The 144,179-nt window shown below is 40.7% G+C and overlaps 2 protein-coding genes across 4 annotated transcripts; one reads left to right on the plus strand and one right to left on the minus strand.

The window, feature by feature from the left end:
- Positions 1 to 5,622: 5,622 nt before the first annotated feature.
- ZNF518A (zinc finger protein 518A) lies at positions 5,623 to 30,842 on the plus strand. 3 transcript variants are annotated; one of them, XM_065922985.1, is made up of 5 exons: positions 5,623 to 5,743; positions 8,200 to 8,285; positions 20,782 to 20,929; positions 24,029 to 24,152; positions 24,297 to 30,842. In XM_065922985.1, exon 5 carries the CDS (start codon positions 24,431 to 24,433, stop codon positions 28,889 to 28,891), a length of 4,461 nt encoding a protein of 1,486 aa, XP_065779057.1. In that variant the 5' UTR covers positions 5,623 to 5,743; positions 8,200 to 8,285; positions 20,782 to 20,929; positions 24,029 to 24,152; positions 24,297 to 24,430; the 3' UTR covers positions 28,892 to 30,842. The 3 variants fall into 3 exon arrangements, with proteins under 3 accessions (XP_065779057.1, XP_065779058.1, XP_065779059.1); XM_065922986.1 differs by lacking the exon at positions 5,623 to 5,743 and adding an exon at positions 6,027 to 6,297; XM_065922987.1 differs by lacking the exon at positions 5,623 to 5,743 and adding an exon at positions 6,311 to 6,571.
- Positions 30,843 to 39,293: 8,451 nt separating this feature from the next.
- BLNK (B cell linker) lies at positions 39,294 to 118,834 on the minus strand. Its single transcript, XM_065920053.1, has 17 exons — positions 118,588 to 118,834; positions 95,318 to 95,383; positions 90,451 to 90,500; positions 78,257 to 78,297; positions 73,550 to 73,706; positions 70,423 to 70,586; positions 65,481 to 65,562; positions 64,223 to 64,294; positions 52,448 to 52,520; positions 50,478 to 50,505; positions 49,646 to 49,688; positions 48,448 to 48,535; positions 47,980 to 48,011; positions 44,236 to 44,312; positions 43,359 to 43,442; positions 42,227 to 42,382; positions 39,294 to 39,827 (listed from the first exon to the last, which is right to left on the minus strand). The coding sequence occupies exons 1-17, from the start codon at positions 118,632 to 118,634 to the stop codon at positions 39,708 to 39,710; spliced, it is 1,380 nt and encodes a 459-aa protein (XP_065776125.1). The 5' UTR covers positions 118,635 to 118,834; the 3' UTR covers positions 39,294 to 39,707.
- Between the last annotated feature and the right edge of the window lie 25,345 nt (positions 118,835 to 144,179).

Here is a 144,179-nt window from a genome sequence, read left to right on the forward strand (position 1 = left end):
ATGCTTAATTGATAGTTTGGTTGTAGAACCCTATGTTGGAAAAAAATTGAAAGGTATTTAGAATTTGAAGGTTTTATTTCACTTTTCTTTAGCCATTTGTGTTATCATTGAGGAATCTGATTCTATTTTTATTCCCAATATTTTGTATGTGACCTACTTTTTCTCTTTGGAAGATTTTAGGCTTTCTATACCCTGATTTTCTGAATTTCACCATGGTTTATCTTGGTATAGTCATTTGGGTGAGCATTCAATGAGTGATTTCAGTGTAAATTCATGCCCTTCAGTTCTGGGACATTTTCTTATATTTTTTACATAATGATTTCTTCTCATTTCCTGAAATTCCTATTAATTGGATGTTAGATTTTAATTTTTAAATATTTTTCATTTTTTAATTCTAAATTTTTTTCTGTTGGGGGGCAGTTTTTACAATTTTATCTTCAAACTATTTATTAAATATTTAAGAGCATTCTTTTAATTTTCAAGTGTGCCTTCTTAGCCTTGAGATATTCCTTTTTGATAGTATTTCTCTTTTAGTATTTTTATAGTATTTTATTGTAGTATTTATAGTATTATTTTATAGTATTTTATTTAGTATTTTTTAGAATTTTTATAGTATTCACTACCTTTTCTTATATATCTGAGTATAAAATAGTGCTTTTGTTTTGTTTTGCTTTCTTATACCTGCTGCACTGTCTCTCTTCTGTTACTTTTTCTTTTTTTTTTTACCAAAAAATATTCCTTTTTAAAAAATCTATATTTTGGGAGCCTTTTCTTATATTTCTTACTATCCTTGGCTCCCTGAAGTTTTTATATTTAAAGGCAAGGCACTTGAACATTGATTGGATTGCTTATTGATTAGTGGGCATTATTGAAAGAACCTAAACGTCAATCTTGGTGACCATTTCTCTTGAATTTTTCCATTTCACTAGAGGGGAGAAAAGGCAATGGTGTAATTTCAGTATACATATGGGCATTCTTTCATTTAAGTCCATTGGATCTCCACTCTTTGTCCTAAGGACCAGTTCCTTTTGCATTTCTCTCGTTACTTATTTTTGAGTAGCATTGACCATGTTGGAGATAGGATCAATTAAAGTGAAGACCTATGGTCTATGGAGATTTTTCTCACTCTCAGCTGATTTATTCAGTAAATGGAAAACTGACTCTCAGAATAATATCTCCCTTTTCTGCTGTGGTCTAGTCTTCTCTCCAGGTTTCTCCTACTGTTGGAAAATCAACGAAATTAAAAGTGTCTTTCTTCTAAACTCTCCTTCAGCTTCTCTTCTTTCCCTTTTTGCCTACTTAAAAAATATTTTAGTATGGAAAATATAAAAATGTAATGCATATTCAAAAAGTAGACAGAATTTTGTAATGGTTCCTTCTATGGCCATCTTCCAGGGTGAACAGTTATCAACTCAAGGCCAATCTTATCTCTTCCATACCCTCACCTATACCTCTGCCTCTTTATTTTGAAGTAAATCTTCGACACATTATCAGTTTCATCTGCAAATATTCCAACATGATAAACTTTTAAAACATAACAGTATATACATTACACCTAAAAAAATTAACAAGATATTTCTTAATATCAAATACTCTCAGCTTCAAATTTCCAGTTGTCTTAAATATGTCTCAAGTGTGTTTTGTCTTTTTGCTTGAATTCAATAAACCTCTCCTTATATTTTATGTTTTTGAAGGGAGGATTTAGAGAAATTTTCAGGTTGATTTAACTTGGAAATTTTAGAATAACGAGCCATGATAATCTACTCCTACAAGTTCTTATGTGTAATTTAGTGATATTAACATGGTGCAGTGTCACTGGTCTCACAGAAATTAGGTTGATCCTATTAAAAAAAACAAAAAACAAAAAAACCCCCAAACTTTCCAGGACTCCCCTGGTGGCTCGGTGGTAAAGAACCCATGCAGGGGACATAGGTTCAATCTCTGGTGTGGAAAGATTCCACATAAGTCTGCATGCTGCAACTAAGATCTGATGCAGCCAAAAAAAAAAAAAGCTTTCCAGAAAACATCAAACTAATTCAGGTAGTATTTAATCTCCAACAACAACAAAAAGAAAAAAGGAAAACCCTATACTTTTATTCTTTTAAAATTTGAAATAGTGAAATGTACTATTCATATAAAAGAGTATACAGAGGAGTATATATACATATATATGTACCAGGTTTGTTCTTAAAAGAAATATAATTAGCTGCTACCTTTCAGTTCCCTCTTTTAATTTTTCTAAGGCCTTGAGTAATCTGTACCCTCTGTTCTATTGCCCTCAGGATACAGAGGTTCTTAGAATTTTATATAACTGGGGACAAGGAAAGGTGCCCTAAAATATTTATGTAAGGCCAATATAGTTTATATAGTTTAACTTTTATTCACAGTCAAATATTCTATCCACTGAAACTAGTAAAGAGGGGCTTTACTATCTTTAATAAAAACTTAATAAAAATAGCAGCATATCCAAAGTGTTGGTCATCTAGGAAGTCTGAGTTGCCAGGAAACTGGCAGAGATGCCTACTCCAGAAAAATCTTTCTCATCACCTGTGATAGTGTCTGAAGTCCCACATTTGTATTTGCTCTGTTTAATCATGGACTCTTTTAGATATTCAAGATTCTCCCTTCCTACTGGTTACTCCATGAGGGATCATGTCTTTTTTTTTACACAGACAGGTAGACTAGATTCTATCCGTGGGTTTGCAGACTGTGCACTTGGCTCTAAAGAACCTTGAAGCCATCAAAACTGGTTGCATAGGTGTCCCAAAGATTGGTAAGGGCTCCATTCTGTCCCCTCCAAGAAGGACAAAAGTCAGTTTTATTCTAATTATTTTGTATGGTGCTTTGGTGTTTTGATGTGCTTTTGAATGAGTGATCTCAATCCTCCCTTTTGTCCCTTCTCCCCTCTTTCTGTGTATATATCTCTCAATGCTTCCCATTCTTCTTCATTCTGTCCCTTTGAACTCACCGAATTGGGTGATTTTAGAGTAAGGCTCTTCCACATTCATCCTTGCTAAAATCCTGGCTTCCTTTCAGGGCCCTCGTCTATACGAGGGTAAGAGGCAATGTGCAGTGGTATAAAGGGCACTTGTCTGGATCACTGGGCAGAGCACGCACCAGCTTGCTGTATGACTTTGAGTAGATTACCTAACCTCTCTGAGCCTTCCTTTGCTCTTCTGTCAAATGAAGGAGTTGGTTAGTAATCTCTAAAATCCTTCCAGCTCTAAGCTTGTGATTTTAGGAAACTGCAGCTTAAACTCTTGACAACTGTGGTCATTAAATAGGATGTCACTCACAGACCTTAATGAAACTGCCAGGAGGCCACAGAAATTAGTCACATGATCTTCTGTAGTTGGCATCCTTCTGAAGCTGGGTGGGTAGGGTTACCAGCTAACTTCAAGAAATCTGAGAGCATATCCCACTAAGAGGAGAAAAAGACCACAAATGACTCCAGGAGGGGTCATGTCTTATCATTTGTACAGTTTCTGGCACATAGTAAGTGTTGAAAGAAATATCTGCTGAATAAATATTAAGTAACAAGCTTTGCAGAGGACATTGGGAAGATAGTACTTGAAGTTCATGTTCAACTAACACTTGTTTGATAATTGAAGAGTAATCAACCTATAATTTTTTAACCAAGAAATGTGAGCATTTTAAGCTAGATCACCCAGGTTCTTAGGAACTCTATTTTTCCAATTCTGGTTGCACTAGATTTTTGTAGGTAGGAGTTTGGACTTGAATTGAGTGATCAAAAAAGGAGACAGTCGTTTTAAAGAGAATTTTTCTCTTTAAATTAATACCGTTTATTTCTTTAATTATGAGTGTAATAGTTATTTGTATAATGCTTATCAAACAATTACTAGACGTGTACTTACGTTTTTGTAAATGCATATATAACCTTGCTATCCCTAGAGTGAAATGTAATTTCCACTATATATTAACTATCTTCATGAGGTACAAAATATTCCAGAATCCTTTCTTAAGCTGTTTCAATATTCTCTGTATCCTGTCTCACTTTTTTAACCATCGTCTTTCCTTCCCTTCTGTTTCCTTCCCTTTTTGTGTGCTACCCTTAACCTTCTAAAAAGAGGGCAAGAGTGGATGGAGGTTGTGTGATTCAGATGAAAGAAGAAAATACGGAAGAAACAAGTTTGGGATCGTATAAATACACAATCTAATTCTTTCACAACATGCAGGTTTGCATGGTTTTTTAGGCGAATATATAATGCAAGAGTGAAGTTGTAATGTGTGTACTTCAGAAAAGGGGGGTGAACTTTTTTAATGTGAAAAACGAAAAGCAAAAAATTACATTGAAACACAAAATAACTTCATCTTCCCAATTATCGTCTTTTTTGCTATTAGAAAAACCCTAGCTTCTCTTACCTCTGTGATGTGTGCGCGTGTCTGACCTGTATGAAAATGAAGACGGGTGAGAGGAGGACGATGTTAACGCAAAATAAAATCCATGCTGTGAACATATTCTTCATTCCATATTGGCATTCCTTTCTGTATCTATGGAAGATTTCTGTTTGTGTTTTATACAGGCATACTGGTAGAAGATATATAAACACATCGAATGTGTACTACCACTCATTTGCTTTTTCCAGGAGGAATCATGTAGACTAGTAGAAAGTGTGATAAGTAAAGTCCTTAAAGGCAAAGGGAGGATTCCACAGAATGTTTTTATTAAAGGATGGAGACAGTCTTGTGCCACGGTTACATGTCGATGTTTTCAAAAGCATGCTCTAAGAGGATGAAAAATGTTTACAATAAACATTTTAAAAGTTTTTTTTTTCAGTCATAAACAGGAAATGTACTTCCTAAGAATGTATCGAACATGAAAGATAGGAAGCAAAAATGCGATCGTCGTATCACTTTTACTATTTAGGCATATCCCTCCGCTCCAGGGGTTATTATTTTTTTGTTTGTTTTAAAAAAGGCAGTTTACGCCAAAAAAACCTCCACCCCCCTCCCGAGGAAAGTAATTTATGTAAAAAAGTGAGGTCAATTAATAGGCTTGATTTCAGAAATCCACTAAAGGACAGAAGAGCCATACTGGCCCCTGGGGGAAACCTAATCATATTAATTGACCTCTTTGTCCAGCCGTATATGGGGGAAGGATTCTTTTGATGGGGGTTAGAGGCTTCCTTGTTGAACGCTGGTTTTCAGATAACAACTTATTAAATATGTCATGTTTGGGGTTGACTATGTCGTCCAGAGCTGCTTATAGCAGCTTCCTTCATTGACATGAGCTGCAATGGCTGCTACACCCTGCGTGCCAAAAGCAAAGGGTGGGGGAGACGCCATTTGCAAAGCCGGAAATGATTACAATCTCAGGTTGAGACCATTCCCAGTAAGCAAAGGATTGCCAAGAGCACAGTTCCTGCTTCTGGTGTCTTCCCTGAAGAGCACAGACTGGACGTGTGTCTCTCACTCTATTGGCAGTAGGCTCTCCCCACCGCTTGGTGAGCCAAAGGGGGAGCGAGCCACTACTGAGGCAGGCACCCGGGAAGCGCGCTTAATTAGAAAGGTCAGCGGTAAGCCCAGTTCAGTGGCCTAGTCTAACCAGGGTGAGGGGCGGACCCTGCCGGCCTCCGTCCTCTTCCGCTCGACTCAGGTGCGGCACGGATCCCTCCGCCACAGCAAGCGCTCCCGGTAGCGCTCCGATCGGCTTTTCGGCAATACCCGGATGGAAGCATAATGGCCGCCATCAGGGACTCGCAGGCAATGGGGACCACGACAGGTATTCCCCGTGAGCTGGGCCGCTCAGGCCTGTTAGGATGCCGGGACTTGTAGAGAATCAGTAAGGGGGCAAAGGGCGAGTTGGTGGGGGCTGCAAAGCCCCCACCATCTCGCTCGGGGCTCCGCCTCTTGTGATAGGAAGCGTCTGTTAAATAGTCCCGGCCATTCAGCGCTTCCGCCTAACTTGTCGCAAAGTTTTTCTAGAGAAGTCAGTCCTTTGACTCGGCGCTCTTGCAGCCTGCTAGAGCTAATCTTCAGCGTTTTAGCCTGGGCTTGCTTTACGTCGGGGTTTTTTCAACTCCGCACTCTCCCACAGTCCAGGAGCTGGAACGGGAACGCGGCTCAGTGTGCCTCCGCGCGCCCGAGGGGTAGCCGAGCCCCGGAGGAAGGGGCGGATCGGGCGCGGTGTTTGGGACGGAGCGGGGCGCGCGGCGCTCGAAGCACTTACTCGGCGCGTTCCGGGACTGGTGGAGACTGCATGGGTACCCCTCAGACCGCACCCTTCGAGCTGTAGGTTCGCAGGCCCAAGGCAGCCCGACTCGACGGCTCCCCATTGTGGGTTCAGTTTGTGGTCTTTGGGGATCTTTTTTTTTTCTTCCAGATATGCTCACCTCTGTGGCGCGCGTTCCCTTCTCCAGAGTTGGCCACGGGCTCTCTTCCGTGCAGACCCCAACCACACCCAGTGGCAGACGGATTTCTTTGTAACTGGCTTTCTTACTCGTAGGGTCCATTTTGAGTTTGTTCTTAACATGATGGTCCTCATTGTCAAGTAGACAGTCTTCTTAGATGACTATGGTAATTGGAAATATATAAGGTGATTGTATATAAGGTAAATGTTATAACTCTTAAGTAGACCAATGGAGCAGATACGGTAGCTTTAAGGTTCTGAGTGCAAAAATTAAGGTTCAGGTTTTTTTAAGGTTTAAATTTGGGAGCATTTAGTGTTTGTGAGTTATTAGCGAAAACATTCGTTGGGTATGTTTGGCTATAAAAACTTAAAAAAAAACTGTAGAAAAATAAATTAAGTCATTGTTTGAAGAATACATAATAATGTTGAACTTTGTACGGTTGTCACAGTGATGAAACATGCCACCAAACTGTATGCCAGTGTGAGAATTTTCTTAGAGCGTCTATGTTTTGGGCTTAGTGTACTGATAAAGTTGAATTGTTTTTCAGGCAGGAAGGGATCTGACTTGAGTGTCCTCTAAAGTTTTTGTCTTCAAGTTGAACATTTAGCAACCACTAAATTGATTCAATGAGATACCCTAACGTCTTTCAGAATGTAACTGCAAATCAGTTGAAGTGGATTCATTATCTTTCAGCAAAACGGGATTTTCCTGAAATTCAATAAGACATTGCCTTGTATTAACATTTTCAGGGGGTTAGCATTTCACAAGGACGGTAAGCATAGTGGACCATGTTGATTTTTGTTAAAATTCTTGTAAATGAGTTCCAGATTTAGAAAATTAACAAAGAGTGTGGAGAGGGAGAAAATGTAGGTATCTAACCTATTTTGCACGTCCAAATTTTTCTTTCTTGTTGCCATGGAAGTAAGTATAAATATCAATTCAGAACGCTTTATGTCTTTTTAGGGAAGGATAAAAGGACAAAGCAAGAGTATATATCTGCTGTGCACATTGATAATGTATGAGCTTTTAAATGCTTGAGATTTTTATCATCACACTTCAGATCCTTTCCTATCCTCTCTGGTAGCAGTATGGTGTATTGTGATCCCCCAAGTTTTTATATCTTGAAACATTCCAGAGGGGATATATTTTAGAATAAGTCTGCAGTTTGACTTTGCTTTTTAAATTTACTTTTATGGTTTACTTTTCTGTTTGTAACTGTTTATGTTGAAGCATTGTGTGCTGTAGATCACCTAATAAAACTTCTTGTTTAGTGGTAAAAGACTTGGACCTTCCCCAGTTTCCTTCAGTTACTCTACTAAAAGTTTTTGGCAAAACACTATAAACAACAACAAAAAAAGAGTTAAAGTCGAAAATTTTCTTAATTATCTTATCCCAGGTGTGTAGGCTGTGAGTATTTCGGTTCTGTGTGGGGTATTGACTTCACATGGTGAACAATTTTCATGGGACCTTAGAAATGAGAATTAAGAGGTATCATTGTCACGATAGGGTATCTGGATTGGAATCAGATCCAGATTCTAATTCTCACTTTGTGAGTTGGGGCAAGACATTTTCCCTATCATGTAATAAATGAAGATAATGAGATTGATTTTAAACTCCCTTTTAAGCTTTGAGTTTTGTGACTTTATTGTAAATTTATGACATGTTATCACTGAATATCAATGATAATCGATTATTTAAGTGCAGAGATTTTTTTTCCCAAATTTATATACCTATGTTGACTATGAAACATAATTGAACCAAAAGCTTAAGAACATTTTACTGAGTGTTTTTGCAGTCACAGTTTTAAAATTTTGGTCTTCATTTCCAGATTTCATCTCTTCTTTTGATCACTGTTCCTGATTGTGGCTTTGTCCAAGCATTAAATTGTGTGCCTTCTGTTCCTTGAAGAAAGAGGTATGGTGAAGATTGAAGTATTATAGTATACAATCTATTAAGTAGTAAGTTAATATGTTTTAATATTAGACTGAATAGAATAATCATATGAGTTTTCCTAAGTTATAGTTTTATTTTTGGCCTAAGTGTAATATACACATGGGTTTTCATGTTAATGTAAGCAAAAAAAAGTAGGTTTTTTCATAGTTGAAGTTTTAATATTTCATTAGAAATCTAAAGGTGATTTTAACTCTTATCATCCTTCTAAATGTAAAGATGATGTTACTGGGCTCCTGGGTAATGAATGATGGAGATAAATATGGTAAGAAGATGTTTTGAAGCTGTATAAATGGTCAGAAGAGTGTTTGTGTTTTGTTCTAGTAAGTGCAAAGTAATGCACCCAAAGAAAAATTATCTAATGTATATTTGTATTGTGATTAATGATATCAACATTCTGAGTCAGAAAAGGGACTTAGGAATCACTATAGAGTTAAGGCTGGTTTCCTAGAAACAGTCATTTGAGTATCCTAGTGTAGACAAAAAGAAGGAAAAATACTTACCAACAAATCCATGGTGATGTAAGGAATGTTTTGCTCTCAGTGGAAAATACTGTACCCTTGTACAAAAACATGGCTTATCTATCTGTTGAAACACAGGTACCTCTTGCTGTTTTGTGTTCAGTAGGTTCTGGGCTATCAAAGTATTATACAATTCCCCTCACCAGATGTGTATCCATAACTATGACTGTGGTATAAATGATACCAGGTTATCATTTATGTTCCTTTACCTGTGTCATTTCTTATATGATATTTGTTTGATCTCTTACCATCTGAGATTCACATGGATACGTGCTGCTCCTGAGTAGAGAAAGTAAATACTGAGTGCCAAGAGTGTTCTTTACTAGGTGTGAGCCAAACTACTCAGAAAAAGTAACATGATGAACAATGAGAGCTTCAAATTTAATGAATAAGAGACTGCTGTATGGTGACTGACCAAAATGATTTGAATTATTTGAACTTAAAAATTGTGAGCAAAATCTGACTAAAATTTTAAGATCGTGATTGATATGATTGCTTGAAACAGATGTCGGAATATTGGAATGCAAGTTCATAACTTGAAGCTTAGGAAAATTAAGTGGGTTTCACATGGGTCTCATTTCAAGAAGTACTAATAGCTGAAAACTTATATTGGCTTTTTGGAAAGTCAGATAGCTTTCAAATAATGGTAAAGTCATCACCATTTCCTAATTAATTGCTAGTTGTTGGAGGTTATGGCTGGCAGATGTGTATATATATGTACGTGTGTGTGTGTGTGTGTGTGTGTGTGCATGTATGTTGTTTCCTCAGCTCAGTATCTCTTCATTTGGGAATCATCCATTCCCTGTTATGAGTAGTTGGTGGCTTATCTTATCAGTCTGTCTTATAACTCATCCTTGTTGCAACAATGATTACCTGTTACTCAAGCAGGACCAGTCAAAATCCTTTGAAATTGATGTATGAATGCTGGGGAAAAGGTGATCCCTATTCTCAAACATTGTTAATCTGTGAGGATGCTAGTGACTTTCTTTCCCACATATATGAGAATCCCATCTGTAGTAGGTGAAAGTGAAGCCATATAGAGATCAGAGATATATGGAGATAGAGTACTACTTTTAGTCTCAGGAACGATGGTATCAGATACGTGTGGTTTTCTTTTGATTCTGTCTGCTAGCTTGGTGTCCTTTCCAGTCCCTGGGGCCAAAATTCTGCATATAAATTAGTTTGAATTAGATTGTAGCAGAAAACATCCTGATGAATATATGGCCCTTAGGAATTTAAGATCTGTAACCAAGATGATCATTCATATCCATCCACAATTTGCCCTTTTCCTCTACCTTATAAGAGCTATACTTTAATCATACATACTTTAGTGAATGCATTCATTCACTGTATATGTATTTAGTCCTTTGTTCAACCTGCAGATATTTATTGATTACATAGTAGTATGTGGGAGTATGTGCACCTGCCTGTATAGGCGAGGACTATACATACTAGACTGAGTGGATGGTGGGCTTTCTCTAATACACCACATTTTTATGTAGTAGGTTACATAGGTCAACAAGCATGTGTTGAGAACTGTTGTACTGTTATGCTATACTTAGCTTTTTAGTAATATATAAGAGGATGTCTTTGTCTTCAGAGTGCTTATAGTTCAGTTAAGGCATCCAGATTGATGTACATGAAACATAACACAAACAGCTTAAAAAGATAAATGAATGCATAATTGTATGGGTTGTAAGTCTGAGTTCTGATAGAAAGTTAGTGAGGATTGGCCCAGTCTAGGAAAGTTTTTTGAAGGAGGTATAATTTCAAATGAATTTTGACTTATGAATTGGGTTTTGATAGGCATAAAGAGTAGTTGAAGAACAGATGGAATGATTGAGGGCTGGTCCGAGATGGGTAGAAGATTGGTGTGACAGTAACAATTTGTATTTTGGGAAAATGAGAGATAATGGGAAATAAGGCTGGCTGTTTTAGGTAAACCTATATATGAAGTATTTGGAAAGCTAGGCAGAAATTTTGCTTCTTTTTACTGAAGTGGGGCTTTCTTTGAGTAAAATGCTTGTATTTCTTTCAGTGTGATGCTATTTTGTGATGCTAAGATATAAAATAAGTTTATTCAACTGGGTGTGCATTTATTTGTCATGGAAAAGATCTTGTTGCTAATCCATCCATTTGCCTTGAAAATTAAAAAGGTAATGAACCTGCAGTGCTGTTCATTATGTGCAATTAGTTTATTTCTTCTTACTGCCTCCTTTTTGAAAGATCCCTTAGTACAGTGGCGAAACATACCCCGTCCCTAGAGATAAAGCTAGTTCAAAACTAATGTAGCAGTAGTTATAAAAACATTTGAAAAGAGATAACTAGTGAAATTAAAGTAATGTTTGATTACTCAAGATATTAGGATTGATGTATAGGTTAATGTGTCATTCTCATTAAATGCTGTTGTATTCTAGTATACCAGGGTTGGCCGACTTTGGCTGTAAATGACTAGGTGGTATATACTTTAGGTTTTGTGGGCCATACAGTTTCTGTTGCACCTGTCAGTTGCTGTGTAACACCAAAGCAGCCATAGGCAATATGTAAATGAATGAATGTGGCTGTGTTCCAGTGAAACTTAATTTACAAAAACAGGCAGCAGGCCAGAGCTGACTGTTGACTATAGTTTGCCAACCCCTGTTGTAGACTTAATGAGACATTTCATTCCACAACCTCTCACAATAACATCTACCCACCTGCTGACATCTTTTTCCTTCTCTCCAGTAACTGTAGATGAATTATCTTTATTCTTTTCTAAGTTCAGCTCTCCCACTTGTTCACTAGATTACATTTCTTCTCACTTACTGAAGGACATTACTTTGTTCTTGTTCATTGTTCAGTTGCTCAGTTGTGTCCAACTCTTTGCTACCCCATGGACTGTAGCATGCCAGGCTTTCCTGTCCGTCACCATCTCCCAAAGTTTGCTCAAACTCATGTCCATCAAGTCAGTGATGCCATACAACTATCTCGTCCTCTGTTGTCCCCTTCTCTTGCCTTCAATCTTTCCCAGCATCAGGGCCTTTTCTAATGAGTCAGCTCTTTGCATCAGGTGGCCAAAGTATTGGCACTTGAAGGACATTGCCACTGCATTTCTTTTCTTTCTGTCTTCCATCAGTGATTTTAACAGTTTTACTGGATCATTTTTTATAAGCATGCAGTCATACCATCATTTCTTTTACCTTTAAAAAACAAGCAAAAAACTCCCAACTCCTGTTTCTTGGTCCTTTGTAGTAAAATTCCTTGAAAGAGTTATCTGTACTACATCTCTGCTTCTGTTCCCATTTTCTCTTAAATTAATACTTGTGAACCTTTCTCTATAACTCCACTTGAAACCATTCTAATCAGTGTCACCAGCACTCTTGACGTAAAGTCCAGTGGTCAGTTCTCAGTCTTCATCTTATTTGACAGAGTTGATCATTATGATTCTGGAACCATTTTCTTCAGTTTGCTTTGAGCATGCCAGTCTGCTAATTTACCTTCATTCTCACTGGTCTTTTCTTTCAGTCATACCAGCTCTTCTTTTTTTCCTCTAAATGTTACAATATCTCAAGGCTCAGGCCTTGGACTTCTCTCTTTTTTTACTTATCCTTTGGTGATTTCATTCAGTTCTGCATGTAGAAATAACACACACATGTGTATTATACACACACACTAGTAACTCTTCCAATTTTATCTTACACGTAGAGCTCTGTATTCAGTTATACATCCCATGTTTCCACTTGGATGTCAACTAGATATCTCAGATTCTACATGGCCAAGACCAAACTCTTCATATACTTTCCAAACCTACCACCCTCACACCATCTTTCCTTAGTAAATAACAACTCATTTCTTCTAGTTGGTGAGGTCAGAACTTTCAGAGTTAATCCTTGATGTGTTTCTTTATCTCGTGGACCAAATTTAGTCTGTTAGCAAATCATGTAGTCTTAATCTTCAAAGTATGTTCAAAATCTGACCATTGCATCATTGTCTTTACCAAATTACCATCTCTTACCTGGGTAGTTGTAGCAATATAATAATCTCCAAAGTGATCTTGCTTCTGTTTGTGTGTGTATGCTAAAATTGCTTCAGTCATGTCCAACTCCATGTGACAAGTCACATGTGACTCCATGTGACATGTGATTCCATGTGACTGCAGCCTGCCAGGCTCCTCTGTCCATGAGATTCTCCAGGCCAAAGTACTAGAGTGGATTGCCATTTCCTCCTCAAGGGATCTTCCTGACCCAGGGATCGAACCTGCTTCTCTTATGTCTGTCTACCTTGGCAGGCAAGTTCTTTACCAGTAGAGCTACCTGAGAAGCTTCTGTTTTTAACCTCCTTCTCAAATACCATGTTCTTAACATAGCAGCCAGAGTGATCTTTTTAAAAAACAATTCAGCTCATGTTACTTCTCTACCCAAAATGCTCCAGCATCTTTCCTCATTGTATCTTTGACCTCATCTTCCTCTGGTTGCTTTCCCTATGGTGCTTTCTGTTCCCATCGTACTGACTGTCTTCTTGCTATTCCCCGAACGTGTTAGGCATGTTGCACACTCAGGATGTTGGCACTTACTCTTTCTTCTTTAGAATGCTGTCTGCTTCTACTCCTTAAGATCTTAGCTCAAATAAGACCTTTTCAAGTGAGGTCTCCCTGACTCTGTATTTAAAATTGGCCTTCTCTGGTTCCGCCTCTCCTTCCCTGCTTTATTTTTCTCCACAGCACTTGTCACCTTTGACTGTATTATATGATTTACCTACTTGTTTATTATGTAAATAATCAGAGTGTTAGCTCCATGAGGGGAGGGAGTTTTGTCTGTTTCATTCAGTGCTGTATTCTCAGTGTTTAGAACAAAGGCTGGCACATATTTGGTGCTAGCTGCCAGCCCAGCACTGTACAAGATGCTGGCCATATGGCCAAGAACCTGGTAGGTATAGTCCATATACTTATGTAGAGCTTATTCCAGTGGTAGAGACAGATGGGAAATAAATTGACAAATACATAAAATATTTCCAGAGGGGAAAATGTTATAGAAAAATAAATACGAGGGGCTAAAATAGAAACCAGTTTTTTTGTTTATTTGAGGAAGGAATGGCTTATAAGTTGAGGAAAGCCTCTCTGAGATGGTGACATTTGAACTGCCTTAAAGATAAGAGGAATCTCGTCATTTGAGGAATGGAAGAGAGACTGTTTCAAGCAGGGAGTAGCAGGTGCAGAGAAAGGCATGAGATAAGAAAGATAGGAGAGAAGTATTTGAGAAACTGAGAGACTCTCCATGTATGGTGGCTTGTGCTATGTGCTTAGTTGCTCAGTCATGTCCAACTCTCTGTGAATCCATGGACTGGAACCCGCCAGGCTCCTGTCCATGAGAATTCTCCAGGCAAGGATACTGGAATGGCTTGTCATGCCCTCCTCCAGGGGATCTTCCCAATCCAGGGATTGAACCCAGGTCTCCCACATTACAGGTGGATTCTTTACCATCTGAGCCACCAGGGAAGCCCTGGAGTATATGTACGGATGGGGAGAGTGGTGTGAGATGAAGTTGAAGACAGAGGTCCAGGACCGTAAATCACTGTTCCTTGCAGGCCTTGGCCGAGAGATTGTATTTTACTTGCTAAGTGCTTTGGGAAGCCCCTAAGGAATTTTAAGCGGAGAACACTGTGATCTATTTTATATTAAGATCACTTTTGCTCCATTGTGGAGAATGGATTCAGAGAAGGGTGATGGGCAAGGGGGAAGCATGAATGCCAGTTAGGAAGACTATCATTTTAATCCAAGTTAGAGATGACAGTGGGTTAAGATGATGCCAGTGGGGATGGAGAGAAGAAAATAATAAACGAATTAGAATTTGTTAGGTCCCTGTGTATCCAGTCTTCCTTGGGTTTTGTGAGGGATAAATTTGAAATATAACTTCTCTTTAAGAAGGTTATAAGTTTATCTTGGGAGGTAAAACTTGTAAAAGGAAATGATGTAACTATAAAACAGTTTGTAGTAAAATGATACACAGTGGCTGTCCTTTAAATGGATATTCAGAGAAGGGAGAGATAAGTGTGCGTTGCAGAAGATTTCATGTCCATGTTGAAAGTAGAATTAGAAAAGAAGTTTGACCAGAATTGAGTGAAGAGGCAGAGAAGGGGATGACAAGCCTGGTGAAAGGAAACAGCATGAACATAAAGAAAAGTGGGTATGTAGGGGAGCAGAAAGCATCGTATATATTGGGCTGTGTGTGTGTGTGTGTGTGTGTTCAGTGAGCAGTTGTAGTTTCTGAGAGTAATAAGAAATAAGATTTGTCTGAACCAGGAACTGCTTCTGTGTTTTCATTTTTATTTTAAACCCCTTCATTGTATACCAGTATTGTATACCAGTTGTATACCAGCCTCCCTTAGTGGTATGTGGCTCATATGTACACTAGCATTTTTAGTATTTCTGTATCTGTACTTGATCACATTTGCATACTTAACCTTTTTTTTTTCTCTTTTTTTTTTTGTGTTTAAGATGGTCATTAGGCCACAATGATTTGAGGGGAACCAACTTCAATATAAATTTCTACAAAATGTAATCTTTTACTTTAAAATGTGATAGGTGTTAGCTTCTGGGGTAAACTTTTGAAAAACTTTAAACAGCTACAAAAAGAGTAAGCCCAAAATATTCTAAGTCGTGAAAAGATAATAGTTATTATTTTGAAGACACTAAAACACTGCTTTGAAAATAAGAGTTTTAGTTTTTTGTGTGTTCTTTACGTTTTTCAGTAAGCTCTTCCTGCCTCATGCTCTTGGTTCTATCTCTAGTTGCATATTTATATGACCATTCTACACTCGGTTATCTCTGCAGAAAAAAATTCAATTAAGTCAAGAAATAGTTTTAAAAAATAATGACTAGTTAGTTTTCCTAACTGTGTAATGTGACAAGTTTCAGAGCTACATGCTGAGTCACGAATACTCTCAGTTAAACTCAAGAGGTTTTTAGTTCTTTGTTTAATGTTTAAGCAACTAGATTGTTTTAAGTAGCACATAGATTCTTCCTTTTTAATACGTTTACACTAAAACTGAACACTGTAGAATGTCTTTGCTTTTTAATCTGTTAAAGAAAATAAAACTCTCTAGGAATGGTTCTTTTGATTCACTCTAAGTCTTTATCCTTGGCATTTTACTTTGGGAATCATCTTTTTAAAAGTTTCTCTGTACCTACTGTGTGATTCCTAATGTATGCTAACACTGCCAGTTCTTTGGTTCCTCTTTATTTGGATTGTCACTTAGTTCTCTTAGTAACCCTTCTGTTTTTACTCTCTTCCTCGAATATATCTTGCTTTGTGTTTTCTAGTAGCATTCTATACTGGTTCTAAAATACTGCTTTTGTAACTCTGTTCATGAACTGAAAAGAATGGCTCCTAATTACCTTTCATTTTAAGTTCAGATTTGTCCTCTACGGTCCTCTTACTTAACCTTCCCATTTTCTCTACAGTCTAGATTTTACAGTTCTTGCAGTGTTTCTTTTTTGTTCTTCTGGGCTTGATAACCTTTTCTCCTTTCTTACATGTTTAAGCCGCGCTTCTCTATAAAGGATTGTCATAAAATCTACCTTTCTGTGAAGTAGATACAGTCAACATTGATCTGTTAACTTAAAGTCTTAAGAAGCTTTGGTTACAAGTAATACCTAGTAGCTTAAGTTAGTTTACACTAGTGTCAGCTGAAAAGTGAGAGTGGAAGTCGCTCAGTCGTGTCCAACTCTTTCCTAGCCCATGGACCCATGGAATTCTCCAGGTCAGGATACTAGAGTGGGTAGCCGTTCCCTTCTCCAGAGGATCTTCCCAACCCAGGGATCGAACCCAGGTCTCCTGCGTTGCCGGTGGATTCTTCACCAGTTGAGCCACAAGGGAAGCCCATCAACTGAAAAGGGGGAATGATACTGGGGTTGACCAAAATATTTGTTCAGGTTTTTCCAGAACATCTTACAGAAAAACTCAAATGAACTTGTTGGCCAAGCCAATATTAATGATACAGAATTTCCTAGAATTCAAGGGCAGGAATATGGGCAGGTCTCAGTAAAAACTTGTAGTGACATTACTCCATAGGTTTTAGTCAAGGTTCTTAGGAGATCTGATGATTACCTTCCTGTTGTTTTGGTTTGTTTTGTTTTTTGTTTTGTTTTATCTTGTTTTGCGTTGCTCTCCTGTCATTCCTTAAAAAAATTTTTTTAACCTGTTATCATTAGCTTAAAGGGTATCTTTACTATAGACTTGTCTGTTTACAAACATGTACTCACTCAGGATCTTTCCTTTGGATGTAAAAATGAGGATCTTTCCTGTTAATTTAAAAATATATTACATGCCTTAATCTGCAACTTCCTTTTTTGAAAACTAAAAAAATTTCACAAGTCAATTCAATACATACACCTCATTCTTTATGTTGTTTTCATGTGGATGTTCCATAATTTACTTAATCATTTTCCTATTCATGGACATTTAAGTGCTTAAGATATGTATTTAAGATACATATCCATGTTTTGCTTTTACTTCTGTAGGATAGATTGTTAAAAGTAACTTTTCTGGGGGAGTATATTTTAAAAATGTGAAGGAAATTGATTTTTTTCAAGGAAAACATAAACTGCCAAAAGTGATTCAAGCAGTAGAAAACTCAAAGATCCCAGAAACCATAGAAGAACTTGCAAAGATTGTAATGTCTAAAATTTAAAGATATCCCAGGCCCATATGGTATATTTGCACAGTCTGTGTAATTTTAAAGAGTGGGCAAGTCTCATGTTTAGTGAACTATTCCAGAGCAGATGAAATGATGGAAGGTACCTTCACTGATTTTACAAATTCTCCATACCAAGTCAAAACTTAATGAGAGGACTAAAATTTTGTCAGATTAAAACCAGTGCTTTATTAAAGAATAATATACTTAACTAATGCAAAAACAGTTCAACATTATACTTGTTATTTATTTCTTTGTGCAGTATATAGAAAAAAATCGAATTTAGATTGATGTTATAATTTTTATTCTTTTAACAGTATGCCTAGATCAGGAATCATATTATTAACTAAATACCACTTGTTTTCTGTATAAAATACATAAAACTTATTTTGTATAACAACAGTGCATATATAACTGCTATTTTTGTGGTGCCAGCTCCCTTTACTTACTTTTTAGATAACTTTACGGCTCTCAAATTAATTGTTAAAAGACATTTCATAGCATGAATTTATGAAGAACAGTAACATCTAATAGCATAGTTCTTCATTATCTGAGTGTTACATTTGCCATTAGCTTTGTAACTGTTTGCAGTCTTTTCTGAAGTGATATGATTGGTTACTTCTTTGTTGATAAGAGGAGTACGTTGAATATACCTGTTTTGTTTTAACTTTTTGTTCACCTTTAGTGTCAACATTCTTCAATTTTTTTTATTGGTGTCAAGTTTACTATTTTGAGTTTGTTTAGGAAAAGCTTAGTTCGTTTACCTCAAACTCACTTACTTTGAGAATTCCAAAAGTTTCATGGATTCATGCTGCTTTTTCTTAAAGTTTCATAATAGTGTGGTCTTGGACTCATTCTTGTTATATCCAAATGTTAGGCTATAGTAATGGAGGCCATAGTTATCCAAGGACATTTTAAGAAACACTGACCCAAGGATAACCAATGATCACTATAAACATTTTTTATGTATATATTCTTGACTACTAAGAGTTTTTAGGGTTCCATGTGTCTGTTTATTCATCTGTTCTCTACCATCTATTAACAGTTGAACAAATTAAATCCTGATATGGCTACTGTTTTGATTTTTTTGTTTTTCACTTAATGTGTCTTCCCTATTACTAGGTGGGTTTACAGTGTTGTTTTAAAAATTAAAGAATATTCCTTTGAATAGAAATACCATTATTTATTTATTGGTAGACTTTTAATTATTTTTAATGTTGTGATTTTGTAAACAGTGCTCCCATGAACATCTGATTATTACTTTTAGGGTAGATTTCTAGGGGTGAATCAGAAGTTAAAGCACTTTCTCCCCAAGCATATATGTAGATGTAGATATATTTATATTATTTTATGAAATTATAATGTTTATAATAAATACATATATTTTACAAACTGTTTTTATGAAAGTTCTGTCAGATTATTCTTATCATTAGTATATCATAGTATATCTCTTACCAGAAAATAAAATTTTAAAAAGAAAGGATGCAAACAAGTTCAAATTTTTATTGTTGGATTCAACAGACAAACTTAACACTGTAAAATTGCTGTTTTAGTTTCTAAATGCTTACTCAGTTTCTCTACAACGATTGTAATGGACTGGTGACAAATGGCTCATGTGTTATCAGCAGACCACATTTTTAGTAGCAGTGTTTAGCCCTGTTTTAACTGGGGCATGGGATGGGGTTTGTGTCTCACAAGTATATGGTCATTTAATCCTCTAGCTTTTGGTGTGTTGCCCACTTTCTCAGCTGTGCTGGTATCCTGTATATCAGAAATTCTATTTTACTTTTCTGCAGCGAATACCTGTGACTTCTGTGGTGGGGGAAGAGCAGTAACCTAGCATGATGGAGTGGGGAAGAGAGTCTTAGCATCCAGCCAAAACCCAAGCAGCTTCTCCACATTTCTGTGTTAGCCTCCACTTCCTCTTCTCTTCCCGTCTCAGAGTCACTTGGTGCTGCCAGTTGCTAAGTCTTTTGAAGATTCAGAGTATAAAATGGGTTAGTTCTTAGTTTCCCCCCTCTGTCTGCCTGATTGTGTAAGGTCATTTAGTATCTACTTACCTGCTTTCCAGTATCTAGAATTTTGTTGTTATTGTCACTTCTTCTGTTTCCCATTGTTATTTTTTAAGGACTTCTTATATATTTGTCATTTTTCTTAACTGTATTTACAAAAAAATTATACTTCTCTTTTGTAGATGTTACAGTTGACAGATATTTCTTCTATATCACATTATTTTATATAGTTATTTTTTCTAACTGAAATTTTTGCTGAAGTATTAATATTTACTTAAAACTTCTTTCTAGAAAAAGTACATATGTAGTGTATTCTCTGAATCTTCCCATATCTAAAATTGTGTTTTTCTCCCATATGTGAGCATTTTCCTGGGTATAGAATTAGTTCTTGAGTTAATTATTTTCCCTAGAACTCTAAAACTGTTATTTCATTGTCTTCTAGCATTTAAAATTGTGAGTATAATGTCTGATTAATATTGCTGTCTGCTTTAAGTTGGTGTTGGGAATATCTTTTTAGATAACTCCCTTTCCACCTTTTTTTTTTTTTTTTTTTTTGGTAAAATTTCATTTTTACCTTTTAAACTGAAACGTTTTACTAGAATAAGTTTAGATACTGAGTGTTATTTTCTTATACACTAATAATCTTGCCTGGCATTTGGGGAGCCTTTGATTTTGAAAATTCAAGGCTTTAAAAAAAAAAAAAAAAGCAATAACTCAATGTAAGTTTTTCCTCTTGTTTTCAAAACCATTATTTCTCCCCCATCTACTTTGTTCTTTTTCCTGGCAGTACTTTTGTTGTTGCTGTGTTGTTTTTTTCCCCCTCAGTATCCTAGCTCAGGTCTTACTGAGATTGCCAATCATTACTTGATTTTTTTGGTAAAGCTTTCTCCTTTTTCCTGCAGTAACTTTAACAGTAATTATGTTCCTCATGCTGAATGAGAGAATGGGTGAGGTTTCTCTGAGTGTTTCAGTCATTTTCCCTTTTTTGAGCTGCTGCATCCAGTGATGTTTCTGCTGGCTCTCTTTTTTGATTGCATTGGGACCTGAGGTGTATTGTTGGAGATTAAACCAAGATTTTCTTAGTCTTTTGGGTTAGACAGAATCGGGAAAGTTAACATAATTTTTTCTGACAGCTTAGAGATACTGACTGACTTACATGTAGGAAGAGCAGCGCTGTTAAACAGAACAAGGTGGTCATGGGTTTAGGAAGATGTATTTTTGTTCAGAAATGATGCTTCTTTACATCTCTCCTGACAGCTGGTGCTAGCAACTCTCAATTCCGTCTGGTCTGTGGACCCAGCTCAAAGCTCTGGATTTGTTCTCTTCCCATACATGAGCTGGAGCCTTCTGTCACCCCAGAGTGCTTCATGCAATCTTGGTCTCAAGTCCTCACTTCTCTCCCAAGGTATGTATAGGAGAGGGCATGGCTGGAATCAGTACTTCCCTACTTAGGACATGATGGACACTCACCGCATATTGGTTGAATGAATATCCTTCATTCAAACAGGGAAGTGTGCTTCCTCTTTGAAAGTGATGCTTTAAAAGGGTTGCTATGTCAGCATTTGCTTTCACTCTTCTCTCTCTGGACCTTTACCTTCCAAACACCTTGTGGCAACTGTATGAAATATACTTTAGATTCTTGACATTTTATAGAACTTTTTAAATTATATTTTTTAGTTTATATTTCAGTGAACAGTTGGGAAAGGAAGACCATCAAATGACTTGAGTTGCCATCTTGATGCAACAAATACTCTGGGTTACTTTTTAAAGGGCCAGTCATACTTTAAACAAATAGTATTATTCTAAGGCTTGGGAAGATGTTGGTCAAGTCTTATGAGGTAATAATACATATATAGAAAGTGGTAATTTAAATAAGGGATTTAAAATCAGTAATCCTTGTTGGTGAGATAGAGAGTGGTCTTTAGTAAAGAGTATTAGCTAATAGGTTGAAAGATTAAAATTATTATAAAATTTCTTTCCTTTATTTTAAAATGGAACACATTTTTTCCCCATAGGTGGCAATCCTCATAAAATTTGGTACCATGTGTCATGTTTGATTGCTTTCACATAAAACAGGTTGAACACAGTTGAAGACAAAAGAGATTCTCCACACTTAAAATTTGAGGGCAAATAAACCCCAAGATACATAAAATACTAATCTCTATTGGTGCCATATTATACATGCCATATATTAAATATAAAAAATAATCACATTCAACATTATTAGCAGTTATCAGACTTAAGTAAAAGCTAAATGGATTTCTTAATAAGGTGGTTCCTTTTTTCAGTGTTATTTTGTCTGTGAGGAAAGGACTCGCACTCTAATGGGTAAACTATGTGACATCTGTTTTGGCTGCCATGCATCCTATATATTTTCTGCTTTAAAATTTTTCTATTTTATTGCTGAGTGGTCAACTCTGAATAAGCCAAGTATTAACATAAATATATGCCCCACCTCTTCCTTTAGATTACAAGTTGCAGTTAAGGGTGGCGACTGTGTTTTTGGAATCTCTCAGTAGCACTCATCAAAATCACATTTATAGTAGATTTTTTTTAGTATCAGTTGATTGAATTATTTAAATCATATACTTGTTGTCAACCTTTGGGATATGTGTTTTCATGAGAAAAATTTTAAATTATATAGATAGAAATGAAGTTGATGATATTTAGAAATTTTATCAAAATATGTATTTTTAGCATTACATATACATTGTTGGACATGTAACATATGCTATAAGAAGCAATTTGCTGTTTGTAATGAAACCTGTGATACAGACTCCTGTTGGTTATATATAGAAATAGAAAAGCCTGGGTATCGATAGTCCAGAATGACCACAAGATGATATTCTGGCAAATGTGGAAGAATTGTTACTCAGTGTGCTTAAGAAGTTTCACATATTTTAGCCCCATACTCAGAGTCTGGTGCAGTGAAAACACCATAGTTGATTATGATGCTTGTTGCTTTGAGAATGTGGCACTCTGTAGAGAATTTTCTTAGTTGTTGTGAGGTATCCACCAGGTTATCACTGAAGTTTTTCTAGCCCTTTATTATTTTTCTCACTTTTGAAGACAAAGTTTTATGTTTAGCTTTAAATAATACAGTAAAAAGTTTCACATTTTTTACTGTGTTAGGAATAGTATGTAAAAAAAAAAAAATTTCAGTAAACTCAAACACTTCTAATGAATTCATTTTCAGGTTAGCACACACACACACACACACATATATATATGTATATATATATTTGAAAAATACTGAAGGTGTTTTTTTAGACACAACCAAATTTTTAAGTTTGAGAAATATTCAAAGGGCTTCTTAATAGTATTGTAATGTAACTTTTAATTACATTCCCTCAGTGAACGATTTTTAAAACAGTGAAGTTCCTAGTTACTCAGATTAATTGGAATTTAGAGGTGAGACCTTTGGATAGACATTATGGATGAAGCTTACTGTGATTTATACTTTATTTTTTTGGCTTATCTAATTGTTAGTCATATACATATTTAAGAACATGAAAGTAAGAAAATATAATTCTTATGATACACCATTTGATATTTTTGCTACTGAACCCTTGGTGCTCAGATTCCATTCTCAGCAATATGTTGTTGTATCTATTTGTTTATTGTTTGACTGCACCATGCAACATATGGGATCCTAGTTCCCTGACAAGGGATTGAACCCACACCCTCTACATCAGAAGCTTGGAGTTTTAACCACTGAACTGCCAGGGAAGTGCCTGTCACATCTTTTTAATTTTACAGTTTTTTTGTCCTCTGCACCTTGTCATAATGTCTTATACATTGTAAGTACATACAGTAATGGTGGTAGCTACAGTTTATATTGTACCTTACAGGATGCTGTTACATAGTTAGGGGTAATTTTCTTTCTTCTTTTTTTTTGTTTCATTTCATTGATGAAGAAACTCAAACAGAGAGATTGAGATTTACTTAGAGTAACGCAAACCAGTAATTTTTTAAATGAATGGAGGCAGATGGTAATGAGTACATTCTAAAATGCCAAGGACTTTCCTTGCTGCCATCTGCCTTAGTTCTAGGGATAAAAAAAAAAAAGCCAAAATGGTAGGGAACCAGAAAGGTAGTAGTGGATTTAGGAATACCCCAGGGAAATGTGCTCCTCCTTTTAATTTCTTCTTTTTTTGACCAGTTAGTCATGATAACTTGAGAGAGTAGATAATGTCTTTTTGTTATTGTTGTTGTTAGATGAATGAAACTTTTATTTTAAACATAAATTATCCCTGGGGCACTAGGGAAGTAGAAAATCTACAGAGAAGTCTGTTGAAATTCTCACAAGGTAATAGCTATAGGGTCAACTAAATAACAGAAAGTTAATGGTATATATGTATAATTGGAACATGTGTGTAAGTCGAACTTAAGCTTATAGGGCTGTCTTATTGAGATTTTAAAAATCTTGTTTAAAAACTATAGTGTCAAGTTAATATAAAATCTTAGAACTTAAAGGTGTTTATCCAATTGTGGTTTTCTTTAGATGAGAAAACTGAGCTGCAGAGAAGTCAAACCTTGTCCAGTGTCACAGAGCAGAGCCGAAAGTAAAGCTTGTATTTCCTGAGGTCCAGATTAGTGTTATTTCTACTTCAGACTATTACTTTTTGGTAAGCTACTCTTAAATTACTTAACAGATCTTTTATATCTTTTATTTGTTTGATCAGCATTCTTGCTTTGTGTCAAAATGAACTTTAAAATGAATTTTACTGATACTTCTGTGATGAAAATTTCAGTTCTTTGTTTAATTTTAGGTGAGTTAATGTGGGGAAAATCCTGGTATTCTGAAGATGTTGCAGCACAGTATTGTTTCCTGTTCAAATTACAAGTAACTTCAAGAATTTTCAGGAAAAAAAGAATTGGGATTGTTTCGTTTTATTTTTAAATCATGCCATCTGAACAGAAGCATTTATTTTTTGATGAAAAACAAAATACTTTAAAGAAAGATTATGATGTGAAAAATGAGGTAGTTGATACTCTCAGATCAAAAATTTCAGAACCAAAATTTCAGAACCAACTTACACCAGACATTTCAGAAAGTAGTTTTCATTATGGACTAAAAAATGTGAAAATTGTTTTGCCGAAGATAAATATTCCAAATGAAGTCCTATTGAAACATGAAGTTGACAGATACAGAAAATTATTTCAGCATAAGCCACAGACTGCAAGAAAATCTATCAATGTAAAGACTGTAAGCTCCATAGAAGAGTGTATGTTGCTTAATCAATCTGAGAGAGTTGACGAAGGTATAAAAATGTCTGCAAAAGTACTCAATTTCAATTGTTTAAAGTGCCGAGATAGCACTCGGTATAGCCCAAATGATTTGCAGAAACACTTTCAAATGTGGCACCATGGTGAATTACCTTCCTATCCTTGTGAGATGTGCAGTTTTTCAGCAAATGACTTCCAGGTATTTAAACAACACAGACGAACTCATAGAACCACTTTAGTAAAATGTGACATTTGTAACAATGAGAATTTATATACTTTATTAGACTTAACAAAGCATTTTTCATCCACACATTGCGTAAATGGTACTTTTCAGTGTGAAAAGTGTGAATTCTCCACCCAGGACGTTGGCACATTTGTTCAGCATATCCATAGACACAACGAAATCCTTTATAAATGTGGTAAATGCCATTACATATGTTTAACCAAAGGAGAGCTTCAGAAGCACCTTTATATTCATTCTGGTACATTTCCCTTCACTTGTCAATATTGTAGCTATGGTGCTACCAGAAGAGAGCACCTTGTAAGACATGTTATAACTTTGCACAAAGAACATTTATATGCAAAAGAAAAACTGGAAAAGGACAAATATGAAAAAAGGATGGCGAAGTCTTCGGCAGGACTTAAACTAATACTGAAAAGATACAAAATAGGTGCATCAAGGAAGACATTCTGGAAACGTAAGAAAATCAACAATGCAAGTGACAGAAGTATAGAAAAAAATACTCAAGTGCTTAAAAAAGTGAACAGAACACAGGCTACATCTGAAGACCCAAGCCATCTTGTTCAGGAACATTTAAATGAAGAAAAGCATGAAAGACTGTACTGTGAGAATAATGATAAACCTGCTGAGTCAGAGTCGGAAAAACCAACTCTTCTGTCTACTGGACAATGTAACGGAGCTCAAGAGGGATCAAATTCTACTTCAGGTTTCTTAAAGACTGCTGTACAAGGACCTACAGTGTTAATGGTAAAAAACAACAGAATAACAATTCCTGCTAACTACAGTGCTAAGTTTATGGGCTTCAAGATGGTAGATGGAAAACAGCATATTGTAATAAAACTGTTGCCTACCAATAAGCAGAATTTATATTTACCAGGCTCACAGTTAGGTGCTGCAAGGGACAGTCCTGCAGTTTTGCAGCCCCAGACTTTGGACACCACTGCATTTTTAACAGGAGTACCAGCTGAGTTAAATGACCCAGTTTACATGAAAGTAGCTCCTCCATTTTCATCTTCATCGCCTGTACTTTCAGGGAAAGTAATTTCAGAAAAAGAAACAACTTTGCTATCTCAGACAAGTAATATTATTCCAGCAGTGGATGATGAAAAAGGTGTATCTCCTTCGCCAGTAGAGTCAGACTTGATTACAGCATCAGTGAATTTGACCACAAAAGTAGAAACAAGAGATAATGTTGACTTATGGGGCAGTCATATTACTCAGTGTCACCCTGAGGTGTTAGGTACTAGAGTTAAAAGTCCAGATAAAGTCAGCTGTACTGCCAAACCAAATTCATACAACAGTGGAGATATGCATAATTATTGCATTAATTATGTGAACTCTGAGTTACCTGTTGAACCTTCCAATCAAGGATCATTACCTTTTCATAATTACTCAAAAGTGAATAATTCTAATAAACGTCGTAGGTTTTCAGGAACAGCAATGTGTGAAAACCCTCAAAGAGAATCTTCATCCAGCAAGACAGTTTTAAGTGAGTCAGTTTTATCACTAGTGAGGAAGGAGAGCTCAAACCCAGATGGCCTGTTAGCATCTATTAGTCTTTTAAACAGTAAAGATGGAACTTTAAAAACACAAGCTGAAATCGAAGAACAGTGTGTTTTAGAAAAAGGACAGAACATCGATGGACAAAACCTATACACTAATGAAAATCAAAGTTTAGAGAGCATGACTGAAAAGCCTAAATGGGATGGCATTTCTAATGTTGAGTCACCTATGATGCCTAGGATCACATCTGTTTTCTCACTCCAGAGCCAGCAGGCATCAGAACTTTTGCCACCTGAACTAAACCAGTTACTTCTAGATGTATTAAAAGCAAAACCTGATGTAAAACAAGACTCTAGTAACAGTCCAGATAAAGATGTTCCACTTCAGTGTGCCCAGTCTTTTCAGGAACATGGGGGAGAAAACAAAATAGGTGAATCTTCAAAAGACTTGAAAGCACAAGGCCTTTTTCCGATTCCATCTGGTAGTATGGGGACTAATACGCATACAAATGATCTGAATTTAAACTGTAGCGGAAAAGAAAAGCAAATGCTGTCACAGGATGTGAGAGATTCAGAGAAGACCCCTAGAAGTTCTGGTTTTGGCACATTGCCTAAGACTCAGTCAGATGCAATAATTACACAGCAGCTCGTAAAAGACAAACTACGAGCCACAACACATTCTTTATATGTGCAGAATTCACTAAATTCAGAACCAAAAAAGGCTATATTTGTTCAGACTCCAAAAGGCTTTTTTGTACCCTTGCACTTCACTAACAAGCCTGGATTACATGTTTCAAGAAGACCGCTTCCATTGGTTAATACACAAAGTATCCCTGCCCCTCTCCTTTTAAACAAGAAACCGGGGATGATTTTAACATTTAATAATGGGAAACTTGAAGGTGTTTCTGCTGTCAAAACTGAGAGTGCTCAAGCTTGTGGAACTACAACTAAGGAACCTTGCAGAGCACCTTTTTTAAAAGTAGAACCAAACAGTAATTGTCTGACCCCTGCACTTTGTTCCAGCATTGGCAGCTGTTTGAGCATGAAAAGTAACCCAGAAAATACTTTGTCATTAAAAGGTCCTTGCATTATTAAAACGCCAGCAAATTCTTCAGTGAAAGCTATTCCTACTCATAATGTAATACCTGAGCATCAGGGCACTAAGTTGAATATCTCTGATTCAGTAAAACCACAGAACAAGATTTTTCCAAAACCACCTCTTTATACCTTTTTACCTGATGGCAAACAAGCAGTTTTTTTAAAGTGTGTGATGCCAAATAAGACTGAGCTGCTTAAACCTAAATTAGTCCAAAATAGTACTTGCTATAAAAATATACAGCCAAAGAAACCTGAAGGAACACCACAAAAAATATTGCTGAAAATTTTTAACCCTGTTTTAAATGTGACTGCTGCTAGTAATCTGTCAGTAAGCAACACTGGATCCTCACTGCAGAAAGACAGTGTACCATCTAACCAGACTACAGGACAGCAGAAAGAGCCAGAATCTTCTAGAGATGCCTTACCCTTCTTAATAGATGATATGATGCCAGCAAACGAAATTGTGATAACTTCTACTGCAACATGCCCAGAATCTTCTGAGGAGCCAAAATGTATCACCGATCATTCAGAGGCCAGGGTATTAAGGTGTAAAACAAATTGTACAATTGAGAGAAACTTCAATAAGAAAAAGACTTCAAAAAGAAAAATTTCAAGAACAAAAAGTAATGTAAGAAGTCAAGATTCTGAAACTGCTTTTGTATCTAGAAACAGAAACTGTAAACGCAAGTGTAGAGATAGTTACCAAGAACCTCCAAGAAAAAAAGCATTACACAGAAGGTGTAAAGAAAAAGCAAAGGCTGAAAGTATCCCTGAATCATTTGAATTCAACCGACCTAGGCTTTCAAAAGATACAGTCAGAACTCTGCGGCTTTTCCCCTTTAGTTCCAAACAGCTTGTGAAATGTCCTAGGAGAAACCAACCAGTTGTAGTTTTGAATCATCCTGATGCAGATTCCCCAGAAGTAGTAAATGTAATGAAAACTATTGCTAAATTTAATGGACGTGTTCTTAAGGTTTCATTGTCAAAAAGAACTATCGATGCTTTATTGAAACCAGTTTGTTGTAACCCTTTTGAAACAACTTACAACGATTTTCCTAAGAGGCACAAAACATTTAAACCTGTTAGTTCTGTGAAGGAAAGATTTGTGCTAAAGTTAACTCTCAAAAAGACAAGCAAAAACAATTATCAGATTGTGAAAACTACCTCTGAAAATATTCTGAAGGCTAAATTTAACTGTTGGTTTTGTGGTAGAGTATTTGACAATCAGGATGCTTGGGCTGGTCATGGACAGAGACATTTAATGGAAGCTACTCGTGATTGGAACATGTTAGAATAATTACCCAGGAAAAGTAAAATTACCTTAGAAGAAAATAGTGAGTTGGGTTACTCCATGCAGACATTTTTACTTCAATACAGCACCAAGATGAACATTTAAAAGTTAGCTCGTTTCATGGACGAGCAAGTTTCTGTGTTGCATTTGAAAATGCACATTAGTTGCATCAGTGCACATTAGTTTTGAAAGAAACTAATCACAGATTTACCTTGATTTAATATTTTAAAATATGTGTTTTTGGGAATTTAGGGCTAAAGGAAACTTTGATGAAACAGTTTTCCCAGTTTAGTGACTCTTAGTCAAGAGAGTAGCAGCTGACAGCCCCATTCCCTCTCTTCCACTAGCCTTATGAATCTTGATCACTATAGCTCCTCTGAAAAGGTTGAGAGCTCTTTCACTATGCAACTGAAGGAGTTTCTCGTCATTCATGAAGATACTCTAAGAGACCTTAGGTAGAGAACTTACTCTCCATCTGCAAGATGTAGTTCTTTTGAAGGTAACTAGGCTCCGTTGAGAGTACATTTAACTCACTACAGTTACACCTCATATGATGCTTGGCAAAAGTTTTTGATGAGTAGGTCTTTTTTCCTTGTAGCTGTCTTGCACGTCATTGAGTGGAACACCTTTCCAAGGAGATTTTCTTTTTCTAAAGGCCCTTGTGTTGCAGTAGATGGGCAGTCTTGAGAGAAGAATTAACCTCTCTTCATCTGGTTTGAAGTTCATTTAAAGAACTTGAATATTTTTCTGAATTTGATTGTACTCACCCTTGCGTTCCCTTGATTTAAGTTGTTTGTCCCATCGTAAACCGAGTGGCCAATTTTTTTCTTGGTTGCCATCCCTTTAAAAAGAGTGAAACATAGAAGCACTTCCAAGGGAATGGCTTTTCTCGAAAATTAAAAATTACTCCTCAGAAACAATATTTTGAAGCAAGATTAACAAAGTAAATCATACTTTTGTGTTTATTATTAGTGTCTGAATATGTCCACATTGGGACAAACCATTTTTTGTTAGCAGCGTTTCAGTATGACTGACAACCCAAAGCAGATTATGTTCTGGTTGTTTGCAGTTGGAAATGAAGAAGCATTAATAGTGGACTCAGTGACAATGCATAAAACTTCAGGACAGATACTGAAGGGACATGCCCAACAGGTAGAATTTTAAAAAGGAATGTTTTCATGACAACAGAATCATTGATTTAAACTTCTCACTTTGTAAGTTTGGGTCAAATTTTGTTGGATCATTGGATAATGGGGTTCTTGTATTAAAAAATTACTATATAATTTTTGTTACATTGTTACTACAAGTGTTATGATGTTTTTCATTGATTGAATGAAAACTTCAGGGCTTCTCTTCTGTATATAACAGAGAATTTAAACCTGTACATATTTTTGTACCTTTCAGTTATGTAAATTTTGCACAGAAAGTTTTTGAGATAAAGAGTTTATTTTCTTTCAATTTATTTCTGTGCATGCACTAATAAAACTCATTGTTTAATTTAAAAGGAGTATATAAGACTTTACCCATGTTATTTTGGGGGGTTTTATTTCAGATGTATAATTTTTTTTTATATAAATTCAGTTTTCAGGGATTGAACACTATCGTTAGCAAGTGCCTAAAAGATGTGAAACAGTTTACATACGTCAACTGTAAAATTAGGTCCCAAATGGACCTTTTGCCCCAATAGTTTTATTTTAAAGAAAGCCATACATAGATGCTTCAAGCTATCTTGCTATGCACATTATACATGTACTGTTTTTGTGCAGTTTGTCTACTTTCTTAGAAGTGAAGTATTTTTTGTATAAAACCTGTTACAATTGTGTTTCTTAAATTGAGCCTAAGAATGGAGTTGATTGGAAATATACAATATATATTAATAATGTGTATGGTGTTTAAAGACTGGTAAGCATTGTTAATTTCTGTAATGTTTTCTTCCATTAAATTTATCTTAAGTTTGTGTTTACATATTTTTCTTTTACTGTGCTAAATTCAAATGGGAATTTTATTCTAGTGGGAAATATTTAGTTTTCAAACTTTTTTTTTCAGTGTTAGTGAATGCAAAATATAATGTGGGATTCCCCCCCCCCCAAAGTTATAGTTGAAATTTTGTTTGAGAAGGGTAGTACGTATTACAATTTAACTATGCTGGTAAAAAAAAGCCACAGAGAGAGTCCCTGGCTGTCCAGTGGTTAGGACTTCACCTTCCAATGCAGGGGGTAGGGGCTTGATCCCTGGTAGGGGAGCTAAAATCCTACATGCCTTGGGGCCCGAAGACCAGAACAAGCAATATTGTAACAAATTCAATAAAGACTTTAAAAATGGTCCACATCAAAAAATCTTGAAAAGACACAGAGAGGGTTATGTTCTTCAGTACCCTAATGACAATAAAACTGAAATGTGGTTGTGTTACGGTTAGATTCACCTGTGAATACAGAAGGGAGAGGAGGAACTATCTTGCCACTGTTTGCAGCACTATAAAAATATACTTTAAAAAAATTAATGCTAATGTTGAGATACATATTTTTTGCTTTTTTTTAAAAGCTATTTTAGAAAACTTCATGCTCCAGTTCCTCTAGTTGGTACCTTTTATGAGTTTTTTTTTTTAAACTTAGGTTATTTTGAGGGAAAACTTACTTGGAACCTCTATTGCCATAGCAGGAAATCTGAAAATAGAAACCTCTATCCTTCTTTCCTCCTGGCTGAGAGTTCGCTAAAGAAGGTTTTCCAAAACAGTATTCATTAATTCAAAGTTCTTAGTACAACTGGAAGAGTTAGTGTGACTTTTTCAATCCAGTTCCTGGTAAGGAGTTTTTCATTTTTTCCTACTTGTCCTTTTCCATTGAAAAGGGCCTGTTTGTCATTTACTTCAACTAATAGTTTAACTCTTCAGAGTTTACTGTCTTACTAAGTATTCAGCACAGATTGAAATGTAATTTTTAAGAATTTAATTTTTATTAAGGAGTCAGCAAGATACTTCAGTAAAGGGTCTTAACAAATAACTTAGGCTTTGTAGGTCGTTAGTTTCTGTCGTAACTACTTAATTATTGTCATGCTGAAACAGCAGTAGACAACATGTGAATGAATGTGCCTATTTTTTTTTAATTAGAATATAACTGCATGTGTTAGTTTCTTCATTTTATTAAAACTTTGTTTAAAAAAATTGTCAGTGGGCTTAATCTGGCCCATCAAATGGTTTTTCCAGCCCTTGCTTTCTCTCATAGATGTGTTCTTAGATTGAGATTTTTATCCAGAATACAAGTTTAAGAGTTTTTTTTGTGATGCACACCAACTATATAAAAGGTTCAAAGTATTGAAACTAAAATGTATGTAGATATGGTTACCACCATAGATGTATTTGTTCAAAAATGTAGTGAAGGTGATGAAAATATTTAGTAGATAGGTCTTTTGTATGCTAACAGTAATGCAATTTATGGAGGGATCAAAAATCAAACAATTGCTATGAGAATTTATGTTCAGGTTAGATGAGAAATAGATTCTAGTTCTTTTAGTGGTTTGAAATCCCTACTGAGAAAAAGTAATAGAAATTGTTCAAAATGGGGGGAAATGGAGGTGAACTGGGAACAGAATATAGTATAAATTCTGTGCAGCTCACTTATGATTTTTTCTTGGTAAGTGATTCCTTTTCACCATTGACATCTGCTTACTGAGGATTTGTCCCATTTGTGCTGAGGTATTGGCTCTGGTCCTTGCCACAGCCTTTGTTATGAACCTTGTTTTGAGCAAAGTGCCTTAGGGAATCTCATCTGGTGAAGCTTATTGAGGGATGTTAGTTAAGAAGGTGGTATTTGCAGAAGAATTTCCCTATAGTGGAGAACTGAAATAGAGGATCACCTTGGTTGATTTTGGTGTTCGTTGCTTTAAGTATGTTCCCTTTAATAACTGGAAAATTAAGAAATAGTCAATATCTTAGGTGTTTGATAAAGTCTTTGAATTATTTTTTGATTATTTCTCTGTCTAAAATGGTTTCTGTTAATAAATGGCTAGTTTAAAAATCTTTTTTCTTTAAAATGAATATCATAAATTATGATAATGTAAATTTGAATAGGACTTCCCAGGTGGCTCAGTGATAAAAGAATTTGCCTGCAGTGCAGGAGACATGGGTCGGGAAGCTTCCCTGGAGGAGATGGCAACCCACTCCAGTATTCCTACCTGGGAAATCATGAGCCTGGGGGACTGCAGTCCATGGGATCACGTAAGAATTGGACACGAGTTAGCGACTAAACAACAAACCTGAATAATGTAGGAAGAATGTTAATGTATTTCAGTTTTGAAATCATGATTTTAGTCAATGCCAAGAATGTACTTATTTAAAAATGCTAATTGCTAGTAGAGACATTTTTAATATGTTAAAAGACGAATTCTTCCCTAATACTTTAGAGTCCTTCAGCCAAAAATAAAGGTTATATTCAGGTTGCAACTCAAATTGCCTCTTTCAGTTAAGAAATGAAATGTAGGTGCCTGCTGTCATCAATTATTTCATGTTACTAATATTGTTACTGTAGGAGAGCAAAATGAAAACTTGGAGAGAGGTTTGCAAATGACTATTTCAATATTTTGAAAATCCAAAAGAATACATTGAGAAATAGCTTTGTGAACACTCAACGGTAGTCATTTGGAAGGAAATAAAGGAAGAACCATTTATAATAGCCACAAAATAAAAATTGTGTGAATCTGCCAAAAGGAAAACCAAGCTGGGAGAAATACAGTGTTTCTGGGTGTAAGATTAAATGTACCACTCCTTGGTAGGTCTCATTTCCCATGTCTGTGCCCTGCAGACGGCTTATATCAAATAGCTGGTGGTGGCTGGGTAGTGGTGCTCATTGCGCCACTCGCAATTCCTGCAATATAAGGGACAGGACAGGACAGCTACAGAAGTGTGTAGCCCCACTTGACCCCACAGCTTGCAACAGACCTACCTGCTCTTGTTAGGTTGGCAGTCATGTGACAATTTACATCTCTCCCAGGTTTCTGGGGCAGAAGAGCTATTGTATATACATTAACAGCTAGTGAACACCACATTCTAGTCTCCTTCCATGCACTCCCCAACCACCAACACAGCTGTTTGACAGGGAGCATTCAATGAAGAGCCAAATTCCCAACACTCCCTCACCCCACAACCTGCTCCATAGCACAGAGGCACAGAGTTTCTGTTCAGGGGAAGGTTGGAGTGAGCATCAGAGGCTTGGTAACACACTGTCCGTTGCAAGGGGCCTGACTTTATCTGGATCAGATTGGAATTGTTTATACCCTATAGTATTGTTGAAAACAGTAGAGCAATCATCTAGCAATTTTTGAGGGCTAACAATTGCTGATGATACCAGTAGCTATCAGTGAGAAGCTTAAAGCTGAGAGAGACAGAAAATCTGGATAAAACTGCAGACATCCCTTGTAATCAGAAAGGATGTGTGTGTGCTCAAGTCTGCAACCACATAAGAACAACTCTGGCTGAATGTAGAGCAAACCTTGTAAACTCCCTGAACAGTGAAAGAAATTCCAAGCCATACACAAATCCAATGGTAAAGGGTATAAATCTCACTGACTCGGGAGTCTTGAGCACAACCTCTGATCAATCAGAGTGCATGTGTGTTAGTCGCTCAGTCGTGTCCTACTCTTTGTGATTCCATGGACTAAAGCCCACCAGGCTTTTCTGTCCATGAAATTCTCCAGACAAGGATACCGAGGTGGGTAGCCATTTCTTTTTCCAGGGGATCTTCCCAACCCAGGGATCGAACCCAGGTCTCTTGCATTGCAGGTGGATTCTTTACCGTCTGAGCTACTAGGGAAGCCTGATCAATCAGTGGCTGATCACTAAATAGTGTTGACTGAGAAGCAATCCCTAGACAGTCATTCTTAAGGATAAAACCGAGGGGGAAACAAGTTGACCACTGACATCAGAGGCTGCATACTGTGGGGAGAAATAGACTTGGTGAATTAGTTCAGCCAAGTTACTAAAAAACAAGTCCAGAGTAGGGGACGAGTATCCAGAGATCCTGTAATGTTATTATGAAGATCAGTAAGAGATTTGAAATATGAAGCACAGACAGAAAAAAGAATGAAGAAAAGTGGTCATACCACATACACAAAAATTAACTAAAAATTGACTATAAACCTAATATAAGCAAAAATTTTAAATCTTGTAGAAATAAGATTTATGACCACTGTTTAGTCAAAGCCTTCTTAGATATGACGCCAAGATCACAAGTGAAAAAATGAGAGAAAAATGATACCTCAGATTTTTATTGGAAGACATTGTAAAGTTGATCTGTTTCACCTAGTTTGGGTTAATACAGATTTGATTTCAATTTTCATTTTTTTAAAAACTTTGCTCTATATAGCTTTATCTCTCCACCCCCAATGCTATTATTGTCATAGATTATAGCTTTAAAAATTGTGTTCCCTTCAAGTCAGATTTATAATTATTTATGCATTTTTCTCTTAAGTTAGAAGGGGGGGAAAGTTACAAATAAAAATTACATAGTTTTTTTTTTTTTTTTGTCTTTTATATTTACCTATGCTGGTGTTTGTATTTACATTTATCAGTTCTGTGTTTTCTTTGTGTGGAATTGCATTACTAAGTAGTATCCTTTAACCTCGAAGGACTTTTTTTGGACAACAGATCTGCTAGCAATGTTTACCTGAAAATGTGCTAACTTTTCCATTTTGAAAACTAGTTTTGCTGAATATAGAATCCTTGAGTGGCAATTTTTTCTATGCAGAACTTTGTGTCATCTCACTGCCATTTGGCTTCCATAGTTTCTGACAAGAAATCAGCTGTTAATCTTATTGAGAACCCTTCATATGTGAGGAGTCAGTTTGCTCTTGCTGCTTTCAGGATTCTCTGTCTTCCAATAGTTTGATTATGATATTCCCAGTTTTTTCCTTGTTTTTACAGTTTATCCTATTTGAAATTCATGAAGCTTTTTGGGTTGGTAGACCAATTTTTTAAAAAAATCAAATTAGGGGAGTTTTATTATTCAAATATTCTTTCTGATGCTTTTTCTTCTCTCCTTCTGAGACTCACATTTTGAATACACTACTATGCTTGATAGTGTTCCAGAGGACTCTAAAGCTCTGTTCATTTCTCTCTCTCTTTTTATCTTTCTCTTCCTCAGTATCAGTTCAGTTCAGTCGTTCAGTCGTGTCCGACTCTGCGACCCCATGAATTGCAGCACGCTAGGCCTCCCTGTCCATCACCAACTCATGCCTATCGAGTCGGTGATGCCATCCAGCCATCTCATCCTCTGTCATCCCCTTCTCCTCCTGCCCCCAACCCCCCCCAACATCAGGGTCTTTTCCAATGAATCAACTCTTCGCATGAGGTGGCCAAAGTACTGGAGTTTCAGCTTCAGCATCAGTCCTTCCAGTGAACACCCAGGACTGGTCTCCTTTAGGATGGACTGGTTGGATCTCCTTGCAGTCGAAGGGACTCTCAGGAGTCTTCTCCAGCACCATAGTTCAAAAGCATCAATTTTTTCAGTGCTCAGCTTTCTTCACCGTCCAACTCTCACATCCATACATGACCACTGGAAAAACCATAGCCTTGACCAGATGGACCTTTGTTGGCAAAGTAATGTCTCTGCTTTTTAATATGCTATCCAGGTTGGTCATAACTTTCCTTCCAAGGAGTGTCTTTTAATTTCATGGCCGCAGTCACCATCTGCAGTGATTTTGGAGCCCCCAAAAATAAAGTCAGCCACTGTTTCCACTGTCTCCCCATCTATTTCCCATGAGGTGATGTGACCAGATGCCATGATCTTAGTTATCAGAATGTTAAGCTTTAAGCCAACTTTTTCACTCTCCTCTTTCACTTTCATCAAGAGGCTTTTTAGTTACTCTTTACTTTCTGCCATAAGGGTGGTGTCATCTGCATATCTGAGGTTATTGGTATTTCTCCCGGAAATCTTGATTCCAGCTTGTGCTTCTTGCACCCAGTTTTTCTCATGATGTGCTCTGCATATAAGTTAAATAAGCAGGGTGACAATATACAGCCTTGACGTACTCCTTTTCCTATTTGGAACCAGTCTGTTGTTCCATGTCCAGTTCTAACTGTTGCTTCCTGACCTGCATACAGGTTTCTCAAGAGGCAGGTCAGGTGGTCTGGTATTCCTATCTCTTTCAGAATTTTCCACAGTTTATTGTGATCCACACAGTCGAAGGCTTTCGCGTAGTCAATAAAGCAGAAATAGATTTTTTCTGGAACTCTCTTGCTTTTTCGATGATCCAGCAGATATTTGCAATTTGATCTCTGGTTCCTCTGCCTTTTCTAAAACCAGCTTGAACATCTGGAAGTTCTTGGTTCACGCGTTGCTGAAGCTTGGCTTGGAGAATTTTGAGCATTACTTTACTAGCATGTGAGATGAGTGCAATTATGCGGTAGTTTGAGCATTCTTTGGGATTGCCTTTCTTGGGATTGGAATGAAAACTGACCTTTTCCAGTTCTGTGGCCACTGATGAGTTTTCCAAATTTGCTGACATATTGAGTGCAGCACTTTCACAGCATCATCTTTCAGGAGTTGAAATAGCTCAACTGGATTTCTATCACATCCACTAGCTTTGTTCATAGTGATGCTTTCTAAGGCCCACTTGACTTCACATTCCAGGATATCTGGCTCTAGGTGAGTGATCACACCATCATGATTATCTGGGTCATGAAGATCTTTTTTGTACAGTTCCTCTGTGTATTCTTGTCACCTCTTCTTAATATCTTCTGCTTCTGTTAGGTCCATACCATTTCTGTCCTTTATCAAACCATCTTTGTGTGAAATGTTCCCTTGGTATCTCTAATTTTCTTGAAGAGATCTCTAGTCTTTCCCATTCTGTTGTTTTCCTCTATTTCTTTGCATTGATCACTGAGAAAGGCTTTCTTATCTATCCTGGCTATTCTTTGGAACTCTGCATTCAAATGGGAATATCTTTCCTTTTCTCCTTTGCTTTTCATTTCTCTTCGTTTCACAGCTATTTGTAAGGCCTCCTCAGGCAACCATTTTGCCTTTTTGCATTTCTTTTCCATGGGATGGTCTTGGTCCCTGTCTCCTGTACAATGTCACGAACTTCCGTCCATAGTTCATCAGGCACTCTGTCTATCAGATCTAGTCCCTTAAATCTATTTCTCACTTCCATGTATAGTCATAAGGGATTTGATTTACATCATACCTGAATGGTCTAGTGGTTATCCCTACTTTCTTCAGTTTAAGTCTGAATTTGGCAATAAGGAGTTCATGAGCTGAGCCACAGTCAGCTCCTGGTCTTGTTTTTGCTGACTGTATAGAGATTCTCCATCTTTGGCTGCAAAGAATATAATCAATCTGATTTCGGTGTTGACCATCTGGTGATGTCCATGTGTAGTCTTCTCTTGTGTTGTTGGAAGGGGGTGTTTGCTATGACCAGTGTGTTCTCTTGGCGAAACTCTATTAGCCTTTGCCCTGCTTCTTTCCGTACTCCAAGGCCGAATTTGCCTGTTACTCCAGGTGTTTCTTGTCTTCCTGTTTTTGCATTCCAGTCCCCTATAATGAAAAGGATATCTTTTTGGGTGTTAGTTCTAAAAGGTCTTGTAGGTCTTCATAGAACCGTTCAACTTCAACTTCTTCAGCATTACTGGTTGGAGCATAGGCTTGGATTACCGTGATATTGAGTGGTTTGCCTTGGAGACGAACAGAGATCATTCTGTCGTTTTTGAGATTGTATCCAAGTACTGCATTTTGGACTCTTTTGTTGACTATGATGGCCTCTCCATTTCTTCTAAGGGATTCCTGCCCACAGTAGTAGATATAATGGTCATCTGAGTTAAATTCACCCATTCCAGTCCATTTTAGTTTGCTGCTTCATAGAATGTCGACATTCATTCTTGCCATCTCCTGTTTGACCACTTCCAATTTGCCTGATTCATGGACCTAACATTCCAGGTTCCTATGCAGTATTGCTCTTTACAGCATCGGACCTTGCTTCTATCACCAGTCATATCCACAACTCTTTATAGACAATGTTAATTGATTTATCTTTAAGCTCATGAATTCTTTCTTTTGCCTGCTCAGATCTGTTGCTGAGCCCCTCTAGTGAATTTTTCATGTCAGTTATTTTACTTTTCAACTCTACATAGTTATAAAATTAACTTGTAGAAAGTCTGTATCTGTATACATCTCTTGTTGGAACTTATATTAACCTTGAGCTCACAAAAAGGGGAAGGGAATGGCAACCAACTCCAGTTTTCTTGCCTGGAGAATTCTATGGATAGGCCATGAGGTTGCAAAGAGTCAGACACAGCTGAGAAACTAATGCACACACATACACAAAGGAACCATTACATCCCCCTTATTTGTACTTATGAATATCATACATTATTATTTTATTTTCTACATATTAAAATTTTAACCAGGACATAATTGTCAAGCACTGATAGTAGACACCCTAGTTACATTAGTGCACCAGGACTATTGTGGTGGCCTAAATTTTTAGCAGCTTTGTTTTATCCAAGAATATAATTTTCTTATTTCGGAAGTAAAGTGTTATTTTCTTACATGACTGAAAATACTTTACGCCTTTTTTTTTTTAAATAGAGACATTTATTTGGAGAATATTGCTAGCATATTCTCAGCCTCACCAGATATTAACAGTTCATCAGTTCAGGCAATAGAACAAGTCCTTGTGAGCTTCTTATAAGGAAACCCACAGCTTCCTCATCTGTTGTATTACTGGATGATTCATAATCCAAAATATGAGCCTTGGGGGCTTTTTCCTTAAAAGCGGAAGTAGGGAAAATATCTGAAGCAATGATGTTGACTTCCTTTTAAAAATGTTTTTTAATTTACGAAACTTTAACTGCATATTTCAGTCTTGTGGAATCTTTTGTGTTATTCTGACTGTCAATAAGAACCAGGGGGTTGTGTTGATGATTCTTGATGATTTCAGCAACACTTCCAAAGTACTAGAAAAAGAAAACACAGATGAATTATACATTGGAAGTTATATTAACCTTGAGCTCCACTACTCCCGTATTCTCCCACTCTTTCAAGTTATTCAAAGTTACTATTCCCAACTGACATTTTATCCAAAAAAGTTTAAATTAACAGAGGCCACAACCTTTGAGGTGTCAGACCCTGGCCATTCAACAAGATTAAAAACACAACTGACATCCTCAATTAGTATAACTACTTAGAGAAATTACTTTGTTATGTTTTAATATTTTGTTTTTTATTTAGCATCAAGTATAAAACTGTCATACATTGAATTTCTGTCTATCATTATAAAACATAGACTGTCTGTTATGTTGCATGTCTTAGATACAAGGATTGATGTAATAAATTAATCTTAGAATTTAGTGTCAAGAGAGTTATTTCCCAGATTAATTCATGTTTGTTTTTGTGTTCTTTAACAAGTAAGAAAAACTTTATAAACCCTCATATATCCATTTTTGCTTTAGCTCCTAATAAATTTAGAGCTCAGTTAGTGTCTAATTAATAATGGAATTTCATGCTAGGCTTTTACTATACATGCTTATTTTTCTGTATATCAATTTCTATCATCTATTGGTTTTAATTTAAGGCTATCGCAATATTTTTCTGAAAAGTAGTCAATGTTTTAAATGAAGGATATAATAAATGTAACATAGGCCATGAAATGATATGCATCAATTATACAAAAGTGCTACAAGTTCACAGTTATCAAATAAAGCCTTTTAGGGTCATTTTTTAAATAGTGATAATTGTTTTGCAACACTGCTATATAATTTAGCAATAATCATCAATTGATTTTCTTTTAGCTTTTCATATAAAGATAAACATCTAGAATAAAAAATGTTTAAAAGCCTTCATTAATTATTTGGATAACTTCCAAATATTATATATTAAATAAGTATTCAGAATACTAAATTTTTCAAATGAAACACCAGTTGTTTTCTAGGCAACTGGCTTCTGAATACTTGGTCAGGGAGGAGAGGTAAGAGACAGAGACTTTCAAGTACCTTTAGTCTTTATTTCTTACTTTCTCTTCAATCATTTCCCCCTCTTGTACTTGCCAGTGAATTTTTTATGATACTCATAAAGACATTCATTCTGTTTGTTTGGCACACCATATTGTTAAACTGAATACAGTTGGAGGTTAAATTGATGGACTAACAAACCAAGAAATGAAATAGCACAACCTCTTTGCAGTGAATTCCAAATGAAAGAGTGTGTTCTGAACCCAGGAAGTACGGGAGAGTGTTGCTATGCTTACACAAATAAGCATCTCACTCTGTCCTTATTCTCTTCTGAATATTTCTGAGTACTACGTTGTTGCAGTTTGGGGACTGAAATATTTGAAGTAAGGGGTTGAGCTGAGTTGAAATATTTGAAGTAAGGAGTGGAATTGAGGCCTTTTTGTGATATTTTTGTTATTTAAAATACTTTTAATATCCCATATTTAAGATATAGGCTTATACACATATTTCTGATTTAGTTGAATAAAGAATTGAGAATAACTTAGTTGCAGTTTCCCCTTGTCTTAGTCATTCAGTCGTGCCCGACTCTTTGTGACCCCATGGACTGCAGCCCACCAGGCTCCTCTGTCCATGAGATTTTCCAGGCAAGGGTACTGGAGTGAGTTGCCATTTCCTTCTCCAGGGGATCTTCCCAACCCAGGGATTGAACCCGGGTCTCCTGCACTGCAGGCAGATTCTTTACCAACTGAGCTATAAGGGAAGCCCTTTTTTCTGTCTACATTAAACTCAGTGTATTTGAAATAGTCACACAGGGACCGAAAAATGTGTTTGATAACTCAAAATCCATGGTCAATAAAATAAAGCAAATATATCATATCAAAGCAATAAAATACTCAACATGTAGCCACATAAAGCTGAAAAAAAGTTGCAAAAAACTTAATTATGTAGTTACTTTTTCTACCCCAAAATACTCAAACACAAACAGAATTTTTAAGATATCCACATGCTTCATATCATATAACCAAAGTTTTCATTTTTCAATTCAAATTTTCAGTATCTGTGACAAATAATCTTTTTATTACAGACAATTTACGTAAATGTTCTAAAGGACTGTCATACTTCTAGATGCTAGTATAATAATATGTGTTTATTTTAATATTCATAGGCCAGATATCTGGGTAGAGGGGTGATGCTCTGATGTATTCATTCTGGGATAGGGATGAAGATTCTTTAAGCCAAGAAGAATCATTGTTTACCAGAGTTTTCTAGCAGGACAAGGAAATCCAAAGCCCCACTAAGAGCTCAAAATTTATTTGAGAGTATTTCAGGACCACTAAAAAGGACAGCTCCTGCATCCACCTTTAAGCCTTTTACAGAAGTATTGGATTAGAAGAGAAATTACTGACCTCTTCACCAGTTTTCTTTCGGCCCAAAGCATACTGTTTTGTTGCTTCAATAAATCGCACAGGGATATTATATACTCTCTTATTAAAAAATACAACTAATGTATATGGCTGTTTGGAATCATGGCCAGAGCTCTTCCGAATAAGAAATGATCCATCCTGTTTATTAAAAGAATAATTAAGATTAGTGTTACTTGTATTTCCATAGGTTAAAAATCAGTTTATGAAAATACCTATATTATATTCAAAAGGTAATTATTTAGGTATATGATTTTTGTTACTGATTAGAACGTGTTTTATTTTCTAAGAAAATACTTCAGTAAAATATATACTTATAGAAAACTCTGAATGAGGTCAGTGCTAACTTTTTGAGGCATTGAAGAGACTATAAGGATCTGGAAATGTGTGAAGGGATACATTAAGGTCAAATCTAAGGAGCACTCTTGAACTAGGAACCATGTTCACAAGTTACCTATAAATAATAAAACATACCAGACAAATTCCATTCAAAAGCACTATAAGAAGAAAGCAGACATTGGGAACCAAAACATTTCAGCTGATAGCAAGTGGAACTCTGCTTAGTGTTATGTGGCAGCCTGGATGGGAGGGGAGTTTGGGTGAGAACGGATACATGTATATGTATCCATATATGTATATGTATGGCTGAGTCCCTTCACTGTTCACCTGTAACTATCACAACATTATTTGTTGATCAATTGTACCCCAATACAAAATACAAAGTTTTTATAAACTTTTATAAACTTTATACAAAATAAAAAAGTTTTGTAACATGGCATTCCAAATTTAATTAAATATCTTTAAAAATATTATCGAATCATAAATTCAAAAATTATGAACAAAAAGTGGACAAAAAACAGCAAGGAAAAATACAATGAGTTGATTAAACTCAGGAAAGAAGTTGAAGAGAAAGCAAAACTATATCAGAAATGAGGAAGAAATTAATTATAAGGAGGGCATGGCAACCCACTCCAGTATTCTTGCCTGGAGAATCCCCATGGACAGAGGAGTGTGGCAGTCCATGGGGCTGCAGAGAGTCGGACAAGCACACGTTATCAGGGTGACAACTGTGCCAATATAGGCTGCGGACAGAATACGAGATTTAAAACAGTCAGACCTTGTTTGATCTGTATAACGCCTCTTCAGCCGACTTTCGATCACAGGCACCAGCATACCATGGTTTACAGTGAACATCAGCTTCCTGTGAATGAGAAGGCATTGTTAAGCCTGAGATGGCACTTCAATGACGCTGTAGTTTCTGGGCACTAGAAACAAAGTTTGCATCACCAGAAAGATCTAACTAGATTTGGACCAGTAGTCTGAAAATGAGTTTTATGCTTCTTTTGCTCAGCTGCAAGGATTACATAATTTTCCCATTTGACCTTAGGGGCTAGACTTAATACTTGAACAAAAGAACTAAGTCCTGCCAGATTCCTGGACCATTTATTCCTTTCTCCTGATTAAGTTGCCATCTCCCTTTCTATTATGATCTTATTGTTGTGCTTTATGGACTGTTCTGTAATTTACAAAGCATGTTTATAAATATTATCTTATTTGATTCTTATTACCACTTTGAAGGCAAGATAAATACCTGCCATCATCCTTATTTTAAGTTTGAGAAAGCTTAGAGACTTGCCCTTTCTCTTTTTTTAAAACTGCTATTTTATGTGTTTTAATATCATATGCCTCCACAGATCTATTCTGAGAAAATCACATAGTTTAAATAGAATCTATGTGAGAGGGAGAACAATAAAAACAGCACACTTCTTTGCTAGTTTTGAAGAAGCACCAATGGTTATTTATGGCATCCAGAATACAAATTAGAATAAATGGAGCAAGGTCTTAACAATTGGGGGGAAAAATGTATTCTGTACCCATCAGCAAATGACAACTCACAAGCCAACTTAAAATAGAATCTGTTCTCAAGTTTCACTTCCAAATCTCTCTTGTAAGAAGGCATGCCCTTTCCTGCAGTTTATGAGTTCATTTCATACCTGTTCTGACAAACTGGAGTTAGATGAAAAGCTGGGTAGTGGGCCATCCACAGTTGGGCTTCCCCCTTCTGGAAATCCTGAAAGGGATTTGAAAAGTCAGTGGATCCTGTTATATCTCGATCAGTTACTATGCCTATACATCAACACTGTGCTGGGCGCTGCAAGGAGGGCACACACTGAAAAAAGAAAAATCACACACAGCAAAAAATCCTTAAGAGTAGTGCTTCTCAAAGTGTGGCCTGAGGACCCTGGGGATCCCCAAGATTCTTTCAGGGGATTTGCAAGGTCTTTTCTAAATACATATCTCTGTGAAGCCCGATTTTCTTCATATACTTCAACCAGTAAGACATACTGTAACAGGTTTAATGTAGATGCAGATTTGAGAATTTGGCTGTCTCTGTTACTGTAGGCATTTAAGAAATTTTAAAAGTGTAAAGCGACACCACTCTTCTCACTAAATCATTTTGTTTTTTTTTAAATATAATTTTTCATAGAAATATGTTACTTATATTAACATGTAATAAGTTTAATATTTTTTAAATGGGTTAATAAAATTTTTAAATGTCTTTAAATTAATATATTAAATATTACTAGAAAGAAACACATAAACCATAGTTCTTTGGGTCTGCAATGCTTTTAAGAGTGTTAGAATGGTCCTGAGGTCAAAGTGATTGAGAATTGCTGCCTTAAGTACAAACTCCATCTAAATGTGGAGACATGAAATGGAGAAAATACTTGGCTGTATTTATTCATTCAAAAGCTTCGGGAATATGCAGCAGTCAACAAAACAACAAAATATCCCTCCTTCCTCGAGCTTAAACTTTAATGGAGTGAGATAGGCAATAAAGACATAAGTAAACATACATATAATATTACAGAGACATAAGTGCTATGAAGAATAGACAGGGGAGCGGGTGACGGATAGCTTTGGGCAAGTAGTGTGTTTATATAGACAAGTCAGGGAGACCTCACTGAGGTGACACTTGGGTAAGATCTGCAGTTGGAGAGGGAGGAGGCATGTGTATAACTCAGGGAAGGATGTTCCAGGTATAGGAATCAGTGAATGCAAGGGCCTGGCAAATTTGAGGAATAGAGAGGGAGCCACTGTTCCTGGAATACAGTGAGAAAAGGGGAGAAGAATAAGAAACGAAGTCAGACAGGAGGTGGGGAAGGGGCAAAGTTTGTGGGACCCCTGGGACACTTAACATGACTTAAGCTTTAACAAACATGGCATGGGAAGCTTTTGGAGGGTTTTGAACAGAATAGTAAAATTGTCTGCCTGTCTTTTAATAAGGTCACTCTGGCTCCAGGGCTGAAAATAGAGAGAAAGTGGTAAGAACAAAGAGAGGAGACCAGTTGAGTGTTGCAAACCCAGACAGGAGATGATGGTGGCTTGCAGCACATACTATCAGTGGGAGTAGCAACAGTGATTGGATTCTGGACATACTTTGAAGGAACATTTGGAAAGAGTGTGAGGAAAGCAAGCGAGGAGTCGTGGGTGACTCTAAGGTTTTGAGCAGAGCAACCAGAGTCATCCTTTCTTAGTAGGGAAAGTCTGCAGGAAAAACAGGATTAGATGAACCAAGTGCTTCAGATAAAAGTGTCCTGGATTTTCAAAGGTGAGAGCCACCATTGTTAACAGGAGGGAGCAGTGTGGCAGGCCCAGCAAGGTTACATGTGAAGGAAGGCTGTCTTCTAACAGGTGGGGACAATATTCCCAGATGGGAGCAATATAAGAGGTGGTCATGTGCTTCTAAGGTACATAGTACAAGGTGGCTAAGGGTTTCCATGGTTTGGGCAGCTGAGGGAGTTCAAGGCTGATATTTTCTGATCCCTGGATATGTGCTAGTCCTGTTCTGTTTTCCAAGTCTCAGCTCATTTCCCCCTCACATCTGCCCTATGTAGGAGGAGCTTTCAGACCCTGTTTTATAGATCAGGTCTTCCCTGGCCACTGTAGCCTTCACTGCCTCCAATCCTGTCTGTGCCCAACCCCTGACACTTTACTTCATTTTTCTTTATGGTGCATTAGCATTTACCTGATACCGTATGACTTATCTAGTTGTTTATTTTTCCTATCTCCTCCAGTAGAATAGAAGCTCCATAAGGGAGGGACTCATTTGTTTTGCTCACTGCTGTAGCCCCTATGTCTAGAATCAGTTCAGTTCAGTTGCTCAGTCATGTCCGACTCTTTGCAACCCCACAAACTGCAGCACACCAGGCCTCCCTGTCCATCACCAACCCCCAGAGTTTACTCAAACTCATGTCCATTGAGTCAGTGATGCCATCCAACCATCTCACCCTCTGTTGTCCCCTTCTCCTCCTGCCCTCAATCTTTCCCAGTATCAGGGTCTTTTCAAATGAGTCAGTTCTTCACATCAGGGGGCCAAAGAATTGGAGTTTCAGCTTCAGCATCAGTACTTCCAATGAATATTCAGGACTGATTTCCTTTAGGATTGACTGGTTTGATCTCCTTGCTGTCCAAGGGATTCTCAAGAGTCTTCTCCAACACCAGAGTTTGAAAGCATCAATTCTTTGGCCCTCAGCTTTCTTTATAGTCCAACTCTCATATCCATACATGACTACTGGAAAAACCATAGCCTTGACTAGATGGACCTTTGTTGGCAAAGTAATGTCTCTGCTTTTTAATATACTGTCTAGGTTGGTCATGACTTTTCTTCCAAGGAGCAAGTGTCTTTTAATTTCATGGCTGCAGTCACCATCTACAGTGATTACGGAGCCCCCCAAAATAAAGTCTCTCACTGTTTCCATTGTTTCCCCATCTATTTGCCATGAAGTGATGGGACCAGATGACATGATCTTAGTTTTCTGAATGTTGAGTGTCTAGAATAGTGCCTGGCATATGGCAATGGTCAATAAGTATTTGTCAATTGAAAGAATGACTTGGGTTAAAAAACAGTAAAGGGTATAATAAAACTTTACATAGTAAAAAAAAAAATTCTATAACTACACCATTTCACTTTGTGTTCAGAATTTTAGAAAAGTTATATTTTGTTTCATTTATTTAAAATGAATCAACATCCAGTTAAAACCTAGTAAACAGATTTATGTTTATTTAAACACATGTAAATTTTGTGTACAGTAATTATTCTCTTTATTTAAATGTATCAGATGAATACTTTGGAATATTTTTCAAATTATTCACATCAGGAAGGGTTTTGTTTTGTGTTTTCATTTTTTTCCCTACATTAAGTAGAAAGCAAATCGAGATTTAGGTAATTGTGTTCTGTGAGCCTGACTTCATATATTTTTAGGGTATTGTATTATTTGCCTTGGGAAAATTATTCAGATATTTACTAAATCTTCTTTTCAGGGTACCTTTTATAGATACATTTTATAATCATTAAAAAGTATTTTAGATTTAATTTAAATATCATTTATTGAAAACCTTCTATGTACCAGGCACAACATGTTGTTTTACTTAATCATTTTATTTTGAAAATAGTTATATTGTTGTTGTGAAAAAAATTAAATAAATTATGATCAGTAAAATAATCAAAACTAAAAATGAAAAAGGTAAGAATGATCCCAAATCTATTTACTTTTCAGAACATCTCTATGAAATAAGTATTCTTGGCCCCATTTTACAGATGAGGAAACAAGCTGGAGAGGATACTAAGATACTCCACTGGAAGAGGCAGTATTTCCCTGGACCCCTGGGTGGAGACATGAAGAGTTAGCTCACACAATACTTGATATTGCTCTTCATGACTTCATTGTACTTACTTGGCAGAGGTATAGGTTTTTGATGAACTGCCCTGAAAAGAAGAAATTCAGATTAATTAAAGGGCAATGCACAAGATGAATAAGTTTGACTTTTTGTTTGCACTGAAGATACTCAGAACAGGTGCATCACAAAGGATCAATAGGAAGAAACAATAAAACATATTTAAAAACAGGAGAGGCACTACAACCTTCAAGAGAAGTAGGATTATTCCCTTTAGTTTCTTTAAAAGAAGGAGGCTTAGCTTGTGTTAGATTTGACTTCAGTCTAATCATTAACTGAAATATTAGTTAAGTCTCTGTGATTCTAAGCAGTTCTTTTAAAGTTGTTGCCTACTTAACATTTTTTAAAAATTTATTTGCAAAGCAATGAACTACCAAATCTTTACTGACCACTATAAGCCAGTGTTTCTGTGCAATATGACAATGCAGGTGTTAAAGAAACTCGTTTTTAAAGGAAAAGATTCTTACTTCGGGGCAGGAGGAGGAAACACCGGTGACTGCATATTTTCTTGTCTGTGACTAGATCCCCGGTGGCGTTCAGCAGGTATAGGTTTTTCTGCATTAAGAAAAGATCATATTAGGATTAGAGCCAAATGTCTATCCCCATGCCCAAACCCAGTATCAACTGAGAAGAACTGAGTTTGGTCAAATGTCTTCCCATGAGCAAGTCTTTCACCAAGAAGCTCTGAAGCCATGAAGTTTGCTCAGAGTTGTGCTTACTTCCTGTAGAGGCTCACCCTGAGGCTTCACTATCACTCCAAGCTCCCTGCTCAGCAGGCATGGAGGACTATAAGGCATGGAAGGATAGCAAGCCAAAAGCATCAAAGGAAAGGCAGAAGAAAGCAAGACAACAGGAAAAGAGTCTGGAGGAAAGATGTGGGAAATGCTGGAAAAGACCCAGTGGAGCAATGAAAGCAGACAGGTGAGTCGTAATGCACCTTCAGAAAATATCTACCATCCATCGTCAGAGACAGGTATGCCCATGTTAACTCAGGAAATGGTAGCTTTTAACATTGAGTACCTTCAAGTGTGGAATTAGATGGGTACAGAGCTTTTGTTTCTATGTAGTGTTTTAGGTCTTGATATTATGAATGATTCTTCTGGTTTTTTCCTCCCAGTATTTTTCAAATTCAAATTTTTTTAAAATGGGAAAGTTCTAATAGAAAGTATACATGGTTATGATAAAGAAAAGGAAGCATCTGAAGGTGTACTAAGAAGATAGATATTTGAACTCAGGAAACATTGTTTTGAAAACTTAGCACAAGAACTTGTTCAAACAAACAGATTTTTTTAAATTTTCATTACTTAACTTAGCCATTAATTCTGAGACATGTGAATGGTTCTAAATCAGTCTGCACACCTATGTAAGGTTGTGGTACAGTTTCTGGCAAGCCATATCTGTCTACAGACAGGCAGGTTTGGGGCATGTCTACTGCACAGATGTAGCTTGGCAAGCCCAGCTACTTGGCAAGATCAGCTACTCCTGATCAGCTTTGCTACTCGCTACTCGTGGCAAAGTAAAGACTGTTCTGTTTAAAAAGTGAGTTTTATGTTTACAATTGCCTTATAAATAATGAAAGAAATTTAGAAATATATTTGTATACAAATTTTTAATCAAAATAACTTTTAGAGGACATGTTCTTCCATCAAAGTAATAGAGATTTACCTTCGCAAACACTTGAGGCATTCTGTTGAGAGGCAACTGGAGTCTATTAATAAAAAAAAGGATAAGGACCTTCAATACAGTGGTATGTGGAAATAAAAGTCAAGACAATATTATTAAAATAAATACTGGGGAGAGTATTTCTTTGATGCGTGGCTTTTCTTTCAATGACAAGAACAACCATTAAAAACACACAGTCCCCAGCTCAACCTTTGCATCACGTGATGATGGACTGGAAGTGTGTCATGGAAGGAGCAGTGTCACTTTGGTGACAGTCTGTCAGCAGGGCTGGTAGAATGCATGGCCCCCAGCAGCTGGCTGGGCAGTCGCGCCTGTGCAGTGGAAATCTGGCATCTGGCTTAGGTCTCAGAACCCCACCATCTTGGTGTCTGTGGTTGTAACTGTCAGACTACAGTGTAGATACTAGGTCAAGATGGGCTTCCTTAAATAGTGGGCTGGCTCAGGTTCTCCACGTTCTGGCCAGAATATGAGCGTAGTCAGGGCTGTGTGCCTGATGTACAGTTGTCGGTCATTAGCTCCCAGACCAGCGGGTGGGAAAGCAGACCCAGGGTCTCCCAAGGGGAAGGCAGAGGTCACAAGAGGCAGGGAGCCTGGCCTCTGCAGCCACTTACTCCGTGAAGCCACAGGCTTCCTGGAAGATGGGACCCTCCCATCTTCCCTGCCTAACCGAGGATTCCAAGATTGTCTTGGACTGTCCAGGCAGCAACAAGCTTGCTGTGTCCTCTTAGCTGAAAGCACTGTCAAGTTTAAATAAACGGATAAGAATGAACAATGCAGGAAATATGAAGCACATTTAAATGCCGAATTAACTTACTGTCTTCGGTGGCATAGCTGTTTTCTTCCTGGGGGATAAAAAGAGATTGACTTTGTTAAAACACAGCAGAGATAAAGAGGAGCTGATGACTTATCATTTTACTCTCAAATATAAACTAGAATATTGAAAGTGATACAAGTGTGTAAGAAGACGATCCATGAAGGGCAGAGAGGGGCAGAAACAGGATTCAGTCATGATCTTCTGAACCTCAGATAGCGTCCGCTGACAGATGGCCATGGGGTTAATGGGTATATACAGGAGAGCCAGTTGCCAGGGAGTCAAGATAACTGAGCTCTTGTTCCAGTTCTACAACTAATGACTCTGTGATCTCAGACCTCTCTCTTGGCTATGAGGGCCAGTCTGAACTTTAGTTTCCTCATCTGTAATGTAAGGACCACAAACAGTATTTTCAAAGGTACATGCAGATCCCTCCCTTCCCCTGACAGCACCCCAGGGCTGCTGTCAGGGGAAGGAGGGTGAAGACGTGAGGGTGACCCAGCAGATGTGTTTGCAGCCAGTGCCTCCCCATGCAGTGTCCCTCCAGCTTCTGGTGACTCCTCTCTACTGGACATCTGCCTAGAATTTCACTCCAAATAGATAAACCCAAGACAAATGACATGTCTGAAAACCACTGTGACCTCTGGTCCTGAGGGTTCTTACGTGAGCTAACATACCAGTTTGTCTTAGTTCAGTAGAGATTGGACTCTAATGTTGCACAATGTGCTTAGTTGCTCAGTCGTTTCTGAGTCTTTCTGACCCCATGATCTGTAGCTTGCCAGGCTCACCCATCCGTGGGGATTCTCCAGGCAAGAATACTGGAGTAGGTTGCCATGCCCTCCTCCGGGGGATCGTCCCAATCCAGGGATCAAACCCAGGTCTGCATTACAGGCAGATTCTTTACCATCTGAGCCACCAGGGAAGCTAAGGCTTTATAATTGTCTTTTGCATTTATTCTAAATACTGGCTTTCTCTCTATCTCTCACTTTGTTTCGGCTGAGAGCTGGAAGATTGGGGGAAAGATACTAACAATTCCCAAGTGCCTCTAAGACACCTGTTATTGGGTTAGACTATTCACATGTTACTTAAACCTCACACTGTCCTTTTTAAATGGGTATTTTTATTACATTTTAGAGATTAGGAGACTAAGTAACTTGTCTGAAATCATAAAACTGAAAGAGAGGTGTGCAGAGTTTTGCTTAATAAACCCCTGAAATTAAAAGCTCCTTTGCTTAACTCAAAGGCAGAATTAAGACTGTAACCATGCAGGCCAACCTTGGACAGATTTAAGTGTACTTTTAAAATAGCCTATTGAGCCAATATGACATTATTGGGTTGCTGTTTGTAGTATTAACACATTACAATATTCACCCAACAGTTTACAAAGTTCTCCTAAGTTCAATGAGAAAGAATGACCTCTGATCTCCATTTTGAAAGGAACCTTAGCAGTGTTGCTTTGGCTGAACATCCAGTGCATGTTGCTCTGCGTAAACATTTGTTCACAGATCACTAACTACTTGGAAGAGTTAGCCAAGGAATAGAAAGTAGGAATGAAACCTGCTTGTGGGTCTTAAAATTATTCAAGCTCTGGAGCTTCTGTTTTGTAGAGCACAAGTCAGTGAGCTCAAGATTTAACTGACAGCTCATGGGGAGGAAAGACTACTAGTTTTTGATGTCAGCAGGGGCACCCGAAGTCCAACTTCAAGCATGCCTTGGATATGGAGATGAGTAGGGCAGAAGGGTCTCATTTCCACACTCCAGGAACACAGCTATTGTAATGTTAGATGTGCCTGCATCTGAGCTTGGGCATGTGTGCTCTTCTGGATGGAAATAGCAGAAAGACACCTGCCCCGCTTTGGCCCCCAGATACTCAGGCAGGACTCCTTTGTGGGTTCCAGGCAGGCTGCTCACAGCAGTGATAGAGACCAGTCACTTAAATAACAGAAAGTTGTTTCTCTGCAACAGGAACTTACCCAGCCCTGGGCAGTGGGGATGGCGCAGCAGGTAAAGAAGTTGACTTGGAGTCCCAGGCTCCACTCTTGCGACCTGCACAGACATATCCAGAGGTCAGTCTCTGGTCCTGATGGCACAGTGAGCTGGCCTTGCTGGCAGGCTCCAAAAGACACGCTCATTTTTTGTTACTTTCAGTTAAGTATATATAAGTAGTTACGTTGAAGTTTGGGGTGGGGGGGGTACCTATCATAGGCAAAGGTAATGAAATACTTTTTTAAATGCCAGTTTGTAAGCTCAGAACTGGGGTGTTAATTAGGAACTCCCATCCTAACATTGCTAAATGACCTCTCCTTGTCCCTGTGGCACAAGTTAAGAACCTCTGATTCTGTGGGCTCAGTGAGAGCTCACAAGGGTTCATATGGGAGGGGGTTCACACTTGCATCTAAAATCCCTGCACATATGTGCACACCAGAAATGCCCAGAGCCAGAGGGGCACAGACCTGCCACTCCTGGTCACACCTAGAGATACCAATCATTCCTAACTGTGCACACTTACATAGTACACACACCTCACCTCACATTTGGAGGACACTTATTCATTCATCTCTGCATTCTCAGGGCCTTCACCCATTGCACAAATAGACACATTGAGAGAAGCAGCAAGCTGTAACCGAAATCTCGTCTTCTGAAGCCACAAAAGGGACCCAGAAGGCCTTGTCCACCGTGCCCACTTCCCCTCTCCCTACCTGACCATCATTACGAGAGTGGAAGGTGAGAGACTGGCAGAGATTCACTCCCGGGACAGGGAGCAGGCCTGGAAGGGGAGAGGCCAGGGCTGAGCCAGCACCCCTCAGCATCTCCTGGCTGCCTGCTCTCAGGCTGATATTCGTCTGCGTGGACATTACTGCTCAGGGACGTGAAGGCCCTCTATCGAATTAAGTTGAACTGAATAAATATTTTAATTAAGGACCTACAACATTTACAAGTTCACAGTTCTTAATGGACTTAAAGGAGATACGCTATAAATGTAGGTTGGACTTGCCCTCAGTATGTATTATTTGAGTTTGCAAGATAAAGCACACATAAGTAAACGGTGAGGGGATAATCAATTACTAAGAATTATTGAGAACCTTGTATGTGTAAAGCACTTGGAGGTACTATGTTAGTTGCTGTGGAAGAGCCAAGCAGTAAATGTAGGCCTCTGCCTTCTCAGAATTTACAAGGGAAGACAAAGGCACCCCATGCCACCTCGTCAGACAGGACCACCTATTCCAAACACAAGAAAGGGGGAAAGGCCTTGAAAAGTATTAAATGCAGACATCATAAAGTTCATTCTCATGTACTTCACTAGAAAGTCCTTCAGGCTCTCACTCAGAGCCCATTGACTCTTTTTCTACACACAGTCCTTACAAAAGGGCTAATTTCCATAAGCTTTCACCAGCGGCATCTGTAAAAGGAGAGGCCCCTCCCATGTAACTCTTACCTGGATGTAACCCAACCCTGACGTGATTTTTTAAAACACTTTGAAAAAGAAGTTACACTTGAAATTTTTAACATTTCCTGTGGCAATAAACTGCAATATCAACTGAATATGTAGTAGTATGAGTCTTGTGTTTGAGTGGTATGAGTCCTAATGAAACTGTGTTTCATTAGCTAGGGCATCAAGTTGATATTGCTCTTCAAATTCTCAATATTTAAGATTGACATTGTGAGTGGGAGGTGCTTTCTTTGTGAAATACCCTTGTCTTGACTACCTAAATTTCAAGGGACTTTTACACATTCATAAGTTCAAAAGTCACAGCTCTGCTGTTTTTTCCTTATTGAATATGCTATAAATGAAGGCGTTTGCAGTTAAGGTGAGATTTGCCTACAGCCAAGGGGGAAAAGAAAAAATTGACATTGTGAAAATACCCTTGGCTACTCATAGATGTTGATGGAAGGTTTTGGTGAAGAGATTAAAAAAAAAAAAAAAAAAAAAAAAACCTGCGTGAAAAATAAAGAAGTAGAAAGAAATCTAAGTCAGAATTTCCTCCCAGCAGTCCCCTCTCTTTTTAAAAGCCAAGGGGTCACTTGGCCTGGGCATGTTATTGTTGTCTTATCTACTGTCTGGCTTCTCTACTAAGCTTCCCTTTCTTTCATATCTGCAAACAGCCAGACAACGTCTTCCTTTCCCCTTCCCTCCTCATAAATAACTCCTGTGATCAAAGGAGAGGGAGGGGCAGGTTGGCTGTCCTCGGTGCCGGTGGAGTCCAGTATGAGCGCTGGCCTTGCATCAGGAAGACACAGCTCCAGTTGTTTCTCTGCCACCAAATTGGCTATGTGACCTCTTACAAGTCACCACTCCTTAGCTTACCCATCTGTGAGATGGGAATGCCACTAGCTACTTTATCTAACACAGAGTTGTTGTGCTTAGGTAATAGGGTAACAATCCCCATGGCCCAGCAGGTAAAGAATCCACCTGCAATGCAGGAGATGCCGGAGACTAGGGTTTGATCCCTGAGTTGGGAAGATCCCCTGGAGGAGGGCATGGCAATTCACTCCAGTATTCTTGCCTGGAGAATCCCATGGACAGAGGAGCCTGGTGGATTACAGTCCATGGGGTCGCAAAAAGTTGGACACGACCGAAGCAACTTAGCACACACACGCATGAACATGTAGAGAATTAACCAGATTCTCAGCTGGTGCTGTATGTGCATGCTCAGTTGCTTCAGTCATGTCCGACTCTTTGCAACCCCATAGACTGTAGCCCTTTGTCCCATGGACAGAAGAGCCTGGTGGGCTACAGTCCATGGGGTTGCAAAGAGTCGGACATGACTTAGCAGCTGGGCAATCACTAAGCAAAGTAAAATTATTGCTGGAAAGGGATTGAAAGTATTTGATGGTCAAAAACATTGAGTAAAGTGAAAGGAGTGAGATGGAAAAGACTACACATTAATATATGACTCCATCTGTATGAATGTTCATAAAAGATAACTCTATAGCAACAGATGGAGAAGGCAATGGCACCCCCACTCCAGTACTCTTGCCTGGAAAATCCCATGGATGGAGGAGCCTGGTAGGCTGCAATCCATGGGGTTGTTAAGAGTCGGGCACAACTGAGTGACTTCACTTTCACTTTTCACTTTCAGGCATTGGAGAAGGAAATGGCAGCCCACTCCAGTTATTCTTGCCTGGAGAATCCCAGGCACAGGGAAGCCTGGTGGGCTGCTGTCTATGGGGTCGCTAGGCGACTTAGCAGCAGCAGCAGCAGCATAGCAACAGAAAGCAGATCAGAATACCCAGGGCTGAGCATGGGAACATCATTGAACAAAAATGGGCACCAAGGCTCTTTTTTTTTTTCCCAAGGCTCTTTTGGAGTTGGGGTGAACATGGTAAATTTCTAAAATGGATTGTAGTGTTGGTTACCAAACTCTGTAATTGTAATGATTTACCAAAACCATTGTAAAATGAATGAGTTTTATGACTTATGCTAGTTATAACTCATAAAGGATCTCAGTAAATATGATTATTGCTATTTTCATCTTATCCTCTTGTTATCAACCACTGCAGTGTCTCTAGATGCTGGGCACTGGGCCAGGTACTTCACATGTGTCACTTCTGAGCCTCCCATAAGATCCAAGGAAGTGAACAGGGGCTCAGAGAGGTTAAGGGGAAGGTCCATTGCTGAAAACTAAGGTTATTCATGTTGAAAGCCTAGGCAGGCAGTATCCTCTCCAGTCAAAATCTCATAATGTTCTCCTGGGGGCATGACTGGGCTGTCAGACTCACTTGCTGCTTCTCCCTGTTGTGGGGAAAGATTAGTGAAATAGAGGGGTGCTTTTGTGGATGCCCATGGGAGGATACAGAATAACTCCTCCAAGGCCAGTGATGCTTCCTGTCACTCTGGCTGAAGTCAGACCCCTGGGCATGGCTGGGGAGGGACAACATCATACCCTCCTTACTGCCAGGATCCCCACTTCCTGGTAAAGCTGAATTCTTGGTTGGAAAATTCCAAGGCAGAAATGGGGGATGCAGTAGAGGGAGATGTGTCCAAAAGCATACTAACCAAAGAGAAAAATCAGCTCTGTTTAAATCACAGTGAGCAAAAAGTTATGCTAATTTAAAATTATTTATTTATTTATTTAGCTTCGCTAGGTCTTAGTTGCGGAATGTAAGATCTTCAGTTATGGCATGCGAAATCTTTAGTTGCGGTATATGGGATCTAGTTCCCTGACCAGGGATCAAACCTAGGCCCCCTGCACTAGGAGGTCAGAGTCTTAGGCACTGGATCGCCAGGGAAGTTCCTATGTTAATGTTCGATTTAACAGCACAGGCTTTGCATAAGCTGCTGGTTACTAAGTTTTCTTAACTGGGAAAACAATTTACCCTTAGTTTTTCCTTCAACCACATTTATTTTATACTGTTCATACTGTTCACGGGATTCTCAAAGGAAGAATGCTGAATGGTTTGCCATTCCCTTCTCCAGTGAACCACATTTTGTCAGAACTCTCTACCATGATCCATCTGTCTTGAGTGACTCTACATGGCATCACTCATAGTTTCATTGAGTTAGACAAGAGTGAACATTGACATTTTAGGAATCAGTGAACTAAAATGGACTGGAATAGGCAAATTTAATTCAGATGACCATTATATCTACTACTGTGTGCAGCAATGCCTTAGAAAATGGAGTAGCCTTCATAGTCAAAGGGGTACCCTGGTGGCTCAGAGGTTAAAGCATCTGCCTGCAATGTGGGAAACCCTGGGTCAGGAAAATCCCCTGGAGAAGGAAATGGCAACTCACTCCAGTATTCTTGCCTGGAGAATCACATGGAGGGAGGAGCCTGGTAGGCTACAGTCCAAGGGGTTACAAAGAGTTGGACATGAATAAGCTACTTAACTTTCACTTTCACTTTCATAGTCAACAAAAGAGTCGGAAATGCAGTACTTGAGTGCAATCTCAAAAGCAACAGAATGCTCTCTGTTTGTTTCCAAGGCAGGCCATTCAATATCACAGTAATCCAAGTCTATGCCCCAACCAGTAATGCTGAAGAAGCTGAAGTTGAATGGTTCTATGAAGACCTACAAGATCTTCTAGAACTAACACCCAAAAATGATGTCTTTTTCATCATAGGGGACTGGAATGCAAAAGTAGGAAGTCAAGAGATACCTGGAGTAACAGGCAAATTTGGCCTTGGAGTACAGAAAGAAGCAGGCTAATAGAGTTTTGCCAAGAGAACACACTGGTCATAGCAAACACCCTCTTCCAACAACACAAGAGAAGACTCTATACATGGACATCACCAGATGGTCAATACCAAAATCAGATTGATTATCTTCTTTGTAGCCAAAGATGGAGAATCTCTATACAGTCAGCAAAAACAAGACTGGGAGCTGATTGTGGCTCAGCTCATGAACTCTTTATTGCAAAATTCAGACTTAAATTGAAGAAAGTAGGAAGAAAAACCACTAGACCATTCAGGTATGACATAAATAAAATCCCTAAAGATTATACAGTGGAAGTGACAAATAGATTCAATGGATAAGATCTGATAGACAGAGTGCCTGAAGAACTATGGACAGAGTTTCATGACATTGTACAGGAGGCAGTGATTAAGAATATCCCCAAGAAAAAGAAATACAAAAAGGCACAGTGGTTGTCTGAGGAGGCCTTACAAATAGCTAAGAAAAGAAGAAAAGCTATAGGCAAAGGAGAAAAGGAAAGATATACCCATTTGAATGCAGAGTTCCAAAGAATAGCAAGGAGAGATAAAAAAGCCTTCCTCAGTGATTGATGTAAAGAAATGAAGGAAAACAATAGAATGGAAAGACTAGAGATCTCTTCAAGAAAAGTAGAGAAACCAAGGGAATATTTCATGCAAAGATGGGTACAATAAAGGACAGAAATGGTATAGACCTAACAGAAGCAGAAAATATTAAGAAGAGGTGAAAAAAAATACACAGAAGAGCTATACAAAAAAGATCTTCATGACCCAGATAACCATGATGGTGTAATCACTCACCTAGAGCCAGACATCCTGGAATGCGAAGTCAAGTGGGCCTTAGGAAGCATCACTACAAAGGTAGTGGAGGTGATGGAACTCCAGTTGAGCTATTTCAAATCCTAAAAGATGATGCTGTGAAAGTGCTGCACTCAACATGCCAGCAAATATGGAAAACTCAGCAGTGGCCATGGGACTGGAAAAGGTCAGTTTTCATTCTAATCCCAAATAATGTTCAAACTACTGCACAACTGCATTCATCTCACATGCTAGCAAAGTAATGCTCAAAATTCTCCAAGCCAGGCTTCAACGTACGCGAACCGTGAACTTCCAGATGTTCAAGCTGGATTTAGAAATGCCAAAGGAATCAGAGATCAAATTGCCAACATCCACTGGATCATCGAAAAAGCAAGAGAGTTTCAGAAAAACATCTACTTCTGCTTTATTGACAATGCCAAAGATTTGGACTGTGTGGATCACAACAAACTGTGGAAAATTCTTCAAGAGATGGGAATACCAGACCACCTCACCTGCCTCTTGAGAAATCTGTATGCAGATCAAGAAGCAACAGTTAGAACCCGACATGGAACAACAGACTGGTTCCAAATTGGGAAAGGAGTACGTCAAGGCTGTATATTGTCACCCTGCTTATTTAACTTATATGCAGGGTACATCATGCGAAATGCTGGGCTGGATGAAGCACAAGCGGGAATCAAGATTACAGGGAGAAATATCAGTAACCTCAGATATGCAGATGACACCACCCTTATGACATAAAGCGAAGAAGAGCTAAAGAACCTCTTGATGAAAGTGAAAGAGGAGCGTGAAAAAGCTGGTTTAAAACTCAACATTCAAAAAACTAAGATCATGGCATCTGGTCCCATCACTTCATGGCAGTGGAGAATGCCATGGAATGGGGAAACAATGGAAACAGTGAGAGACTTTATTTTTCTGGGCTCCAAAATCACTGCAGATGGTGATTGCTGCCATGAAATTAAAAGACAATTGCTCTTTGGAAGAAAAGTTATGAACCTAGACAGCATATTAAAAAGCAGAGACATTATTTTGCCAACAAAGGTCTGTCTAGTCAAAGCTATGATTTTTCCGTTAGTCATGTATGGATGTGAGAGTTGGACTATAAAGAAAGCTGAGAGCCAAAGAATTGATGCTTTTGAACTGTGGTGTTGGAGAAGACTCTTGAGAGTCCCTTGGATTACAAGGAGACCCAACCAGTCCATCCTAAAGGAAATAAGTCCTGAATATTCATTGGAAGGACTGTTGCTGAAGCTGAAACTCCAATACTTTGGCCACCTGATGTGAAGAACTGACTCTTTGGAAAAGACCCTGATGGTGGGAAAGATTGAAGGCAGGAGAAGGGGACGACAGAGGATGAGATGGTTGGATGGCATCACTGACTCAATGGACATGGGTTTAAGCAAGTTCTGGGAGTTGGCGATGGACAGGAAAGCGTGGAGTGCTGCAGTTCATGGGGTCGAAAAGAGTCAGACATGGCTGAGCAACTGAACTGAACCAAACTGAACATGTATTTTATGAACCATCCTTTATTCTGTTTTACATACCATGTTGCTAAATTTCCCTATTCTTAATAATCCAGTGTTGACTGGATTGTAAGCCTTTGGGATTTAAGTTCCTTTAACTGTTATAGACACCCTATATATATCGTTAGTGGGACTTGCACACTAGCTGAAGCATCTAGAGTCTCATGCACTGCTTGAATTCTTATAAAATACATAAAGTCATTGTATTCAACAACTTCAGAACAATTTGGGTTACAGGTAAAATTCAACTTACACACTAGAAAGGAATTGTAAATTCCAAAACTCTGCTCACTCCTCCCCACCCCACTTTAGGAAAATAAGGAAATAAAAATATTTTAACATGCAGTTTTCTTAGAGGATGCGCAGAAATACATGCCTTGAGTACCATCTTCTGACAAAAGCTACAAAATCAACCAGAGCTTGCAGCACCTTCTAAATGCACATTTAGAGATAAATCACAATGGGTGACAGTCTTTCAGTTTGTTTAGACCGGTGCTTCTGAACGGGGAGTGATTTTGTCTCCCTCCTCCAGGCAGTGACTGGAGACATCTTTGCCAATCACTGTTGGGGGAGGGGTTACACTGGCATCTAGTGGGCAGGGGCTAGAGATGCTGCCGAACAGCCCGCAGTGCACAGGACAGCCCCCACAAGAATCACCTAGCCCCAGGCGCCAGCTGTGCTGAGGCTGGAAAAATGTGATCTACAGTGAAACTTTATATGGAAAGAAAGGAACACTTCCCTGAGATGTGCACAGGCTGCTCTACCAGACCGGTCTTGAATTAAGGCAGGTTGAACAAGTGATTCTGGGCAATAATAATAAGAGTAAGTCACAAAAGAGCTTATATTTCATGTATGATTCATATCTTTTTACTCATTTAATGCTCACAATATCCTGAGGCATAGGTGCCATTCTCTCCTTCATTTTTTCAGTAGGGGAAACAGACAGGGGGATTATTTAGCTTGCTTGAAGGCTAGTACCTAGTGAGTGTCAGAGCCAAGGCTTAGACCATCAGGCTTTGGAGTCTGGGCTAAGTCCCACTTCCACTTCTTCCACTCCTGGGCTAAGTCCCACTTCTGTGCTTCCTAGGATGGAACACCGAGCGAGAGAGCCTGCCTTTGCGCCTAATCCAGTGTCTGATCCTTGGCCAGCACTTTACTAGCCATCAAAGAGCCAAGAGCAACATTAACCAGAAGCAAGTGTCAGGCTTCCCTTACAGCTCAGTTGCTGAAGAATCCGCCTGCAATGCAGGAGACCCCAGTTCAATTCCTGGGTCGGAAAGATCCACTGGAGAAGGGATAGGCTACCCACTCCAGTATTCTGCAATGCGGGAGACTTGGGGTCCATCCCCGGGTTGGGAAGATCCCCTAGATAAGGGAAAGGTTACCCACTTAGCATTCTGGCCTAGAGAATTCCATGGACTGTGTAGTCCCGGACACAACTGAGTGACTTTCACTTTCAAGTGTCACGATGGGGTAGTTTGATAGGAACACCTGAAACCTTAGCACTGTCATGATGCCTATAGGGCAATTTCTGAAGCCTTTAAAGGACAATGGTTCAATTATTCAAAGACATAGGCCAGGAGTTTGGTTATTCATTTTATAAGAATCATCTCTGAAAACTATACTGTTTGCATACTCAAAAACTCCCTCTAACTGTTCAGGTTTGTTCCTTAAGTTAGCTCACTTCCTTCCTCCTCCTGAACTTTCTTCTGTCAATATCCAACAGTCATTTGGATATTTTCTTATTCAAGTTTGGTTTCTGCATCTGATGCCTCTAGTAATAAAATTTAACTATACTAGATTAATGTAAAACTAATGAATAGTAAATCCAGTGGGCTAATGACTTCATAATGGGACCATATAATTCCTTAAAGACAGTCAGAGTTGTGGAGCTCAATTCCTTAATTCCTCTCCATCAACTGACCCACCTACCATTTCAGCACCTGCTCTGAGCCAGGACCTGTCTGGGCCCTAGAAATAAGTATGAGCAAGACATGGAGCTGAGAGTCTTACAGGAAAAACAGAGATCTCAGGAAGGATCAGGGGATAAATGGGAAGTGCAGGGTACAATAGGCGTGCACATCGAGGAGATCTAGCCCACTGTGGTATCAGGAGATACCTGTATCAGCAATACTAAGGCAGTGTCTTCAAGGAGCTTGCAACATACTTAGGGAGATTAGACTGAGACCCAAAGTAATTGGAAAATAGGTGCGGGCTGAGTATAAGTGGGAGGAGACTTATGGCAAAGAAAAGCTCTCTGAGGGCTAAAAAAACATAGGAGGCTTCCAGGAGGGGATACCTCAAGCTGGACCTTGAAGGATGTGTAGGATTTGGTGTCATAAAAGTGAGAACACAGACAAATGCCAGAAGGCAGGACCTGTGAAAAATAGGCTGGTTGGAGTATCAGGTGTGTTTTAGGACGGCAAGAAGAGCATTTTAAGATGTAAGCGCCAGAGAGTATTAAACTATTGTTCTAAAGTAGTGCTTAAACCTTCATTTATCTGTTTCAATGAAACATTTTCTGTTCCAGCAATGACGGCTCTTCTCCTGAGTTATTACAGGTCAGGAGTCTCTATTTCAGTTGGAAAGAAAGCAGCCGCGCCATGACGTTTTAGTTTGGTGTGTTGACATTTGTTCCCAGAAATAAAGATGAGCTGGATAAGATGAGTCTGACCGCTACACTGCAAGTGTAAAGAGCTTGCTGGTTCTGAGGGTGAGGAGAAGTAAGAACTTGTGAAGAGGGTGAGCAATTGCACAGAAAATGACTCTAGGAAAATATACTAAAAAATACTCCTCTTTCATTTTCTCCCAAGGAGCACATCACTGAAAGCAGAGGTCAGTTTCCCAATCTCTGTGTCCAGCCTTCAGGTCTGGGTGAGAAGGGATTGTGTGTGTGTGTGTGTGTGTGTGTGTGTGTGTGTGTGTGTGTGTGTGTGTGTGTTGGGTACACAGTTGGGGAGAGGATAAGAAGGAATGCTGTGGAGGAGGCTCCTACATCTCTCTGTGCTATAATAGGGTGAGGGGATGGGCATTACTCAGCACTGGGGGTCTCAGTCTGGGAATTGCCAGAGCCTACAGGAGAAGAAGGTCCCTTGGAGAAGGAAATGGCAACCCACTCCAGTATTCTTGCCTGGAAAATTCCATGACCAGAGGAGCCTGGTGGGCTACAGTTCATGGGGTCACAAAAGAGTTGGACATGACTGAGTGACTAAACAACAGCAACAGGAGACACTTAGGAACCACCGAGTGTTCATGGTATGGGTAGGGATGACATGGTAAAAAGTGTGTAATGGGAGGAAGTTAGCAACATTTGGAAGGGTCAGAAGCTCATCTCAGTGACTGAGGAAAGAGCCTAAAGGCGAGGATCTGCTTAGTGGACTCTGTAAGATAGAAGGTATGAAGTGTTAAAGAAAGCCTGGTTAAGGTGGTGGCAACTAAAATAGAAGAGCAAATTCAGGAAAAAAGCAATAGGATTGGGAAAGAGCGCAAGCACTCTGAGACATGGAGCCCGGAGGCTGACGTGTCAAGAGGAATAGGAATGCCTAAAGGGTAGGAGTGATAGATGCATTGAGCTTGTGGTGGTGGGAAGGAAAAAAGCTTAAGTTTGGACACCAGAAGATTATTAGCTTAGACCACTGAAGTGAATCCAGGAGAATGGATACACCTGGAAGAAGTGAAAAATAATGGTCTACTGAGCACCTACTGTATACCAGGCACTTAAGAATTTCCCACTCACATTTTCAGAATTCTCCTGTCTCGGGGCTTGGGCTGTTATCTCCATTTACAGAGGGAAAAAAAGTGATGCTTGGAGAGGTGAAGTACAGACCCAATGTGATACAGTTGAGGACGGGGAGCACTGGGATGCCTGGCTCAGAACCCAAGTTCTTAACCTGCATGATATTCTGCAAGAAGAGCAGAGGGCTGAGGCTGACCTGTGCAGGCATCCTCAGTCAGGGGAGGGGAGGAGGAGGAGAGACCAGTGAAGTGCCCAGAGAGGTCAAATGAAGACCAGGACGTGTCTGTTGGAGACGCAGGGACATGGGGACAAGGGTCCCCACACAGGTGCCACCACACAGTGGATGAACACGAGAAGTCTCTGCTGCTGCTTATGAAGACATTTGGAAATACAAGGGACTGTTTCATAATATTTGGTCTGAGTTGTTTATCTTATTTAGAGTGGATTGAAAACAAAATCCCCAAATGTAATCATTTCACAATAAAAAAACAAAAACACCAAATCATGTGTATACTCTACCTGGAGCTGTCCCTGGAGGAGAGGTTGACCTTGAGGAGTTATTTGGCTTGATTGATCTATTCACCATGGGAGCTGAAACACACAATCATATATATATTAGGGTTATATGTATATATTGTAGATACAGTCTACTGATGGTGATTTACACTTATGGAAAAATGCTTGGTAGAAATAGTGGGCTAGACCAGATAATTCGCAAAGAATGGGAGACGCAATTAAGCCCACAAGCCATTAAAAGTAGCCTTTTCAGTAGAAAAAAAAGAAACATTTTTTGAATGAATGTGTTAATAATTAAAGTGAATACTTGCCTGTAATTTCATTTGCCAAACTGGGGGGTCTCAGAGATGAGTTTGGTTTTCATCAGGGGAACATGTATTAAACTAACAGTGGAGAGCCCAAATTAATAGCCCTGCATTCCCTGCTACTCATAACACATCATTACTCTTGAATTTTGTAGGTTTTGGGGATATGGGGGCATTTCATTTGTACTTATTGTTTTATGGTTATGGGTGAATTCAGGTATCCTGGAGGGCCTACAAGCTGTTGTCGATATTTAGGGCGTGAAGGAGAGGGCTGTGACGTGATGACAGTGTAAAACCTGAGTACCGCTACTTCGAAGTCAAGTTTATTAGATGAGTAGCGTTACTTGAAGAGGCAGCATTTATACAGGATTATATTCTCCATAGCGACTATGTCCAAAGTAATCCTACCCTATTTCTTGCCTCATCTGAGGGTATGTGGCATGGGCTTTTTAAGATAATTTATTTGTAACTGCATTTGTTATTTTGTGAAGGATTTACAAATGAAATGTTTCTTGTGGGCCTGATGTAGCACTAAATTTTAAAGAATTAGAACACAGAGCATATTTTATTCTTTCATTTTCTCAGTCTTCTGCAGAAACTATTCCTGGAACAATATTTATAAAGTCAGCCTGGTGGCTCATGACCTCCTTAGTATTAGATTTTATGAGAAATCCATTCTTAGTGAAGAGCTAAAGAGAAGAACCTAGGTGCTTTTATAATTTGAGAAGACAGTATTAAATCATGGGAGGATGGAGAAAGAAGAATCAAGGTTGAAAAACACAGGGGTGGGTTGCTCACTATGCTCTCTGATGGACCAGCCACTCAACCAAAGAAGGCAAAGGCCACGGAGCAGAGGCCTCAGCAGCGTCATGTCTGAGCCCTTTAGTACTTGTGAGCAAATAATGCCCCAATCAACTGGTAGAAGTTTTCAGGTGCTTAAAATTGCAAACTCTTGCCTTTTTCAGATGGGACTGAACTGTCTTCTGTGGGATGAATATAGTTTTCATCTTCATCTTCCACAGGGACCACATAATCAGCCTAAAAGAAATACAGAAATGCTGTACATTTGAAGCTTACTGGATAAGAAAGGGTGATATTAAGAAATTTTTCATAATCCATATACCATTAAATTTCCTGATGTAAAGGGATTTGGTTACTTCTAGTATGTTCACAGAGTGCAACCATCACCACGATTATCTTTAGAACATTGTCATCACCCCCAAAAGGAACCCTGCACCCATTAGTCACTCTCAACCACCCCTTCCCCTAACCCAGTCAACCATGAACCTTCTTTCTGTCTTTAAGAATTGCCCATCCTGGGCATTTTATGTAAATAGAATCATACATTATTAAAATATGCTGTCTTTTGTGATTTCTTATAACAGAATCAGCCACGTTGTAGTATGTATCACTACTTCATTCCCTTTTATGGACAACTCATATTCCATTGTATGATTATACCCCACTTTACCTATCCATTTATCAACTGTTTCTACTTTGGGGCTGTTATAAGTAATGATATGAACATTCATGTACAAATTTTGTGTAGATGGACATTTTTCTTGGGAATATATCTAATGATGAAATTGCTGGATCATATTGTAGCTCTATATTTAATAGTTTGAGTAATGGTTAAGTTGTTTTCCACAGTGGCTGCACTAATTTTTCATTTCCACTAGCAATGTATAAGGGTTCCAGTTTCTCCACATATTCACCAGTACTTGTTATTGTCTTTTTTTTTTTATTATAAGCATCCTTGTAGGTATGAAGTGGTATCTAACTGTAATTTTGATTTGCATTTCCCTGATGGTTAATGACATTAAGCATCTTTTTGTCTGCTTATTGGCCATTTATATATATTCTTCAGAGAAAAATCTATTTCACCCCTTTGTCCACTTTTAAACCTGGTTGTTTATCTTTTTTATCTTTGAATGATTAGAGTTCTTTAAATGTTCCAGATATAAATCTTTTATAGATATATAATTTGCAAAAAAATTCTCTCATTCTATAGGTTGTCCTTTCCTTTCCTCGTGGCATCATTTATAGCACAGAAGTTTTACATTTTAAAGTACATTTTATCTATTTTTTCTTTTGTTGTATCTAAGAAACCATTGCCTATTTCAAGGTCATAAAGATTTATACCTATGCTTTCTTCCAAGAATTTTATAGTTTTATTAATAGCTCTTATACTCAATCCTATGATCAATTTTTATCTGATTTTTTAAGATATGATGTGAGTTAGGAGTTCAATTTCATTCTTTTGCGAACAGTAGCTGACTTTATTTTTCTGGGCTCCAAAATCACTGCAGATGGTGACTGCAGCCATGAAATTAAAAGATGCCTACTCCTTGGAAGGAAAGTTACGACCAACCTAGACAGCATATTGAAAGACAGAGACATTACTTTGTCAACAAAGGTCCGTCTAGTCAAGGCTATGGTTTTTCCAGTGGTCATGTATGGATGTGAGAGTTGGACTATAAAGAAAGCTGAGCACCGAAGAATTGATGCTTTTGAACTGTGGTGTTGGAGAAGATTCTTGAGAGTTCCTTGGACTGCGAGGAGATCCAACCAGTCCATCCTAAAGGAAATCAGTCCTGAATATTCACTGGAAGGACTGATGCTAAAGCTGAAACTCTAATACTTTGGCCACCTGATGTGAAGAGCTGACTCATTTGAAAAGACCCTGTTGCTGGGAAAGATTGAGGGCAGAAGGAGAAGGGGACAACAGAGGATGAGATGGTTGGATGGCATCACCAACTCAATGGACATAGGTTTGGGTGGACCCTGGGAATTGGTGACGGACAGGAAGGTCTGGTGTGCTGCGGTTCATGGGGTCACAAAGAGTCGTACACGACTGAGTGACTGAACTAAACTGAACTGATGCAGTTATCTTAGCACTATTTGTCTAAAAAATTGATTTTTTCCTATTAAATTGTCTTGGCACCTTTACCAATAATCAATTGACCATAAATATGGGGAGGGAGTGATTTTGTAAGAGTTATTAAATGTCCACATGAGTTTCTTCCTTTACACATCTCATGTGAAAATTTAATAGCTTCACATACATTATTTCACTGAATTCTTTCAGTAATACCTACCTATTAAGTTAGGTATTTTAAAAAATTTATTTATCCTTATTTTACAGATGAGGAACTTGAGAAAAGTTGAGTATTCTGTCCAAGGTCAAATAAAATCACAAAAATTAGAAAAGTTGAGTAATCTGTCCAAGGTCAAATAAAATCACAAAACCGATGCCCTGCAAGGACAGGTACTGGGTCTGTGCTCTGGGCACCAGTGAAGCCCTGGAACATTTGTGTTGAATGAAGGGCTGGTCTTTTGTCAGTGGATGCTGGAGAGGTAGTCCAGGATGGCCATGTAGCACCTGGGCTCTAGCATCTCATGATCTGGGTTCAAATGCTGACTCTAGCATATAGCTCTTTGACCTTGGACCAGTTTTTCAACCCCTTGTCACCGCATCTGTACCATTTCCTCCTCTGTAATGCGGGTGATAATAGCATGCACTTCATAGAGCTGCTGTGAGGGTGTGATGAGATAGTAACACAGAGGAGTCAGATCACCAGCTGATACACAGTGCTTGTCAAATGCTAGACCCTCCTGTCATTATAGGGCAGTTGCTCCTCCCCACCCCCAACTCTCTGGTCAGCCTATACCCCATATTTTGCCTGTAACCTGTATGGCAGGGCTAAACATTTTTATTTGTGCTTATATTTGACTTCTTCCTTTCCTATCTAATGTCTCGGCCAGATCTTAATGTTGTCTTCTATTTCTTTTTTAACTCTTCCTTATCTTGATTGTCCATTTCCTCATTTCAGAATATGTCTCCTCCAGTCATCCCCTTTCCCCGCTGGTTCAGACTTGCCTGAGCCACCGCCACAAAGCTGTTATTAGCAAAACTCGGCCTCTCCCCACTGGGGTCCACCTCCAGTTATTCACAGAAATGGAGAGCCTCATGTAACTCACAATCTTCATTTGTATTCTGTGTCTGAGTTGGTATCTTCATATAGATCCTTTAATGCTGAAAGAATTAACAGTGAGACCCTAACAGATGGTCTCCCTACCGTGTCCCATGCTCAGATTCTTCCTGCCATCTGTTCACACCCTGAAAGGGCAGCATCCCCTCGGACTGACAGACAGACTGAGGATTGACAAACCAAATTCATTCTCAGTCTGCTGACTTTCTGACTTAAACTGTCCCTGGAGGCGGGGTGGGTCATAGCGCAAGTGCTTATAGGAACAGGCATGGAACAGCAATGGGGCATTTGCAGAGTCAGGCTCTGTCCACGCCTTCTATCAGTGGTCAAGATGATGACAAGTGGAAATGGCTGAGTTGGAGGGGTGCCATGAGGCTCAGCTGCTTTGAGGCCATGACTGGCCAAGTGTTGACAGGTCCTTGGTTTTCAGGAGAAACTAGAAAACTGGATTTTAAAAAGAATCTAGAATATGGTAGAAAGGAATCCAATTTATACAATACATAGAATGCTTCTTTGTGTGAGACACTGAATTTAGTGAAGTATATATATTCCTTTATTAAATCTTTAACAGGAACTGAAGAGATGAAAAGAGACTCAGAGAGGTTATCTGATACCTAAAGTCACACAACTAGTAAGAGTGAAGTGGGAATTTTTGCCTGGATGCTGCCTCTATTTTATTTAAAAAGTCTCTTTTTTATGTCTCTTGTTGGGCTACAAATTATACTAAGGTGGAAAAGAAGGTCATTTCACAACATGTTTGTAAGCTATAGGTTTTATCACCTATAGGCATTTAGAAACAGTTGCTTCTTCGAGAAGCTGCAGTACCATTATGTCTGGTGATGGTTAAAAGTTGCCTTTAATGTTGTTTTCTTTCTTAGACTGTTGCGCTTGTGTACTAAGTCGCTCAGTCATGTATGACTCTTTGTGACCCCATAGACTGTAGCCTGCCAGGCTCCTCTGTCCATAGGATTTCCCAGGCAAGAATACAGGAGCAGGTTGCCATTTCCTACACCAGGGGCTCTTCCTGACCCAGAGACCAAACCCACATCTCCTGCATTGGCAGGTGAATTCTTTACCACTGAGTCACCTGGGAAGTCCATTGCACCTGTATAATTGTTCTAAAGGCTAAGTTTGAGGGCTTGTCTTTGACTTTTTTTAAAATGCAGTACTTCTGGGAGCCATAACATAATTAAATTTTATCAGTCATTATTCAAATAGTTTGAATAAGTTTACCCATTCATTTCTACAAATTTCATAGGGAATAAGACATGAAAATTTAGGTGCTGGCAGAAGGGAGATTAATAAGATAAACCTAGAATTGGGTCCAGAAAGTTGGCAAAGGAGGTTCGTGGATACCTGGGGCTGGGTAGAGAGAGTGAGAAGCAAGAGATGCCGAAGGAAGTGAGGGGTCAGTTCTTCTACAGGTTGTGCAGGGTCTCCATACAGACTGGGGGTCTCCAGGATACATCCCATTGCACACCCCTGCAGCTTAGAGGATCAGAGAGAAAAGAAAGTGGGGGAAAGAAGATGAGGTAGGACAGGGAGAGAAGCATAGGAGGATAAAGATGGGGAAGTATCTTATGGAGGAATGAGAGATTTACAGGAAACTGAGGGATAAGAAAGAGGAAATAGTGAGAGGGGCACAAATCCGGGCTGGAAATTATGTCATATACCTGATTAGTAAATGAAAGTGCTTAAATAAGGCCATATATGACATTTTAAGAGAAAACATCCTTTCAGTAGGACAATGGAGAGTTGCAGGGCAGGTGGTTAGTGCCGGTCAGAAAGCCAGGCCTGGAGGAAGGAAGACATGCCTGAGGCTACACTCTCCTGCCCCTCCCCTCATCTGGCCCCTGCATCCTGCCTGCCCCTTCGTCTGGGCAGCCTTCCGGCAGATTTACTTTACCTCATCCTCAAGGAGCTCTTTGGGTTTGGGTGGGACTTGAGGTTTATGCAGTGAAGTGTTGGCTGGCAGAGAGGTGGCCAGTCTTGCCTTTGCCGAAGGCCAGTTGGGTTTACTGGGAAGAGTCTTGCTGAAGGGTGGAGACTCCCTCTGACTTGATCGGTTGTCTTGGGAGGAACAACAAGAACAACAAAACATAAGATGAAAGGGTTCTGGATCATTTCCTGGGCAGAAGTCACCGAGTTCTAGAAAGTGTATAAAACTACCAGAATCCATGTAGCCAATATGCTATTGACTGGGGCATTCCTTTAAAGAGAAGTATGACATGTTAGGCAAAAATCTCAACAACCCATTGACCTATGTTATAAAAACCAGAAGAGTATCCTCCCAGGGAGCCATGAGATCCACAAATCCCAGAGAGCTGACAGTCCAAGCATGCGGCTAGATAGAGTGGATGGTGACCTTGGCAGTGTCGGGGGCTAAGGGGAGCAGTACTCCTCAATGGGTTCACTTTGCTCCTTGAGGCCTTAAGGGCAATGATTCTCAATCCTGCTTACACATAGGAGTCACCTGTGAAAGTGAAAGTGTTAGTTGCTCAGTCATGTCTGACTCTTTGTGACTCCATGGACTGTAGCCCGCCAGGCTCCTCCATCCATAGGATTTTTCCAGACAAGAATACTGGAGTGGGTTGCCATTTCCTTCTCCAGGGGATCTTCCCGACCCAGGAATCCAACCTGGGTCTCCCACATTGCAGGCAGATTCTTTACCATATGAGCTACAAGGGAAGCCCCTAGGAACCACCTAGGAGCTTTAAAAAACGCCAAGGCCCCACCCCAAACATGCAGTTTAAAAATTCTGGGGAGGGACCTTTCATTATAGGTTTTAAAATCTCCCCAGGTTATTCTGAGGTATATGCAGGGTTGCAACTACTCATCTGGTAAAACTACACATTCCTCCATCTCAATGGTTTCCTTGAGTGGGGAAGAAGTTGTGAATCCCCCTGGTCCAGGGCCATCCTCAGCAACTGCTGTGGAAGGAGTCCAGTCACTGAAGTCGAGGGCCCTGGGTTCAGTCTCCTGCTCTCCACCCACCAGCTGAGTTCCTTTGGGCCTCTTCTTCATTATGTAACCTCTTTGGAACTCACATTCCTCATTTTCAAAATGAAGATGGCTAACTATCCACTTCAGAGAGTTATTGTAGGGATTAGGAATAAAATAGCAAAGGCAGGAGGAACACCGTGTCTGACAGAGACAATGCTAATAAACAGAACTAACCTTAGCTGCGTCATGGGGTGGAGGGCTTAAGCAACAGGGGTCTACCCAGTTGATCTGTGAGCGCAGATTCTGACTGATCCATTATAGGAAAATCTCAGCATGGGAATAACCTGGTGGGTTCCCCATCCTGGAACAGCACAGGTGCCTACACTGGCTTCCAGCTTCCTCTGGACCTGGCTCAATGCAGCAGTCCCTGCCTCCCACCTGTCCTGCTCTGCTCTTGTCCCAGGGCCTGTTCCAGCTTCTGCATCGCTGAAGTTGTGTGGTTAGCTTCACATCGGGTGCCTCCCGGGAGCCTCTTTCCGGTGGTGTAGCTGTATTAAGGCACCAAGCCATCTACTCTGCTGTGCCTGTGACAGTTTTTATAGCTTTATTGGCAGCTCCTGGAGTTTACTGAGATTTCTTAATGTAAGATTTAAGCCCAGCAGAAGTAGCAAAGCACAGAAAACAGGCTCTGAAGAGTATGACCTGGAATGAACTGCTTGAGTGTGAGCATGCTCAGTCATGTCCAACTCTTTACAACCCTACGGACTGACGGTAGCCTGCCAGGCTCCTCTGTCCATGAGATTCTCCAGGCAAGAATACTGGAGTGGGTTGCCATTTCCTCCTCCAGGGGATCGTCCCGCCCCAGGGATCGAACTCGTCTCTTGTGTCTTGTGCATTGGCAGGCAGATTCTTTACCACTAATGTCACCTGGGAAGCCCATATGAGCTGCTTAATCTGTCCCCCTCCCCATCCCCAGCTTGAATGGTTGTCTCCTGGTCTGTAAAACGGGCCTGATGCAGCTCCTTCCTTCCTGAGGTTGTTGCGATGACTGAAGGAGGTTACAAATTGGGTGGCAGTGTATGGAGCAGAGTGATGAAGAGCTAGGGCTTTGGAGGCTGAGTGGCCAGCTTGCATGCTAGTTCTGCCACTTATAAAACCTTGGCCCAGTGAATTCCCTCTTCCGAGCATCTCCTTTTTCCTTTGTGATCGTCAAGAAGGTGAAGGCCACCACGACAGTAAAGCGCCAAGTTGCAGACTGTAAAAAGTCTGGGAGTACATCTGTCTTGCTAGCTGCTGAGCATAGCTCTGGCACATAGCAGGTGATCAGTAAGTGAATTATTGCACAAAGTAAGGGACAGTACCTGGTACCCATAAGGAGGGAGTTAACTACAAGGACCCCTTTACTCCCAGGGGTGCCAGGGTGACCACCACAGACGCAAGCCCTTCCTCACCTTTGTTGAACTTTAGTCACTTGTTAGAACGGAACACAGACTTCTTGGAGGGGCATTAAAAGCTACACTCAGGCCTGGAGACCACACCTAAGACTTGTCCATTTAATTCATGAGCCTCATTCTCGGCCTAGAGCTCTTGACCACTCTCCCCTCCCCACAGTTAAGAGTCTAGAGTCTAGACTCAGAGTGTCTGTACAATTTGCCGATGTGGGGGCGGGGTGACAGAGGAAGGAGGGGCCTTAGCAAACACTGAGATTCTGGCAGCTCTCCTTGTTTTGTACAGTCATCTCAAGAGAAATGTCAGAACCTTAAGTGTAGGAAGCTGGAGGAGAAGCAGCGACTAATCTCAGGATTGATTTCTCTGGGGACTACAGGAAATGAGGTGTGATGGGGTTGGGAGCCACATCAGGGTGTGGTTGCTTTATCTTTTGCCTGTTTTCAACATTCCCAATTTGCAAAGGTTACCCCCTCCTTCCCCAAAGGGCAAGCTTTCCAGCAGGGGGCTCCAGTACCTGTGAGTGACCAGATGACCCACTTGGAGGTGGTGAGAGTGGGAGCCACCCGCTACCCTGCAACCTTGACCTGCCCCGCTCCCTGCTGCCCTGAAGGCCAAGCGCCCAAGGTCCGGCAGGGACTCACCGACATACTCGCCCCTGGTGAAGGGCAGGGCCGGGTGAACTGTCCGTGTCTCCTGCTCCGCAGGTGGCGGCTCGTAGCTGTCGTCCCCGGCCTCCTCGGCTGGCAGCACGTACATCTCTGAGTCCGAGTGCTCGTCTGGGTTTTCATAATCGCTGTCCTGCAAGTGCAGACACCATGCTCAGGGCAGCATGCATGCTTAGGGGGCCGGAGCTGCTCCCCCAGCAGAGGGGCGAGAAGGCAAGGCTGGGAGGGGTTGGCTAAGCAGGGTTAGGCAGCTGTTAGTGGCAATGCTGGGGTTGAAGCCAGGCCTTTTCGTTTCCAAAATGTATCACCTGGACTGTATCCTGGGGAAACGTGTGGGCATCTAACCCCGAGGGTGGCTGAACTCTGTGTGTCTGCAAAGAACAGCCAGAGGTAAAATATATCTCGAGAAGACAGAAAAAGGATCCAATAAAATAAAATAGCCAAATAGGTTTTATTAACCATAATGTTGACAGTTGAGGAAAATGTAAGTTTATTAAGAGAGGGTAAGAGGAAGCTCAGGAACAGACACCTTTGAGGAGATGAGGTTTGTTTGTTTTAAACAGAGCTGGAAAGCTTCAGGGATGAGGATTTCAAACTGACTCAGTCCATTCTCTTTCTTTCTTTCTTTTTTGAAATCTTGAGGCACTTATGCCAACTAAGACTTTTATTATTATTATTTAAGTTTATTTTTTTGGCCACACCACACGGCTTGCAGGATCTTAGTTCCCTGACCTGGGATTGAACCTATGCCCCCTGCAGGGGAAGCTCAGAGTCTTAACCACAGGACCACCAGGGCAGTCCTTTTTGTTTCTTTTTTTAACATGCATTTTATTTAAGTCCATCTTGAAAATACATTGACCCAGCCCAAAGTTCACACAGTTCACAAGGAGGAAGGTCTTCCCAGTTGCTCAGTTCCTTTCCCTTCAGGCAAATACAGCTACTAGCCTCTTGTGCATTTTGTGTGATTTTTTTTTTTTTTTCCTGTATGCAGTGCACACATATATTAACATATTCATGTGCAGGAAATCTTTGATTCAGGACTTAAGAGGTCCTCTGACCTCCGTGCCCACTGCTCCCACACACCGCCTGCCACAATGCTTCATCCAAACATGATTTTCCTCTGAATCGATAATGCACCTGCCTTTTGGCCTGTCTGACAATTGTGTAACATTAAAGTGGATGTTGGGTTTCCTTCAAGCTGAGTCCTCAGGGCCCATGATGGGGCCAGCCCATGATAGGTGCTCAGGACGTTGGGAACAGGCAGAGGAGTCAATGAATGAGCACTGTGCTTTCCTCCTCAGCTGGAAGGGAGATGGAGGAGAGAGGGAGGGTGAGGGGTGGGAGAAGGAAAGAGAAAGGAGGCTGAAGAGAGAGCGTTTTCCGAGATGGCTGGAGGAGCCTGGGAGAGAGAAGAAAAGGAGGAAGGAGCCCAGAGGAGGGTGCTTGTCCTTAACCCTGGCGTGGGGGAGACAGGAAGGGACACATAAGAAAACCACTGTAGGGGAGATTTTCCAAAACCCTAGGTCAGAAATAGCAGATGGGAATATGAAAATAGGCTGGATAAAATAATGATAATAGTGATTATTATTATAACCAACATTTCTATGCATTGCATACCTCACTGACCCCTCACCACAATCATAGGAGATAGTTTTTTTTTTTTTTATCCCATTTTACAGTTGAGGAAACTGAGGCACAGAGGAGTTGAGTAATTTTGAGTCTACAATCTGTGATCTGGAGAAGTCAGTGATGATTCCCAGGCAGGGAGCCTGAGAGGTAGAGTAGAAATGCAAGGGTGGGCTGGAGGGGAGGCTTAACAGGGCAAGACCCTGGCTTCCCAAGCAAGGGACCCTCTTTACAGGTCAAGGACCTGATCACTGCTGTGTGGCATTCCACGGTGACGTCAGTATGAATTACTGAGAAGCAGTTGCTTTAATAGACATTCAGAAAGTGAAAGAACCAGTGGGCAGCCAGACACATGTGCCTGAGCTGGGGGTGGCGTGAGCATCCCACTTTGTTTCAGTTTTTTCACGGAGCAGAGATGGGCTTCATGGACTTATTACCTGGAGGCTGAGGATTGGTGTGCATACTGGGGAGGGTTCTGGAGTCCTTGCCGCCCCTCCAGCAGAGCAGTTTGACTGAGAGGACCAGGTGGGCAGAGGTGGCATAGAGGGTATAGGAAGAGAGACCCCAGGTCAGCTGTTCCTAGCAGTCGTCCTCCGACACTGGGCTGCCCACCAGACTGTGCCCCCCATGAAGACCGGACTGAGATGTAAATCTAAGACCCAGCACAGGACCTGCTACAGGGTAGGTGCCCACCCAACGTACATGGAATGGATGAGTCACTGATGCCGCCTGGGCTCTGGGGAGACTGAAGAGGAGGGAATGGCTGCTCAGAAGTCCTGAGCTGGCCCTTCATTTGGAAAGTCTCTTCTGTGGGAGATGTACAACGAGCCTCTCCTACTTAAGCACCATAGAATGCATTGAATGCTTTCTCATCAAGAGAATTACCAGAGAATTTGTTCAAACTTCTGAGAGTTTTAAAGAATCCTCCTCCCCCCAAGTTATTCTAAATTATGACAAAATTCATTTGTTAACTCATTAATTCATTTAGTACTTGAGGAAGTGCAATACTTTGGACAGTCTGATGGGAAATCTGAAGGAGGGACTGTGTCATCAGACAAAAATCTTGTCAAATTGACCATTCCTTTATTCATTTAATCAGAATTTATTCACCTACTCTGTACCAGCTTGACTCTGAGCATAGTCCCTGGCCTCACAGAGCTTATATGTTAGCAGGGGAAACCAACAACAAATAGTGAATAATAAGTAACTAATCATGTGGATGAAATATCTATCCCTGGTGATAGCACTGAAGGGGGGGTGGTTCAGAGAAGGGTGGACAGGTCTACATGGGTCGAATGTCATCAGGTCTGGAGGCTTTATCAACAAGTCTGGATTTCATTCAGTGTACAAAGGGAATCCAATAAGAATTGTGAATGATTGTGAGTGAATGTTCAGTCAATCCTTGTTACAGCTGATGGGCTTCCCTGGCGACTCAGTAGGTAAAAAATCCACCTGCAAGGCAGGAGACCTGGGTTCGATCCCTGGGTCTGGAAGATCTCCCTGAGAAAGAGATGGCAACCCACTCCAGTAATCTTGCCTGGGAAATCTCATGGACAGAAGTGCCTGCTGGGCTACAGTCCATGGGGTCGCTCAGAGCCGGACGCAAGATAGCGACTGAACCACCCCATAGCTGGTACTTCCGTTTTGGTTGTTTGACTTTGGGACACAAGTCATTCCCTCCTCTTCAGGCTGATTTTATTTTGTGTTTTCTAAGTCCCCAGTGCGTGTTCTTTTCATCCAGCAAGCGAGCTCGGTTTTCTCGGCTGCCTGGTGAATTGGTCCAGCTTCTTCAATTTTACTTCAGATGTGACCTGGTGGTGCTGCCAGCAGGGGGCGCAGCTGCAGCGCTTCTGAGGGATCAGTGCCTCCCTCAGAAGTTCCTCCCCCTGGGAGGAACTCCATGTCTGGGTGACCCACAGAGAGGCCACCTCTTCCCTTCTTTATAAAAATCTCTTCTCTGCAGTTGAAAAGGGAGGAACTCCGGTTTCCTAATACTCTGAACAAAATCCAGGTGGGTGTAAACAGTGTGGAGCTGGGCTCAGCTGAGTTCTGGGCCCTGGACAGGAGTCCTGGGTTCTCATTCGGCTGGGCCGCTGAGAAATTGAGACTGTCAGCGAGTCGTTTTCATGTTCTTGGCTTCAGTTTCCACAGGGGATATGTGGTTGTATGGAGGCCCTCTGGGGTCCCTTTCAGACATGAAGCTCACAGACTACAGAAGACTAACTTTCTGTGGGAATATGATATATGAGGAGTTATCATTGTGCCCAGGAGTTTTTAGGATGTCTTGTCTCTTGACGACTCAGCCCCAAAGAGCTCTGTGGGCTGCAGAGCCGTCTTGAAGGGGTTCACAGTTAATTCAGACCCACCACTCCAACGTCGTCATGGTCAGGGAGTGCCCTCTCAACCCTCCGAGTCTGTTCATATCCTCTTGGTCACAGCAAGCCTCTTGGGTTTGAAAAACCTGGTTCTGAGATCTGGGTTTGACTTTTGGAATCGCAGGTACTTACCCTCTCCCATGCCTTGGTTTCTTCACCTGTAAAATGGACAGGACTGATGTCCAAACTGTTTAACCACTAATACGGCTCAGGTACTGACCATGACCTTGAGGAGTGACCCAGAGGCTCCTCGATGTGCCAGGCGTTCACGCTTCAGTTGTTGGTTTGATTAGGGCTCCTGTCAGGGACCAAGCAGTGATGGGGCACTGGGGAATTCAGGGCAAAAGCATTTGCCAGCTGATTGGGAAATATTCAAACTCTTTAACATCTTTTTTTGGTTCTGAATACCAGTAGGAAATGGGGATAAGAATGCCGACTCACAGGGCTGTGGTGAGGGTTACATGAGGTGGTAGGTGTAAAGCGTCTAGCCCAGCACAAAGTGGTGCTGGCCCAAGCCAGCCTACTGCTGTCCTGCCTATTGGCGGCCCTTCCAGCCCAGCTGTCTCCCCTCTGTGATGGGCAGCTGACCACCAGCATTTCATTTAGAAACAAGTCCTTATAAAGACCTCCCAGGGGCCATGGTGAAAATGGTACCCTTCTCATCCCAGGAACAAATACTCACGAAGTCATCTGACCACTGCTCCTCTTCGTCGGCTGGGCTCTCTGAAATGGCATGTTGGAAGCAAAATGAACAATATGAATTTTTGCCGCCCAGCTCCACCCTGCCCAGGAGCACTCTGCACCTGCCTGCCCTGCCCTTGGGCCACATGCTCCCATCTGCTAGGCCTGAGACAGTTATTACAGTCATCTCACATTCATTCCTTTTGAATCCTTTTTAAAAAGACAGTCAATTTTCAAAGTATTAGTAAAAGTCCCACTAGGGCAGAGAAACAGTAACTCTGACCCTTAACGTCTTTGTCAAGGGACATTTTTGGGAGCTTGGAGTAGCAATCCATACTGTCCTGCTTCCTCACATCTTTTTAAATCAATATGTGGATGGTGTAGTAAGAAGAGCCCTGGACAGGGAGTCAGAGAGACCTAAATTCTCATCCAGGCTCTAACTTCTCTGGACCACCTCAATTTTTAGGTCTATAATATAAAATTCAGGATCTCTAAAAGGGGATCACTTCCAAGATTCTCTCTGGCTCTAACATTGATGTTTTTATTTTAAAAAGTTTTTTTTTTCCAATGTGTTGCTACATGCTGGGCAATATTATCAGAGCTTCATATTCACTTTCTTAAAAACCTTATGAGGAAACTGAGGCCTAGAGAAGATAAATCATTTGCCCAAGATCATGTAGTAAACGGTAAAGTCAGGAGTTGAGCCCTGCAGGTTGATTGACTTCCAAGTGCAAGCTCTGAACCTCAGTACCATGCTGTTCTTGCTGTCCTTGGGCTCCAGGGTGCAGCCATTGTCTTAGGCTCTACAGCAGGTGTAAAAATGGATGTGACAGGTCTTGAGTAGCTTATGATCTTGAAGAATGAAATAGGCCTGGATTATGACAGCCAGGGAGACTATCTGACTCCTTTTTCTCCAAAACACATTTAGAGTTTGAGAAGCTTAGCATCAATCCCATCACATAAACTGACCTTAGAGGCTAAATAAAATTCTCTCAATCGGACCCAAGTTCAGATGTTAGAGTGGCATCAATGACTGCACCGTAGAGGGCCACATCTCCCCTCCTACCCCACTGAGCAGTTGCGGTTAGAGGACTTGATGGATGGTCCCTGAATCCCCTGGAACCTCAATAGAAACTTTTCTTGCCATTTCTGCCACTGGAGACCTCTGACTCCAGCTCTAGGCAGTTCCACAGAGGCACAAGGAAAAGAATTACAGAGATGAAGTGAGAGCGGGAAGGAGGTCTTGTGTCAGAACAACCACCTCTTTAGAAATGACAGCATCAGAAACTCTCTCTTGAGAAAAACATGATAGACACAAAGAAGGAGCTTCATTCTACAAGTGGATCAAACTTTGATATTAACAGAAAATAATTCTTATGAAATTATTCTCTGGGCTGACTTTTACCAAATGACAGTGTATTCTGATCACTAAGTTGCCAAGAAACTCTAGAAGAATAGGTGAACAAGTCTTCTTCCCAATATGCCAATATTGGCCCAATGGGGAGTAAGTTTCTAATACCTTAAGTCTGAGGATAACTGAAGGTCAAAACGTTTAGCAGCAAGATGCTATTGTTTCAACCATTTAAAAACAGAAATGTTTATAAAATATTTTTATAAGACACAATTCCTTGCCTTGGTCAACCCTGGAGTCAGGATCCACTTGATCATCAGCTAGTGGAAAAAGCAGTTGCAGCTGTCATTTAACTAGTTTTCCTGTCTCTGTGATCTTTCATCTTCAATTTATCCTTCTAGCTGTTTCTAGTTATTTTCTTAAGACAGAAATTGGCTCATGCTTCCCCTTTCCTCAAGAATCATCAGTGGCTCCCTACGGGATAGTCGAGCTTCTGTGTCAACACGTTCACACACGGTACCTGCTCTCCCTCCCTTGCTCACTCACAGTGATGCCGGATAGCTTGCTCCTCCATCCTGGGCTTTTGATAGTTCTCTGTTCTGCTCATGCGGCTCCCCCAGCCCATCTCCCTTCTTCCATGGAAACCCCTGTCATCCCTCCTCCATGAGGTCCTCTCTAGTCCCTCTGGTCATAACCCTCTGGTCAGGGTCCTCTCCAGTCCCTCTGGGTTGTGGGTTTTGACCTCGTAGATGCTGCCGGCACCTTCTAACATGTACTTCATCCTGCCCTAAGAGACATGATTTAGAGTCTCTCTGTACTGAAAAGCAAGACCTATTTATCTTTGGGTCTGGATGCCATTTTGCATTTGTAATTCTGCACTAATACTGAAACAAAAGCATAAGCCAGTAAATGAATTGAATGAGTGAAAATGAGGATAGTAATAAGAGATTTCATCATTGAATATTTCCTGCGTGCTGAATGCTAGGGGAAGTATTATGAATGTATTTCTTTGTTTATCATCAAAACAGTCTCTGTCGTAGGTGCCTTATTATCTGTTTTATAGTCAAGAAAAATGAGGCTAAGAGAGGTTGCAAAACCTGCCTGAGGCACACGGCTAGTGAGTGCAGGGACTGGATTGGAGGCCAGGCTGTGTTGGCTTCTGCAGCTGAAATCTCATGTGAACGGCCTGGCCCTCCACTGAGCATTCAGATAAAACCCAGGAGAAACAAGAATAGCCCAATCCAGGTATTGTGGCGCATTGAGGCAGAAAACAGAGAAAAGGATCAGGAGGTGGAAGTTATTTGCTTGGTACCCCGCCTTCCCCAGCTACATCTGTCTTCTGGCACAGCATCACACTCATCACGTTATACGTAGCAAGCCATTGCCCATACTGAAAAGCATAGCAATCCAAAGTACTAGATTCAAGTAATGGGTGGTTTTCCAGCATCTCAAGGAGACTCCCAAAGTGTGCGGGTGGTGGTTTTAGACCCAAGCTCCCTGGGTTCAAATCCTGGCTCTGCTTTTTATTACCTGCTTGGCAATGGACCAGCACCTTAATTGTTTAAAGCTCAATATCCTTGTCTGTAAAACAAGGATAAGAATAGTGGCTGCCTCATGTTTTTATGAGAATCAAGTCATATAATACATGTGAAATGTTTTGCAAAGCCTGACCACATTAAATGCTATGTTAATGTTACTCATTGTTGTCTTAATAAATCCTCAAAATGATATCAATTCAATTTCACTCTAGTGGTAACCACACAGCATTGTTACCACAAAGAAATGGATCCAAGAACCCTCTAGTATGTAGTGAGTGAAATTTTCCGGAGGGTAAGTTCAAGTTGAATATGGGCCAGATGGTATGGGGTTGCAGGCCCCTGCTAGGGAGCTGAGATGCTGGTTGGGCCTCCCTGTCAGGGAAAACTTCTTCTGTTGTGTTATGTACCTGGTTTGGGGTTTAGCCTCTATTTACTGTGTCATAATCCCAGGCTTCCCTGGTGGCTCAGATGTTAAAGAATCTGCCTGGAATGCAGGAGAGACCCGGGTTCAATCTCTGGGTCGGGAAGATCCCCTGGAAAAGGAAATGGCAGCCCACTCCAGTGTTCTGGCCTGGAGAATTCCATGGACTGTATAGTCCATGGGGTCGCAAAGAGTCAGACACAACTGAGCGACTTTCACTTCACTCACTCTCTCCGCCAGTGGTAAAGAATCTGCCTGCCAATGCAGGAGGCGTAAGAAACATGAGTTTGATACCTTGGTCAGGAAGATTCTCTGGAGAAGAAAATGGCAACCCACTCCAGTATTCTTGCCTGGGGAATTGCATGGACAGAGGAGCCTGGTGAGCTACAGTTCTTTGGGTCTCAAAGAACTGGACACAACTGAGCATGCACATACACACACATGCACACACACACACATGCATAATTCTCACAATAACCTGAGGGATAGACATACTTATCTCCAGATAATGAATGTGAGGCTCAAGGACGTTACAAAACTTTCCTAGATTCAGTGATTAAGGGGCAAAGCCAGGATTCTGACCCAGGCCTAAAAACCCCAGAGGCTAAGATCTTCTCACTGAGCCCAGCCTCTACATGAAATAAAAGACCTAGAGTCTAGAGAAACTTTCACGGATCAGACTGAGGACAATCTGGGGTGGTATAGAATTTCCTGGTGTATGTCTAGCAGCCGATCATAATCCCAGGTGCTGGGGGAATTTGAAGAAACACGCACCCATTGAGGGCTGAGAGGTTACCGAGGCCATGTGCCCAAGGCAGGCTGGAACTAGGCCTTAAAGGAGAATGGTGATGAAAGAGGGTGTCCTCCTTCCACCCTCAAGATGGCGGCTTGGGTGTCAGTTCCAGAAGCACAGCTTAGCCAGTGGGAGGAAGGGGCATCCATAAGGCATAGCCATGCACAGAACGGTTGAACTGCACTGGAGAATCACAGGGAAATACACTAACAGGTTAACAAAGCTCGGTTTGATGCCAACCAGGGGGATGTTCCAGCCTCAGTGGCTACTGCAGTTTCCAGTGACAAGGTGGAGAGGGGGAGGCTAACAAGGATGGTGTCTGAGTACCCTTGATGACAACCCACTCCATGCCTGGAAAATCCCATGGACAGAGGAGCCTTGTGGGCTACTGTCCAAAATGTCACAAAGAGTCCGGCACGATTGATGACTAATACAAAGATGTGATGAGACAGAGTCTGAACCAGACTGGGGGTTCTTGGGAATGGGGAGAGATGGCTGGAAGGACAGTAAAGGACTCTGATGAGAGCTGGAGGGAAAGGGTAAAGGAGAGGGTGTGGATGTCGTCTCTTGCTTGGGTGTCCTCGGGAGCACCAGAGATCCTGGGTGGACCTGGTGACCTCCGAGTGATGGGCACTGAGGTGCACTCCGCAACTGCATGTTCACACATGTCCTCCACTCTGGCCCTGATCTCACTCTAGAGGCTGTGCTCTGGCCACTGGGCCCGGCACCGTTCTCCTCTTGCAGAACGGGATGCAAGCAACCAGTGGGGAGACTTGCAGTAGACACAGGAAGAAGAGAGGAAGGAGGGTGCTCTAGCTGCGGTGGTGGGGACAGACGCAGGGAAGGAACGGAAAGCAGAACTACCGAGGCTGCGGGGGAGGCAGCGAGCTGACAGTCCCTCTGGGTACACCCAGAGGAGAAAGGGATGTGACTTAGTGTGCGGAGCTGAGGCCAAAGCTAGCCTCTGCCAGACTGACTGGGAGTGGTGACTTGCATCTAAATCCTTAACATCTTAGAAATTCCCTTTATCTGTATGATCATTCACCTTTCACAGGGCCCTGTGAATGTGTGTGGGTGTGCAGAAATGGGGGAAAGGGTCCTGGCTCAGTTATCAGCTGTCTGTATGACCTCGGGCATTCACTGTGCCTCTCTGCTCTCCAGTGTCCTAAGATGAGAAGTTTGGATTGGGTGATCTTTCAGGACTTTCTAGGTTTTAAAATACCTTTGAGTCCAAGTTTCATTCCTCTATTCTTAGTTGCATGAGTCAGAACGGATGTTGAATACAGCTCTTCCCATGTTCAGCTTTGCTGGTACCAATTAGAAGTAACCAGGGAGACAAAAGATCAAATGAATACTAGCTTTACTAAGGACACCGGGACAGGAGGAAAACAAGCTATATTTCATTCTCAAAAGCAAGTTATGTTTCAGGCAAAGGGTTGTTATGCATGCTTTGTGCTTCTGTGGTGGGCATTTACCCAGCGATCACTTTCTAAGTATCTTCCTTTGCCCTGAGGTCTCCCCTCTTTATCATTGCTCTGATCTTCTCCCTGCGAGACATCAGTGGGGGAGGAGAAGGTGGCCCTCTGGGGATGTGACAACAGCCCCTGGGTATCAGGCCCCCAAGGTACAGGGAGAGAGGCCTGTTCAGTTCTGACCTCTCAGGGGCTTGCAGAGTGACCAGAGGAGCTTCTGCAGTGACCTCAGAAGACTCCAGATGCACCACAACTGATCTCCCCTTCCCACCCTCCCTCTCTAGCCAGACCTCAGACTCAGAGATACAGGAAACTGCTCAATTCTGAAAGTTCAAGAAGCAGCAGGTGGCTTCTTGAACTTAATATTAGAGGCTCTGGGGCTTTTAGGATAATAAATAAGAAATATCCTGGAAAAGTGTAACCATCCTAACTTGGGTCAAAGGGAAGAACAATGGAATGGAAGCCTAGAGTGGGTCTTTTTTAGTGGACAGAATTACTGAATATTCCTGAGACACATTTCCCTCATTTGTGAAACCAAAATAGCCATTTCTATTTAATGCACTAATGAGAGATTAGAGTGCTAGTGGTAAAGAACCCACTGCCAACGCAGGAGACATAAGAGACGCGGGTTTGATCTCTGGGTCAGGAAGATCCCCTGGAGGAGGAAATGGCAACCCACTCCAGTATTCATGTCTGGAGAAAACCATGGACAGAAGAACCTGTCTGGCTACAATCCAGAGGGTCTCAAAGACTCAGACATGACTGAAGTGACTTAGCACAAGCACAATGAGAGATTAAATGAGCAAAGCTATGGTTTTTCCAGTAGTTATGTATGGATGTGAGAGCTGGACTATAAAGAAAGCTGAGCAGTGAAGAACTGATACTTTTGAACTGTGGTGTTGGAAAAAAACTCTTGAGACTCCCTTGGATTGCAAGGAGATCCAACCAGTCAATCCTAAAGGAAATCAGTCCTGAATGTTCATTGGCAGGACTGATGCTGAAGTTGAAACTCCAATACTTTGGCCACCTGATGTGAAGAGCTGACTAATTAAAAAAAGACCTTGATCCTGGGAAAGATTGAAGGCAGGAGGAGAAGGGGATGACAGAGGGTTAGATAGTTGGACAACATCACTAACTCGATGGACATGAGTTTGAGCAAGCTCCAGAAGTTGGTGATGGACAAGAAAGTCTGGTGTGCTGCAGTTCATGGGGTTGCAAATAGTTGGATGTGACTGAGTGAATGAACTGAACTGAACTGAATCGAATGTCTATAAAGAGCTTAGCACAATGTCCAGGTCAGAGTAAACACCCAGTATGTTCTGAATAGCTTCCCTTCCCCCAGCAATGCCAGCTGCGCGAGAATAATACAGTTTCCTTGGTAGACCGTGGTGTTCCTGCAAACAATGTTCTTTCCTCAGAGCCCAAGTAGATTGTGGGGTCTGGAGTGAAAGTAGCAGGGTGCACACTGGCCTAACCTGCTTGCATCTGTAGAAGGTCCAAGCCTCACTGTTTATAAGATTCAAGCTTTATCCTTCCACCTTCTGAGAGGGACTGTGATGATGCTCCTGCTGACCTCTAGGAGGCGCTCGCCATTTCTATCCTCTGCTTTCTGAAGGTCAGCATCACCAAGGTCAACACACTCTCCACCTTGGCTTAATAAGTTTGGGAAGCCATTAGCTTCTGGGACTGGACATAGGACATAAATCTATCATCCAGAGGAAACAGGTGGGGCTGCTTCAGAAGTCTTGGGTGGACCAAATCTGCATAGGCCTCTAGGAAGCCCTTGACTGGTCCCTGGACTCAGCAGGACTGGTGGTCTAGTATCTCCAAACACTGGGGCCTCCAATGTCCTTGAAGACTCTATGGGTTCAGGCGAAACTGTCAGGGCTGGTTTCTGAGGCCCCGGCTTGCAGCTGCACAAGGACCTCAAGGCTCAGGAGGAATAGCCCAAAATGCTCCGGGGACATGAGGTGGTGGGGGGGCAGGAAGTGGCAAGGCGGGGTACGAACTGCAGGTGATGATGACAGTCTTGCCAAAAGGACCTTTTCCAGGGATTGAGTGTAAGAGCAGGGAGACTAGGCAAGACTATATTGGTCTGTTGAAACAACAGGATAAATTTTGGAGATTCTAGAATTTCAATAGATTTGTCTTTCAGTTTAGGAGAATCAATAAGGACAGAGTTGGTGATTTACAGCAGGCTTTCTCAAATTTAATATACAATCAAACCCTCTGGAGTTCTTGTTAAAACACAAATTCTGATCCAGTAGTTCTAGGGTGGAGCAGAGATTCTGCATTTCTAACAAGCATCCTGCTGATGCTGCCAGGCTAGGAATTACATTTTGGGGGCTTCCCTGGTGGCTCAGACGGTGAGGAATCTGCCTGCAGTGTGGGCAACCTGGGTTCGATCCTGGGTTGCAAAGATCCCTTGGAGAAGGAACTGACAACCCACTTCAGTATTGTTGCCTGGAGAAACCCACAGACAGAGGAGCCTGGTGGGCTACAGCCCATAGGGTCACACATAGTCAGATATGACTGAGCAACTAGCACACACACACACATTCACACACACACAGAGTCACACACACACACTTTCTCTCTCTCTCTCTCACACACACACACACAGCAAAGACTTAGAAGACCTAACTACATTTCAGTGTCATAAGAGAGATTAAGTACAAAGGTACTGATATCAAGACTATTTGGGGAGTTTCAGGGAAGAGAGCAGGTATCTGAGGTCAAGCAAGGGAACATTTCTGAGCATCAGGGAGATTGAAAGTGATGGAGTTCTAAAGTTAGGGAAGATTAGGAGAGACTGCTTCATCACTAGGCCCTGGGCTCCCAGGACTTGTGTTTCTGCCAGAGTGTTAGCTCTGGTGAGAACCTAACAGGTTTTCTGGTTCAGCCCTGCATGATTGAGAAACGAGAAAAGTTATCCAAGGTTACACAGCCATTTAGTGGCTGAACCTTGATGGATCTTGTTTGTGGGTCCTCTTGATGATGTAAAACCATGAAAATATTTAAGCAAAGGTATTTCAGAACAATTCTCTGGTGGAGACTGAAAAGACCCCATAACATTAATAATTTAGAAGACTACTTAGAGGCTTTTATTCTAGGACAAGAAAGAGATGAGCAGAGTCTGAGCTATAACTTTGTAAATAGAAAGGGGCAAAAATATTTGAGAGATATTTAAAAGAGAATAAATAGGATTTAGAGTTTGATTTTTTTTTTTTTTTTTTTTTGTAGAGGTTGAGTGAAGAGGAGGAATCAAGGATGATCTCCAGCATGTGTGGTTAGGCAAAAGGTAAATAAATCGTGAATGCTCCCTGTCTTCTGCCCAAGTAAAAAATAGAGGAAAAGAAGGGACCTGGGTGAGGGGATGAACAAGGAGACAGTTGAGTGTGAACAAGGAGACAGTTGAGTGTGAACAAGGGAGACAAGGACCATCAGGAGACATCCATTCTAGTCAGATAGATCGAATTGCCTGAACTCCTAATGTTTGTGTTCAGCATCTCCAGTGCTGTTGGGTCATCTACAAAGTAACAAACGTTCCTGCTAACTCTCCAGGTTTCAAATTGAATGGCACCCTCTCAGACAGACCTTCCCTGACTACTCAAGTTGTTCCCCTACCCTATACTGATTCCCTATCACTGCGTCTGCCATCTTCCTTCCCAGCAGTTACCACGTTTGGATATTTGTGTTTACCAGTTTGCATTCTGATTTATTATCTGACTCCCTACTAGTCATTAGGTTCTTTTAGGTCCAGGACTATATTTTATTTCCTGTTATATATCTAGCAGAGTGAGTATCAAACAGGACATTCCTATAATGTTTGTGGAGTTAATCAAAGAATGTGTGGTACAGCTGAAGCACCTGGAGATGTTTATTTTAGAAAGAAACTATTCAAATGACCTAATATCTTATTTTATTCCTTGAAGTTGCACAGAACAACTCTATTTCCACTTTTTAAAATTTTTTAAATCTTGCACTGTGTGGCTACCAGAACAGACTTAGGAAGCCACAGGAAATGGATCACATCTACATTGCTCCATGGCTGTCTCTTCCTGATGGGCTCAAAAAGGCTTGGAAGGTCATCACAGGAGGTTTCCAAGTGGAAAGGGGACCCTGAGTGTGGTGTGTGGGAGTGGGGTAACTTAACACAATGGATTGGATGTTAAACTATATGACCTCTGGGCCCCTTTTACTTGAAACCCCATGATGCCATATTCTTCAATCAAGCCTTTGGGCTTAATAGATGCAGTCTGCTTTGATTTCTTTTCTCTTTTGGAACTTTGGAGGGAAAAATGTATTTGTTTTTATCAATTTTTGATTAGGTAGATTTTAGACAAGACTGGGTGTGTTCAAGGTGATATGGCCATAGAAAAACTGGGTAGATTTTAAAGGTCAGGGTACTTAAATTTTTAGCTCTAAATTGCAAAGGAATCCCTGGCCAACTGTCTAGACTTGCTGACTGATTGGCAATGTGAGGTCAATAAATTCTCTTTCACCTAAAGAGTTCTAAAAAGTGATCCTATGAGTCAGTGGCCAGACTTGGTATGCTGGTCAGCATTTCTCAGTGTGATAAGATTTCATTAGTGCTCAAGGAAAACTCAACTTTCTGATTTAATACTATCTTGATCAGTGGTAGAAAAATTAAAATAGTCATCATTCCTTAAGGTTGAGATTTGGTTTCAGTTGTCATTCTGTAGAGGAAGAGTTATCATCAGTGTCTGTAGCCCTGTGGTTCTCAGTGAGGGATGGATAGACCTGTCCACATCCAGGACATCCTTTTATTTTAGAAACTAAAGAGAGATTTTAGACCTACCTGCCCAGTGCATCTTTTCTAGACAAGGAAATTGTGATGGAAAATTTATTTAGCTTCAGTTTAATTCAGTTCAGTCATTCAGTCATGTCCAACTCTTTGCGATCCCATGAACTGCAGCACACTAAGTTTCCCTGTCTATCACCAACTCCTGGAGCTTACTCAAACTCATGTCCATCAAGTTGGTGATGCCATCCAACCATCTCATCCTCTGTTGTCCCCTTCTCCTCCCACCTTCAATCTTTCCCAGCATCAGGGTCTTTTCAAACAAGTCAGTTCTTTGCATCAGGTGGCCAAAGTATTGGAGTTTCAGCTTCATCATCAGTCCTTTAAATGAATATTCAGGATTGATTTCCTTTAGGATGGACTGGTTGGATCTCCTTGCAGTCCAAGGGACTCTCAAGAGTCTTCTCCAACACCACAGTACAAAAGCATCAGTTCTTCGGCACTCAGCTTTCTTTATAATTCAACTCTCATATCCATACATGACTACTGGAAAAACCATAGCTTTGACTAGACAGACCTTTGTTGGCAAAGTAATGTCTCTGCTTTTTAATATGCTGTCTAGGTTGGTCATAACTTCTCTTCCAAGGGACAGTGTCTTTTAATTTCATGGCTGCAGTCACCATCTGCAGTGATTGTGGAGCCCTAAAAAATAAAATCTGTCACTGTTTCTATTGTTTTCCCATCAATTTGCCATGAAGTGATGGGACCGGATGCCATGATCTTAGTTTTCTGAATGTTGAGCTTTACGCCAACTTTTTCACTCTTTTCTTTCACTTTCATCAAGAGGCTCTTTAGTTCTTCTTCACTTTCTGCCATAAGGGTGGTGTCATCTGCATATCTGAGGTTACTGATATTTCTCCTGGCAATCTTGATTCCAGCTTGTGCTTCATCCAGCCCGACATTTCTCATGGTGTACTCTGCATATAAGTTAAATAAGCAGAGTGACAATATACAGCCTTGACGTACTCCTTTCCCAATTTGGAACCAGCCTGTTGTTACATGTCCAGTTCTAACTGTTGCTTCTTGAACTGCAAACAGATTTCTCAGGACGCAGGTCAGGTGGTCTGGTATTCCCATCTCTTGAAGAATTTTCCAGTTTGTTGTGATCCACGCAGTCAAAGGTTTTGGTGTACTTAGCTTTCTATTGTCATAAACCTACCAGTCTCCAGACCAGCTCCTCTCCCCTGTCAAAGTTAATCCTAGTTGGAATGGGGTTGTAGGGCTAAAACTTGGAGAAGTTTGAGTAACTATGTGCCATCAGTAATTTATTCCATGTACACCGCACTACCCCCAAACTCATGGACCCTCAAGTATCTATTTTAACAATTCTCTATCTAGGAAGTCTTCCATTCCCTACTTCCTCCACATTCTCCACCTCAAATTAGATTAGATACTCTTGCTATGTACTTCCACAGAACTTTGTGCTTCCCCATCACACTGAATTGTAATTTCTTTTAAAATCATCTATCTTCCCATCTAAACTATAAATTCTGTGAGTATGTAGACCATATCTGTCTTATTTTCATTGTATTTTTACCTAAGATTCTGTATATGCCTGTCACATGAAAGTTGCTTAATATATATTTGATAAATAGATGAGTGGTTGGATGGATGGGTGGATGGATGGATAGATAGAAGGACTACTGTATCTCCACTATAGTCGGATGCTTTGGTCACTCTTAAAATTAGAATGGGTTCCTGTGTTTTCAGATGAGTAGAGCAGTGTTCCCTTTTCAAGAAGTAATTATGAACCTTAGGTTAGTCAGGAGTCCAAGTAGTTTAGAAATACTCTTACCTGGGGCATAGTCCCTTCGAGGAACCCTTGGAGGTGCTTTGACTTTCAGCCTGTAGATAAGATTAGACAGATGGTCAGTGAGTAGGACAACTGTTGTCAAGGCCCATAATATAAGCAGGTTTAGAGATAATGGGTAGATAACTAATAGAATAATGGTTTCTTTTGAACTCATCACTGAAAAAACTAAATGTCCTGTAAATGTAGTGAAGCCATTAGCCAGCATTTTCCCGCCTCTACCCCTCCCCCCAGTGCCCAGTGTGGCTGTGACTGGGCAAAGGTGAGGTCGGGAGGTGGAAGGGCTCTGAGAGGTCAGAACACTCATAAGCCCAGAGATCAGAGACTCGAGGACAATAAATGTTGATTGTTTGATAAGAAGGTAAGAGAAGATGAGCTCTATTTTAATAAATAATTCAATAAATGCTTTAAATAAAAAGGAAAATTAGCTATAATCAACTAAAATGTCAACTAAAATGCTGAACTAAAATGTCATAGGTTGGGATGAAATTGTTTTTTGAACTATTGAAAAAAATGCCAAATAAGTGAGCAGTGAGTGTCTCCAGGTTGAGGATTGTGATGTTTAGATAAAAGTTGAATTGTTTCAAGCACTCTCAAAACTACTGTATTTATACATATATAAAATGTTCTGAATATTCACAAAGCTTTCCCATTCATTAAAAGGAAAAAACTGAAATTACATTTCAAAACGTATCCCCGTTTTTAGACTTTTTACAACTTTTGACAACACTTTCCCTTCCATTATTTGAAATGTGTAAGGTTTATAGTAAGTTATTATTTTTAATAATAGTTAGCTTGTTATGTAAGAATGCTTTGCTTAGTGAAATTTAGACATATATAAATAAAACCTATATAAAACCCAGTAGCCTTCATTTACTAAAACATCATGTCTGTTTACATAAGCCGTGTATAAGCTAACCACTGGGGCTTCCTAGATGAAGCTAGTGGTAACGAACTCGTTTGCCAATGCAGGAGACACAAGAGACACAGGTTCGATCCCTGGTTGAGAAGATCCCCTGGAGGAGGGTGTGAAAATCCACTCCAGTATTCTTGCCTGAAGAATCCCATGGACAGAGGAGCCTGGAGGGATACAGTCCATAGGGTCGCAAAGAGTCGGACACCACTGAAGTGACTTAGAGCACACACACGCGCACACACACACACACGCAAGGTAACCATTACATACAAAAATATTTCATTTTTGGGAAAAAAGTTGGTACAGAAAATCATGCTTGATTGCAACAACAACAAAAATGGCTGATAAACCAGAACTGTAATGTTGCCAAAATAAGATTAATTATATTTGCCTAGAAATTTTTTTTTGTTTCCTAAAGACTCTCCTAGCTATTGTTTCATTCAGTTCTCAGCAAGCCAATAGGGTATGCTAGGAAGACATTGTCATTAGACCTAGGATGAGGTCCAGAGAGAGAGACTGTCTATTGTAGTGAAGGGAAGAAAAATAAAAACAAAACTGGATCTGGTGCCAGGTCTGTTCATGGAACAGTAAGATTTCAAACAGCACAAACCAACTGTTATATGTTATTGCCATCCTTTCCAAAAAAGAAAAGAAGGGATATTTTAATACCCCCCAAAGTGTGAGGTCATCATCTCAGAATAAAGGAGCAATTCAAGAGAGGACCTTGATCACTGAACATCAACCAGAGATAAAAGGTGTCATTTGGGCCTCGTTTAGCAGCCAGCAGCTGCACGCCAGCTCTTTACAGGCCTTTTCTCATTCAGCCATGAACTGGTGATAACTCTGTCATGCTCTCGTGTTCGGAAACCAGTGTGCTCAACTGTGCTTCCTCCTTTGAAGGTGGCACCTGTGGCTTGGTTTTGAGCCAGAGCCTAAGTTCAGAGCACTTCGACCCAAAAGAGCCATTGACTTCACCAGGGTGATGACTGGGGCAGTCATATTTTCCAAGCAGAGAAGAAAACAGTTTGTCAAGTATTAGGGGATAGTGGGCAGAATGAAATAGAAATTATCTGGGAAAATTTGAGCTCCATGGCTGCTGTAAATGGAATAAGGAGACATTTTATACAAAGACTTCATATTATTGAAAGAATTGGTATATTGTAAAATTGACAATTGTGAGATAATTAATCTAGAATTGCTAGTGATGAAAACAATGACTGGCAGGGTTCTCTCATTTCAATGAAATTCTATATGTATTAGAAATAAGAAATGAAAATAGTCACACACACATCTCCCAGTCATAGGACAGACCATGAAGACAGGTTCTTCTCCTGTAGGAGATGACCACTGTCCCTCAAGCAGAAGATCATTTTAACTATTTTGTGATGACCAGTTACACATATTGAAACTCATTTACATTGTATAGCCTAAAAACACCATGAAAAGTGATTTATTACTCTTAAGTTTAGCAAAGGCCAAAAAAGAAAAAAAAAAAAGATACTCTGCTCTGAAGCCACGAGGAAATGAACTTTTATCCACTGTTAGTAGTACCTGCAATTCAGGAGACCTAAGTTGGGAAGTTCGATTCCTAAGTTGGGAAGATCCCCTAGAGAAGGAAGTGGCAACCCACTCCCGTATTCTTGCTTGGAGAACCCCAGGGAGAGAGGCGCCTGGCAGGCTACAGTCCATGAGGTTGCAAGAGTCAGGCATGACTTAATGACTAAACCACCACCAACCAAAATTTGGTTGTGGTGTAGTACAAAATTTGGTGGCAGCAATTTGGTAATACCAACCAAAATCTGAAGGGCACAAATCCTGTCCAGAAGCTAGAAATTTCACTTCAGGAATTTAGTTTCCTGGCATACTCATAAGTCTGTAGAGAGTATTTATTGAAGTATTATTTGTGACAGGTAAACTAAAAAAATGGCCATAAAGCTTTCATAGATGTTATCAAATTGTCTTCCAAAATGTACATTTAAACTCCTACTCCTACTTCAAAGAAGTCCACCAGTATATAGCTGGCTAAACAAATGATAATATATTTATAGTAGACTATTAATTATCTGTTTAAAAGGTTCATGGTTATTTTTATGCACTAACAAAGAAAAATGCCCACTATATAGCATTAATTAAAACCAAGAAACAAAGCAATTTGGTAGAATGTGTGTGTGGCATGATGCCACTCATGATGAAACTGTATGCATGTATGTAATGTGTATTTAGGGACTACAGCTATGCCAATGTGTGCATGTGTGTGTGTAAACATACGCAAACTGATATTTATACCAAACTCACTCATGTTGTGTCCATTTCTGGGGAGCAGGTTAGGGTGGGAGTAGGAGAAGGTGAGAGATTTTTATTTCATGCAATTCTGAACTCTTTGATTTTTGTCTCTAGTGAATCTGTATTACTTTCATAAAAACAAAAAAGCCTTAAACAAAAACTTCACAGAATACCATTTCCCCTTTCCTTGAGTTAAATTTCGAGTGGCAAATTCAGGTATGCATAATATACAATCTCTATTCTCTGCAAAAACAAAAACAAAACTTTAGAGGCGTGTGTCTGTGTGTGTGTATGTGTAGGAAGATTAGGAATTCTAACTTTCCTTCTCCAAGTGTCAGTTGAAAACACCATTTCAAGGTCATAATTGAAAAAGCAGAAATCAAAATATGGAAAACAGTTATGGCGTCCTAAAGAAATCAGGCTATGTTCTTGCAATTTCTCTTTTGAATTTCTACAAAACAGAAACACATCCAAGTGGCCCTTAGCTAAGTGGTCAAAGAAGCTGATTGTCTGGCTTCTATAAACGTCTCTTTTGATGTTTGCTAAGCACCTTGAACGGCATAACTCAGCTGTCCAGGAGTGAGAGAGAAAAGCAAGGTGCCTGAGTACCAGCCACTCATCCACCATGTTTCCTGAATGTGGGTCTGACCACCGTGACTCTAGCCATGAGTAAGAAAGTGTCACATGCTAGAGAGGTTGCCATTCCTCACTCGGTAACAGGGAACTTTGTTTTCTTCCACTTACTGCAGGCTGGCACACAATGTTATTTACATGAGTGCTCACATAGTGCTATGGCATCGACTTACTTTGTGTGTGTGTGTGTGTGTGTGTGTGTGTGTGAACATGATTTATTTGGTATCCACAAAGGCTGGAGTGAAGGTCGCAGTTTCCATTCCCTTTGGTTTCTGTTCTCCAAGAAGTGTGGTCAAATTCAGCCCAGTGTATATTCTGATCCCTGGGAGCCATGAAGGAAATCGGAGTTCACACAGGACCAGAACAAAAGCTCTGGTCAGCTGGGGGTTGTTACCAGGTTTTTATTCAAAATATTCCTCCTTTCTATCTTTTTGTGATCGTTTCTCTTGCTTAGCCTTTTTTCTTTTTTTATTTATTTTTATTAGTTGGAGGCTAATTACTTTACAATATTGTAGTGGTTTTTGCCATACATTGACATGAATCAACCATGGATTTACATGTATTCCCCATCCCGATCCCCCCTCCCACCTCCCTCTCTACCTGATCCCTCTGGGTCTTCCCAGTGCACCAGGCCCGAGCACTTGTCTCATGCACCCAACCTGGGCTGGTGATCTGTTTCACCGTAGATAATATACATGTTTCGATGCTATTCTCTCGAAACATCCCACCCTTGCCTTCTCCCACAGAGTCCAAAAGTCTGTTCTGTATATTTGTGTCTCTTTTTCTATTTTGCATATAGGGTTATCATTACCATCTTTCTAAATTCCATATATATGTGTTAGCATACTGTATTGGTCTTTATCTTTCTGGCTTACTTCACTCTGTATAATGGGCTCCAGTTTCATCCATCTCATTAGAACTGATTCAAATGAATTCTTTTTAATGACTGAGTAATATTCCATGGTGTATATGTACCACAGCTTCCTTATCCATTTGTCTGCTGATGGGCATCTGACTTACTTTTTGATCTTGTTCATTATTCCGCCTTCATTGTTCTTGATATCATGGACCATTTTTTGAAGTTGCCTGTATGAAATGAAATGAAACATAAAATATTAATAACTATGTTGATTTTTAAGTCTTCTATCCTTCTTGAGTACAAGAAAAAAGCCCTACAATAAACCCCCAAATATCATGAATTATATTGTATTCAATTAAGCTGGCCATTTACTACTTGAGCGGAGGGAAGGTATGACTGAGTCTATAATGAGTGTGGTCATCAGGCCATGCACCGACCCACTGAAGTCTGGGTCAGTCTCAGGCTCTGGGAGAAATTCTGACTCCCAGATATGTCTGTTCTGAGGAGTCATAAGTTATCAGAAGCCTCACCATTTATCATTTACTGTCCTCAGACCATACAAGGATGGAGCTACCTTGAAGAATACAGTATAGACAGAAATCAGGCTTAAGATTTTTTGTGAGGAGGTTAACTTTACTAGATAGAATCTGGAAAAACTGTCACTCAAAAGTTGTACATACACAGAAGTCATAAAGAAACTGATGAATGAATCTGGTTACATAAATATTTGAAACTTCTGCAGAGCAAAAAGTAATGTGCACAAAATCAAAAGATAAATACATGCTGGAAGAAACATTTGCAGCACATATAAGAAGAAGAACTATATGTTTTGATTAACAAAGCATCTTACAGCTCAGTACAAAAAAAAATGTTTAACAATTCAATAGAAAAATGAGCAAAATCTATGAACACAGAGATAACAGAAAAAAAATACAAGTGACCAACAGATCAATGAAAAGTTATTTAATATCACTTTTATTTAAAGAAATCTAAATAGAAACAATGAGGTATAATATTCTGATTATCAGGCTGGCAAAACTTAATAAGTATAATAATCTCAAGGGTTGGCAAGTATATGAGAATACACGTATTCTTGGGAATACAAATTAGTACAATCAATATCTGTCAAAATGTAAAACCACCTTGCCTTTTGACCTGGAAGTTCCACTACTAGGAATCTACCTTATGAACATAGTCACAAACTATACAAATATACATATCAGAATGTTTATTCCAGATAGGTGTAATAACTCTAATCCTTTCTGCCTCTCCCACCAAAACACCTGGAAACAACCTAAATGCCCATTTATTATTAAAAGGGAACTTCTTAAATACACATTGATAAAGCCATAAATGGAATACCACAGACCATAAAAAAATATATCTCTATTCAGTTCAGTTCAGTTCAGTTGCTCAGTCGTTTCCGACTCTTTGCGACCCCATGAATCGCAGCACGCCAGGCCTCCCTGTCCATCACCAACTCCCATTTACTCAAACTCATGCCCATCGAGTCGGTGATGCCATCCAGCCATCTCATCCTGTGTCATCCCCTTCTCCTCCTGCCCCCAGTCCCTCTCAGCATCAGGGTCTTTTCCAATGAGTCAACTCTTTGCATGAGGTGGCCAAAGTACTGGAGTTTCAGCCTCAGCATCAGATTGCTAATATATAAAAAAAAAATCTTGGGATATTATTAAGTTAAATGAAAATGGAGGATGAGAAGAAAGAAAAGAAAGAAGGAAAATTTAGAATATGCATGTATGTTTTTTGTAGGAAAAAAGATGTATATACATGTGTGCTGGTATGTGCATAGGTTTTTAGAATGATATGCAAAAAATTGTTACATGGTTGTTTTCAAGGCCAATTGTAGTTAGAAAAATTTATGAATTAGAAAAAAGGTCAGAGTATAGGACCATGTTTTGTTTTCTTCATAATGACTTTCTAATTTAAAATACATCTAAATAAAATTTCACATGGTTCTGCCTTGTAAGAGTAACATATATGAATTTACCTTTCAGGCAAGGCTTTCCTTTGTTCTGAGAAAACAGTTTCATTGGGCATTTTAGTTAATGAAATATAAAGCTTGTATATGGGGCTTCCGACGTGGCACTAGTGATAAAGAATCTGCCTGCCAGTGCAGGAGATGCAAGAGGCTCCCGTCCGATCCCTGGATTGGGAGATCCCCTGGAGTAGGAAGTGGCAACCACTCCAGTATTCTTGCCTGGAAAATACCATGAAAAGAGGAGCCTGGTGGTCTACAGTTTATGGAGCAGCAAAGAATTGGACATGACTCAGCACACAAAAAACTTGTATATAGCCATTGTTCTAGGAGGAAATGGAGTTTTTCCATTAAAAAAATGCAGATTTCTCTCACTCTGGAAGCTAGGCTCTCTATTAGCTATTATGAAGAGTGATACACAGTTAATCTTAGGATAGGTGTACGAAACCCTGTTGACAGGAACTGGAATCTGGGAGAAATATTCTCTTGGGCTATGTATGGATTTACAATGTATATGCTGCAAAGCTTTTTGGTGTAGGGATGGAGCAGTTGAGAGGATGAGAGGACTGCTTGTTAAAAGAACTCTGCCTGGCCTGACCTGTTGGTGTCTCCCACTAAGTGTTAATTTCAGGCTGAAATTAACCTAGGTTTTTCCAGTAATCCTGTACAGATGTGAGAGTTGGACCATAAAGAAGATTGAGCACTGAAGAATCGATGCTTTTGAATTGTAGTTCTGGAGAAGACTCTTGAGAGTCCCTTGGATCAGCAAGGAGCTCAAACCAGCCAATCCTAAAGGAAATCAACCCTGAATATTCATTGGAAGGACTGATGCTGGAGCTCAAATACTTTGGCCACCTGATGTGAACAACCGACTCATTGGAAAAGACCCTGATGCTGGGAAAGACTGAGGGCAGGCAGAGAAGGAGGCGACAAAGGATGAGATGGTTAGATAACATCACCAATTCAATGGACGTGAATTTGAGCAAACTCTGGGAGCTAGTGAGGAATAGAAAAGCCTGGTGTGCTGCAGTCCATGGGATTGCAGAGTGTCAAACACGACTTAATGACTGAACACAACAACTCTCCTGGGCTGATGTTCTGCTGTAGCTGTTTCCTGAGGGCTGTCAGACATCATGGTGATGGGACATTTACTGCACAGTGGACATTCCTACTCTCAACTATCTTGGGAAAAGGGAGATTGTCAAACAAGAAATGGTAATGTAGACTGGGCATTTAGGGGAGCTCTTTTCCCTTCTAGGTCTAATGATTCTTAGGACCTGTAGACGTGAAAAGCATAGACAAACCTGAGGGGTTTTCTATAGTGTGAAGCTGGAGGGGTGAGGAGACAGGTGGCCCTGAACCTGAGACTGGGTCTGGGCCTCTGCTCTGAGAGAGCCATCTGCAGTGCCATCGGTAGCCCTTTTCAATGAGGTAATTCCCTTTATTGTCCCAAATCTTCAATGGTGTCCTGTCAGGAGTTGTAGCCCGGCTTTGGTGGGGCTATGGGGAAGGTGTGTTCCATTGGCACTGAGGGGTTGATCGCAGAGGGAGGACAAACTGGAGGGTGGAGTAGAAAGATAAGAGAGACTTCTTGAGGCTACACCTTGGAGAATTATCTTTATGACTGGGCAACCCAATGAGGGGTTCAAGTTTGAATATGAGAAGGTCAGTGCCATTTCATCATTTGAGTAACAAAGGAAATGAGACCATATCTTACATCATCAGTTAGGGAGGCTGGGTGTGTTGATTCCACATGTATGAGAGCTCAGCTAAGCTCCAGGCTCAGCAGCAGAGAGAACAGGATGGATGAGAGAGAAGACGACCACTTGGTCCATCAGAGACACACAGGAGCATCCTTCCAGCTGGACTTTAAGTTGCCTCAGAACAATACATCATTCTAGAATTTGTTCACATACATCCCATGCAAGCCCTTGTCTCCTTTTGCTGAGGAACTGTAGAGAACATGTGAGATAGAGGAATGGGGGAGGGGAGATAGGAGGTCTAGGAGTACAGAGGAAGTGAGACTGAGAGATTGAAATGGATTGATTAAGAAGAAACTGAATAATTTCAAGTGGGGAGCAGAGGGCACTCTAGTTGTAAGCCAGCTATATCCAAATGGAATGTCTTTACCCTACTTAATGCCTAACTGGATTGAAGGGCAAAATGAACCGGAGTGAAGGATCCTATCAGAGGTTTGGGAAGAGTGTGACACAGACAGAGTAATAGGGAGCTAGAGTCTGATTTGCATAAGTGACTTTGCTGTAGGTATAAATAGTCATATGTAAATTGTTGCAAAAAAGTTTAATGTAATTTTTTCAATTATTCATCTGGGTAGTTGATGCTTCTTGGCATTTTGTAATTACTTTTAATTATAGCGGTTCATGGGGTCGCAAAGAGTTGGACATGACTGAGCGACTGAACTGAACTGAACTGATAGATTATTAAAATATTATAATCTATAATTTTAGCAAATGGTTGAATTGTTTCACAAACTACATGTTTTGTGTTTAAATTTTTTTTCCTTCCTCTGCATCTCATTCATCCAAATCCTGCCATCCATAGACTGCTCAGTTTCAGCTGCCAACTTTGTTACGTAGTACAAGTCGGCATCACCCAGACTGAGGAGATGTGGTGATGCCCTCGGCTCACTTTATCAACTCTTCACACACCGTGTGATGCACAGCTTTTGCTGCCTTCTTTAGTATCTTCTGCTCCATTTTGGAGCACTTTTTGTCCTCTAGTATAACTTGGAGGATATGCAATAGCAAAGAAATGTGCATCTGGACTCTTTCAGGGGAGGATGCTCTTGAGTTGAACGACAGTTATTTCACTGTGATAAGCTGTATGTGGGTGAAAATAGGTAAGGCATAAAGTAACTGTACCTTGATTATCCCTTTCAGAGATATCCTTGCAAGGCTGGGAGAAGGATAATGGGATCTCAATGGTCTCATCTTTGTGAAGAGATAGCCATGCTTATGTTAATAAAATACAATGAAGGACAAAGCTTATCTACACATATCTATATATTTTAAAACAGCATTAATATGCTATTTTTAAGCAATATGGCATTTTCACATTTAAAATAGTGAGCAGGTCATATAAATAATTATTATTCCTTATATAAACCAAGTTAAATATTATATTTTCTCCTTTCCTGTTGTTTTAAATTTTTTTCAAGCTTTTGGGTTAATATAAATAAACTTAGCTATTTACCAACACACTGGAGTAATGTGACCCTGACTGAACCAGGATCTCATTTAGATCCCATGATGTCTTGAGAGAGGAAAGATCATTGTTTGAAAGTTACGAGCAGTTTTTTGCCTTCAAAGAAGAGTTTAGAGGCTTTAGAATCTGGCAAACCGGTGGTTCTCACACTAAACGGCACCAGAATCACCCAGAGGTCCTTGGAAACCCAGAGTTTCACTCCAGCCCCTGGGGTTTCTGATTGGGCAAATCTGTGGTGGGACTGAAGAATTTGCATTTCCTACAAGTCCCCAGGCGGTGCTGACTCTACTTGTTGGGCGCCCACCCTTTGAGCACAACTGTGATTGTTGTTGTTGTGATGATCATACCCTTTTCCACTGCAAGCCTTTCAGTTGTGCCAAATAAAGCAAATACCTGCTTGCAGAAAATTAAAATCCTCACTAACTCAAGTGCAGAGTTTCAGGCAGAGAAACTGAGTGGTCAGTTTGGTAACCCAATCTGAATGCATGCTTTACTAGACAGTCACTTCTTTATGGGACTTGATTTTTCTCTGTGTGAATTTAGGCTACCTGGTGCCAGTGTATTTTTGTTTATCTTATAGTCATATGCTTTCTTCTTGAACCATAGTTTGCAGCAGCTGCAGAGTGGAGATGAAGGGCCTATGTGCCCCTCACACTGTGCCGTAATCCAAAAGCAACCAGACCTGCTCCCAGCAGAGCACCATGGCTGAGATTTTGCCACTCTTAATACAGTGCTCTAACATGGAATAACACAGAATGTGGTGCTGTTGGGACTAAAACACATAGCCCCATCTATGGGGGATGGGCTGCTTCACTGTCACTCATCCTGCAAAGACTCCAGTCTAGAAACTGCAAGTGAGGGAAATGAGGATGTGGTAGACAGGTCTTGGGCTCTGGTACCAGGATGTCTCCTGTCTTCTTGGGGCCTCCTGGTTGCTGGTCTCTCGACTACAGGTTTAGTTGACTCCTAGAAGCATTCATTCTCACCGTGCTGAGGTGAGATGGGACTTGAAGTGGTCTCTGGCTGGGAGCAAAGCAGAGAGAGCCTGGGGTAGGGTCCAGGACACTGAGTGAAGCCTTGACTAGTAACAAAAATAAATCATTTTTTATGTACTTCCCTTTTCTTATTCCTCAAACGTCAGTGAAGTTTTATTACACATTCATAACTCTTTTAGGACTGTGAGGAAATAAGGGATGGGTCTGTGACTAGAGGTGTAAGGAGCCCAAGAAATCTAGATGGAACCTAGAGGATGCCATCTGCACCAGGATGGCTCCTAGGAGACTGGTGAATGGATCTGGAGATAAGCGAGAGCCAGGGGGAAGATGTGGGAGGTACAAGCAGCCTGGGACTCCCAGAATCCCAGGGGCAGGAATTCTGTAAAAGAAGGATAGGTCTAGTATAATTTGAATGGCAAAAGATAACCTTTTTTTTTTTTTCTTTTTTGGGCTCAGAGACAAATAGTGGCTGGTTGCATATGTTGCATAGTTTTTAATTTCTGATGATTTCTGATTAAAAATGTGATATACACTAAGTCAAAGAATCCAGTCTGAAAAGACTACATATGGTATGATTCCACCCGGAATCTGGAAAAGACAAAACCATAGAGACAGTAAAAAGATTAGTGGCTGTCAGGAGTTCAGGAAGAGGGAAGGAAGGATGAGTAGGTGGAACAGAGGATTTTTAGGACAGTGAAACCATTTTGTATGCTACTGTAATGGTGGCTGTCGGCAATAGATGGTCTTTGTAGAATGAGCTTGGATAGCTTTTCTCCAGACTGGAAGGTAATCCAGAATTGGTTTTTATTATTGCTGTTGGTGGTGGTTCTGGGGTGTTTTTTTGTTTATTTTGTTTTTTGGTAGTGGCAGGGAGGGTTGACTGAAAATGCTCCCCAGCCTGGCTGATTGGCATGGAAGGATGGACTGGTGGGGTGCAGAACTCTACTAGCACCAGGGTGGGCATGAGGTTCCCTGGAAAGGCAGCTGTGTATGGTCAGACCATCAAAGAGTACTCCAAGTGAAGTTGTGTTTCATTAAAACATTTCTAATAATTTTTATTAAATATAGATGATTTGAAAGATGGTATCATCTGCAAGAACCGCTTTCTTTAAAGTTTTGTAGAAAAAACCCAGAAAATTTCTTGTTTTTAGCTACTTAGTACACTCACAGAGAACCATGAGAAGGCAAGGTTTATGATGTTTTTTTCACTGTTTTTTGAGAAAAGGTAGAGTGCAAAGCAATGTTTATCTGAGAAAATCCCTATTTAATCTGAATTTAGGAATGGATTAAAGAAAATTTCATGTTTAAGCAACTCTTCACAAACAAAAAGAACAAGGCAAATCCTTCCTCCTTCTTCATCCCCACATCCTAACCTTGAGCCCAGTTCTGGAGCTTCATCCTTTCAGTATGCACAGGGCTGCTCCTTCTCCTGCAACCAAAATACAAGCCTATAAATTCCCCTTCACACAAGGAAAAAGCTGCTTCTGGCAATGTACCTCTCCAGTCCATGCTCTGAAGGCTTGTCAGGGTCTATTCAGCTCACGTTTACTAACCCAGCTTTCACCAGGTTGCTTTCTCTTCTAGGGCCTACAGCAGTTCTCCAGTGTCTGCTGAACCAAGCCTGACTTTTTGTCTTGACCGAGAATTATTCAGCCTCTCTCTGAACTGCCCGGATGACTGCCTGCGAATTATCTAGTTAACCTCTATTAACCTCTAGTTGGCTGGGTACGCTTAGGACATCTATCTGTGCTCTCCTCACAACTGGCCTGCTATCTCCAACTTATATGTTTCTAAGATCAATTTGGAATAGAAATCTCTAATGCTTTCTTTGGTGTATATATATAGTGAGAGAGGCAAAAAAAAAAAAAAAAAAAAAATCCAGTCTCTTGACCACTTTATACTATAAATAGATTTTTTAAAATGCAGTGATCATCACTAGGTCTGTTTAACTGACTTCCTCCTTTTTCAGGAGTTTTAATGATCTCACTTATTGACTCAGGACTTATTTTTAAGATGCTGCTAATCATTTTATGGTATATTTTGCTATTAAATTTAATAAGTAATTAAATAATCTGGTGCTCTTGGGTGTTCAGGCATGAAATTTCCAACTTTTTTTTTAAACTTTTTCTCTGACTATTCATCTCCTATTACCAGTTACATCAATTCATATTTAGACGAATTTTACCCTTCTCTATACCCTCTTGTTCATTCCTGCAGCTATAGCCATTGTGATCTCATGGATGATAGACTATGCCAGTGCTCCGCCCCCATCTTTTCTTAAAAAAACAACTTTTAATTTTATATTAAAGTATAGTTGATAAACTATACCTGAACTAAAGGTTCAGGTGTACCGCAAAGCAACTCAGTTATACGTACACATGTATCTGCTGCCTTTCACATTCTCCTCCCATTCAGGTTGCCACATAATATTGAGCAGAGTTCCCTGTGCTACACAGTAGGTCCTTGCCAGTCATCCACTTTAAATACAGCAGAGTGTATATGTCAATCCCAAACCCCCTAATTGTACCCCCCATCTCCCCTGCCATCACAAGTTCACTCTCCAAGTTTATAAGTCCATTTCTGTTTTGTAAATAAACTCATTTGCATCATTTTTCTTAGAGTCCTCATATAAGCAATATCATATGATATGTTTCTGTCTGTGTCTGACTTCACTCAGTATGACAATCTCCAGGTCCATCCATGTTGCCGCAAATTGCATTATTTCATTCTTTTTATGGCTGAGTGACAGTCCATTGTATATATGTGCCCCATCTTTTCCATCCATTCCTCTGTGTTCCTCCATCTTGTCTCCTTCCCTTCAGCCTCTCCCCTTCTCTGGGTTCATTTTCCTAAATTGCTCCTTTTATCATGTCACTCCACTCATGGATAGTCATTGATCTCTCCCTGTTTCTTGCAGGATAAGGTACATACTCATTATCTTGGCAATCAAAGGTCTTCAAAATTTGGATACAACTAAACATTTTAGGGGCTTCCCTGATGACTCAGACGGTAAAAAATCTGCCTACAGTGCAGGAGACTCAGGTTTGATCCGTGAGTTGGGAAGATTCCCTGGACAAAGGAATGGCAACCCACTCCAGTATTTTTACCTGGAGAATCCCATGGACAGAGGAGCCTGGTGGGCTATAGTCCATGGTGTCACAAAAGAGTCAGGCATGATTTAGTGACTAAACAACAACAACTGACTTGTTGGCGGGGTCTTCCCTTAAAAGGGCGGGGTCTTCCCCTTAAAATTTAATATTATCATTTGTTTTATGCAAGACATGTATTTGTTTTAGTTATTCCAGTGTTCAGTGAGCAGACCAAGCAGGGCACGTGTGGATTCAGAGCTGCTATGACAAAAGCCCTGCCTCTGGTGATGTAGGAGGAAGGTCCCTCTGCCACCATGTCACATGACAGAAACATCTGACCTGTGTCAGACCAAAGGGCAGAGAGAGACAGATGGGTTGGCGGGGTGGAGGTGGGGCGGGTTAGGGAGCATCTCTGATTCACACAAAATAATTTCTCTTTGGATAATTTCTGTCTCAGAACTGAAGTCTCTGGCCACTGACTGTCATTTTGAAACTGAATGCCACTTTTGAGTGACTGTTCTGTTTTTGCATGCAGCAGCCCTTGTCCTCTCACTAGCTTCCCTCCTCCTTTCCACAGCCTGGCCCAGCTTCCTCCAGGCCAGCCTTCCTGTGGCATTGTTGGTGTTATATTTAGATTTGTGAATTCAGCAACTGAAGTCCCTTCCTTCTGGAGAGTGTGTCCACGGTGAAGCTGGCACAGAAGTTTTGGCAAGTCCTTTCCACAGTGGAATACCTCAAGATGCTCCCGAGAGTAAGGTCTCCCCCAGCCCCATTTGCAGATGCAGATACAAGGCCCAGGAGACCCCAGTGCTGGGCTCAGACCACATAGCTCTGAAACTCCTAGTTTTGCCTGTCATTAAGGTCGTCACAGAAGTCTGATGGTGAGAGAGACTTTAGGAATATCCTGGGTCAACCACCTCTTGGAAGGGAGGACATTAACTTCCAAAGAAATTCTGCCATTGTCCCCAGATTAATTTTGAGGATTCCCCCAGCTCTTTCCCTTACACGTTGCTCCATCCTTTCCGCATGTGGCCCAAGTTTCCTGTTCAAGAACCAGCCTTTCCTCAGCAGGGATGTGCCCTCCAGTTTATACTGCAGCCCAGAGCCATGCTTACAAGTCCAGGCCCAGAGAGCCAGGCCAATGGTCAATTGGATAATCAATGGCACTGCAGTGAATGCCTCCACTCACTGAGCATGTATTATGTGCCAGGTACTTTGCGTGTATTATCTCATCTAGCCCTCACAGCCTGGTGATATAGGTCCTATTGTTATCCCATTTTAAAACTAACCACACAACATTAAATTTATGATAACTAATGTTAAGTGAGCATACAGTCAGTAGTGTATTCACATACACATTGTATATTCACATTGTTGTAATTATCGCAACTTTTAGTGAGGAAATACTTGCTCAGAGAAGCAATTTGCCCCAGGTCCTACATCTAGTAAACAACAGAGCTGAGATTCGAAATCGGGCCGTCCAACTCCAGAACCCATGCTCTCAACCAGCCCTGCATGACATGTGCTGCCTTGTCTCAGCTTGGCCCCTCACCAGGGTGGATGGCCAGCTTCAGCATGTGCCCCTTTGGGCATCTTCCTTTCTGTCCCTGGAGAAGGCATCCAGTTCCTCCCCCAGCCAAGGGGTGTTTACACGTTCCCCCACTGCTGCCCTGCTACAAGTCTGCCCCGCTCAACTTGTTGCTGGAAAGTTGCGTGGGCTCTGCAGGGCCTGCTTCAGTCTTTAGGGAGGGGCAGAGAAGAAAGAGGAAGGGGCAGAACGCAGGGGGAAGGAGAAAGAGAGAGGGCAGTACACGCAGGTGGCAGGAAGGAATATGGCGAGGACTCTCGGGTGCAGAACGTGCTCGGAAGTAGAGTGCCTGGGCTCAGCTGCAAGGAGACCTGGGTACCTATCCCCGTGCGTCCTTCTCATCACCCTAGTTTGAAAGGCCACCTAAGAGTCCTGGAGTGGGGGCATCTGTGCACCTTCCATGTGAACATCTCACAGCCTGGGTTGTCTTACTAACCACCTAGGAACCAGAGAAAGTAATTTGCAAGTTTCTCCAGACACTGTACTATTTCTTTTTTCCCACTGAGATCTGCAAATACTTTGTGGTTGTCTTTGACATGTCTAGACGGCAGATCTTAATTATAAGCAGACAGAAATTGGGCTGACGTGGCACAACCAGGAATAAAGAGGATCCTAATACCCTGAGTCCTTTCCAAAAAAAAAAAAATCCTGGTGCACCTTACCCTATCGGAGGCAGCTCGGCATGAGACACACTGCCCTGACACGGAGGAGATGATGGGAAAGTAGGTTAAATTAGCTGTACTGAGGGCCTAGGAGATTTGTCCCTTGATGTGACAGCAGAAGTGTCAGGCTCTCAGCACCCTGATTTTAACGGCCTGTAGGGATGTAGCACTTTTTTTTTTTTTTTCTTTTTTTTTCAGTGGGTTTTGTCATACATTGATGTGAATCAGCCATAGAGTTACACGAATTCCCCAGATGTAGCACTTTCCTTCATCTCTCTGTTGAGGGCTCTCACTCACCCACATAGCATGGAGGACCTGGGGTAAAGGGAAACTTCTTCCTAGAATATGTGGAAGCAGGTTATGGAAAGCAAAAAAAACTCAAGGAGGCTCTTGGGTTTGGAAGAGACCCTGGAGGTCATGTTATCTAACCCTGTCACTGTGTCGGGCTCTGATTTGTTTCTTGTTCTAGCCAGGTGCTGACAGCTGGAATTTTGTGATGTTTACAGTCTTTCCTCTAACAGCATGAAAATTATTGTGTAAAGCAGATGATTCTCAAATTTGTAAGACTGCATGACAAGTAATTCTAATCATTTTCAGAAAATTCTGAAAATGTAATTCTGGAAAAGGGGTGTGTTTAAAAGAAAAAATTAACCTTAGTTTTGGGGGGCGGGGGAATGACCCTTGGCTGTGTCTACATGTTACACCCCACTTGTCTGAACAATCATTTCTATAACTAAAAACAAAGATATTTTCAGGGAGCAAATTTTCAAGGAGTGGATTTGTAAGAATGGTATTTCTGATACATCAAAAAAATTTGCCTCAAGCTCATTTCTTTGGGATCTGAGTGAAAAAATTATTGGAAAATATCATATGTAGAGATTGAAGTGGAAGGAAGCATTGTCATTCTTAAATGTTTACCATACAGGAACATTTATTAATAATACATTTTTTGTGGTGGTAGGCCACACTGCTTGGCTTGTGGGATCTTCGTTCCCTGACCGGGGAGCTAACCTAGGCCCTCCACAGTGAGAGCGCTGAGTCTCACCTCCAGACCGTCAGGGAATTCCCCAATAATGCATTTTAAAAAAATGCTTTGACACAGTATCTAATTGGTCAAACGAAACGATCATGGATCCCCATAATATAATATTTTACAGTAAATATGCAAAATAATTTTCTTACCAAAAATTCCTCATTCAACTATTTCAATATTCAACTTAGTGACATTTAGTAAATTCACAGTGCTGTGCAATTACCACCACTACCTCGTTGCAGAACAGTTCATCACCCCAAAAGGAAGCCTCAGACCCACTAAGTAGTTACTAGCAATTTTAAAGCAGATGTTTTTCCCCTACTTAACTTTCGAGGCACACAGATAGCTTTTATTTTAATCATGTTAAGAATTGTTTTCATCATTCATCAAATGAATTCGATTCAGTCATCTGGGATTGGTTGGGCAACTGTGATAATCTGTGGGATAGGATGATGATAGGAAATAAAAAAGTTTTCTGCTATAAAAAGAGGACTTTGACCTTGAAGAGGGTGTAAAGACAGTTTAAGAAGCAAAATAGTCACATACATGTAGAGGGCTCAGTTTTCCAGTGATTTGCTAGTGGTGGTGGTGTTCAGTCGCTCAGTCGTGTCCTACTTTTTGCAACCCCACGGATTGCAGCCTGACCGGCTTCCCTGTCCTTCACCATCTCCTGGAGTTTGTGCAGACTCATGTCTGTTGAGTCACTGATGCCGTCCAACCATCTCGTCCTCTGTCATCCCCTTCTCCTGCCCTCAATCCTTCCCAGCATCTGGGTCTTTTCCAGTGAGTCTGCTCTTTGCATCAGGTGGCCAAAGTATTGGAGCTTCAGCTTCAACATCAGTCCTTCCAATGAATATTCTAGATTGATTTCCTTTAGGATTGATTGGTTTGATCTCCTTGCAGTCAAAGGGACTCTCAAGAGTCTTCTCCAGCACAATTAAAAAGCATCTTAAATTAAATTAAATTAAAAAGTTCTTCAGCACTCAGCCTATTTTATGGTCCAACTCTAACACCTGTACATAACTAGTGGAAAAGCCATAACTTTGACTATACGGACCTTTGTTGGCAAAGTGATGTCTCTGCTTTTTAATACACTGTCTAGGTTTGTCATAGTTTTTCTCCCAAGGAGTAAGTGTCTTTTAATTTTGTGGTTGTGGTCAACATTTGCAGTGATTTTGGAGCCCAAGAAAATAAAATCTGCCACCATTTCCACTTTTTCCCCATCTGTTTGCTGTTAAGTGATGCGATTGGATGCCATGGTTTTAGTTTTTTGAGTGTTGAGTTTTAAGTCAGCTTTTCCACTCACCTCTTTTATCCTCATCAAGAAGCTCTTTAGGGATCTTCTTGACCCAGAGATCAAACCCTATATTGCAGGCAGATACTTTACCATCTGAGCCACCAGAGTGCTTTCAATTTGGTATTACATTTGCCATTTTCCTTTTTGAAAGTATGTTTTTCATGTTTGTATTTGATTCTACTGTAGTTGTTTGTGCTAAAAATGACTGTTTCCTTCCCGCCTAGGATTGGGTATGGTCATTAATATGCCAAACATGTTTAAAAGGTTTTTCTTCACCCTGCAGCTTTTTAATTTTGAACAAAGTAAAGTTGTAAACAACAGCATAGTCAATGAGGGAGAACATTTCTTTCTACCTTTGAGCTTAGCCCTCTAACCTGTTATCCAAGCACCTTAGTTTAGAGCCCCCCTTGATTTAGGTGTTGTCTCCCTCCTCTGACCTTTCTCACCTTCTTTTCACTACTTTCCTGAACAATGTTCCCTTCTTTCAACTAACAACCACAGATTGAGCCACATCTGTGTGGGAAACAGAAGAGCACACCTCTCTGCCCCCACGATGAGCTGTTAGATTCCGGCCTGGGTGCTAGTGATGGCAAAGAGCTTAATGCCTGAACCTATTACAGTGATATTTAATCTTGAGCCAGGACTCTAAGACACTGCTTTATCACAGAAGGATGTCTCTCTAAGGACACAATTTGGGGCAACAGCAGAGCCGAGGCCAGGAGGGATTTGTGGGACATTCTCTGAACCCTTACTCTCTATTTAATACATTTATGGTTACAATACCCCTATTATGTTATATGGGCTTCCCAGGTGACTCAGTGGTAAAGAATCCTTGTGCTAATGCTAGAGACGTAGTAGACACGGGTTGGATCCCTGGGTTGGGAAGATCCCCTGGAAGAGGAAAGAGCAACCCACTGCAGAATTCTTGCCTGGGAAATCCCATGGACAGAGGAGCTTGGCAGGCTGCAGTCCATGGGTTCGAAAAGAATCAGACATGACTGCACAACTGAACAAGCATTATGTTATTTATTATTATTCTCATTTCCCTGAAAAGCTGAGGCTAAAAAGGATTAACTAATCTTCTCAAAGACCAAGACCTATGGAGTAGAGAGCAAGTAGTCAAACCTCAGTCTGCCTGATTCCAAAATTCAGCAAAAAAAAAACAAAAAACAAATAAACACCTTTCTGGAGCACTTCTTAAATTATACCACATGGTCCTTTATACTTAGTCTATGCATAAGACCAACTCTGCTCTTTTTAATTATGACTCACTCTCAGATTACATGAACTACTGTGAGAACATTCTTTGAAAAATATATAGTATCATAGGGTACCAAACATGCCTACGTTTGTGTGAAATTCAAGTTTGGACTTGGAAACATGTAATAGCATGAAATACTGACAGCAATTTTCTGTAGGGCCTCACTGGGATTTCTGACTAGTAACCTATCTGCTTTTTAATTTAAAAAGAGTCTCGGAGAAACATAGAACACAGACTAAGCTAGAATGTTTTATTAGCCAGTAAATAACACAGAAAAAAAAAAAAGAGATAGACATGGTCTGCTCCTCCTCCCTACTCACAGGCAAGCATGGAGGCATAGTTCTAGACTGGGCTCTAGTGTGAGCTTATATAGGTAACATCACATCTCTGGGCATCTTACCTGAGGGAGTAGAGAGATGGTTTCTCCATGTTACCTGCCAAGTAAACCTTTCTGATCTGGAGGCTGGGGAGAGGAGAGGAGGAGGCGTCTCCACTGATGTTTGTGTCCTGACATATTGCAGGGGGAGCAGGTTCAGCCAAGGCTGCTCATGGAACTTGTGACCATTACTGGCTACATAATTTCCGGGGCCTGGTGTAAAATGAAAATGCAGGGCTCCTAGTTCAGAATTATTGAGAATCCAAGACGACAACCACAGAGCACTTAACCAAGCCTGGGGGGTCTGTGAGACTGCATGGCCCATGCCTTGAAAACTCAGTGACCTCTGTTGCAGGTTCCCTACACTTCGAGGAGGGTTGAAATCTGGTGGCAATCTAGGACACCCAGCTAGCCTGCTGGGAGGCAGGGATGCACTGGGAGTAACAAGCTTCTTTCTCAGGAAAGTGACAGACAGGGAAGCACTTTTCATCTAGGACATGCTGGCTTCCATGCTTTGCTGTGGAAATGAGCATTGGAATAGCCACGCTGGACTACTTCCAGTTTGGGGACCTGGGCCATGATGCTGTAAAAGGGTTGTGAATATACCTAAGTGGAAAATCAGTCTATAGATATAGCTGCTGATGGATGACCTTTCAGAGGGGAGATGAGGCAGGACAGGTAGGAGCAGGCAGGTTAGACCGGGAGGAACAGCAGCAAGGGAGGAGCTGTGGGGAGCAGGCAGTCCCCAACTGTAGCACTAAGTTCACGTGTGGGAAGGAAGACATAAGCCTGCCCACTGAGGGGTGTAGAACTGGGGATGGGAGTGCATGACCCAGAAAGAGGCTCAGCCCACAGCAGGAGGGGTGTCTCCCTGAGAGAAGGTGTCTACCGCAGGCCAGGTGACCCGTGTACCAATGCCAGCTGCTTCCTTGCAATGTGCTAGGGACCCTTAAGGTCAGTGGGACCTGGTAGACAGCAAGCCAGGGTCACACTTCTGGATTCACAGCTCCTTTGATCTTGAGGCAGGACCTGGAATTCCACCAATCTGCAGCGGGGACCCATTTCTGGAACAATGAGTGTGCCATCCTCTTAACCTCTAATCCTGTGCTTGGCTCCTGGAGGCTAAGGAAGCCCAGCAAGTACATGGAATGAGAAAACTGAAGCTGTTACAGAGAGCTTAGATATCAACACCTAACAGAGCAAATAGAGAGATGCAGGGTCATCTTAAAGAAGCAGAATGGTTCCAAGTCAGTTGAGATTTAAAGGACCTGGCAGATCCAAATCACAAGGCAAGACATGCAATGTGTCCGATGGGGAGGCAATGGTAGCCCCAGTGACCACTAGCCTACAAAATCAGAGTCTACCTGATATTTATCCTAACTCTCGTGGTTTCTACTCAAGTTGCCCAGTCTACTTAAAGAGGTAGAAACAGAGTGTTACAAGGTTGACCTGATGTCTGGAAATCTTTTCCTTCTTTCATTTCTCTACTTAGGAGAGAACAACATATGTTTCAGTGATTCATGTCGTTCCTGGCATCTAGCTTTGTTTGACACTAAAAATTCTTCTTTCAAAAACAACTCATTGACATACAGACTCAAGAACTTCTGGACTTTCTGCTTGGCAACCCCTGACTGAGATCAGAGGAAAATCAGTCTAGCAAGCAGACGCCACATCAATGACAAAGATATGTATTATATACTCTAAACTTTAATACATACTGCACTCTAAGTACATACAAGTGAATCTGCGCTTCTCATTCTACATAAAATTCATTCCACTTGATTTGAATTAGAGTTTTCCAACTATAGCACTGTTGACATTTTTGTGCCAGATAATACTTTGCTGTGAGGATCGCTCTGCACAGTTCAGGATGTTCAACAGTGTCCCTGGCATCTACCAACTACATGTGAGCAGCAACCCCACCCCACGTGTGATTGTCAGATGTCCCTTGGAGGGCAAAATTGTGCCTGGTGGAGAACCACTGATCTAAATGATGCAGCTATGTCCGGGGGAAGAGCAGGGTAAGACAGCTTCTATGGGGTTAATTAAAAAGCCAAAGAAAAGTCATCCAGTGTTTCAATTTCTCTATAATAAGCTATTACTTAATTTCTTTTTTTCCCCTTATTCATGTTCTTTAACAAGCCCAGATGCCTTGATGTCATCGCAGAAGGGCGATAGTAAGATCTTTGAAAATGTACCAAACAAGCAAATTCTTCACAGAACAGATGAGCTTAATTATCTGTGGAGAAAAACCAAGAGATTGTAAATGTGTGCCTAAAACATTTGGGTGCCAGCCCAATCTCTTCCCCTCCAGTGATGTAAGAGGCAGGGGTGGAATGTAATTGTGGCTCAGTTCTCAGAAACCTAATTAATTGTATCATAGCCCATTTGGGAACATATTCATGAAGAGGAAGGAACTGTTCAGCTATGGCGCACATTGCTCAGATGATTGTTGGATCCAGGAGAGAGGGCGCCTTGAATATGTAGACTCTGGTTTAGGGTTTTCCTGGCAGAGCTGTGCCTAGATGAGAGGGGATGAGAAAGAGCGCCTTGAGGTTTCCTAACTGATGGTCCTGAAATCCACAAACACTAAGCAAATTTCTAATGTGGCTCCCATATAGCTTGCCCATGAGAAGAAAGAGACCTGTCGGAGAATTCCACCCATTGGTAGGACACAAGTTAGTCCAGTTGAGCAGGTTTTCAGCTGACATAGTGCAGGTGAGCAGTGGGAAGAGAATAGGGAATCATACTTCCTGGGAACTCTATCTTATCTCTGACATTAGATGCTGTGCTTCCTCTGCACCCTCTCATACCAGCACTGGCCTCTGACCTAAAACTTATAAAAAATGATAAGAGCGATGTCCAGACACACTTGTATTCAGGCTGTGCTCTATCCACCATGATGAGCCCCTGGGCATCCTTCTGCTCTGCTTGCTACTCCAGTTTAAAGGGGGTTGGATCTACCACCATGAGTAGGAAGACACATAATAAGCAGTCACTCATGAAGGGTGGGTTGAAGTACTGATTGTTGTGTTTACTTTTTATTTACTCGTTATACTGACCATATGACAAATATTCTGGGTACTTTAGCCCATGTCTTCAGAACACACCTGTAAGGAAGGTATCTCTAGCTTTATTTGACAGTTGAGGAAACTGAGGCTTAGAGAAGTTGAGTGACATCATCAGGACCCACAGCTAGTAGTTGGCAATTGGAACTCTTCCCTTTTGGGCACCGGTTGCTTTGTCCTTCTAAAATACATCATAGCTATCTTCTGGATGATGTATCTGGATGCTGTCTAGTTGAATCCTCTGACCCCAGTGTTCAGAGTTGGACAGTTTTCAAAAAGTTTGTAAGAAAAGTGTTTGAAAGCATTTTGAAAACTATCTCAAATAAGTTGATCATTCCATTAGGACATATTTCCTGAAGGTCACGGGATGAAATGGTAGCCTCAGAAGATGTAACATTTCAAGTATGGTTTTCATGCCTAAAGGACCACACAGCATCAGAGCTGAGAGGGACTTTGAGAATAATCAGATCCAAACTTCTCATGTTGTAGCTCGGGGACACAGGGGTGATGAAGAGCTATCTAGAAAGGGGTGGTAGAAAAAGAAAGAAAAGTGCGTATATGGAAGTATTGTGAAATAAAGACTAGAGGGTGTGGTAGATGAGTGGAAGTACAGAAGGCAGGATGAATCAGACTTCGGGTTAATGGTGACACCATTGACAGAAACAGAGAGGGCCACAGAGGAAGCTAGTGACAGAAAGGTGAAAAGAAGATAAATTTGTTTCTGAAGAAGTGAACAGGAAAAGTCAAGTTACTTGACTCCAGTTGAGGATTCCAAGACCTGAGAAGAAAAGTCATGTCCCAGGGTCTGTCAAATAGGATCTCTAAGTGAAAGCCCTCGTTGTGAGACCCAGACACCCATGACAGGGCTCTGTCATGCTTGACAGTTTATTAGCCGCTTAGATGAAGGCAGAGAAAGGGTGTTTGTCACGTCTACAGTCCATGCAAAGCTGAATGCCACAGATGTCAGAATCAACAGGTAAAATAGCCAAAATAGCTAAAAAGAAGAACTGAAACTGACATGAAATTTATCAAGGATCCATGTAAAGTGCTCTTTTTCTGTTCAGAAAGTCAATTGCACACCTATAGAATTAATAGGAATAACAATAAAGGTACTAAATAACCACCATTTTTCAATTCAATAATTATCGTGTGCCAGGATCGCTCTAATCCTTGCAGCAGCCCTTTGAGATTGGTGCTATTATTATCGCTATCTTTTTAGCTGAAGAAGCTGGGACCAGGAAGTTTAAGTAGTCTCCTGAAGTCACACATATGTTCATTTGACTGAAAAAATACCATATTCTTACACCAATAAGATAAGGATTAGGGAGACTTGGCTTATCTATGCCTATGTCAAAGACTTCGCATTTGTAAAAATAAGTGAATATATATTTGTGGGGGCTAGAAAGAAAAATACACAATTACAGATGATGAGTCAAACTCAATGTTTTGTGGCAGCCTGGATGGGAGGGGAGTTCGGGGAGAATGGATACATGTATATGTATGACTGAGTCCCTTTGCTGTCTACCTGAAACTATCTCAACATTGTTGGTTATACTCCAATATAAAATTAAAAGTTTAAAAAAGTATATGTAAAACATAAAAATTCCTTCACAAACTAGTTTCACTAACTTGAAAGAAATACAGTCAGTGTGATTCAGGATTGTAAATGTTGAAACGTTTACCCAGAACAGTAATATTTTTGTGAACAGGAATATTTACTGTGGAAGGATTGAGACCTCAAGTCTGAGGTGCTTTTCTGGTGGTATTGTTAACTTATAAAATCCAGGGAAAATCATGACTGAGAATCAACTAAAAGATTCTGTATGTTTTTGGACTCCCATGAACAGAGAAACCAACTTCATGTAGTACCTCAAGGGGAGAAAAAAATCTAGAATCTGTGCTTACACATTTCTGTGGTCACGTACAATGGAGCCACTTCGCTTTTTTCAACTCTTCAGTAGTAGGAACTCAGATTTGACTATTCATCCCCAGCTGTCCATCTCAGAAGGTTCATCTGGAACCTTCTGTTTCTCCTTCATTTTGAGACTCTCCACTTTCCTTCCAATCTTTCCTGCTCTCCTTTCCTGGTTGATTCTGCTTTTTTTTCCTCCTGGTCACTCCTGCCTCTAATTTCTTTTCAGCCCTAGATCAAGGTCATCCCTTTTACATGCCCTCCCCCCAAGAAGGACACTCACTACTTCTCTATTTTTTTCTGGCTAATAATTTAAGCAAAGTATGTTTAAGTGTTGATAAACCTAAGAGTATGAACTCAGCTCTTCACTTATACTGTCATTCAATGCCAAATAATTGCACAGTTGTCAATCTTCTGAAGTGATGCTAACCAATCAAGACAGAGGAGGCAAACCAAAAGGATCAAGAATTCATTTACCTATGCCCAGCCATCCCATCTAATTACAGCAAAGGTTTTAAATGGTGCTTCAGGTTCATTGTGTTTACAATTTCATTTCTTTGAAAAGTTCCACATCAACAGTGCACATTTTATCAGAACGTCAATTCTGTAAAAACAACTCAGTCACCTAGTGGGGAAAAAAAGTTACTTATGCCCTGCCATCCCATCTAATTACAGAAAAGATTTTAAATGGTGCTTCAGGTTCATTGTGTTTACAATTTAATTTCTTCGAGAAGTTCTACATCAACAGTGCACATTTTGTCAAAACAGGTCAATTCTGTAAAAACAACTTAGTCACCAAGTAGGGGAAGAAAAGTTCCTTCTGCCTGAGCAGATGAATGTGGTATATGATTATCCACAATACAGCTGCAGTTTTCCACCCTCTAATCTATGGTTGTATGTTGTCTGTTGACGGCTCTGTGACAAAGCTGGACTTTGTCCCTGAGGGCACAATTGTAAAGTAATTTAGGTTCTATTGCCCTCCTCTATTTAAAATCTCATCTGGATTTCCTGGAAGAAGTTCTAAAACTTAGTACAGGCCTAGGTTATGGAATATCCCTGAAAAGGACCTTCTAAACCTTCTTGTTCCTTTGAGAGAAACCCTCAAAGTTTCTTGGTCAGGTCCTTCCTTCCGTCTCCCTTCTCACTGCTCTGTCCCAAGTCCAGGCCTGCAGCATTAGAGGTTTGGGTTACTTTAGCCGCCCCCCTCTCACTGAGCATCCTTGACAACCTCCCTTAAGCCTGTTGGCATGACACCTGTAACAGTGTAAACTATTTTCCAGCTCTTTGTGGCCAGAACCCTCACAATCCTTTGTGATATGGCTGCATCCTATGTGTCTAACCTCATCAGGAGCTTCTGGTACCACATGCCTACTCTACAGCCTCTCTTGGGAAGGAAGTTCTCATCATCCTACAAATGGACATACTCAAGTCCAGCTCCAAGTGTCTAGTTCTACAACTTCTTTTTATCTTATGTGCCTCTCAAAGACTAGCTCTTTATTTATTTTGTTTTATTGAGGTAACATTGGTTTATAATATTATGTCAGTTTCACATTTACAACCTTATATTTCGTACTTCTATATACATCATAGCATGCTCACCACCAAAAATTTAGTTTCCATCCATAACCATACACTTGACTTCCTTTACCCATTTCAGCCCCCTACCCTGTCCCCTGCTCCTTTCCTTCTGGTCACCACTACTTGGCTCTCCATATTTATATGTTCATTTTTATTTGGTTTGGTTTGTTCATTTACTTTGACAAAGCCTAGTGCTTGATGCATCTTCTCTGTTAAAACCTCTCCGGCTACTCCGATTCATTTCTTACACTCATTGAGTCACTTACTGCTTGCACTATTTTATCTGCTCCCTCCCATGATGGTGTAGCAATGTGAGACCAAGGGCAGGACCTTCTTGTCTCCCATTAGGGCCGGTCAACAACAGCACTTACCAACATGCCCTCGAAGGGACTGACTGCAGCCACGCTGCCTCTTGTTTCTAGACCAGCAGTTCGTTTCAAACTATCATTTACCAAGGGCCTACCAGGTATATAACCCATTATAACTGTCAAGGACTGTCCCTTGGCCATTCCCAGGCTAATTGCCCTTAAATTCTGTCTCAACAACCCTAATTCTGTAGCTCCTTATCATTTATGGTAACTTCCTCACTACACGTGTCACATCAACCCATGAAAAAATAAAGTTCAAATGGTAGCTGAAATATAAAACACTCATCAAACACCTAAAAGTTCCCCTGTCCAAAAGTCTTGATATTGTTACAGTGAGACAAAAAGAAAATCTTCAAAAATAAAAGTTTGGAAAGTCTTTTTTTTTTTTTTTTCCATAGCTCAGAGGAGTTTCTTGGTTCTTGCCCCTTGGGTCACTTCTGGTTTATTTATTCTTCCTAAGTGGTTTATTTAATCTTTTTATAGATAATTGTTGCACTGACATGAAGACACTGGAAAAATAGATCTAATCTCCCCCAAAACACTTGTGATATACAGCCACAAAATAAATGAGATAGTAAAACCATAATTAATACAAATTATTACAACAATCCTTAGCATTAAATAAAAATTCACAATGAAAACTTTCAGTATTCAGATTAAATCAAACTTTTTTTTAAGAAAAGCTTGTGCTTAAAGTCTCCAAGCTGACCACTGGTAGAATCTAAGCCCTTGGCTTTTCTTTTTTTATTGTCTCTTCAAAGCTTTACATTTTAATCCACCGCTGGCAAAGTCAGCTAAAATAAGCCCACTTGTTCCTACACATTTCTTTAAAAACACAGTCTACTTCCCTATAGCAATTGGCACTCGGCTTTCTTAGAACAAGCAAAGTATCCCAGCATTTCAGTATTTCTGATATGCTGTAAAATCATTGAAAAAAAAAAAGGAGACGAAGAAGGAAAAGTATTGGATGGCAAAAATCTTACCTCAACTTCTGACTGGCGGGGACAGTTATTTTATTAAGCTTATCCATTCTTTTTGTAACTATACGAGTCACAAATCGCCGTCCAGTGGTCACGTCAGCAGTCCCTGGCCGTCCTCGGGAGTAGCATGGTAAGCCTGTGATCTCAAGGTCCCAGTCACTTGAGTCTGATTTCTGAGAGTGCAGGCTGCTGGCAAACACCTCTGTACTAGGGAGAAGTAAAACTTGCTCGAGCACATAGTCAAGTTTCATGTTTCTACATAATCATGTGATCTGGGTAGCCAGCCAGCTTGGCTGATTACTCTACATTGTGTAAACTTTAATAGTGAAACCTATTGGACATGCAAATTTCCTTTGAGCTGCTTTCTTTTATAACCAGATTTGTAACCAGGTCAGGACAAGCTTCTGACTGGTCACTACTTCCTGTTGTCCTGAACACATATAGCCCTTGTTTTCAGCAGGTGTCATGCTGTCCCCTTCCAGCGCTCAAGGAAAAGCAGAATAATCATTTCCATCTGAAAGTCTCTTTGGGACTTCCTGCTCATTTGCCTAAAGTCGTGGATAAGCTTTTCCACTTAAAGGATCATTCTATAAAAATGGCATTTTTGTGCAGTTTCTCTTCACTCTGCTCCCCCACATATTTTTAAATAAATATCAAGTGGTAACAGTTTACTTCAAGAGTTAGAATTTAGTTATCCTGAAGATCTATGTCAAATGGGAAGACAATTCTCTAGGTACTGTCATTAGGGATAGAGACAGGAGATCTGGGAAAGGGGAGAGGTTGTCCACTGTACAGTGTGGGGATCTTATCAGATTGATGATGTCAGGAGGTGTGCTGATATCCAGATGCTATCAAACAAAATCAAGATGTGCCCCAAAATCAGCTGAGAACAAATCTAACAACTTTCCAACAAGGCTGTTCTGACATCAGGTCATTCGGAAGTCCCCTGAAGGGCAGGTGCCACTCTCCTCACTGCCTTTGGCCCCTCCTGCCCTCAACTCACCCCCTGCTCACTTTTAGCCCCTTACCAGACCGAGTGACGAGCAGACATGGGAGCAGTAAGGGGTACCCCGGAACAGTGTGGGGAAACACACCTGCATGGGCTGAACCCATCCCAAGGGGGCCACTTCCCTCCTGGAAGACTTGACAGTTCTTTTTTTACCTCTTCTGAAACCTTCGATCTTGTCTGTCGTTTAGAGAGCAGGAGGCAGTTTAGGGTCGGGGAGGAAGAAAATGAGAAAGACCGTTCCCTTTGTACCTGGACACTCTTCCCTGTCTCCAGCAGGAATGCTCTGCTCATCTTTACGAAGTTGGCATATGTTTCCCACATGTATCCAGGTGACCAGTCCTCTCCTGGGCCTGAAAAACGCACAGAAAGGGCCGTGCAGAGCGATCCCTGTTACCTCTCCTGTTACAGACCCAAGGTCTGACTGAAGATGGAGAGAAGGGAGGAAGAGGCAAAAACGAGAGAGCTGGAGGAAAAGGCGGGGGGAGGGGAGGGGTGTGGGGGGCTGGGGGTGGGGAGGAAGAGGCGGAAGAGGGAAAAAAGAGAAGGAGGACGGTAAGGCAGCAGTGGCGATGGGAAATGGATGTGGTAGATGGATCCCTTTCCTCCTATGCTTTGTCCACACAGAGGTTCTGTTTTCTCCAGGTAAATCTTGACTATTCGCATTCGTGTACTGCCTCTGGATTTCTAGCTCAACCAGATGGTCAGGAGCAGAGTCCTCAGGGCTACTGAAGGGTGGGGCCCTTCTGCTCAGCCAAACTATATGGAATTCGCCAGGCTAGTAAGAGAGCAGATCATCTTTCATGAGAAATGTATAAATGCTTGACTCATCCAATTGTTTATTTCCCCCAAAATGCAGCTCAGTTTTCTTGCAGTGTATCTCAAAGTAGTTCTAGATCTTCGTCCCTCCTCTCCTCACAGTTCTTAACTGAAAGGAACTAGTAGACCAGGAGGGTGAAGGCACGTAGAATGTTATCAGAACCAGGGAAAATGAGCTCCACTGAATGGGATGGTAATCATCTTGTTCCTTCTAAATTACTGTAAAATGCACCCCATTGGCTGCTTTGCTCTCAACCAACAACTCTATTCAGCACCTGGGCTGGCAACTTATTTCCCCAGAGAAGAAGACCAAGAGCAAGAGTTACACTTCTGCTTTTTCTTTTTACAGCCACTTGTCTTTCTTCTTTTTACTGTATCTAGTCTGACATGATAAAAATGAGAGTCTGCTTTTCCAGACTGGACATTTTATCCCATGTGGTATGTAGCATGATAATCATGATGTTCCAAACTGGCAGGACTGCTGTGCAGCTCTAATCAGCTTCCCATGAAGGTCCATGCAAGCATGGAAATGGAAGACACCAAGTCTAAGCTGATAACTTGTGAACGGAATGAGACCACACAATGTGGTTTCTTTCCATAGCACGTGGAGATCGACAAAGCATGATAAACACTCAGTCTCGGTCTACACAGCACAGTGAACATGAAAACTAATTAATTACTATTAATAGATGAAAATGGATAGTACCAATCTTAAAGAAAATTTGGAACTCCTATACATAGCCGATATAAATGTAACCAGGTACAATCACTTTGGAAAAAGCTTAGTATTAGCTAATACATTTGATGGGATACATACCAATGACCAGCATGAGTTCATGACATAGCTCTGTGTCAGAACACTCAAAGTATACTATGTATGCCAAGGTCATATGCAAGAATTGTCACTGAAACACCCTTTCTAATGGAAAATGAAGCAACAGTGGGAACAACTCAATTGCCCATCAATAAGAAAATGAATAAATTAACTGTGGCATATTCATGTAATTCAATGATGAAAATGAGTGAACTACAATTGATCAGCATGGATAAATAACAAAAATAATCTGAACAATAAAGACAAGTTAAAGAAGATCATACGCCATGATTCCAGTTATGTTAAGGTCTGTTCGTGTTCGAGCTTGGTCATGTCTGACTCTGCAACTCCATGGGCTGTAGCCCACCAGGCTCCTCCAAACATGGAATTGTCCAGGCAAGAATTCTTGAGTAAGTTGTCATTTCCTACTCCAGGAATTCTTCCCAACCCAGAGATTGAACCCACATCCCCTATGTCTTCTGTATTGCAGGCAGTTCTTTACCCACTGAGTATATTAAGGTTCAATTCAGTTCAGTTCAGTTGCTCAGTTGTGTCCAACTCTTTGTGACTCCTTGGACTGCAACACACCAGGCTTCCCTGTCCATCACCAACTCCCAGATCTTGCTCAAACTCATGTCCATTGAGTCAGAGATGCCATTACACTACACAGTTCAAAAGCAAGCATTCTTCAACATTCAGCTTTCTTTATAGTCCAACTCTCACATCCATACATGACTCCTAGAAAAACCATAACTTTGACTAGATGGACCTTTGTTGGCAGAGTAATGTCTCTGCTTTTTAATATGCTGTCTAGGTTGCTCATAGCTTTTCTTCCAAGGATCAAGGTTAAAGACATGTAAAACTAATTTATTACTTAGGATATATGGTCAAACCAAGGGAGGGAATGATAAATGCAAAATTCAGGTGAATGGTTACCAAGGAGTAGAATTGGAGTGAAGGTATACACAGGACTTCAAAGGCAATGGTGGTGTTCTATTTCTTAAGTTGTGTGGTCGGTCTATAGATACTTATTGTAGGTATTAAATATTTAGCAAAAATATGTAAAATAACATCTGCTCTGGAGCTATGCGGCAAAGCCAGGACAATTGCCACTGCCCCACCCTGCAAGTCTCAGTTAGCCCTGTGAAATGATGAGGTTTGAGAACAAGAAGACATAATACTGGACCTGGGAATGAGATCAACCAGCACTGGTTTCTCTTGGGCTCTTTTCCATGCCTATAAAGGTCCATGTATTCAAAGTTATGGTTTTTCCAGTAGTTGTATATGGATATGGGAGCTGGGCAATAAAAAAGCCTGAGCATCGAAGAATTAATGCCTTCAAATTGTGCTGGAGAAGTCTCTTGAGAGTCCCTTGGATGGCATGGAGATGAAATCAGTCAATCCTAAAAGAAATAACCCTGAATATTCATTGGAAGGACTGATGCTGAAGCTGAAGCTCCAATACTTTGGCCACCTGATGAGAGGAGCCAACTCATTGGAAAAGACCCTGATGCTGAGAAAGATTGAAGGAAGGAGGAGAAGGGGGTGATAGAGGATAAGATGGTTGGGTGGCATCATTGACTCAATGGACATGAGTTTGAGCAAGCTCCAGGAGATGGTGAATGACAAGGAAGCCTGGCGTGCTGCAGTCCATGGGGTCACAAAGAGTAGGACATGACAGAGAGACTGAACAACAAATTTTCCATGTATCCATTAATGACAACTAACAGCATGCTTCTCGAATGTTTTCTATGTCCCTTTACTATGACACCAATCATTTTACATGTGAAGAAATTGATTCATAGAGAAGTTAAGTAACTGGCCGAAAGTTCCACCACTCTTGAGTGTTGGGATTCAAACCTGAGCTTGTTTCCATAGTCTAAGCTGACAATCAGAGTTTTGCCATCACAAGAGAGATCTGTGATTCAGCAGAAGGCCATGCCCTGACATCGAGGTATCACCTTAACCATGACCTCCGGGGAAATCACTTAATCTCCTCAACTTCAATTTCCATCTTTAGTGGATGAGAAAGGGTATTCAAGGAGAGTTCAGACTCCTTCTGACTTGGCATTTGAACATGGGCGCATGTGTACAGAAATTGGTTTCCATCAGAGGAAACCCTTTCATAGCTTCCAGAAGAGACGCCTTTGATGGACTATGCTAGGTTGCTTCCCAAAGTGAGGCCAGTTGGTTGTGGCAGTTGACAGAGCCTTGGAAGTAGTCCAAGTCCTCACTGAAACTGGAAGGTCAGCCACGGTTCACTCCCTCTGGTCTGCCACCCACCTGCTGATGGCTTTTCCCCTGCCAAGGCTGGTTTAGGCAAATTGCCAAAGGAAGTAGGCAAGGTGTGGCATTGAGACTATGCAGTGTGGCTCTTTGGTTCTAATCATAACCTTTCCCCATGAAGATTAGCCCCACCACAACTCTATGAAGGGGGTACTATTGTGATTCACGATGTGTCTGAGCCTCAGATAGGTGACAGCACAGCACTTACCTAAGGCCACTCAGTCTTCATGATCCATGAGCCAGGACCCTTTATCCCCCAAACCATTCACTTTCTTTCCCCTGTACTGGCCCCCTTTCTTGGGGTGGGGTTGGGGAGGCTGTCATATAGGAACAGTGGCCCTGGTGGCTTTCTGACACCTGCAGGCTGAAGTGGCAGGAGCTTGCCGTTGGTCAGGCCCATGCCTCATTAGTTGGCCAGTGCCAGTTAAGGGCCCAGATGGAGGAAGATCTGGGGGGAAGTTAGGGAGCCTGGGTAAACCACCGGCGAAAAATAACAGAAGAGGCCAGGGAAAGGCCAAGAGAAAACAGGAAGTGAGGCAGATGCTGCTCATGGTCTATCTGCTCTCCTTTGTGGGGAAGGGGCAGGAAGGGAGGAAGAGGGAAGGAGACAGCACATCTGTGACTTGAACAAATGGACAAAGGCTCTTTGAAGCTCGAGGTTTCACTTTTGTGAGACAAATCAGTTCCCTATTTTATCTGTCCAATAAACTAAATATTCTTTTCAAAAATTTATTATTTATTTTATTTTTGCCTGTGCTGGGTCTTTGTTGTTGTGTATGGGCTTTCTCTAGTTGTGGCTAGACTCTAGTTTCATGCATGGGCTTCTCATTGCGGTGGCTTCTCTTATAGCAGAGCACGGCTCTAGAGCTCGGGCTTCAGTAGTTGTGGCACATAGGCTTAGTTGCCTCCTGGCATGTGGAATCCTCCCAGACCAGGGATAGAACCCATGTCCCCTGCATTGGCAGGCAGATTCTTTACCACTGGACCACCAGGGACATCCTAAACTCAATATTCTGTATATCAAATTGCCTGGAGTGCAGTGTCTGTTTTATGAGGGGAACAACTTAGAAGAAAACAGTCCAATAATCAGTCCTAGTCCTCGGTCAGTAAGAGCATTACAATAGCCTGTTGTCAGGACAGACAACTCCTTGCCCATGTCTCACTTTCACCTTCTCCCTTGCCTTCAGCCCACAGAGCCAGTCTGCCAACAGGACTTTCCTTTGTAATCTTTCCACCTTTGCCCTGCTCTCACTCCAACGTACATCCTCACCTGGATCACTGCTCAGCGTCCTGCTTCTTCTCTGTGGTGAGATGTATACCCACTCTCATTCCAGGCTATGTTTCCAACAAATGACTCTTAAGAAGGATTTCAGAGAGTTTTCCTTTCTTTCAGAACCAAGTATGAATGTCATTCACGCCCTGTCACTGAGTCTCACCTTGGGGATCCATCTTATTCCTGACTAATTCCCTGCACATGACCATCCTTTTGGGCAGACAGGTTCTCAAACATCCATTCTCATCAGTCACATGGACCAGCCACCAGCCAGAAACTGCCATCCAAAGGCAAGGTGGGAGGCAGATATGTGGGGTCCTAGACAGTCAAGAGGTCAGGTCTTCCCTGTTAGTCAGGGCCACGAAGAAGCCAGAGAGCAGGCAAGGGTGGTGAGGCTTTGTCCAGGGAATGGGTGCATCAGAGAAGTAGAAAGCCAAGATAAGGCTCAGAGCCTGCAGGGGTTGAGGTCCTGGACGCCAGAAGTCCTTGATAACAGATGTGGTGACTGTTGATTAGAATTTTCTATTACCTTTTATCTGAAGCTTGACTAGTCTCCTAATCTTACCCAAACAGTCCATCTAGATTCAGAGAGCCCCCAATAAAAGCAGGTTTGAGCAAATGGGGAGACAGTTCATGTTCTTGCATAGAATGACTCAACATCATGAATGGCATTACCTCCAATTTAATGTATAAGTTTAATGTGATGCTGAGAAAAGTAGCAAGATCCTCTTCTCCGACCATGCCAGAGGCAAGTAGACTCTACACTTCCTCTGTTTATAAAAACAAGCAAAAATTGCCAAAACATCTCTGACAAAGAAGATCAGGGGAGTGGAAGGAGACAGACCTTTCATATTTAAAGCATGCTATGCGTGCATGCGTGTATGCTAAGATGCTTCAGTCAGTCAGTCAGTTCAATTGCTCAGTCATGTCTGACTCTTTGTGACCCCGTGGACTGCAGGATACCAGGCTTCCCTATCCATCACCAACTCCTGAAGCTTACTCAAACTCACGTCCATCAAGTCGATGATGCCCTCCAACCATCTCATCCTCTGTCGTCCCCTTCTCCTCCTGCCTTTAATTTTTCCCAGCATCAGGGTATTTTCAGTCATGTCCAACTCTTTTGTGACCCCATGGAATGTAGCCCACCAGGCTCCTCTGTCCATGGGATTCTCCAGGCAAGAATACTGGAGTAGGTTGCCATGCCCTCCACCAGGGGATCTTCCCTACCCAGGGATCAAACCCGCATCTCTTGCATTTCCTGCATTAGCAGGCAGGTTCTTTACCACTAGAGCTACCTGGGAAGCCCAAGGCATGCTATGAAGCCTCTTTCATAAAAATGGCATGGTATTTCTGCATGACCACTGGAACTAAAGAGAAAGTGTAGACACAAATCAGAAAACTGTAAGGAGATTAATTTTTATGAATGTGGCATACCTAATAGGAGAAAGCTGGACTTTTTAATAAGCAGGGCAATTGCAAAGCCACTTAGGAAAAAGATAAAACTTACATTTATACCTCAAACCATTTGACAAACTCCCAATGGATCAGAAATCTAACTATAAAAATAAAGCCATACCTGTACCAAAAGAAGACACTGTTAAATTTTTTTTATAACCATATCTATGACTTAAAATCCAGAAGCAATCAGAGAATCATTAATAAATTTAACTAGAAAAACATAAAGAACTTTTCATGGGGGAAGAAAGTATTATCAACAATATCAAAAGACAAAGGACAAATTGGGAGTAAAGAATTGCCTCATGGGCCACAGATAAAAGGTTAATCTCCCTAGTAGATAAAGACTTACTAAAAATTGAGATGGAAAAAAATGGGCAAAACCCAAGACCTTGAAAAGCCTTTAGATGGATGAAAAGATGCTTAATCCATCTCCTATTAAGAGAAAGTTTATAATCAGAACATATAGACATTTACGTATCAGATTTTAAAAGTCTGAAAGTCTGATGATAGGAGCTTCTTAGGAAACAGGCGCTCTTCGCTAATAACATGTTACAATCCTCATGGAGGGGAACTGGGGATATCTAACTTTAGAATAGATGCATTGACCTTGTAATCCAGCAATCTCAATTTGAGGACCCTCTCCTGAAGATACACTTTCACATACACATGTGTGCAACATCTACACAGAATTATTTATTTTAGTTTTATTTGCAGCAACCAAAATCAGAAAAACCTAAATGCTTTAGAGTGGGGGACTGGTTAAATCAATTTTAGTTCATCCTTACAGCAGAGTTCTGTGAAGCCATAAAAATGGTGTGACTGCTGGGATATGATAAGTGGAGTAGACAAGGTCAGGACAATATAAGCTCCTTCTTTTTTAAAACAAGAAGATACAGGAAACACACACACTTATTTTTGCAAGAAAGAAGAAAGAAAGTGAAGTTGCTTAGTTGTGTCCAACTCTTTGTGACCGCATGGGGACTGTAGCCCACCAGGCTTCTCCGTCCATGGAATTTTCCAGGCAAGAGTACTGGAGTGGGTTGCCATTTCCTTCTCCAGGGATCTTCCTGACCCAGGGATCAAACCTAGGTCTCCTGCATTGCAGGCAGACGCTTTACCGTCTGAGCCACAAGCACTAGAAGGATAAATAATAAACTAATACAAATAATCACCTATAGGAGGCAGAAGGGAGCTAGAAATAGAGCAGAAGAGATACAGCTTGATTCTCTGGATCTATCTTCTCAGCTTTGACTTTTAAGCTAGATAATGGTTTGACATACATTAGAAACAAAATTATCACAAAAATTAAAAAAGGCAAACTTTAGAATAAAAATAAACAGAAACAAATGTGTGTAAATAATAGCGTACCCAGTTAAAGAGAATTATTTTGACTTTTGAACATAATCCTCTGTGTATCCTCAGTGAAATATACTCTAAAAATGAAAATGTTACAAAGAAATCTCAAATTCTGCTTTGTATTTTCAGTAATAAAGTGTGTATTAATAATTTTTGAAGTGTTTTTGTATAATGCAGATAAAGCTAATAAATACATTAATATTAGTAGAAACAAAGGTTCTTAGTATGAGGGGAGAAATACAAATATAAAATCAAAGAAAAACTTGGTAATGTTAAGTTTAGTTAGAAGTATCAACCTGAACTGATGATTCCCTAGCATAAAATATTGAAAGGACCTAAAAGCAATGACATTCCAGATTTTAAACACATGAAAAGTTGCTCAATTTTATCAAGAAACAGCCAGAATCCCCACTGGCAGGAGCTAGAGGCTAGAAGGAAGGGTTGATTTCAGGTCTGGAACATAGACAATAGAAGATGAACATGAAACATTTTGTGCCAAAAAATACAGACACACTCAGGATAGTGAATGGGTGGGGAGGGCGTCAAAGACACGGGAGCAGATCTTTGAAGAAGGCGATTTGAGCAACAGAAATGAATAATGAGAGTAATTTATTTTAAAATGTTGAACAAATTAAAATTCACTGGCCTACAATAATAAAACCAAAACCCAAAGTCATTTGCCACAATTAGAGATAACTAGTCCATCAACTCCTTACTTACTTAATTTTAATAAATTAAAAAGGAATGAAGTATCTTTTAAAAGAGGAATTGAAAATCTTCCTTGATTTTCTAAGAATGCTAGCTAGTAAATGTAGAAAGAATTACAGAATAAGAAAAGTCATTTTGCAACTGCAAATAAATAATTGATTAAGGTGAGGATCATCATTTAAAGCTAAAACTAGTAGGTGAAATGTTGAGGAAAAGGATATTCTCAAGGTGTAAAGGCTCCTCTCAAGGGCTGCTAGCTAGTTGTGAAGGGAAAAACCAGTGTTTGCAGAGATGAAACCTAGCTGTCATTGCTTTGAGTGATCAAACTCAGTATGATCCACACTTCTTCCTAACGTGATGCAAAACTAAATGCATTTCACTAAGACGCATCGTTGCCACAAATGTTTGATCCCAATCAAATCAATTTTTAGACCTAACTTCCCATTTCCAGAGAATGAACATGAAATTAATCACCCAAACTAAGGTACTTTTGAGAGTGAAAGATGACTCATTTAACGATTACACTAGGACTACTTGTACAGACAGGCAGGACATTCCCAGATAAACCAAAATATGAAGTCTTGCCCAGTTTACAGGAAGTAAAGGTGGTATAGAAACAAATTGGACAGCATTAAGAGGAAAGAATACAATTTTTAAAAATCCAGATGTGGGGAATTCTACAAGATAACCACCTGGGTTCAAAAAAAAAAAGAAAGATAAAAGAGACATAGTGGAGATGTTCCCTCAAGAGTCATAACAGCCAAGTGCAATGCATGAACCCAAATAGGATGCTGGTGGAAAGAAACGAACTCTAGAAGATATTTGGGGACCATTGGGAACATTTTAATATGATCAGGCGATTAGATGATACTAGGGAATTGTTAACATTCTTAAAGAATGGTTATGGTATTGAGGTAGTATAGAAAGATCTTATAAGGCTTATAAGGACACTTTTGGGAGGTTTAATGTCTGCAGCTTACTTTCAAATTATTCAGAAAAAATTTTAGCAATGACAAGCTAGTGGTAGGTATACAGGAATTTATAGTACCATTCTTTCAGCTTTTCTATACATTTGACATTTTCATGTAAGAGTTTAAAAAATGGCAGGACTCCAAATGTTTGGCAACCTCAAGCCCCTCTACAGAGCCATCAGGAATGCTGGAACTGCCCGGTGCCGCAGGCTTCCTCATTAATGCCCTCTCCATCAAAAAGAGAATGCTGCTCAGGAGTCCCCAGGCATAGTCTCCCCATCTCCCTTTTATGGCCCCAATTTTGATCATTTTCTCACTTCCTGTGACCTGTCCAAGTCCCACTCACCTTCAAGGTACATCCCTCCTGGAAGCGTGTCCTGTCTTCTGATCCACCTGGGCTGCTACTCTGACCTCCTCAAGCTCTTGGTTCTTGGACCACAGTCCTTACTTTTAGCCATATGCCAACTTTCTAATAGATTATTTTCCTAAGTGTGTATCCTATTGTCTTGATGAAATTATGAACATTCCAGTGAAAGGACTGTATTCTATTTTTCTGGTCTTTCTCTAGAGCAAGCACAAAACTACACTATTATTTGTATATAATAAAATGCTTTCTGAATTGAGCCTGGCAGTTATTACAAGATATGTGCAAATAAAGTAAAAATTATGTGAGATGCAACTACTATTCCAATTCAGGAACTGAATCGATTTTAAAAATTATTGACATTGGGACTTCTCTGTGATCCAGTGGTTATGACCTCACTTTCCAATGCAGGGCTTCCCAGGTGGCTCAAGTGGTAAAGAATCTGCCTCCCACTGCAGGAGATGTGGAACCCACTTCAATATTTTTGCCTGGAGAATCCCATGGACAGAGGAGCCTGGCGGGCTACAGTTATAGGATCACAAAGAATCGGATCCAGCTAAGCACGCTGGCACCTTCCAATGCAGGGGGTATGGGTTTGTTCCCTGGTTGGGGAGCTAAGATCCCACATGCCCCGAGGCCAAAAAACCAAAATACTGAACAGAAACAATATTGTAACAGATTCAATGAAGACTAATAAATAATCATTGACATTGCTGGTTTCATATGTAAGGAGTTTGGCAGTTGTCACTCCTTCCTAACAACAGTGAAAAACTGAATAGACTGAAAGAAATCAACAATTCTTCTTTGTTCTGTAAGAGAGGAAGGATAAAGTGCAAACTGCTGCCTCCAAGGTTGGAGAGGCAGACAGGTGAATACAGGTCATCGCGGCTTACTAGAGCAGAAACTTGCTGGCAAAACCAGCAAGTTCACTGGAGGAACAAGAGAGGGTGTAGAAAAACCTGAACTGTGTTTGATGAGTTGCTGGAGGCTCAGTGAGAACTCTTGAGAGTTAAAAACTGCAGCAGGACCCAGGCCTAAGGGGACCCCAACAATATTGTGAGATTTACCTTTAAGAGTTTGACCAAGTTCCCTCAGTAAATAGCAGAGAAAAATCCCCTTGAGCTTCCGGTCAGGGTGGAGAAAAGAAAACATTTGAAATAAATCAGAGCACTCCATTAGTAAGAAGCCCTGCCCCCAGTGGAAACTAGTTAACCACAGCCTAACCTGCTGGTGTATTATCAGAGCCTAACTGACCTGGGAAAGGGAAATACCCAATTCCAGTCATGCTGTTCCACCTAAGGGGGACAAATGAAAAAGAGAAGCATTTGTGAAGTTCATGGTCTGGAGGAATAGGTTCACTGAACAGCTGAGACCTGATCCTACGACTGCAGAATGTTCCCCCTCCCCCATACCTCACTGCCATGGAACTAAAGGCCTATTTACAGCAGTTCCTTTTACCTCATACATCATGTCTAGCTGTCAAAAAAAAAAAAAAAAAAAAAAAAAAAAAAAATTACAAGGCATACCAAAAGGCAAAACCCCACAATCTGAAGAGACATAGCAAACATTAGAACCAGACATGGCAGAGATGTTGGAATTATCAGACCAGAAATTAAAACATCTATAATTAACATGTTAAGGGCTCAAACGGATAAAAGAACCAGCATGCAAAATCAGGTAGGCAATGTAAATAGAGAGACAGAAGTCTTAAGAAAGAATCAAAAAGAAATGTAAGACATTAAAAAAACACTGTGACAGAAATTAAGAATGTTTTTGATGGACTTATTTGTAGACTGAATTTGGCTCAGGAAAGAATCTCAAAGCTAGAGTAGATTTCAATAGAACCCTCAAATCTGAAAAGCAGAGAGGACAAAGATTGGGGGAAAAAAAACAAAAAACCCCAAACCAGAACAGAGTACTCAAGGATTATTGGGTAGCTAAAAAAGTTGTAGCATATGCAGTGAGAATACCAGAAGGAGAAGAAAGAGAGAAGGACTTTATCAGACAAAGAAAAATTGAAGGAATTTGTTGCCATTAGAATTGCCTTGCAAGAACAGTTGAAATAAGTTCTTTCTTGTTGTTTAGTTGATAAGTTGTGTCCAATCCTTTTGCGACCCCATGAACTGTATCCCACCAGGCTTCTCTGTCCATGGGATTTCCCAGGCAAGAATACTGGAGTGAGTTGCTATTTCCTTCTCCAGGGGATCTTTCCCACCCAGGGATGGAACCTGCATCTCTTGCACTGGCAGGCAGTTTGTTTACCACTGAGCCACCAGGGAAGCCCAAACAAGTTCTTTAGAGAGGGAAAATAATATTGGTCAAAATCATTTTACGTAAAGTAAGAAAGAGAATTGAAGAAGGAATAGGTAAAGGTAAAATGAAAACTTTTATTTTTCTTATTGTTAATAGGTCTAACAGATAACAGTTTATTCAAAATAACACCAACAATGTATGTGTGTTTAAGTACACATTTTGTGTATACGTTTTATTGTTGTTCATTTGCGAGGTCGTGTCCAATTCTTTGCAACCCCAAGAACTGCAGCACACCAGGCTTCCCTGTCCCTCACCATCTCCTGGAGTTTGCCCAAGTTCATGTCCATTGAATCAGTGATGCCATCTCATCATCTTATCCTCTGTCGCCCTCGTCTCCTTCTGCCTTCAATCTTCCCCAGCATCAGGGTCTTTTTCAATGAATATAGTTATGCATGCTTATATATAAGTGAAATGAATAACAGCAATAATATAAGTGATGAGAGGAAAGAAATTAGAATTATTTTATTTTAAGGTACTGACACTACTTGTGAAGTGGCATAGTGTTATTTTAAAGTGGACTTTTTTTTATCTGTACATGTAACTGCAAATTCTAGCTCAATCACAAAGAAAAGCAAAGAAGGACGTATAAGCAATATGGTAAGAAAGAAAAAATGGAATCACATGAATCAATCAGTCGATTAAAGCCATAAATGGCAGAACTTTCCTGGGCTGAACAAGTTACAGAGTTATATGGTAAAAGTTATGGTTAGGACTGTTTTTCACACTCTCTGGGCCTCTTGGTTAATTCCTTACAGGTAGAATGGCTGTGGCTCAGTGGGTTGCTAGATTTAGTTCGTATCAGCTTTTGAGAAACAACTGTTAAAACTCTAGGCACTTTGTGAGCCTGTTGTTAACATAGTCATTGTTTGAAAGAGATAAATTAAAAAAAAAAAAAGAAAGAGATAAATTATTTAAGCATATTTTGAAGTTTCTCTAATAGCCGAACTCAGAGGGAGAGTGGTACCCTGTGCTCCATCCCGGACCTCAGTCAGAGGCTATCCTATGCCCTACAGCCTGAGTCGGAGTCTATCACGTGGTTGATCCCCACGTGAAAATCAGAAGTTTCACTGGGAGAAGGGAGTTTGGCTATTAGAGAAACTTCAAAATATTATCACCATAGCACATAAAGCAGTGTCTTCTATGCAATCTCCATCTCACCTAACCCACCTCAATGTGTCTTTTCCCCATTCGTCTTGAGCAAGGAGCAAGTGGTTCTGGACCAACAAAGTAAACGGTGAGAGATGGGAAGGCTCTGATCTGAGATCTCTTCCCCACAGTCTCCAATATTCCCCTTTGGCAGAATGATGTCCCCACTATCTCTCTCCCCTTGTCTTGTTTCCTTCTGCTCACAGCTTCTTCTTACTTAGATAAATGAAATACACATTCTTGTGTTGTGTGGGTTCCTGAGAGTTAAAAAAATCAATTTAAATGATTTCTTCCTGGGATGGGTCCTAGTCAAGTGAAGGAGACATACAAATACATAATTACACAGAGATGTGAAGTATGGTTCCTTAGAGATATTTATACGCTGTGCTGAGAGCCAGTGGGGAAGTGAGGAAAATGGGGACAGTTCCCCAGAGAAGAGGACCTATGAGCTGGCATTTTATGTACATGTAGGAAGTTCCCTGTGCGGCAGGAGAGGCACAAAGGGAACTTTCTACACCAAAGGAACAGCGGGAGTTGTGGTACCACAAGGTCAAAGAGCTTTATTTATCCCTTCTCTCTTTTTCTCCAATACTTTAGACATCTCAGGAAAATTTCCCTGCCTCTCTTGCTCTCCATTCTATTCTGTACCCAAAATAGAACCCAACCATGGAAGTTGCAGCAAAACACTGTGGTTTGTACCCCTTCTTGCATGGGGGACAGAGAACACCATGGCTTTAAACTGAACTTTCAAAGAGCCTAGGTTATGGAAATGACCCTTAATCACCCTAGAATCTCCATTTCCGTATATAGTACCGCCTCCTCAGATGAAACCCACACTTCTTCAAGCACAAGCATTCAAAGCAAACGAGTTCTTACTTTGTTAGTTTTTCTCTTTGGCTCAGTTACTGTATTGCAGAGAGTCGTTTTCTATTTTCATCACCAGAGCAGACATTTTCCAACAGTCTTTTTGAGCCTGGAGACCAAAGTACCATTTATAGCTTTGCTTCTATGGGGAACAGTGCTTTCAAGTTCCAAACAACAGACTTACAAATAAATTATTGAACTCACACTGCTTTTAAGCAATGAGCTTCCTGTAATGTTTTGCACACTTCAGTGCTAGAGGCTGGTGTGTGTGTGTGTTTAAAAATTTCTAAATGTGGGTGCCAGGTGTTACATTTTCAGACTGACCAAGTGTAACTTTTTTTTCCCCTCTTAAAGCAACAGAATCATTTTTTTAGCTAACACATATCCATTTAATTTGATGAAAGACATGCCTGAGGCTGCAAAACTAAAAGAACAGGGCTGAAAATTCAGGGGAGTAAAGATATATATTTGCACAGTATAAGAAAAGAGGTTAACTTACATGTAAACCTTATTATTTCAGGTTCAGGCAAAACAGTAAAGCGCCTCCAAGCACAGGGAGAGTTGAGAGATCAAAACCACCTGAACAGTTTGGTTTTACTTTGAGTCCAGTCACCCAGGGAGATCGCCAAGATGAGGTTTCTAGTCTGCTTTGAAGCAAGCCAGACACAGAAAATTTTAAAAACCACACAGTGAAGAGAGTACACAGTCTGTCTCCCTGGTAAGTCAAAAAATATCATCAGATAATGCACGGATTAGAAAGGGGTAAACTATGCGAAATGCTTTTTTTTCACGGAAAGAAGACTATAGGGCTCAGTACTTGATTCATTTCTTTCTCTCACCCTCAATTGCTCTCTGTTTCTTTTCTAGACCCTTGACTGATCTTCTCTATTCAGTCTCTATTTCTCTTTCATTTCCTCTAATGATAGGAGATGATGTGTTTAGAATTAATCCTCCTGAACCAAAGAAATTAATCCAACTGCATTTTTTCCTTTCAAAACCTTTTATCTATTGCTATTTATTCAAAATTCATACCATTTGTGTGTACATTGGCGTGCTGCAGCATTTTTCCCTGTAAGCATTAGCATATGATTTTATATATATCTTATGAAGAGTAGGCATTTAAAAAAATAGATACTGATAACTAGGAAATTAAAGTGAAGTCACTTAGTCGTGTCCGACTCTCTGCGATCCCATGAACACCAGGCTCCTCCGTCCATGGGATTTTCTAGGCAAGAGTACTGGAGTGGGTTGCCATTTCCTTCTCCAGAGACTCTTCCTGACCCAGGGATCGAACCCAGGTCTCCTGCATTGTAGACAGACACTTAACCATCTGAGTCACTAGGAAATTAAACACACAAAAAAAAACCTTTTTTGGCCATTTGAACAAAGTCCAATATTTCACAGTGAACAGGACAGGACTGGCTAATATTTTCTGGGATCTAGTGCAAAATGGAAATGTGAGACCTCTTGTTAACAAGTGAAGAATTTCAGGATTGTAACAGCAGAGCCCTGAACCAGCCATGGGGTTCTTCTGAGTGTCAGGACCCTATGTGATCACACAGGCCACGTGCCCATGGAGCTGGCCCTGCTGGGGGATTTTATTAATGAGAGCCCACACACATAGACACAAGCACATTTCTCTAGCCTGGTATAGAATTAACCAGAAAATTTACATTGAAAATTTAATAATGTGACCTTACAAAAAAGTGCAGACATCTTTGGTGGTTTCCAATATACTTCCTTAGAATTCACTTATTCATAACAACTGACACAGAGAAAATATTGTAATTTGTTATAACATCTGGGCCAACTGATAAATTGTTGGGTGACCTGTTTTCAAAGTTTTAGAACTTGATAAATGTGCTAGGTGGAAAAGGAGTTTTGCGTTCACCTTTCCCCTGGGGCTAGAAGCATTTGCAATAATGTATGTGGGAGGGCTCTGAGTATTGAGAGCCATGATCAACCTTAGCCATCATCTGACTTATCAACAGAATGGTTGATAAAGCTGACTTCACAGCAGAGAGAATTCTGAACAGATTTCTCTGGCTCCAGCCAATTAAGTCACAATCACATTTTTCTTCATTAAGTGTCCCATAGCTGCAACACAAATGGTAGTTGGATTCTCTGCTGGTCCTTCTCCTACTGGCCCCATGGACACCTCTCTTTTAAATCCCCATCTAGTGGCCCTGGGCTTCCCAGGTGGCCCTCATGGTAAAGAACCTGCCTGCCAATGCAAGAGATGTAAGAGATGCAGGTTTGATCTCTGGGTTGGGGAGATCCCCTAGAGGAGGGGCAACCCACTCCAGTATTCTTGCCTGGAGAATCCCATGGACAGAGGAGCCTGGTGGGCTATGGTCTTTAGGGTTGCAAAGAGTCAGACATGACTGAAGCAACTTAAGGGCACACATTTAGCAGCCCCACCCCATCTCCTCCTGAACATTCTACCTTCCCCTTGTGGTGATGGAGTCATTATCCTATGTCCTTTCCTGTAAACTTGGTGGGATATCAGCAGCACCTTCCTCCGTCCAGTTTGCTGCTGGCTTCAAAGTGGAGAGAGGTGTTTGTTTGCAGGATGGGCCAGGGTAATTACCTGGACTCCAGCTAGACTGGGTGCAGACAGATTCTGCTTCTTTTCACAAGGGTCATTATTATGAGATTTATGCTTTTTCTTTTGACTGCCTGCTTCAGTCCTTGATTTAGTCTCACACAAGCATGAGGAATGCATATGTAAGTACTGCCATTTCAAAGATGAGAAAACTGGGCCTGCAAAAAGAGAAGGGACTTTGATTCAACTACTATACTATCTGACTCTTACATTTTATGCTGTTCTGCCCTCTTGTAAATTAAATTATGAAGCAGAACATTTTCACATTTTCTAGGAAATAGTTCTAAAATGGCAGGTAAACTGATTCATTGTCACTGTGATTCTCCCTGTTTTCCATCCCTCCACCAAATCACTCTCCCATGTAGATTCACTTCCCTCTCTCTCAACACCAAATGGGTGATTCTAACTTCCTAGACTTCCCTACTCTTCCTCTCACTACCTCTCCCAACACAGATGCTGTCAGAAAACACACAAATAAACAAAACTAGCAAACCCAGAATGTTCACCAGCAAGAAAGTTAAGCATCTCCAAAGAAGATGGAAGGATTTCAAGAAAGTGGATACATTTAAAAATCTAGAATTTTGTTGCCTAAGTCAAGTGGTAATGCTGTACCAACTTGTAAAAGTTCAAAGAACAGCTAAGATACATACTGCCCTTCATAATTTGTAAAGCTCTTTCACATATATGAATGCACTTGAACTTCACAATACAGTACAGCACAGAAGCTATTATTAGGTCTGTTTTACAGAGGAGGAAACTGAGGCATGGAACAGTGAGGTGACTTGCCCACAATTACTCAACAGGAGAAATGAAGTCACATTCCTGAGCCCATGTTCTTTCCATTCTCCCACACAGCTGTTTGTTGAACTAAAATTTCAGATCAGTGCACATTTATTTCTTGTTTTTCCAAATGAAGAGAGACACAATTCAGAAAAAGCTAAGAGCCTAGTCTGAGGTTCTGCTGCTTGGATGTCCTCCTGCTGCCAAATTTAGAAGCCACTGACCTTCTTTCAAAACCTAAGTAGGTTTCGAATCTGTGGAGAAAATATGGCTTATTTAATAAAAGGATCTAGGACAACTCAAAGCTTCTTGGAGGAGAAGAAACTTGGATCCAACAACTCACTTTGTACACAAAAATAAGTCCCAAGTTGATTAAAGATTTAAACATAAAAATAAAACCAGAAGAAAACTAAAAGAGAACATGAGATTTTCCCCCTCTTTTAGAATCTCAGCATCTTAAAGGGGCTTTCTAAATAAGAAACAAAACATAGAAGTCATAAAAGATAAGATTGAGATACTGACTATGTTAAAAAATCTGTATGTTTGAAAAACAGCACCATTAACCAGATCAAAAGTCAGAAAACAAATTGGGGCAAGCTACATGCAGGAAAAGGGCTTATTTTGTAATAGGGAAACAAATCTCACAAATCAGTAAGAAAAACCCAACACATGCAATAGAAAAATAGACAAATATATAGATGGATGTTTTATAAAAACAGATGAAAAACAGGCATAAACTCACATATTAAAGAAAATGCAAATGCAAATGCCACTGAGATTCTTTTCCACATGTCAGATTGTCAAAGGTCCCAAATAATAATATTTGATAATGCACTGTGTTGAGTGTGAGAAAATGATGTATAATCTGAGCATAATTTAGTACATCCTCATGGAGAGCAGTTTGTAGATGGGCAATATCTACAACAATTTAAATTCACACATGGAGGATTTCAGCCATTTACCTATCATCAGGTGTAAGTGATGGAACCTAGACTGGGCTCCAAACCCCACACTATTGCACAGGCTCAGAACTGGAGGACCATGAGGCCAGGGTAGTCCCTACCGACATATTAAACAGACATTCAATATGTACCCATTCGTGCAAGTTAACACCTTTAATTTTCAGGGTAAACTGGTTATATATTATGCATGTTTTATGTGTGAGGATACTGGCTCAGAGAGGTAAAGTTTCTTACCCAAGGACAAAAGTTGCTAAATGACAAAACCGGACTCAAACCCAGGACCAGCCTCTTTCCTTATGGCCTCTGCCCAGTTTATGCTGACAGCTGGAACCTCAAAGGCTTCTCTGGTGGCTTAGACAGTAAAGAGCCTACCTGCGGTGTGCAGGACCTGGGTTCGATCCCTGGGTCGGGAAGAAAAGCTCTGTAAGAGGAGGAACCTGTGTTATACCATGCTGATCTTCAACTTCTGTTTGTCAAATAAATGATTGGTGTAACCCTACATTGTCCTTTGTAGATAAAGAAGATGCTATTCTTTTTCTGCACAAAGTGAAAAAAATTACAAAGCAGAAAATGAAGGAGTGAATTTCAGGGAGACAAACACTGAGCCCACAACAGTGGGTAAAAACATGAAAGTAAAACCATAAATCACTGTTTGCATGTTACATGCATACATTGTTACATAAATATTTGTTCTCTACTTAGGACTTTGGTTCACAACACCGGCTACACAATAGAACTAACTGTGCTTCTAAAATATCAGAAGCCAGAGTCTACCTCAGTTCAGTTCAGTTCAGTTCAGTCGCTCAGTCATGTCCGACTCTTTGCAACTCCAGGGACTGCAGCATGCCAGGCCTCGATGTCCATCACCAACTCCCAGAGTTTACTCAAACTCATGTCCATTGAATTGGTGATGCCATTCAACCATCTCATGCTCTGTCGTCCCCTTCTCCTCCTGCCTTCAATCTTTCCCAGCATCAGGGTCTTTTCAAACAAGTCAGTTCTTCTCATTAGGTGGCCAAAGTATTGGAGTTTCATCTTCAACATCAGTCCTTCCAATGAGCATTCAGGACTGATTTCCTTTAGGATGGACTGGTTGAATCTCCTTGCAGTCCATGGAACTCTCAAGAGTCTTTTCCAACATCACAGTACAAAAGCATTAATTCTTTGGTGCTCAGTTTTATTTAGAGTCCAACTCTCACATCCATACATGACTACTGAAAAAACCATAGCCTTGACTAGATGGACCGTTGTTGGCAAAGTAATGTCTCTGCTTTTTAATATGCTGCCTAGGTTGGTCATAACTTTTCTTCCAAGGAGTAAGTGTCTTTTAATTTCATGGCTGCAGTCACCATCTGCAGTGATTTTGCAGTCCCCAGAAATAAAGTCTGCCACTGTTTCCACTGTTTTCCCATATATTTGCCATGAAGTGATGGGACTGGATGCCATGATCTTAGTTTTCTGAATGTTGAGCTTTACGCCAACTTTTTCACTCTCTTCTTTCACTTTCATCAAGAGGTTCTTTAGTTCTTCGCTTTCTGCCATAAGAGTGGTGTCATCTGCATATCTGACGTTATTGATATTTCTCCTGGAAATATTGATTCCTGCTTGTGCTTCCTCCAGCCCAGCATTTCTCATGATGTACTCTGCATATAAGTTAAATAAGCAGGGTGACAATATACAGCCTTGACATGCTCCTTTTCCTATTTGGAACTAGTCTGTTGTTCCATGTCCAGTTCTAACTGTTTCTTCCTGACCTGCATACAGATTTCTCAAGAGGCAGGTCAGGTGGTCTTGTATTCCCATCTCTTTCAGAATTTTCCACAGTTTGTGGTGATCCACACAGTCATACCTCAGACCAATGGAATCTGAATCCCAGAAGGTGAGGGTGAGTCTGGGCATCTGTGTGCTTTCTCACAAGCTCCACAGTTACCTTCCTGGGCTTCCAAGATTGAGAAATTGCTAAAAGAATATTTTTAAAACTTGAAATCAAAGTTATTTATTCAGAATTGAATGCTCCAGACTTTCTCCAACAGGGACTTAGCTTTACAACCTAGAGACGTTTTAAGAGAGAAAATAGTGACACCACATGGTGACAGCAAGAACTTCCGTGAGCTGGGAAGCCACTCTATCTGGCCTGCTCACTGAATATGCGCGGTTCCCCAGCTGACTGGATTGTCAATGGCACCACTGATGAGTTTCATTTTGCAGCCACTTCCCACATGCATATGTCCAGATTTGCCTCCAAGAGGCTGATATTTCTTCTCTGCAACCAGAATCCTGTATCATGCCAGGTGCTGCCTACTGCTGGCCTGAATTTCTCAGTTCTCTGTCTACAGAGACAGACACATACATATACATAGATACATAGGCCTATGCACATGAATTTATAAGCTCATGTGTCAGGCTACAAGATCACTTACATTATATGAGCAGAGCAAATGTGAGTTTTGTTATTTTGTCTACAGAAGAGCTGGTTTTCTTTCTTCTTGTTGGAATATGGGGAAAGACTAAAGTTTAGTCCTCTCTTGGTCATTTTGGTCCAGTTCAATAATTTAAACTCTCCCATGCTTGGAAAACTCCAGGAAATGTGACACTCCCAAGATAGCACCTGGGTACATGGGAGGAGCATGTGACCATGTGTCCTTATGACATCTTCTCATGGAGTGGTGATGGAGGGAGCTGGTACTCAGAGTGGGCAATGCCTTTTCCTGATGCTCTGCTTGATGCCATCTGACAGGTGTTGGCTGGTGCAGGTTTGAGTTGTCCAGAATACTGAGGAAAATGTTCCACCTATTAAAAGGAGTGATTTGATTTAGCAAATCCAAATATCAAAAGGCAGTAGGCAAGGTGTCTATGTCTCTCTCTATATTTTTAGCTATATACAAAGGAGAATAAAATAGAGTTAGCAATGGCAGCCATACACATGAAATTCTAAGCTGTTTCTCAAACTTCGCAGCACAGGAAGACAATTATGGAGCTTGTAAAACACAAATGACCAAAGTCCCACCCCCATCTTCTGAGATTCAGATTCCATAAGTCTGGGATCTGAGAGCCTGACCTCTGATATTTTGTAATAAAAGCTCAGGTAATGGAGCCAACTCATTGGAAAAGACCCTGATGCTGGGAAAGATTGAGGACAGGAGGAGAGGGGGGCAGCAGAGGATGAGATGATTGGATGGCATCACTGACTCAATGAACATGAGTTTGAGCAAACTCCGGCAGATAGTGAAGGATAGGGAAGCCTGGTATGCTGCAGTGGGTGGGGTCACAAAGAGTTTGACAAGACTTACGGATTGAACAGCAACAACATAGCCAGGGTCAGAACCAAAATTCTAAGCAGAGAAAAAAAATTCGTGTGTAACAATGTATGCATGTAACAGGCAAACAGCATTTTATGCTTTTGTTTTTGTTTTTCACCCATTCTGATCCACTGAATGTTTGTATCTCCCCCAAATTCACAGATTAAAGCTCTAATTCTCAGTGTGATGGTATTTGGAGGTGAGGCCTTTAGGAGCCTATTAAGTCATGAAGGTGTAGCCCTCATAAATGGAATTAATTCCCTTACAAGAAGAGATACAGGCAGTTCCCTGGTGGCCTAGTGGTTAGGATTCAGGACTTTGACTGCAGGGGCCCAGGTTCAGTCTCTGGTCAGAAAACTGAAATTCCACAAGCTGTGCAGTGTAGCCAAAAAATAAAAAATTAAAAAGAGAAGAGACACAAAAGACATGATCACTTTCTGCCATGTGAGGATACAGCAAGAAGGTGGCAGTCTGCAAACCAGGAAGGCCTTCATCAGGAACCACATCGGTCAGCACTGTGATCTTAGACTTCTCAGTCTCCAGAATTGTGAGAAATATATTTCTGTTGTTTAAGCCACTCCATCTATTATTTTTGTTATAGCAGGCTGAGCTGACTCAAACACCCACAAGCCCCAGGAGACTCTAACATCTAGAGTTTACGGAGTCTTCGTCTCTGAGCTGCCAGTCTCAGCTTTGATTTTCCTGGGACCTCCCCGTCTTCTCTCCCCCTGTCCTCCCCTAAAGCTCTCTGGAGTAAACCTCTTCCTTCCCCCAAAGCTCTTTCTTCTGTGTTCTCTCCTGCCTTTTCTAATAAAACGCACACTTACTAGTAGGGCTTGGGTTTATTTTCTCTTAGACTAAGTAACCTGCTACCTCAGAAAACTTCTGAAAGGAGTTAGGCTCTTTGCACCAGAATAGCATATAGTTTCTACAAGTTAAAACACTTTGATTGAATTTAATTGTACAATTTAGCACAAACTACAAGCTACGTTATTCTGTCTACCATTTTAAAACATTGCATATGAATCTGGGGAGATTATGTTTAGAAAGTAAGGGCTTCCCAGGTGGCGCTAATGGTAAAGAATCTTCCTGACAATGCAGGAGATGCAAGAGACGTGGGTTTGATCTCTGGGTCAGGAAGATTCCCTGGAGTAGGAAATGGCAAACCGCTCCAGCATGTGTGTGCTGCGTGCTGAGTTGCTTCAGTTGTGTCTGACTCTGTGCAACCCCATGGACTGTATCCCGCCAGATTCCTCTGCCCAAAAGGATTCTCCAGGCAAGAATACTGGAGTGGGTTGTCATGCCCTCCTCCAGGGGATCTTCCCGACCCAGGGATCGAACCCACATCTTTTATGTTTCCTGCATTGAGGGAACAGGGTGTGTTCTTTATCAATGAGCCAGTGAGGAAGCCACCACTCCAGTGTACTTGCCAGGAAAATTTCCTGGACAGAAGGAGCCTGGATGGCTACAATCCAGGGGGCTGCAAAGAGTCAGACATGACTGAGTGCCTGAGCAGAAAGTAAACAATTGCTCACAAAACTTTATGGAAAAAGGTTATATGTTTTAAGTGAGACCCTGCTTCTCACCCTCGCAATGATTCTCTTTGAGAAGCATGCTTTCAAAAGAAACTTCTTAAAGTTGTATCAAGAACTGAGTTTCAGGCTATATTCACCAATGAGAGATTTTTTTCTACTGGGCCTGAGCGGTTGAACCCCTTTTTCCTCCCAGGTGGTGATAAAAGGCTTTCACTTCCTGGCAGGGAATGAGAGAGGGTTTTGGCTGCATCCCCAGCAAAACCAGCTTTAGAGAAATGGTTTGGCAGAAACATCTGTGGATCTGAGCTCTCTGCCGCTATGTACCAGGGGGTGTGTCACGCACACGGTTCTCATTGGTCTCCTGGACAAAAGCAAAAATGGATTCTTGAGCCTGTAATTAGGGACCAACCATCGTGTAGGTACAAGGACTCTGGAGGATACACAAAGAGGTCAGAGACAGTCTCCTTGCTTTCAAGGAGGTTATGACCTGGGTAGGAAGACAGACTGAGCTTCTTTGCGTAAGGAAAGGTAGTTAGGATCAGAAGGCAATCAAAATAGGCTGAGTAACAAAGGGGTGTTCTTTGGTCAAGTTCTCAGGAAGCTGGCCCTGAAGTGGGATTTGTGTGCAGGTGGTCTGTTAAGGATGCTCTTGGAATCCACACCTTGGGGGGAATGAAGGGAGTGGCCTAGGCAGAGGGAACAGTTGAGCCACAACACAGGCCTCAGCCAATCCTATAGGATGCTCTGGAGTTGGGGGGCCCTTCAGAGTTGTCACCCCTTGAAACAAGATGGCCTCGCCTTCATAACCCTCCCCCACCAGGAATTGGATGCAGCTGTCCCCAGAGAGGGTCCTGACCTCAGGCCAGGTGGCTCCCTTTGGCAGTGAGCCATGAGCTGGCAGCACTCCCAGCAGCAGAGGAAACGGGTACGTGGGTCCTGAGGTGGCGGCTCTAGGCGGTACACCGCAACACCCACTGCGGGGGAAGGGGTTCATGACCTTCGCGATAAATGTTTGCAGCAGGAGCAGGGAAAGACC

This window comes from Muntiacus reevesi, chromosome 2, assembly GCF_963930625.1.
Source record: "Muntiacus reevesi chromosome 2, mMunRee1.1, whole genome shotgun sequence".
Lineage (NCBI taxonomy): Eukaryota > Metazoa > Chordata > Mammalia > Artiodactyla > Cervidae > Muntiacus > Muntiacus reevesi.

Bases quoted from the DNA above. Each gene is read 5' to 3' on its own strand.
- ZNF518A (XM_065922985.1), top strand. From the start codon at position 24,431: ATGCCATCTGAACAGAAGCATTTATTTTTTGATGAAAAACAAAATACT.
- BLNK (XM_065920053.1), bottom strand. From the start codon at position 118,634: ATGGATAAGCTTAATAAAATAACTGTCCCCGCCAGTCAGAAGTTGAG. The intron at 64,295-65,480 runs GCAAGAGTTTGC...TGTGTGTTTCAG, and splicing joins TTCAGTCCCATCTGAAAAAG to CTCCCATGGTGAATAGATCA. The intron at 49,689-50,477 runs GTAAGTTAATTC...TTTTATTAATAG, and splicing joins CAGCTATGCCACCGAAGACA to ACTCCAGTTGCCTCTCAACA.